Source organism: Annulohypoxylon truncatum (assembly GCF_022578515.1).
Source record: "Annulohypoxylon truncatum strain CBS 140777 unplaced genomic scaffold F4807scaffold_37, whole genome shotgun sequence".
Classification (NCBI taxonomy): Eukaryota; Fungi; Ascomycota; class Sordariomycetes; order Xylariales; family Hypoxylaceae; genus Annulohypoxylon; species Annulohypoxylon truncatum.
Window position 1 is genome coordinate 88,029 of NW_025953823.1, and position 109,319 is coordinate 197,347.

At 49.3% G+C, this 109,319-nt stretch overlaps 31 protein-coding genes across 31 annotated transcripts; 15 read left to right on the top strand and 16 right to left on the bottom strand.

Annotated features, from left to right (window-relative positions):
- Positions 1-10,241: 10,241 nt before the first annotated feature.
- F4807DRAFT_440542 (siroheme synthase middle domains-like protein) lies at positions 10,242-12,174 on the bottom strand. The gene is made up of 2 exons (XM_047999311.1): positions 11,338-12,174; positions 10,242-11,278 (listed from the first exon to the last, which is right to left on the bottom strand). Exons 1-2 carry the CDS (start codon positions 11,443-11,445, stop codon positions 10,580-10,582), a joined length of 807 nt encoding a protein of 268 aa, XP_047850547.1. The 5' UTR covers positions 11,446-12,174; the 3' UTR covers positions 10,242-10,579.
- Positions 12,175-14,799, top strand: F4807DRAFT_440543 (VAC1 protein). Its single transcript, XM_047999312.1, has one exon. The coding sequence runs from the start codon at positions 12,508-12,510 to the stop codon at positions 14,494-14,496; it is 1,989 nt and encodes a 662-aa protein (XP_047850548.1). The 5' UTR covers positions 12,175-12,507; the 3' UTR covers positions 14,497-14,799.
- On the bottom strand, positions 14,800-16,235 carry F4807DRAFT_440544 (uncharacterized protein). Its single transcript, XM_047999313.1, has one exon. The coding sequence runs from the start codon at positions 15,949-15,951 to the stop codon at positions 14,881-14,883; it is 1,071 nt and encodes a 356-aa protein (XP_047850549.1). The 5' UTR covers positions 15,952-16,235; the 3' UTR covers positions 14,800-14,880.
- Positions 16,236-16,273: 38 nt separating this feature from the next.
- F4807DRAFT_440545 (kinetochore complex Sim4 subunit Fta1-domain-containing protein) lies at positions 16,274-18,389 on the top strand. The gene has a single exon (XM_047999314.1). The coding sequence runs from the start codon at positions 16,685-16,687 to the stop codon at positions 18,212-18,214; it is 1,530 nt and encodes a 509-aa protein (XP_047850550.1). The 5' UTR covers positions 16,274-16,684; the 3' UTR covers positions 18,215-18,389.
- A 131-nt stretch (positions 18,390-18,520) lies between these two features.
- On the bottom strand, positions 18,521-22,006 carry F4807DRAFT_242983 (apses-domain-containing protein). Its single transcript, XM_047994303.1, has 3 exons — positions 21,202-22,006; positions 19,482-21,138; positions 18,521-19,429 (listed from the first exon to the last, which is right to left on the bottom strand). The coding sequence occupies exons 1-3, from the start codon at positions 21,556-21,558 to the stop codon at positions 18,828-18,830; spliced, it is 2,616 nt and encodes an 871-aa protein (XP_047850551.1). The 5' UTR covers positions 21,559-22,006; the 3' UTR covers positions 18,521-18,827.
- A 688-nt stretch (positions 22,007-22,694) lies between these two features.
- Positions 22,695-23,863, top strand: F4807DRAFT_243142 (uncharacterized protein). Its single transcript, XM_047994307.1, has one exon. The coding sequence runs from the start codon at positions 22,744-22,746 to the stop codon at positions 23,824-23,826; it is 1,083 nt and encodes a 360-aa protein (XP_047850552.1). The 5' UTR covers positions 22,695-22,743; the 3' UTR covers positions 23,827-23,863.
- F4807DRAFT_243141 (N-acetyltransferase) lies at positions 23,864-24,642 on the bottom strand. Its single transcript, XM_047994306.1, has 2 exons — positions 24,477-24,642; positions 23,864-24,410 (listed from the first exon to the last, which is right to left on the bottom strand). Exons 1-2 carry the CDS (start codon positions 24,517-24,519, stop codon positions 23,902-23,904), a joined length of 552 nt encoding a protein of 183 aa, XP_047850553.1. The 5' UTR covers positions 24,520-24,642; the 3' UTR covers positions 23,864-23,901.
- Positions 24,643-25,501: 859 nt separating this feature from the next.
- Positions 25,502-27,504, top strand: F4807DRAFT_453648 (MFS general substrate transporter; the record flags this gene model as incomplete). The annotated part of the gene is made up of 8 exons (XM_048000488.1): positions 25,502-25,673; positions 25,738-25,782; positions 25,836-25,894; positions 25,950-26,090; positions 26,290-26,424; positions 26,479-26,538; positions 26,595-26,849; positions 26,917-27,504. 8 exons carry the CDS (start codon positions 25,502-25,504, stop codon positions 27,502-27,504), a joined length of 1,455 nt encoding a protein of 484 aa, XP_047850554.1.
- A 45-nt stretch (positions 27,505-27,549) lies between these two features.
- F4807DRAFT_243148 (putative nucleoside-diphosphate-sugar epimerase) lies at positions 27,550-28,584 on the bottom strand. Its single transcript, XM_047994308.1, has 2 exons — positions 28,234-28,584; positions 27,550-28,179 (listed from the first exon to the last, which is right to left on the bottom strand). The coding sequence occupies exons 1-2, from the start codon at positions 28,491-28,493 to the stop codon at positions 27,675-27,677; spliced, it is 765 nt and encodes a 254-aa protein (XP_047850555.1). The 5' UTR covers positions 28,494-28,584; the 3' UTR covers positions 27,550-27,674.
- A 2,610-nt stretch (positions 28,585-31,194) lies between these two features.
- F4807DRAFT_243002 (uncharacterized protein) lies at positions 31,195-34,565 on the top strand. The gene is made up of 7 exons (XM_047994304.1): positions 31,195-31,686; positions 31,791-32,354; positions 32,412-32,936; positions 32,990-33,128; positions 33,189-33,265; positions 33,320-33,393; positions 33,443-34,565. Exons 1-7 carry the CDS (start codon positions 31,502-31,504, stop codon positions 34,141-34,143), a joined length of 2,265 nt encoding a protein of 754 aa, XP_047850556.1. The 5' UTR covers positions 31,195-31,501; the 3' UTR covers positions 34,144-34,565.
- A 715-nt stretch (positions 34,566-35,280) lies between these two features.
- On the top strand, positions 35,281-38,189 carry F4807DRAFT_243032 (MFS general substrate transporter). Its single transcript, XM_047994305.1, has 11 exons — positions 35,281-35,542; positions 35,660-35,959; positions 36,099-36,129; positions 36,192-36,285; positions 36,349-36,434; positions 36,494-36,636; positions 36,694-36,814; positions 36,878-36,968; positions 37,023-37,213; positions 37,297-37,460; positions 37,521-38,189. The coding sequence occupies exons 1-11, from the start codon at positions 35,409-35,411 to the stop codon at positions 37,636-37,638; spliced, it is 1,473 nt and encodes a 490-aa protein (XP_047850557.1). The 5' UTR covers positions 35,281-35,408; the 3' UTR covers positions 37,639-38,189.
- Positions 38,190-38,216: 27 nt separating this feature from the next.
- On the top strand, positions 38,217-39,903 carry F4807DRAFT_440550 (mitochondrial protein). Its single transcript, XM_047999315.1, has 2 exons — positions 38,217-38,903; positions 39,021-39,903. The coding sequence occupies exons 1-2, from the start codon at positions 38,745-38,747 to the stop codon at positions 39,723-39,725; spliced, it is 864 nt and encodes a 287-aa protein (XP_047850558.1). The 5' UTR covers positions 38,217-38,744; the 3' UTR covers positions 39,726-39,903.
- Positions 39,904-42,217, bottom strand: F4807DRAFT_440553 (succinyl-CoA:3-ketoacid-coenzyme A transferase subunit B). The gene is made up of 3 exons (XM_047999316.1): positions 41,565-42,217; positions 41,029-41,485; positions 39,904-40,960 (listed from the first exon to the last, which is right to left on the bottom strand). Exons 1-3 carry the CDS (start codon positions 41,848-41,850, stop codon positions 40,075-40,077), a joined length of 1,629 nt encoding a protein of 542 aa, XP_047850559.1. The 5' UTR covers positions 41,851-42,217; the 3' UTR covers positions 39,904-40,074.
- Positions 42,218-42,662: 445 nt separating this feature from the next.
- F4807DRAFT_453652 (nucleotide sugar dehydrogenase) lies at positions 42,663-44,646 on the bottom strand (the record flags this gene model as incomplete). Its single annotated transcript, XM_048000489.1, has 3 exons — positions 42,663-43,934; positions 44,002-44,486; positions 44,589-44,646. 3 exons carry the CDS (start codon positions 44,644-44,646, stop codon positions 42,663-42,665), a joined length of 1,815 nt encoding a protein of 604 aa, XP_047850560.1.
- Positions 44,647-47,227: 2,581 nt separating this feature from the next.
- On the top strand, positions 47,228-49,500 carry F4807DRAFT_440563 (glycosyltransferase family 4 protein). The gene has a single exon (XM_047999317.1). It carries the CDS (start codon positions 47,791-47,793, stop codon positions 49,303-49,305), a length of 1,515 nt encoding a protein of 504 aa, XP_047850561.1. The 5' UTR covers positions 47,228-47,790; the 3' UTR covers positions 49,306-49,500.
- F4807DRAFT_243437 (Isochorismatase hydrolase) lies at positions 49,493-50,824 on the bottom strand. Its single transcript, XM_047994310.1, has one exon. It carries the CDS (start codon positions 50,266-50,268, stop codon positions 49,603-49,605), a length of 666 nt encoding a protein of 221 aa, XP_047850562.1. The 5' UTR covers positions 50,269-50,824; the 3' UTR covers positions 49,493-49,602.
- Positions 50,825-52,361: 1,537 nt separating this feature from the next.
- Positions 52,362-53,795, top strand: F4807DRAFT_243433 (uncharacterized protein). The gene is made up of 2 exons (XM_047994309.1): positions 52,362-53,089; positions 53,151-53,795. The coding sequence occupies exons 1-2, from the start codon at positions 52,542-52,544 to the stop codon at positions 53,533-53,535; spliced, it is 933 nt and encodes a 310-aa protein (XP_047850563.1). The 5' UTR covers positions 52,362-52,541; the 3' UTR covers positions 53,536-53,795.
- A 660-nt stretch (positions 53,796-54,455) lies between these two features.
- On the bottom strand, positions 54,456-60,424 carry F4807DRAFT_243549 (peptide synthetase). Its single transcript, XM_047994312.1, has 2 exons — positions 60,248-60,424; positions 54,456-60,113 (listed from the first exon to the last, which is right to left on the bottom strand). The coding sequence occupies exon 2, from the start codon at positions 60,023-60,025 to the stop codon at positions 54,671-54,673; it is 5,355 nt and encodes a 1,784-aa protein (XP_047850564.1). The 5' UTR covers positions 60,026-60,113; positions 60,248-60,424; the 3' UTR covers positions 54,456-54,670.
- Positions 60,425-63,447: 3,023 nt separating this feature from the next.
- On the bottom strand, positions 63,448-64,834 carry F4807DRAFT_464054 (acid protease; the record flags this gene model as incomplete). The annotated part of the gene is made up of 2 exons (XM_048002065.1): positions 63,448-63,572; positions 63,625-64,834. 2 exons carry the CDS (start codon positions 64,832-64,834, stop codon positions 63,448-63,450), a joined length of 1,335 nt encoding a protein of 444 aa, XP_047850565.1.
- A 1,977-nt stretch (positions 64,835-66,811) lies between these two features.
- On the top strand, positions 66,812-68,897 carry F4807DRAFT_243528 (Myb/SANT-like DNA-binding domain-containing protein). Its single transcript, XM_047994311.1, has 2 exons — positions 66,812-67,664; positions 67,745-68,897. Exons 1-2 carry the CDS (start codon positions 67,299-67,301, stop codon positions 68,633-68,635), a joined length of 1,257 nt encoding a protein of 418 aa, XP_047850566.1. The 5' UTR covers positions 66,812-67,298; the 3' UTR covers positions 68,636-68,897.
- Positions 68,898-69,721: 824 nt separating this feature from the next.
- F4807DRAFT_440583 (P-loop containing nucleoside triphosphate hydrolase protein) lies at positions 69,722-71,341 on the top strand. Its single transcript, XM_047999318.1, has one exon. The coding sequence runs from the start codon at positions 69,829-69,831 to the stop codon at positions 71,269-71,271; it is 1,443 nt and encodes a 480-aa protein (XP_047850567.1). The 5' UTR covers positions 69,722-69,828; the 3' UTR covers positions 71,272-71,341.
- A 129-nt stretch (positions 71,342-71,470) lies between these two features.
- F4807DRAFT_243709 (uncharacterized protein) lies at positions 71,471-73,251 on the bottom strand. The gene is made up of 2 exons (XM_047994314.1): positions 72,539-73,251; positions 71,471-72,453 (listed from the first exon to the last, which is right to left on the bottom strand). The coding sequence occupies exons 1-2, from the start codon at positions 73,000-73,002 to the stop codon at positions 71,670-71,672; spliced, it is 1,248 nt and encodes a 415-aa protein (XP_047850568.1). The 5' UTR covers positions 73,003-73,251; the 3' UTR covers positions 71,471-71,669.
- Positions 73,252-73,845: 594 nt separating this feature from the next.
- Positions 73,846-75,574, bottom strand: F4807DRAFT_243707 (uncharacterized protein). Its single transcript, XM_047994313.1, has 3 exons — positions 74,959-75,574; positions 74,677-74,845; positions 73,846-74,580 (listed from the first exon to the last, which is right to left on the bottom strand). Exons 1-3 carry the CDS (start codon positions 75,344-75,346, stop codon positions 73,995-73,997), a joined length of 1,143 nt encoding a protein of 380 aa, XP_047850569.1. The 5' UTR covers positions 75,347-75,574; the 3' UTR covers positions 73,846-73,994.
- Positions 75,575-79,164: 3,590 nt separating this feature from the next.
- F4807DRAFT_470475 (phosphatidate cytidylyltransferase) lies at positions 79,165-80,953 on the bottom strand (the record flags this gene model as incomplete). Its single annotated transcript, XM_048002817.1, has 2 exons — positions 79,165-80,735; positions 80,804-80,953. 2 exons carry the CDS (start codon positions 80,951-80,953, stop codon positions 79,512-79,514), a joined length of 1,374 nt encoding a protein of 457 aa, XP_047850570.1. The 3' UTR covers positions 79,165-79,511.
- Positions 80,954-82,008: 1,055 nt separating this feature from the next.
- Positions 82,009-85,140, bottom strand: F4807DRAFT_440595 (uncharacterized protein). Its single transcript, XM_047999319.1, has 3 exons — positions 83,779-85,140; positions 83,494-83,715; positions 82,009-83,436 (listed from the first exon to the last, which is right to left on the bottom strand). Exons 1-3 carry the CDS (start codon positions 84,880-84,882, stop codon positions 82,471-82,473), a joined length of 2,292 nt encoding a protein of 763 aa, XP_047850571.1. The 5' UTR covers positions 84,883-85,140; the 3' UTR covers positions 82,009-82,470.
- An 81-nt stretch (positions 85,141-85,221) lies between these two features.
- F4807DRAFT_440598 (Annexin) lies at positions 85,222-88,051 on the top strand. The gene is made up of 3 exons (XM_047999320.1): positions 85,222-85,467; positions 85,754-86,285; positions 86,344-88,051. Exons 2-3 carry the CDS (start codon positions 85,845-85,847, stop codon positions 87,412-87,414), a joined length of 1,512 nt encoding a protein of 503 aa, XP_047850572.1. The 5' UTR covers positions 85,222-85,467; positions 85,754-85,844; the 3' UTR covers positions 87,415-88,051.
- A 623-nt stretch (positions 88,052-88,674) lies between these two features.
- Positions 88,675-90,258, top strand: F4807DRAFT_464063 (uncharacterized protein; the record flags this gene model as incomplete). Its single annotated transcript, XM_048002066.1, has 1 exon — positions 88,675-90,258. One exon carries the CDS (start codon positions 88,675-88,677, stop codon positions 90,256-90,258), a length of 1,584 nt encoding a protein of 527 aa, XP_047850573.1.
- A 1,660-nt stretch (positions 90,259-91,918) lies between these two features.
- F4807DRAFT_243911 (uncharacterized protein) lies at positions 91,919-93,861 on the top strand. The gene is made up of 2 exons (XM_047994315.1): positions 91,919-92,611; positions 92,667-93,861. Exons 1-2 carry the CDS (start codon positions 92,165-92,167, stop codon positions 93,750-93,752), a joined length of 1,533 nt encoding a protein of 510 aa, XP_047850574.1. The 5' UTR covers positions 91,919-92,164; the 3' UTR covers positions 93,753-93,861.
- Positions 93,862-94,587: 726 nt separating this feature from the next.
- Positions 94,588-96,125, top strand: F4807DRAFT_440605 (uncharacterized protein). The gene has a single exon (XM_047999321.1). The coding sequence runs from the start codon at positions 95,136-95,138 to the stop codon at positions 95,919-95,921; it is 786 nt and encodes a 261-aa protein (XP_047850575.1). The 5' UTR covers positions 94,588-95,135; the 3' UTR covers positions 95,922-96,125.
- A 3,225-nt stretch (positions 96,126-99,350) lies between these two features.
- Positions 99,351-105,299, bottom strand: F4807DRAFT_470477 (uncharacterized protein; the record flags this gene model as incomplete). The annotated part of the gene is made up of 2 exons (XM_048002818.1): positions 99,351-104,385; positions 104,887-105,299. The coding sequence occupies 2 exons, from the start codon at positions 105,297-105,299 to the stop codon at positions 99,351-99,353; spliced, it is 5,448 nt and encodes a 1,815-aa protein (XP_047850576.1).
- Positions 105,300-107,210: 1,911 nt separating this feature from the next.
- On the bottom strand, positions 107,211-108,990 carry F4807DRAFT_470478 (Nitrilotriacetate monooxygenase component A/pristinamycin IIA synthase subunit A; the record flags this gene model as incomplete). The annotated part of the gene is made up of 4 exons (XM_048002819.1): positions 107,211-108,188; positions 108,246-108,596; positions 108,648-108,849; positions 108,906-108,990. 4 exons carry the CDS (start codon positions 108,988-108,990, stop codon positions 107,411-107,413), a joined length of 1,416 nt encoding a protein of 471 aa, XP_047850577.1. The 3' UTR covers positions 107,211-107,410.
- Positions 108,991-109,319: the final 329 nt, after the last annotated feature.

A 109,319-nucleotide genomic window follows, 5' to 3' on the forward strand; every position in this document is an offset into this window, starting at 1 on the left:
ACGGGCGAATAAATGTCTACCTGCGTATACTTCTCGTAGCTCTGGCTTTAGCTGTAGTTAGCATCAGACGCAGTATAATTAGCCAGGTAAAAACTAAGCTGGTATTGCGCTTGCAAGCAGTAGTAGTAGCAGTAGTAGCAATAGAAGAATAGTTAGTATTCAGCATAGCAGCGCCGTGATTGGGCAGCAGCGTGAAAAATAGCATAAGTTCCTTTGCGATGTGCATTTTCTTTTCTCATGTCCAAAATCGACCTAGCAATACCTAGACGCCTACTGTCCTAGAGCTTTAAAGATGGGGACGTCTGTGTTAGTCCTGCGTAGATCGATGAGCAGGGGAGGGTGGTGGGATTACCGGAAAGAGGTAAGCAACCAGGAATATCATTGGTCGGTCACTTTATTCCATTAGCTTATGCAGCTATTGGACGATCTCCGCAGGCCAATGGAGATGTGGGCTGCCATCTCTAACCTGGTTAGGATGGGTAGGATGACCTAGGAGTTCGCAGCGAAGGGTTGCTACTCCATATCCTCGTGAACTGATACCTACTCTCTAATAGCCGTCCTCGTCGCCGTACCGAAGCCCTCCTAGATAGGGGACGTCTCCGACTGACATTTGTGCCACTCGGCGAGATTTGCTCATTTCATAGTGACAGGTTCCAAAATAGAAGGGAGAGAGAAAATAGTGGGCGGCATCAGCCGTGCCTAGTGGAACCCCAACCCTTACTTTTGGAGGACAATTGTCAAGGCGCCGTGTACTTGGGTACTTGGAAGACAGGTTGAGGAACTTTCCCTTCGTCGTCTTGGCAGCGTCTTTATTTTTTCTTCTTCGGCTCATCGGCCTTGGGACCGACGACTTCGAAAAATACGTATGAGTAGAAGATTGCTGAAGCTGACGCGCCTAACGGAGCCCTTCGAGATATTCGGTCCTTTCCTCCATGTGTAGGAATGCTAGCGATAAATCTCTAGTCCGCGGAAAAATAGCTGTTCAGAAGAGAAGGGGGCAAAAAAAAGCAACATGCCAAGGCGAGGTGAGCAGAACGTTACAGAAGGGGGTTAGTATATGACAATAGAAATGTTGAACTGACATGTCATGAGAAGATAGAACTTTTGCTAGAGCCTCTTGGAATGATCACCTAGTAGCGATGCTATTTTCCAAATGCTTCTAGCATATGTCGGAGGGTCAGCTTCGTCGTATCATCCGGACTTCGCAAATTCGCACTCGAACTTCTCTAGGCCGTCAGAGAGACGTCGATCACAAAGCCTACTAGGTATATAAGATGCAAGTAAGAACAAGTCATAGTATATATACATGAATTATCTATAGGTGATTTGTAAACGAGCCCTTATGAGAACTATACAGTTTATACTATGGAAGCGGGCGATGCAGAGCTGATGCTATCCATGTTGTCCGAAATCAATAGCAACACGTCGTGCTCGGAGACGTTGACTATAATTGATGAATGTCATATATCAAGAGTTAACAGACAGTCTCGTCAAGTCCGGCTCATGCGACATCATTCGTTGAATAGTAGATTGCTGAGGTATCACAACGTAGGAGGCGTCAGTCTCGACTAAGTCGTCGTCCGTTGAGCCTGACACCCGCATTCCAAAAGTTCCAATAAAGAGATCTCAGCTATATCGAAGTCCTTACCTTGCTGCTGTTCTTTAACTTCCGGTAGTCAAGCTTTGCAAAAGTCCGTCACAGGAAGATCTTCTGCCATGTTCCTTACATTTAACTAGAGTGTTTGCAGGCACATCATCATTTATTCCGTATAGACGTAAAAAATACCAGCACAATAGATTCTCCTATAGGCGGGCATATATGAAATTCGAACGAAAATAGCACCGCTTCGGACGCCTCTATCGTATGTAGGAGAGAAACTATTCATATGTAGGTAGAATCTGCCAGTTACATGATACTTCTTACCAGCATGTACCCTCGTATGATGATCGCCCTTAGCGGTGGGGAGGCCCTGTCGCAGGGATTTTAATGATGGTGCGGCGTATCTACAGTGAGATGGGATGCAGTCATACGGTAAATACCTTTTATGCAGAATACATCTACCAGATGGCTACGGTGTACGGTACGGAAGGCATCTAGGTTGTATCAAGCTTTCTCTGTATCTGGGTTCTTTATGTATGACCACATTCGTGTGTCACGGTAACTTGCGAGTTACAGGATGCTCGCCATCATACATAGGAGTCTCGTGAAGTCAATGCTCACCACCCTGACCACCCAGACCACCCAGAGGAGTCCCCTGTCTGGTACATTTTACCTCATCGGCGAATATCTCCACACCGATCTAATCATGAGACCCCGGTCCGAAATTGAATTATGCTTAGATCAGTATGTAGGATATTATCTCCTACGTTTCCGCGCATCAGTATTTACTGTGAGCACCATAGAAGACTTTCGAAGCAAGAGTTGGCGACGGCCCAGATTACATAGGTGAACAATACATACACATACCCGTACCTAAGGTAGGTACAGTATGTACATTCATAAAATTTAGTGACACCCTTGCACCGGTTCCAAGATTCATCAATCCTAGGCACGTCAAGACTTGATCGTCACACCTCTTCTAAGATCTTGGATACGGCCGTACATGGCTAGCGTGGGAGAACGAGAAGCTCATCGCAAAAACCAATCTACCGGATTACGATGCGGGCTGCGCGGAACTACGCAACTGCATTTCCAGCGTTGTACGAGGGCCCGTGAGGATAGGGCACAGCCTTCGCGCTGAGCTGACATTGGCTTCGCGTCGTCGCCAAATGTCACAGCAGGGCTGATCATCCAAATCGAGACCTCTCCCTCGAATCTCGTGTGAAATACCTTGTCATGTCTTCTAGTTAATGACCTACTCGCGAACGCATGCAAGTTTCCTTAGATCAGCGTTTGGTATGTATTATTGTTTCGATAGGCCTGACCCTATAGCAACCATCGTGTCGTACGCGATTTCTGTAAGTTCGGGTCCCAATAGTTTGGGCTAAAGTCCGGTTGGTTCCCATGTCTCGCACATGCTCGACGGCTATGAACGTCCCCCAGTGTCTCTCTCTACCTTACTACCTGGGTACCCGGTGAGCCGTCCAGCAGTGGGTTCAGAATCGAGGTTCCTGGATTCCGGGAACAGCTATAGTATGTCCATGTCACACCCCAAAGGTCTGTCGCAGATTCGCGATAGAAGCCCCCATGGTAGGGTAACACGTCCCCGTCTACTGGGACCAAGATAATAAAGAGGAACCGGCTGTGCGACTACGTAGGTGACCACCGCCCCTGGTTTTCAAACGCTGTGATCGCCGAGCCATGAAGTCCCCAAGGTTGGCAGCTAAGGTAATATCGGGCTCGTTTAATCAGCAGGTAAATGTCAGGTCAGGTACATAGATAGGTACCTACCAGATAGTAGGCAGGTAGATTCAGCTGTAACTCTACTAGGAAATTCGGCATGTCTCGACGACGACCAAATTGGAAATTCAACGATAAAAAAAGGTACCTTAGTCCTTAGTCCCGCGCGCAGTCCGCAGGCACGGCGTTGTCATCGATATAATCATGTAAGGGCCGTCTTCATTGAAAAAAAAAATAATTAGCCAAAATAGCCACGGCGACTATTATCACCGATCTACTCTTCGCCAAGAGCTTCCCGTTCCCGTCTCGATACTAAGGTACTCCAAGGTATGTTTCTCCATACGTTCATCATCACCGAAGGTGAGTGATCATAAACCGAAAGGACCCCATGATGGCGATCAGCCGCTAGATATTCTTGACGTATGCCTCTTCCGGCTCTGTCAAGGGAAATTGATGACCTGCTTATAGTGGGACCGGGAAGAAAAAAGGGGGGTGGTGGGTGGGAGATGGCTTATTACGGACAGGGTTGCGTGATAAAATGTGCAAGGATCTCAGGCTCGTGCATATGCAGTCGGCATAGTATTGCGGGCTTCACTTAGAATAGGTGCCGCTCACATGCTCACTTCTCGATGCACGGATGCAGCCACCTAAAACTGGAGGAACCATACCATTCGGCTCAGGCCGAGAATGGACCAGCCATAGTACCGGCAGGGTTTCAGAGCTTATTTGGCCGACCAGGGGAAGTCATTGAAGATCGATCCCTCTATCCCTCCTCTCGGCACCCGTACTCCACCTTTTCCATTCGGTAGTATGACGGCAGCACCGATCACACGTAGGATGTAGCGCTGCTTAGCCAGGCACCATATCCTCTCTCACTTCCCAGGCAAGGGCCTATTAAGCCCGTCTCAAGTCAGGCCAGCGGGGTGTTGTTGTACGGGAACGCTGCGAAGGCCCGCGCGGGGCGACGAAATATAGACGGGATGAGTGGGATGAGTGGAATGGGCAGGATGGGATGGTATTGGGGGGAGGGCTAAACAAGAAACCGGCGCCCCGAGGGCTCGCTTGATAGCCCCATAACGCCGGGGACTGGAGGGAATATGCGTGTAAGTATGTGTGTAAGCACTGTAAAGTAGGCGACACCAAGGACATGAAATTTCATTTATCGACAACAGAGGCTTGGCCAAGAACAGTAACGGGAAACGAGAAGACGCTTAGGTGCGCAGAGATTATGCAGCGAGAGATTGTTCCCTTTAGATCTCGCGCACTCCCTTTCCCTCCAGGCGTCCCCGATCCTGGCGCTTGGAAAAGATGAAGTGACACGACGCTACCACACCTATGCCGTGCGACGGTCACAGCAGGAGCCAGGAATAGAGGGTGGGATTCCCGCTGTCATTCGCCCTGTAATAGCGAAGAGGGAACCGACGATCTGGCTGCCATCTCTCGACCACCAGCTTGGCGAGCTCATCCCGGTATGGTTGCCTAAGCCAGGGCAAGCTTGTGCGGTTCGACATTCCGTGATTCACAACGTTACGCATCCCGACATCTCTCCCACGCACCTGAGCAAGCATTTAGGTTAACATTATGAGGCCTCGTATTATAGAATAGCTACGCTTTCGCGCTTTCGGGCCTACGGGATCTGCTTCTTCTCACGAACATGTCATTCGCAACAAGCTCGTACGATTTCGTCGCCTCTACGGTGAGAGACCAGGTACCTACCCAAGCGGTGTCCGGGTGACGCTGCCATCTCGTCGGGTTCTTCTCAGTCGCAACGGCTTTGTCTTGCTCGTCGACGAAGAGGGTGGGATGGCAAAGTTGAGACTAGACATCTTACCGTTTAATATAGATGTTTCGAGCCCTTGCAGCTTCGAACTGCCCTGAGACGTGATAGATCATCCCCTCCGCACGTTATCGACATCCTTACAGAAACGTGGTGTTCCAAGCCACCAGATAGCTGAGTTCATGTAAACCTGACAGTCGACGTATAAACGTTCTTCTCCTGCCCCGAGAACTATTTTGACTCAAGTTATAGTGTTGATAGGTTGATTTATCATTTGTCATTTATTTTTATGTCTAGGTAGTTAGTTTCTTTAATGCCATTGTTAGGTAGCACTACTATTGTCTCTTCAAGTCCTAGTTTCTTCCCTCGTCATGGTGGTTACCCACCTCCCATCTACCTAGGTTACCAGCCAAGGTCGCCAGTTTTTTTGACAATGTAGGTATTTATTCCTCTAGCGACCCTATAAGGGAAAATTACATGTAATAAGTCTATCGGGATAACAAACAAGGTATATTATGAACCGCCTCACTAAACGGCTTTGGTAAAGCTCTGGCAATCAGTCTAATTTTCAGGTACCTTCAACTGCGTCTCGAAGAGCTTTCATATATAGGACTTAACATCAGACGTTGTACACTGTTGGGTCACGCCGATAAAATTGCTGCAGCTTCACGCTAATATCAACTACCTACGTACCTAGATCCACTGAGCAATAACCAAATCCTTTTATTATTACCCCTTTCTCACCACCGTCCATGTCACTACGTGACGAAAAAGCGGATGACCCGGACTTCGCAGATTGGTTCTCATGTTAAATGATACAATCAAATGTTCGATGACATATAAGATAGTCTGAGAATTTAGGGCGCTTGCGATGTAAGCAGCTATCCGTTCCTGGGTACCTCATCTCCGTGTGTCCCTCGATCCTGCAGCGATGCGTGTACTCCGACCTCAGCAAGTTTACGTCCGTAAAACAGACGTGCGTGCCCTGCTGTGCGACAAACACCAATGTAGGCTTGTGTCAACTAGGTGGTATGTGATTTTATGGGAGTCCTATTTAGAGCAAGTTCGTAGAACCTCAATGTATAAGAAATACTCACGGACGGCCGCTCTTCATCTGCGATGGCGCATTCATGTATCATAGTTTTCTTTATTAATAATCTATATCAAGTAGATTGACGGTTTGTTGAATGCCGCAGGGCCCAGCTATCGACTAAATTGAAACGTCCATTATCATCGTGTCTATACGAACATTTCCACGTCCCTCGCTTCGGACTGAGACTTGAATCCTACATGAAGTAAATTGGGATGCTTTCGTTAACGACAATAACGTATAACATCACAGTATGTCGCCGTGGGATGATGCGCTCAGCCGACTAAGGAACCAGTTATGATGAAAAGTCGTTCCGAGTTACCTTGGAGGCTCGCTTTCTAGAAATTGCATGACATGATCTAAATAACCCCGTATAGAAGGTTGTTACACTCGATGGTCTTTCCAAGGGCACCGAGATGCCGGCTACTAAGAAGCAGGCTGGATCTCCCCATTTTTTCAGCGGGCTGCCTGACCGGCTTTTACTAGAGAATTCGGGAAAAGATGAGGTGACCAGATGTTGCTTTGCCGTGAAACTGTTACCGGACTCCTGGGACTCGACAACCTGTAACATGTTGGCGATTATAATGGGCATGCGTCTTCCCGTCGCCCCATGGGCCTGGTGATGTGGGACATCCCAGCAAGCTGGTCGGTTGGTGCCCAGTAATTTACAAACACGACCGATTTCTGCAGCGGTAATACTCGTTTCGTCATGTGGTTCGAGGAAAAGGGGAGCCGGGGGGTCAATTGAGATAGGGACTCCTTGTGTTCGATGACTACAGAGAGTTACCGTACCGACGGATCTGGTTCGGAAAGCCTTCTGTCGTCACGTCTTGTGGCGGGCCTGTTCTGTATCATTCTATATCGTTAGGATACGCAATAAGCCACTGTCTCAGTTTTCCGTGAACGAGCCGCACGTGGGTTTTGTGCTCACCATCGACATCTTTGGCGCCGACTAGATATTATCGGCGACATATGATAGCCTTACTTGCTCTTTCGACGAGGGTGACTAGTACCCCATTCGGGCTCTCGACTACGTCCGGACTCAGGGTCACATTAGCCCGCTCAGCCACCGGTCAAGCATTTCCGGGGCTCGCGCGTAAAGGCAGAATGAATGGGTATAGATTAATAAACCACGAGAAAGTTCCTCAACCGCACGTTTCCGATTCCTGCAAGAACCCGTCGCTTGGATACTGGGCAAGGAGTCACTGGATCTGGGGACTAAGTAGGTATGGTACTGCCTGATCTTGAGTGACGAGCATGAAATTTTATTGATTTCGAGCACACAAGTCATACTCGCCGGCACCCGTATCGAACTGACTGTACCTCTCTGTGACACGGTATGTTAACCTTGGACGTCACTCCCTGCTTAGATGAGGATGAGAGCTCCCCAGGCAGCCGAGGGAAGAGATAGCGAGCGAGCGACAGAGGGTCGGTTCAGAGCAACGCTAGCTTCACCCCTTTGGTTACAACTACTAGTACTTAGGTACTCTTCTACGGCTGTACTGCTTACGGCTTTAAGCGAAGTAGCTTCTGCCAGCTCCAATATAGCAATTATCTTACAGGGGAACCCCGAGTAAGCCCAAAGATGCTTCGCTAAATGGACATCGGTGAACGACTCTTTGCTTCTTCTGTCCGTTCTTGCCGGAGTAGTCTCCTTCTACCCTAGGGCTCTCCCAAATTTAGTCGGAGATGAATTTCGCCCATTAGAATCTAATAACCGCAATTCTCCGTACAAGCGAGCGAATCCTCAGGCAAGTATTGGCTGCACATCTATGCTGGTGGCTTTGATCGTCATGCCGTCCGGAACGCCATCCACCACCACATAGGATTGACCGCCTATTTGCCCACTGTGCAGCGGATTGGAGCGCAGCAAAGCTCCAGACCCTGGATCCTTATGCTAGGCTGGATAAAAATTTTGTCTACTACGAGTTCCTATTAGCTTACCTTTAAACACTTGGATTTCTAACCGTAGGACCCATGGGAAACCGGAACGAATGCCTAATGGAGGAGGGGAATAGCATACTAGAATATATATTATCCTCTCATATTGAGAGTAAGTCTGGCCCTTCAAATCTTATCTACCTACCTAGGTACGTAGGTATGTAATGTTCTACATGATGGGAATACTGATAGGTACTATGTACCCATGATCGTGATCCCTATCATCGCGACCAGGTTAGGAGCACACAGAGCGATTTGATTATTAGCTATAAGTTCTGAATGATTCATTACATAGGTATATACCTATTCTATCATATACTTTATATACCGAAGATCTGAAAATGTCTAGGTATCTATAATGTGAGAATACATACGAGTCTAAGAGCATTCCCACGTGTCGTTTGCAAGCCCACCATTCTGGGACCTTTACATGCGCCGAGGTCTTGGAATCCTGATCTATAGATTAGCGAGGCGCCACGTATATCCGGGACTGCTTATGGAGATGTAGGCGTATGTACTGCTCGCTATAGCTCGGCGATGTGTAACTAGATGGTTGGTCTAAGATCTAATCCCAGGGATTGACAGCAAGGATGTTGAAGGTACCTGAATTGCGGCATCCCCGACAGAGGTACCTACCTAAGCGCCATTTAACTGTTATTCACGAGTTTCTATTACGTGACTAATAGCTTAGGTAGGTAGATATGATTCCTTACGTGCGATCTCTTAAGTACGAGTCCTTAAGCACCTACTCTAGGCAGGTAAGATCAACCCATCATGAGCCATAAGCTTCTTGTGATAGCATGATGAGCTCAAAACCCGGTGTGCTCATGCGTATGGTTATGTGCGTGTCTTGGCCTCTCTGCTGATGGCCTCTTATCTGATCATACGGTGAATAAGTAGGTAGGTAGGTAGGTAGGTAGGTAGGTGTCGGGTATACCATGCGCAAGTTACTTCCTATGCAACCAGATATACTAAATCCAACGAGGGGCTTGCGTCACTGACATAGTAATCAGAATGCCATTCGATCCTGACGATGCGTTCATTGGATATGCGAAGGAAACGTTCTCGTATTCCGCAATCTCACCATGGCCAACAAGGCTAGTAAGTGTCAATGATTCTGCTATAGTGGGCATGGCAGTAACCCTATAGAAACTATCGACTATTAAACGGCTATATACCTACGTACGCATTACTAGCACACGTCTCGTTTGTGTGCAGTTGAGTATTTCCCTACATAGGAAGGTACATAGTAACTGTTGTATTTCTCGTAGTTGTCTAGGTAATAAACTACGCCTATATCTTAGTACGGGGGCTCATAGCTGTCGTAGCTACATATAACTTTCCTTGACGCTCTCCGTAAAAACCTCGATGATCAGTAATTATCAAGGAATACTACTAATTCTAGGGATGCTTGTATGTTAATTTGTTGAGAGTTCATCTATGACACCCACTCATCTAAAGCTCGATCTTGAGGCCAACAACAACGTAAACGGCCGAGCGTATAGGTGATTTAGCCTCTATCAGGTTAGTCAACTCGAATGCTAGGAATAAGTACATGGCAGGACTTCATGCTCTTATAGATATCTCCTTTTAGGGCGTATCTAGTTCTCGATCTGGAATGATGAAGAGGAGATCATGTAGGTACTCTTATAATCTCACTGAAGTATTGGTTTAGGGGACGCCGAGGTAAGTACTAAGATGATGGGCCTATTCTCGAACGACATTGTCGACCATGTAAGCTTGGTGACACTCAACTACCTACTTAAACACATTCAGGGGATTTCTCGGGAAATTTCCCGATAGCCTAATAACTTGAAGAAGTCTTGAGGGATTATGCTACGAGCACTTACCTAGTCAAGCGTCCCAAGAAAGGCACTCATTTAAACAAGAACGATCGTTTTTGTCTAACTGATGAAGGCCGTGGAAACCTCGTTAGGTATTGTAAACACCATATACGGGAGTATACGAACCTTGAAATATACCATCTTTCTAGGAAATGGCCTTTGGGTGTTGAAAAGGAAAGAGCACGCCAACAGGCCTAACGGAGTCCTTACCTTGGAATCCAACATCGATCATGCTTGTGATGAGGTTCGTTTGAACAGCACGAAACCTATTATCCATTGAACCTATTCAGTATGTATGACGAAGCCTAGTGAGGATTATAATCTGGATAATATAACGCATAAAAATGGCCCAGTCCTTTTTCTCGCTCAAAGTAGTATGTATTTCCAACATGGTTCCCACAATGCCCATGATACAAGTTGATAAGCCAAGTAGATCGTGATCTAAACCGTTTGATTATGGTTAATTGTTTTTGGCCATCCCTGAAGTCTCTTATTAAGTTCGTCAGTGGCTGTCTGCCCGAGACCCATACAGCCAGCCAAATTAACGCCTACCCAGCTACTATATACTATGAGGTAGATAGCTAGCCTCATGCGACAACACTGAAACCGAAAGAGCCGTCAAACACATCGATATCCTCCGGGCTCATTCCGCCTCGCATGCCCTTTAGTAAATCCAGATGGGGCACCTGGTTGCTAGGGTAAAAGGTCAAGAGATTATCCATATCTTCCTCAGTAAAGCCACACATCTCATCCCAGCTGTAGGCGTCGCTGACTCTCGTCATCCAGCGCATCCTCTTCGGACCCTCCTCGGGGGTTGGGGATATCTGGCGCAGCTTAGCACGCAACTCCCCGATTCGTTCAATTGCGTCGCCGACGCCCTTTGGTAGCTGGTTACCGATCCATTTTCTGATACTGGCGGCTAACCTGGGGCCCTTGCCATTGGTGCTAACCATGATCTGCAGGGGTCCATCGCGGTGCACGCTCCCAAAGTAAAAATCGCATTCGGGTGGCACGTCGGCGATGTTAGCCGGTATGCGGTGCTGCTTGCACAGCTTCCAAATCTGGGTGGAGGCGGCGGGATCGTCGACAGCGACCAGGACCATGTCAGGGGGGCCATTGCTTGGGGGCAATGTTTCGAGGTCGGAAGGACTAAACACGCGGTTGACGTGGGTGACCTCGTCGTTGGCGATACGATAGCGCACTTCGGGGTTAAGGCCGGAAGACGGGCACACGACGGTTACATGGGCGTCGGCGTTCAGGACGTTGAGGATGCGGCCAGCCGCAACCTACGCGGGATATGGTTATAATCTAAGGGCTACACAGCAGGCAATGCGTAGATACTCACCTCGCCGCCTCCTACTACCAAGACATGCTTATTCTTGACCTGCCAGGCGAGAATCAAGCTTCCTCCGCCTTGGACTTGAGGGAACTGGTCGTTGCTATTACTGGACATCCTATCATTCAGCAAGCTCCGAGCTCTAAGTAAAACAGTTTTACTGCATGATCGTCGAAGATATACACATCGAAGCTTGGGGGTTTAGTGCTTGAGGCTTAGATAGAATAGGACAGAGGGATGTATAGAGAGACGAAAGAAGAAAAGGAGTTTGCTATGAATTAAAGCATGTTTAGCTTGTTTTTGTTTTGATTACCTACACGTATTTCTCCGGAGACGCTGGCATCGGAGAAGCAGCGAATAATGAGCCTCAAGGGATTTGATACGGTGTGATTTGAAGAGAGAAAAAAGATGTGATGACGAAAAGAGCCAGGATATAGAATTGATGGTTCTTGTGGTTCTTCCTTCAGTTAGGCCAATTAGTGGCACGCGACAAGCCTAAACAAGCTTAGCCGTAGAGGCCATAGTGGGGAGGCTCCAGCTTAGAAGGTTCGAATGCGTCCAATTGTTACCTGAGAATAATTGAACTTTGGCTGCCCTGGAAGCAGCGTTCCAAGGAATCCAGCGCGAGCAGGCAAGTGCTGTAGCTCCCAAGGTTAACCTGCACTAGAAGCTGAGCTGAAGCTTCCCATGTTGAATTAGCCCCGTATGTACATGTGCATGTACATGTGTGGTGATAGCGCTGACTAACAAATTTCACATCACATTTATCAATCTTGACGTACCGAGTTCCAGGACTAGGAAGGTGCCGGCGTCTGGATATGTAATTAGCAGCCTTGCGCCCCTCGTAAATTAAATTCTAACTGCCTTGCGACGCAACCTTGGAAACTCCCCAACTACAACACTGAAGCCAGCAAACTCACATACCCGATTCGATCCCGATGTCCAATTTCCAGATGTGTACTACAAATGACAAATCGCCGAAGACCATCTGATATGCAGACCGAGTCCGCTAGTCCCTCTAGATTCCAATTCCTACAATTCGAGACCCTTTCCAGGGAATTCGGTCTTAGCAACGGCAATAGCGACGAAAAACGAAAATAGAAACAGTAGCAACGGGAGCGGCGGCGGAAATTACTAGTCCTTATGGCTTTGCAAATACTACGAGTCTAGAAGTTAAATATGTCCGGTCGCAAGCTTGGCGGGGGGAGAATATTGGGTAACGGAAAGGGCCTCGCGCCTCCGGCTCCTCCAGCCATCCGGAGGGAGAGAGCTACGAGCCCGTCCGGCCAGTCTGCTCCGTCCGATAGTACCTTGTCTATCGGCTCCCCCGCCGCCTCCCTCTCCCCCGGAACCAGTCCGTTACCCGACTTTGCCCAAGATCTTGCTTCCAACATCAGCTTGGGAGGACCAAGTAATGGCAGTCAGTCGGGATCCAAGCTTGTGTGTCCCATATGTGAGGAGGAGATGTTGACTCTGCTGCAATTGAACCGCCATATCGATGATACGCACCAGGAACTGCCCGAAATCGAACAGGACGAGGTCAAGTCTTGGATAGATAAGCAGGTCCTCAAGGCTAAGAAGTTTCAACCGCTCTCTCTTATTAACCAAAAGCTTCGTGGCCTCGAAGTCTTCGAATCCAACGAATCGCAACCGCTTCCCGCGCCGGTCCCTGTGAGGGCGAATAGAGCTCCCGTTCCCGATTTACCCCTAGATCCCGATGATATAATTACCAAATCTCACTGGCAACGGCCGGGTCCGAGCGACTTATGCACGGATCCGGCGTGTGGAAAGAGGTTGGGTGCTGTCAACGGCAGTATCAACTGCAGGCAGTGCGGGAGGTTATTCTGCGAGGAGCATACCATGTACCAGATGAAGCTGTCGAGGTCAGCGTCGCACGAGCCTGTGAGGGGCTATTGGTATAGGGTCTGTGAAACATGCTACAAATCAAGAGAGGGATATAACGATCATAATGGGCTCACAAGAGACCATACGAAAGAATTCGCGGCTGTACGGAGAAAGAGAGTTGATAGGCAGACACTCGAAATATCACGGCTGGAAAAGAGGCTCACTAAGTTGACCCAACTGCTCGCGCATTTACCTGAGGAAGCAGGAGCAAGCGGTGGAACAAGTCTGCTCTCCCCTCTGGCTGCTCAGAGGAATCAGCGGAAGGCTATCGAGCAGACGATAGTAACATGGGAAGACGACGCGAAGGTTGCAAAATGTCCATTTTGTCAGCAAGAATTCTCCTGGACGTTCAGGAGGCATCATTGTAGGATATGCGGGCGTGTTGTGTGTTCCGATCCGCAAACGGGGTGCTCATCCGACGTTGGCTTGAACGTCGCAAATTCATCTGCTCTTACGTCTGAGAAATCGGCAGGAAGCAGCCCCATAAGTGTCGATATTCGCATGTGTCGGGATTGCAAGTTTACTATCTTCTCTAAAAGGGATTTCATGGAATCTATCGTGCACAAACCGCCCGATCAACGGGCCTACGAGACGCTTAAACAATTTGAACGCGGTATACAGCTTTTGATACCTACCTTTCAAAGAGCTCTCCTGCCATTGCAGGATGAGAACCACCCGCCCAGTCACGCGCAGATCCAAGAAGCTTCCAAGATCAGGAAACGTCTCACTGATAGTTTCACTAAATACGACGTCGCTGCTCGGCGAATACGCGATATGAAGACGGATAACCCGGCTCAACGACAGCTTCAGAAAGCTATCCACCAAGCAGCATCTTCTTTCTTGCACATGCATATGCTACCGCTGAAAAACTTGCCCCGTATGCTGAAACATCATAGTTCCAGCTCTACTTCGTCTAGGAATCGGCTTCTCACGAATGGTCACGTGGCGAGCCCGCTGCGTAACGGCAGTGACACATTAGAAACGGCAAGTCAGACGAGCGAAACTAGCACTGTCGTGTCGGCGCTCGAGACGGAGGAAAAGGAGCTACGCGAGCGCCTGATCGTGCTAGAGGAGCAGAAGTACATGGTACAAAAGATGATCGATAGTGCGCATGGAGCCCGGCGGTTTGAAGAAGTCAGCGCCCTGACGCGGAACGTCGAGGAGCTTAATACAGAGATCGAGAGCATTAGAGGTAAGGTCACGGCCGTCGAGGACAGGTGGCAGGGCCTATATGCGAATGGAGGGCCTGGACTGATCTCGTGATAAATCGCCTTACGAGGAAGAGGCGGAAAACATCAAAACAAGCAACTAGTGAATAAAGGGGATAGAGGAGAGGCTTGGCGCGGAAGCGAATGTGAGAGCTCATGCTTACTGTACAGACTTCAGATTACTGCATCGGCACTGGCGTTGTTGGTTGGGTATTGGCTACCTTGAATCTACTTACGCAGGCGCCGTCATTTGTAAAAGGGGTTTGGAAATTAGGTCTCCTTTAGAATCCCCAACTGTCTATTCTAATATTCGTAGTCCATGTACAATTTAGCCAATAATATGGATGCAAAAACGACTTAACGCCTTCATTACCGATTGATATATTTACGTGGCTACGGTAGACGACGTGGCAACATTCGTCTGTGGGTATGGATATTCTCAGGCCGAGGAGCTAAAAGGTCTCTTAGGCGACGGTAGCACCGCAGACTGCAAGTACCTCTTCCTAATATTGCTGTTTTCGGGACACACCTTGACAAGCCGGTACTTGGCAGATAAAACGCTCGAATTCCACAAGCGGGTGATATACCGGTCGCCGAAGCGATCCCAAAACACCTTGTCCCTCCGCGCCAGCTGCTTAATGAGACGGTCGGTTATATCCTGCTTATACGCGTCCAGCATGAGCAGAGACAGCGATTCGGCCATCTCTTCTGCGGACGATTCGGCGGACGAGCCTTGGCCGTACGTGAATATGCTCCGCAGCGCGTTGGTAGCGGCCCTAAGCGTCCTCCTGTCACCCCGAACCATACTAAAGCATATTCTCGACCGAGGGATGGCGGCCGGTAGCGGCGGCGTCATTTGCGGGTCAAATACCCAGCCGAACAGCGCGGCGTTATCGTCCTCGGTATTTTCGATGCCGTCTATAATCAGGGCCTCCTCCAGCGGCAGGTTAAAGCTGCAGTTCTCGACGGACAGGCAGAGGACGTCGTCGGCGCGGACCGAGATCTTGCGTTTCGCCAGCGGCTCGGGCTCTCTCGTAGCCCCGGCCGGCCACGCGTACACCGACAGGTACCTCAGTTGGTTGTCGCCCGCCCTTACGTATAACCCGCGCCGAGGCCGGGTCAGCGTGATGGTAGCGGTCTCGGACTCCGGGAGCGCGCACACGAAGCGCGCCTCGCGGCACACGCGGCGCAGGGCCTCGCGGGCCTGCCAGGCCGAGGGGTCGTACCGGCTCACCTCATCGTCATCGTCCTCGATGGACAGGCGGCGCAGGTCCAGGTACAGCCACGGCGGGGAGGTGCTCCGGTTGGCGCCGGGGTGGTCGTTCGGGAAGCTGTGCACGTTGAAGAAGTTGATGCCCGGGATCGGGAGGGCGGCGCGCCAGATCTGGTGCCGGATCTCGGGCGGGAGTTCTGGGAATTTTGTGAATGTGAGCTCCGGGGCGGAAGGGGAAGGGGAGGGGGAGGGGGAGGGGGATGGTGATGAGAATGAGGATGAGGATGATGAAGCCATTGTGTATATGCTTCCGAAGTGACTCTTAGCAAGGATTATGAGTTTAGGGTCGTATATAGTTCATTTGACATAAGTACGTTGAGTCCTCGAATCTTGAGAAATATCTCATTCACAGGCAGTATAAACACGGGGGGGCGAAAGATAAGACAGAGATGAAAGTGATGAGAGTAGATGGCTTTAAGCTGAACCAATGACGACAGACTTAAAAGCAAACCATCCAGGCGGCTACTCCCCACACTCAGCCTCCTTATCCATAGTAGCTTCCCTCGATAGCTGGAGCAATAGTGACCCCACGACGCGGGAACCCCACTACAATCTTCCAGCATTAGCGCATTATAGCTGCTAGACTAACGTAATGCCCCCACCTAAACTTGTCCAGTACAATAAACACTTCAACTTTGTAGTTTCAATTCGACTTGAAAGTATCAACATCTTCAATCTCATCTAATCCCATCTTAGGGACTCTATGACGTGAAATTCACCTGGTCCTACGCGCAAGTAAACATAAACAGCCCAATTGAGTTAATATACGAAGAATCGGGTCGAATTTAGCCGAGTTAAGACGCGACGAGAATATCAACTAAGACTTCGTTCTTGTACAACGATCCGCAGCAACGCGCAGACTGCTACCAAACCACGACTCTCGTTAGGCTCGCCATCAAGCTAATTACGAGCTTCTTCTCCGGCTTTAACAGCCTTTAAAGCTCCTAACAACAACAACACATCCCCAAAAATGCCACCCCGAAAACGCAAGCCCAACCCCCCTGCCTCCCCATCACCACCACCACCACCACCCGCCCGCTCGCCCTCCCCCGACCGTTCCGCCACCGCATCCGCATCCGCCTCCCCCAGCGCCAACTCCTCCTACCACTCCTCCTCCGCCGCCGCCGCCGACGCCGACCCCCCGCGCTTCTTCAACACAACATTCACCACCTACCGCGCCTCGCCCTTGTACCTCGGCTCGCAAGGTCTACCGCCGTCGCGTCTGGACCTGCTATCCCGACGCCTGCGCGACGCGCTCGTCGGCGACGTGGTGCGTGGCGTGCAGGTCGGTCTTGGGCCCGAGGGCGACGGAGGGGCCGCGCTGGGGCGCACGGGGGCGTTGTATGGGGTTGAGTGGCGGTGGGTTGATGCGGAGCGGATTTTGGGGGATAGAGGCCGTGGAAGGGAGGGGAGTGTGGAGTTGGGGAATGGTGATGGTGATGGAGATGAGGGTGGAGAAGGGGGGAGGAGGAGGAGCGGGACGCGCGTGATGTGTATTGAGTTGAGGTATGAGAATGCGCGGTTTAGCGCCTTGCTTTTGCCTGATCTAGGCGGGGAGGACGGTTCGGCGGGTTCTAGGGACCAGCTTTCTTGGACGTGGAAGATGGATGAAGAAGGTACTACTGGCTCGCGAGCGAGTGAGGCAGAGAAGGGCGCTTTCTTACATCTTCCGCTCCTTCTATTCCGGATGCCCGCGCCTCTAAAGTCCGTGCTAGTCGATTTCCTATCAAGCACCTTCGACTGCCGCATCAGTCCCCTTGCGCTAGGCACGCGGTCGCTTATAAGTAGTTGGGAGGCCTGGCTCTCCGACAACGGGTCTAATAATGGGCGAAAGGCACTAAGCAAAGACGTTCTCATCACACTAGGCTTTCATATCGAACCTCCCGAGCCGAAACCAAAAGCCTTAGGATCAGGCGGCAGTGGCGAAGGAGAGGGCAATGGCGGAGATCAAGTCCAGAAGTCCGAGCAGCGCCAGCTTGGGTTGAAGAGTATCGATATCACTATCCCCGCCGCAGACGTGCACCGCTTTCTACGCGCAGGTGAAAGACTTGACGAGTCCCAAGGCGCCAACGCGAGAAAGAGGAAAGCGGACGCGGCAACCATCCTATCAGACGAGCAACAGAGCAGAAGGCGGCGGAAACTTGCGGGTGGCAGAGACGAAGAGGGATGGGCATGGCGAACGCGTAACGGCGGCAGCGGCGATGACGATAAGGGAGTCCAAACCGAGATCATCGAGCAGCCCTTCACCGAAGCCCTGGCCGAGTACGTGTGGCACCATCTCGGGTTAGACATGTTCCACCCGGGCGTTCGCATCCAGCGGGTCGCCTGCGACGGCTTCGCGCTGTCGGACGGGAGGCTGAAAGTATTTGCCCCTGGCCGGCACCGTGACGGCGACGAGGAAGAAAGTGCCGTGTGGAAGTTAATGAGAGGACTCGCGCAGAGAGCTAAGGGTAGGTCGGGTTGGAGCAGTGCTGTGATGAAGGGCTTGGTTGTGCCATAATGGTGAAAGTGGATGACCGTTGTGAGATAAGTCGGCTTGTAAACCATAAACATAAACATTGCAATGCAAGAGCTTATGGGCGTTGGGTTGAATAAGGGCTACTCAACCGACGGTATGGCTGGATATGTGGAATGGATGGATATCGATACCCTTTTGAATGAATAATCGGAAATCAATTTCAAGGCATTCCAAGTGAATTCATCCGTTACTAATACTCGGATATCTCTTAAGCCAGTTCCCTTCCCAGAAAGCGACGTTAAACAAAGTGTCTAGCTAGGTGTAGGGCAACATGAGGTAGATGCGTTGAACTTGGCAGCTCGAACAAGAAAGTTGACCACCAAGTAACAGAGGTTCCGCAACACAACAAGTTCATCATATACAACTGCGAAGCCATGGCTTCCTGTTTCCCGCAAAATGTAGGGTTTGCCTATATACAGCCGGTCGTAGATGATGCTGGACGTAAAGTCATGATACCCCCCCTGGAATACGCATTGGGTCTCAAAATCTAACATAGACAAAATGCAAAGCCCACCGATGCCGCCCTCAAGTCGTGAGAGACCTGCCTGGTAATCCCCCCAGTACGCCCCCAAAACCATTGTCCTGTACGAACTCATTACTGCACACCGTCAACGCCGCCGAGGAATCTTCGTATACGACCAGAATCAAGTTCTCCCTTCTCGCTCTCCACGGCACGTAATAAGCCGTCTATGACAATATCAACCTCACTTTCCGGCACGTTGGTACATAACGCGACCACTCGTCGATATTTGACCTCCACGTCCTTACTACGGCCCTTAAGAGTGCCTACGCTCTGCTTCATAGCATCGGTCCTACCTCGAAGTGCTTGAATGCGCGCGCGAAGGACTGTGGAACTGGGTAATAAGGCCGCGTTTGGTCCGTCTCCTTCCGCAGGATTCAATGCGGCGCTGAGCTCCGATTCCCACGCTCTGCTCGTGTCTAATCGCCCGTAACTTTGTTCGAGACGTTGCATGCGCTTTTGTTCTTCATCGCGGCCTCGGTTGAGATTGTTTATCTTTTGGCGCGTAAGAGATTGCGATTTGAAAGCTGTCGTTAACGTCTCCAGCTGACGACGTGCATCGCCTAACTGGGTAGATGTAGTCCTTAAGGAGGCATGAAGAGAATCAATGTCTTGTTGCTTCTTTTTCAACTCGGATTGAAAACTAGTAGAGGTCTCATTCAAGAGATGAGTGATAGCTAAAACAGTCAGATTTAACCACAGCAGAAATCGGATTATTTGTAAACTCACAAGTAATAATGTCAGCAGCGCTCTCTCGGGTCTTTTGGGAGTTGCTCATAAGGTTGGTCTTATCAGTTGCCATGAGATCGCCATTTGTTCCATCCTCGTCAACACCCTCACCCACGCCGAAATCGACGGGTCTCAAACCTGCCTTATTCGCGATTCCAGGATCAGCGCCCACCTCGAGTAGCTGTGAGATGATGCTCCTGTTTCCGATTCGGGCTGCGATATTCAGAGCGGTGTCCCCTGACTTGTCTTGAGCATTGACGATCTCGCTCATGAATCGCCCAATATTCATCTTCGGCTGGCTTGAGATACCGTTGGCCGCTGTGTTTTGACTACTTGGGGCGCTCCCTTGTCTCACAACCCACTCGAGAAGGCTCTCGAGATAGTATCTGCTGGAATGGCTCCTACCCTTTACAGCACTCGCGAGAGCAATGTGATGTAGAACCGTGCGGCCCTTGTTATCTCTAACGTCGATGGTGTTACCTAAGATATCGAGCAATTCGGGGAATGACACTTGATCGGAGTTGTTCGTTACCGCTGAAGCTCCCATCAACGCCGTTTCGCCCGATGCGTCGACGCGATAAGGATTCGCCCCAGCTGATATCAGCGCTCGTAAGAGAGGCATCCTGGCCAACGTAGCAGCCCAGTGAAGGGCAGTATGGCTTGACGCATCAATTGGAGAATCCAGATCCAAGGGTGACAGCGTCTGTAAAGCTTCATTCTGCGAGTAATCCGAGATATTGGCGTTAGGATCCAGGAAGAGCCCCATTAATAACCTACGTTTTTGGTCTGCCTCAGGAGACATCTCAAAAGGTAAAGGGGGGAGAGGAACAACATCGTTTTCGTGGACGTCGACACCTGCTTGGGGGTAGGCGAAGGAGTCGTTGAGTTCAGTCGGCGAACCAGGAAAGGCATTGGCATACATCTCCATGGACTGAGAATTGTACCCAAAACTATCTGCCGGTGTAACGACTCTTTGTCGCTTCCGCGGCGGCTCCTCGCCATTAAAGATCTGGGTATTCTGTGTAGAATATGCTGAATCAACATTTTGGCCATGCTCGGAGGTGAAGCTCTGTTGTGAATTTCCAGGATATTCGTCGACATTTTGCATCGAGGACTGGCGGCTAAAACTAGGGGGCCTCGTCGGACCGTTACGACCTCTTGGGCCAGGGGAATCGAAGCGAGCTTTGCTAATCGCAGCGACCGCATTAGATGCCGTGCTCGAGATATTCTTGAAGAAGGTCCCAGATAGCCCATTAACACGCCCTTCTTGGCTTGCGCTGTACATCCTCTTGCGCTGGGCAGCCATAGCTTGCTCCTTAGTAGGAGTGTTAAAGTCACCTCTACCAGCAATGCCTCCGTCTTGGCCCATATCGTATGTTAGGAGAGGGTGAAGTAGTTGTTCAACACCATATTGGCGGCACACCTCAACACCTCGCTCGAACTTAATCCATGTGCCTTGGTATTTTCCGTAGCCGCCCTGCACCTTCTCATGTTCGCCCGTCTGTATTTCCTTCTCAAGTATTTTTGTCCTCTTGCCCTTATCGATATTAGCTACCTTGAGAATTTGCGTTGCGTTCAACCAGCTATCTTCACGTCGGCGCATGACGGCGACCCCGTTAACCTCCATCTCGTATACATCAGTGCCAGAATAGACAGCCTACACATAACATGTTAGTGCGCTAGTTCGATTAGCTGGGTGGCAGGGTGCAAGGTGTCTAACCGAGTAGATCTGGGGCGCTTCATGATCGTGCGCATGCCCATTGCCTAACCTCATATTTGAGTCGGAGAATTGTCTATAAGGTTGACTTGGTTGGCTCATTGTAGTAAAAGACTGTTGCGACGAGGGTTGTGATTGCGACATTTTGACGCTGTCGGAGGCAGCGCCTACGCCGCCGCTATTGTTATCAAGGGATGAAGGGGGGAATTGGGAGGATGATATCAATGCGGAAGAGCTGGATTGGCGCTGTAAGTTCGGCGGTGGCTGAAGAGAAGAATTGGATTGATCGGAGATGATAGTGGTCGTATGTGGATTTTGGATGTGATGATGGTGCGAGATGGCGGTTGTGGCCGAGGCCATGAGCGGACAGCAGACCAGGGGTGGATTCGACGAGATGTGCAGAAATCCGGGGCTTCGATAATAATAAGATTGCGACGAGAAAAAAATATTCCGCCGTGAACTTTTCTCCTTCTTAGTACGTTATGGAAACAATACTGCGCATGTAGTAGAAAAGATATAAAAGCTGCATGCGTGCACCGACTACTTTTGGTATTAGTTGCAATCCGACGATAAATGTTAAATGTAAGTTTTCAAAGTATCGTGCCTTGAGAGGAGGTGTCAATGAAATAAGGAACTAAGGGAATCAGGTTGGGTTGACGATAATTCTGGCGGCGTCAATATCCATGAATGCTTGCAGACTAAGCGCACATAAGACCAATAATGACGAAATGAAATTAAAAAAGTAAATAGAATCAACGATAAGGATAAGGATATACGAAAATAGAAAATAGAAAATAAAGAAATAATGGAATATACCTAAATAATGATATTAAAATGCGATGTCAAGATGGATTGACGATAGGATCAAGGATAGTCAAAGGAAAACACGGAATCTTAGGGATCTCGGATATCTTGGATCAGAGAACCAGAAGACGCGCTTTTTTCGCATGTATTTCTTAAGACCTAAGCGCACCTAAAGCACCTAAGCAATTCTCGTCAATCAATTTTCGCGATTCGCGACGATCTTATTAAATTCCCGTTCCAAACTCGGAGGTATGAGATAGCAAGGTCTCACTTCTCACAACTGGAATTCAATTAAAAGGTAGGAATTAGGAATAGTGCCGTTGAGTCTCGATGCGCGGGTGGTAGATGGGCGAGCCATAAGGGACGTGTCAGTTTCGTGTAATCGTGTAATCGTGAAGTCGTGACTCGTGCCGGAGGGAAGAAAAAAGGAAAATGAATGTACCCCATGTTACAGGAGACGCCGCGCACGGGCCGCATTTTGCATCGGCTCACATTGTAATTAAAGTGAGGGGGGATTACCAAATCAGGTAAGAAGCTATCGGTCGACAAGTGGGGCATTTACGTATTGATGTGATCGTCGTGCGCACCATTGGGCAGTGAGCACCGACTCACCGAGACTGCCTAGACGAGCAGCTACGTACCTACTAGCCACTAGTGGATATCGATCTTCAGCTCAATTATTTTATTCCTGATAATGAAACGATAAAACAATTTGTTCCTCATATTCAAACAACCACCACGATGCCCTTGCAAATCCCCCACCCAAACACCCCACTACATCTCTACAGACACCTACTACGAGAAGCCACATATCTTCCTCCTCTCTGTAGACCGTGGGTAACTTCGCGCATAAAAGCTCGTTATCGCGACTGTCAATATGCGAGAGAGCCCAAACGCTACATCAAGGATGCTCACCACCATCTCCGAAATTTCCGCTCCGCCAACGATGGCAATGTCAAACGCCTGCTACGACTATGCTATATGGCAACGGGAAGGGCTGGGAAACGACGCCGTCTCTTAGGAAGATCCGAACTATCTAGCGAACCTGCTGCTACCTCTGCCGAGCTAGACGAGAAAACCATCCTTGCTAACCTCAACGAACAACAATTCCGCGACTGGATGGATAACTGGGATATTGAAAAGGTCAAGGCCATTGCGCAATCGCAGGTCGAGCGAAGCGAGAAAGACCTGCCACACCAAATGCGCCGTATAATCGACCCGAAGAAATCCATCCCAACCGAGAATAGTTTCGGTCGCCCATTAGCCAAGAAGTTGGCCCGGAACAAGTTAAAGAAGCACTGGGCCCAAGTTCTGCGTCAGCTGTTACCACCCTTACCTCGGGGAGAATGGGATCGGTTAGGTTCGTTGTCACGAGGTAAAGCCGATCCTCAGCATTATAAGTTACCCACGAGAAGACCGGTTGCACAACTAATGGCACAGGAGGATTCCCCTGATCCAGACGACAAGTTACCGTTTTGGGCGAATCTCGTGACTAGACCGATGCGGATGATACAGAGGCCAAATTCTCGGAAGATGAAGAGCCTTAGTGGCGGTGAAGATGAGGATCCTCGAGGGCACGGCCGCAAAATCGGCGTTCGAGTCATGAATCACAGAAAAATGCGGCGTGGCATATATCTCAAAGTATGGGAGGCATCTCCTATAGTCGACAAGAATCCCCGCACAGGACGTTGGAACGTCACTTGGGGCAATCACCAGCCGAAGGTATCTCGCCCCAGGAACAAGGATCTACAGTTCTTCCAGGGTGTCAACGAGTCTGGCCTACCTATACAGTCAACGCCCACAAGGAAAGAGACCACAACTTGAGTACGGATACGTCCAAACTTTTATAAGACTAAAGACCTCCAAGGTTAAGGCGCATGTCTTGCCAACAAAACTCGGTCAGTCTAAAAGACCAGCCAACTTGGTTAGGCCCTCGCGATCTACTCGCATGCCAACCCATTCGTTCATCGGCTTAGCTCCGATGGATTCGTAGAACTTGATACTAGGCTCATTCCACTTCAACACACTCCACTCGAGTCTACCACCGTTTGTTGCGACCACTTCCTTTGCCAACTCAACGAGCAGCTTCTTCCCGTACCCCTTCTTCCGCTCTGTCGGTCGGACGAACAAGTCTTCGAGATAGATGCCTGCTTTTGCTCGCCACGTGCTGTAATTATAAAAGTACAGCGCCATACCGGCTGGTTTTCCTTCCTCGTTGAATAGGAGGAGGCAACGCGCCGGTCTAGACGGGGATGTGGGCTCCGTGATTGGGGAAGTAGAGGTCGATTCAACATCCTTAGGAGCGAAGGCTATGGTGGAAAGCAATGTGGCCTCGGTTGCTTCGACGGCATCGAGCTCGTGCTCGTAGTCGGCCAGCTCCCGGATCAAGTCGAGAATAGTTGATACGTCTATCCGAGGTAGTCTGGTCAGCACTTGTCGGCAATGGGGCATTGAAGATAGTCAAGCATCCGTACCATCTCGGTGAGCGTGCCGAACTTTGCAAGGTGCTGGTGCCATTGTGAAAGTTATACTTTAGGAAATACTCCTTGATGCGATCTAGATGGTTTGGAACGACGAATTGCTATACTACAATGTCTGCGTCTATAAATACTAGTGGCATTGAACTACGCCCTTCATGCAGCATACAAGTAGCCCATATGCAGGGCGTTGTTGGAGGGGCAGATGGGGTAGAAAAATTCTAGTCGGACCCCGAATTTCGGGAAGCCGAATCCAAACTCCGGTATCCCCAGCAGGGTCTATCGAATGAGAATTGGTTATTTATTTAAATCTCCCTACTCGCCCCTTACTTATTTACATGTAGGTACGAGCCCATTGCGTCGCAAGTGTGACGTAATTTACCACGGCTTTGCCATTTCGTTTTCTCGTGGAGCTTATAAGTTAAATTACGTGAACGACGTTGTAAGATGCACGGTACATACCCAAAAGTCCATTAGCTTTCAAGAAAATCGAGTACGTGCCTAGCAAGAGGTGCTGTAGCAAGTTTCGATATCCGCATACATAGGTAATGAATCAACTCGATTGCGCCGAACTTATCATTGCTCATGAAGCGATACAAAATCATGTTGGAACATTGAGCTTTGGTGGAATATGGGATCTAATCATGATATAATATAACGGACGGACGGGAAGGTTGTCACGTCAGACAGGGCCTCTATGTCGTGATCCGCCAGATTCAACGAACTCGCCAATCATGACACTAAAAGACGTTGCAACTTCGGATTAATCCTACTAAAACTAGCATGAGCTATCTACAAGCTATCTTAAATCAGCTATTGCTATCATGATGCCATTGACTGGGGCCATGGCTCTTATTGATGTCTTGCAGTTTTATCTACAAGCTGTCTCAGCTATCTACTCCAACGACCGGTCCCTCTATGAGTTTTGTAAAGTTTTCCTAATTGGACCTCACTGGATTATATTAAAGATATAATTCGATTGTCTCTCTGTCGTTCATCAATTGAAGTTGCCTCTTGGTACAATGGCCGAGAAGACTGCGGTACAAGATGTGGGAGGAGAAAATTCTGGCGCGTCTGACTCTGAGACTGGAGGACCCAGTATCAATGAGAGAGCGCTATTGAGAAAGCTAGACTTTCGACTCTTGCCTGCGGTGGGAGTCTTGTATCTTCTATCCTTCCTTGATCGAAGCAATGGTATAACATAATCCACTTTGGCCAATGGCCTGGGATGAAGTGTATTTACTAATATTCTTTACAGTCGGTAATGCTCGTATTGAAGGCCTTCTTAATGATGTACACATGAGTGGGTGAGTCTGAGACGCTGTGGGCTAACTTCTGGCTGATCTATTGATACAGCTGGAAATCAGTATCTCACAGGCCTGACACTATACTTTGTGGGATACGTGCTATTCGAGGTAGGACACAACCCGTGGTCATGATGCCTCGATATGCCGTATTAACTAAAGGCAGATCCCTTGTAACATCATACTCAAACGTACGACGCCTCGCATTTGGCTACCGACGTTGACTATAGTTTGGGGTGTCGTCGCTACTTTGACGGGCATAGTCCAGAACCTGGCAGGCTTCCTAGTGAGCAGATTCTTTCTCGGTGTTGGTAAGTGTGAAAATATACCGTAATTTTTTACTATGCGGTTTTATCCTGCTACATTCTAAAACTAACAAGCTCATAGTATGTGTTCAAGTCCTTCACTATGTTTCTATGAAGCCGCACAGTACCTATACTTCAGGAACACAGAAGCTCGCTGGGCCATGAACTCGAACTTCCGCGTGCCATATTAACTTGAATCAGGCCGAAAGCGGACTCTTCCCAGGAGTGGTATTTTACTTCTCTATGTGGTATAAGAGACGAGAGCGGCAATACCGTATATCTCTCTTCTTCAGTGCTGCATCTCTGGCTGGCGCGTTTGGTGGCATTTTAGCTTATGTTCGTATAGTCCGAGTCTGGTTTGAACAACTTCCGTTGCTAATTAAAGAGTAGGGCATCGGGAGGATGGGAGGTATCGTGTGGGCGAATGGATGGCGCTGGATCTTCATATTGGTTCGTCATACCAACTCACATGACAGTTTGTCAGGTGTTCTAATCCGTTAAAACAGGAAGGCATTCTCACAGCTCTCGTGGCCGTAGCAGCATACGGCTTCATCCACAACTACCCAGACACTTCGAAGTTCCTAAGCGAAGATGAACGGAAATTCATCCACCAGCGCTTAGCAGCCGATAGTGACGCAACACACGACGAGCGGTTTACTTGGGGTGCCGTAGTAGAAGCACTGAAAGATTCGAATTGTTGGTTGTATGGCCTAGGCTTTCATACCATGAGCTTGCCTCTCTACACACTGTCCCTGTTTCTCGTATGTGACGTCCTGGCAACTTCAATACCTAGGTCTATACGCAATAGCTAATTGTCTTCTTCGGTAGCCTACCATCATATCCAATCTAGGTTACACAGCCGCGACAGCACAGTTGCTTACTGTGCCCCCTTACGCCTTCGCGTTCCTGACCACCGTTACGGTAGCTATTCTTTCCGAGCGGCTCAGTCAAAGAGCCATTTTTATCGGCGGATCTGCTATCTTCGCTTCCATCGGTTATGCCATCCTACTCGGCAACACCGATCCGATCGGCAGGCCGGGGGTCAGCTACGTCGGCGTTTTCTTCGCAGCAGGAGGCATCTTTCCGGCTACGGCTTTGGTGCTGTCGTGGCCTGCCATCAACGTGTCTGGCCAGACCAAGCGAGCCATCGCTAACGCTATGCAGATCAGCATCGGGAACCTAGGTGCCGTGTTGGGGACTCAATTGTATCGTGCTACCGACGGACCGAGATTTATCGTAGGCCATTCGTTGGCTCTCGCATATCTTGTCGCTAATGCGGTGGTTGTGACGATCTTGGGGATCAAGTTGAAGAGAGAAAATAAGAGGCGGGAGGCCATAGCGGAAGAGATAAAACACGTTGGAGAAGTTGCGGATTGGCGAGGAGATTCTGACCCGAGGTGGCGCTTTGAATACTAGTAAAGCCCAAGGGGATAATTGGAGATGATGAGGGGTGCAAATTAGAAAGGGGCAAAGAAAGCTGATCTACCTGCTACCTAATATACAGTGGAAGTTCTATGCACAAACCATTGGACGCCCCTTTGCCGGGAACCAAACATAAGAAATCCGTACATCTTCCTTGTCTTTCTTCATTTGCGGTCAAGACCCGCCAATCGTCTGAATGCAGAGTTCTCTAGTATGGGGAACTCGCCCTCCATTTGGATATCATTAGCTTTGAATTGACCCTTATACCGTCCCATTGCTATCTCTGTCAAAAACCGTCCCAGATCCGCCGTAGGGCTCCAATATGACGGCATTCCGCATCGGATAGCGGGTCCCAAGGTAACGCCAGTAGCCCTGATCGCAAACGGTTGAGCTGGGATATAAGGCTTGATAGCATCATGCTTTGCAGCGTCGACAAACGCCGGACGAACTGAGCTTGCATGGTAGAACGGATTTGCTTTACGCATCTCAGCTAGCGCCAGCTCGGTTTCCCCCTTTACCCTGGCAAATATGGCCGAGAACCTTCCGGGTTGTGTTGTGGCGCCTGCGCCGGAGACGTATACAAAGTTGAAAGGCTCCTGCTCGGATGCCAGCGTCTGGAAAGCCTTCGATGCCGCCAATGCATAGTCTTTGGTGATCTTTACATACTCCCTAAACGAAAGGGTTAGTGGTCCGAGTTTTTGTGCCGATGTGCAGTTTACTCACTCTGTACCAACTTGAGTCTGACTGATACCTAAGGCCCATACACATCCCGTGGCCCCCTGAAGCTTAGAGAGTAGTTCAGAATCGTAGCTCTCAAAGTCCTTGTGAATTATGACATTGACACGGGGATCTTTGACGTCCTCGGCCATCTGAACTGGTCGTCGGCTAAGGATGGAAATCTTGCTGATGTCTTTCATCTTGATCATGGCGTCAAGGACGCCCGAGCCTATGAGACCAGTCGCTCCAGTGAGTATGAGATGCATTTTGTTGAGATGAGGGTTGTTTCTTGGAATTGATGAAAGAATGTTGATACGAAGAATGAGTAGGACTCAAGACTGAGGATATTGGATTCTGTATCCTGTACTGGTATGTGTCCTTTTGGGTTCAGGATGTAAAGACCTGATCACTCTCAGATGCTACGAAAGGTCACCTATGGCTAGAAGGCTATGATGAGGGATGGAAGTCTACGAAGGTCACGGCTTTATGTATACTTAGGTAATTATCATCGAACTTACTTGAGTCAGCTCATTGTCGTGATTTTCAGCCCTATAAAATTAGTTTCATACGAGCTGACGCTAGCATACTGCAAGATCATTGCCTCACCAGGCTGCTAAGGGCCGTCGTATGCATCTATGAATGGTTAGCACCGGTTGTAAGCGGATTTAGGGCGAACCAGCACTAGCAATGCATAAATTCCGCCGAAACATTTGAACCGTCTACGCTTTCGGGGGAATGTAGTGAGCTAATGAACGGGCGTGGGCCAATTTCTTGTCCGACTGCTTGTTCTTATAGAACAGCTTTGGAACCATATTCCAATATTGAACGCGAGTGACGCGGATGACCCAAATTCAGCCCGGTATATTGTGGCAGTGTCACAAATGTCGATAATGTTTGGAACACAGACGTGAGGCGATCAGATATATGGACAACTCCTATGACCACGAAATGCAGTGCCACGTTTAAAGGTCTCATCTGTAGTGTCGCTTCCATACTGAACCCGCGATGTTCGAGTGTTGACGAAGTCATGCGCAATTCGCAGTAGTACAACTGGTTGATGATAATTGAAAATGCCGCATCCTGGAGTGCTACGTATTTAAAGATGCGGTTCGCATGGCTCCCGTCATGAAAAGCGTCAATGGCTGGTAAGATGCATGAATGTTGTACCGCCGTTCATGGAGGTGATAGGAATCAGTAGAAATGGCCTAATTGGACACCGGGTAAATGTTGGCTTAGCGTCGTCTGGAATCAAGGGTGGACAACTGGATGATAGATGCTTTCAGGAACCCTTCCATTTCTCGTCAGTGATCTTATTCCCGTGTACTAAGCATTGATATGCCAAGACAGAGAGTCGCTTCGTAGTGCGCGTAGATATTTCGATTTTCTTCTCTTGTGCAAGTAGTAGCAATCAATCAATCAAAGGTTGCAACGATGCCGTAACAATAAATATAGTAAACGAAAAAAATGCCATCTTGACTTACGTCCGGCGATACTCTAAAGAATTTCTCCATTCGATACTAGAAGCCAAATTTAGCAGCGGAATTGGTAGCTTGAGGCTCCATCTTGGGTGTGTCGATCGTCTAGATCTTGCTACTTAGCCGGCTAGCAAGGAAGAGCAATGGTAGGTAACGAGGAAATCATGACGAGACATTGCTTTCTGGCTTCAGCCCCAAACCTCAACGATTTTCAATGCTTCGGCCCTAAGATAAAACACAGGATGGCAGCCACGGACTTGGTTACCGCGATAGGTAGCTGGTAACAAGTAAGCTTCGTTAATGCACTTGCTAACGCAGGTCAACAGTGACTCTCGTCCATGCTTCAGTGCCCACAGAGGATGCGTGGCGCTTGTCTAGTAATGCGAGAGGGAAAAGGTATGCAGAATTGCATCGATAGCCGCTAATCCGCTTCTTAGTGCGTGTAAGAGTTGGTTGTCTTACTACAGCCCTAAACACCAACTTCGCGCGACTGATCTGAAACTTGTATTGCGTGACACAGAAAACGGTATATCCTTATCAAAAATAGTTGGTGTGAGTTTTCAGCGGTGAATATGCGAAGATCCTGCAGTTAGAATATCCAATCGCCAGCTTTGTCGTCTCTGCGTGGCCGGTTCAGCTCCGAATGTATAGTTGTGTTGCAGGAACCTACCTAGGTAGCTCTATATGAGCACGAGACTAACAGCTCCATGGGCTTTGATACCCCTCTCATTAGCAGCATTGCGAGTTTCTCTCATATCCAGGTGCCTAGTTAGTTTAACCGAGATGTATGTACTTAAATGAGCTTCGACGTCTGCGACATCCTGAGTTGGCGAAAGACGAGTTGGTTCGATGAGCTATGTATGAGAGTGTTAAGCGCCGTTGGTGAGTGGATTGGAATGTTTTTCTTCTCCCAACTATCAAATGTTAAGACCGGATCAGGAATGTGTCAAGTAAGCAACCAAGCGAGGCTCGATTACGGGTCCCTGATTAATTGCGCTAGGTAGGTGTATCGAAGGTAAGGCCAATGGATCCGCGTGAGTTGGTAAAACAGTAGCATTGCCTAGAAAAGTCGGACAGATATTGCAGAACTTAGTAATTCTAGAAATGCTCTGGACGGGACAGTGTGATGTAGGTGAATCCTGGGCCCCGTGTCACACTTACTACCTGATCGAATAGGGATGTAGCGTTGGTTGGAGGCTACGGTTGTCATGGTGGTAGCAATGGTGGTGATGGACCTCATGGTAGTGGTTGGCACGTTCCGGTTTGTTCCCATAAAGCGTGGTTTTCCTTCCAACGATCCCCGATCGCGGGATATGAAGGGGACGGTAAAGAAGCTTTTGAGGAATTCGACAGTTTCGATGTTTCATTGAGAAATTGATAAAACATCCATCGAGCCAATACGACGGCCATCACGTGATATATTCTCCAACCGATCTCCATTGAATAGCATTCACATTACATCCCATTACATCTTGAAATAACTCACTCGCAGTTGCCTTGCAGTTGCCTCGAATCTGCGTGCATTTACGTACATTTACCCCATTCAAAACCTACATTGGTACCCCTGCCCCTGACAAGCTTTAAACAAAAGGGAGAAGAAAGTGCGGGGCCAAGACGGTTCTACCGACCCAACAACCTTTGAATCTTCTCCAAAGCTCCAAAGCTTCCCCAAAGTCTCCCGGGAACTTCGCGAATTACTCTCCTTGATTAAGAATAACTTGGTAATCTTCCGCTGTATGCTCACAATCCATTAAATCGTATGGCCTCCTCTTGTCTGCCGCTTTTCCATATCGGATCGAATGGCGCCGAAGTCAAACACTGATTCAAGAGATGAGGAGCGCCTTGCCGCCTGCTTCAACTGTAAGAAATCCAAGCTGAAGTGCGTTCGTCCTAGCGGGTCCTCCACCTGTACTAGATGCACTCAGCGCTCCATTCAGTGTTCTGCACCGCTTTTTCACGTGGGACGACATAAGGGTGTCAAGAAGTAAGATATGACGTTTGATATTTAATAGTCCTTTAATATTTCCATCTCGTATTTGAGTATCTCTGAAGCTTCGCAAGAACTAATTGACTGACTGTTTTCCCTAGCAAACATTCGGGGTTGGAGAAAGCCGTCTACCAAATAGAGCAGGCTTTGAGAAGGTCGCATGCAGGCGCCATCGATCAGGTACAGACAGCCGAGCAAGCCACCGAGTTAAGATTCCTACTCGAAAGGAGTAGAGATCTTTTAAGTGGCCAAGATGGACTCCCGCGGCGCATATCGCAAAATGGGATGGAACTTGACCAAGCGTCTTTGTCTCCACAGCAGACATCTCCCTCGATAGAAACATCGCCTTCACAAACCTGTTCGCGTGATGATCCGGCAGTGCATCCCAAAGTGGAAGAAGACCAGCTCAGCTTGGATGATGCCGAGAATCCGTTGCAATTGCTCGCCCGCACATCCGAATTACTATCATCTATAACACCACAGGTGCAAGGAAATGGAACAGGACGAATTCCTAAATCTGCTCCTAATCGGGTGTCTTCTGGAGAAGGCGATGATTTACAAAAATTCTTTGGGCGTTTTCAAGCCCGACTAGATGTCGGCGAAGACCTCGATCCCATTGAATTAGGTCTCATTACACTTGCGGAGGCTGAAGCACTATTCGCCTAGTATGACTTCACCGCTTTACGTTTGTAGAACTTCAGTACTAACCAACGCCATTCTAGTTTCTACGAAAAACTTTCACATACGCGCTGGGGTATTGATCCCGTGATACATACGGTAGAATTTGTTCGAAGTCGCTCAGCTTTTCTGTTGACCTCGATAGCTGCCGCGTCAGCGCTATTCTCACCCTCTATGGAATCATTATATAAAAGACTTTCGAACCATCGACAGAAACTCGCAAGTCTTGTAATGGCAAAGCGCTATAAATCTGTAGAGATCGTCCTGGCTTTCATGGTCAATATACCATGGATATCAGCCGGTGAACATTGGGCCGACGACGAGACTTCAACCTACATTTCCATGGCCTTAACAATCGCCTTGGACCTATCTCTCAATAAGATCATTCTGCCTTTATCCACAGAGCCACGGAGCCCAAGAGACAGCATTGCTACGTCCGATTGCATCTCTAGCCGAAAAGCGCTTAATATAGACGGATTTAGCGACGTTGATCCGGATTCCCCGAAGGGCCGAAGACTATTAAGAAGGAGAGAACGCACTTGGCTGTCTTTATTCGTCCTTGAAAGAGGGTAACAAGATACCGAAGCTCTATTCGCAGGTACTCGACTAATTTGGTTCATAGTGTATGTCTCGCTAGAGGAAGGAACTATGTTTTGCCAATGTCGCCGCTCATTGAGAGTTGCGATCAGTGGCATCTTAATGAATTAGCAGACAGATGGGATGGCTCAATCGTTTCCGTCGCCGTATTAAGGCGAGATCTGGTATTTTGCCCCCTTCCAGTATGAAAAACCAGCAATAGGCTAACTTGATACCTATTATAGACGAACATAATCACAAAAGTAAAAGCAATATGCGACAGCTATGTTAATGGAAACAGCGAGTCGTCTGTTGTTGATAGGTACGTTTCCCACGTTCTCAGCCGAGAGGTGTGCTCACTCACGTAAAACAATAGAGTCAAAAGTGAAATCACTATTTTCTTCGATAGATGGTACCAAACTTGGCCCGTACAATTGGGAGATCGCGAAAGTGAGTTTTGTGTGCGTAATACACGTAATTGTATGACTAACCAATGTAGAACTCTCGTTACCTCCATACGTCGATATTCTTGCCTCTCATACTCGACTATCTTTATACAGCTCTGTGATCAACCATGGCACTGCGCCTGTGGGAGCGCGGCATTTCTTCCGCGCTGCTGGCCTCTCTTCAGCCTTGAACGTCTTGCGAGTGGCAGTTCAAGGCGAAGGGCAGCTAAGATCAATGCCTAACAATACAGCTATTATGATATCATTTGCCGCGTGTTTCGCACTGAGGGTCAGCACTGTTGCCGATGGTCGAGGCTCTAGTCTAGCCCCTAGTATCAGGGCTTTAATAGCAGAGACTACGGATGTGCTGGAAAGAATAGGATCAACCCCAATCCAACGGAAGGGACTTTCTTGCTTATTTGCCGGCCAACTAAGGCAGATACTAAAATATGCATCACGAGCATCAGAAAATACGCAACCCCTACCGGAACCGAATGGGGAGATAGCTAAGAACGCCCCTATTTATGCTGACATGGCCGCTGCTCACATGGCCAACCACCCCGGAGCGATGCAGATGCCTGTCCCGGCAACAAACCTTCCACCGGACTACTTATTATTCTCTACCATGTCTAACGAAAACCAGTTAGATGAAGCCATACACAGTACCGACATTGGTCTTAACGCATTCTGGGAAGATTTTCAGTTTCAAAGTGCTGACTTGGACTGGATGGACTGGTCGACGTTCGGAACGTAAATATAAAAGTTCTGCATCTATGACATGAATACACGGCACTTGGGCGTTCGCGAGGGGTCACTGGGGGAGCATCGCATGGCGTTGGAAATAAGAAACAGGAAAACAGGTTGGAATGATTTCTGGATAATTCCGGTTCAATGCATTGTTTACTATATGCCAGCCTATATGCCAGCTCTAGCATTTCCAACGTCTCTCAAGCAGAGACCAGAAATGTAAAAGGTTACACTCTGGTAGGACCCTTCCCGCAGGTGATGCTACGATGGGTTGCAGACACGTTTTGTATATCTCGATGGACATCCAAAACATCCCAACCATAAAACCCAAGAGGTTTACTAAAGAATCCAAAGTGGCGTCCCACTCGACGTAAGCTTCTAGAACAGAGCTCGAAGAATTCCACGATGCAGCCTAGATGTATGATATCGTCCGTAGCGCGGCATTGTGTACGCCCGATGTAACGGGCTTTCCCTATCGCAAAGTCGACAGGGGCGTATTCGTTGAGGCCAAGCCACTATGCAATATCTACGCCTAAGGACCCTGAAATTGTGAGATATTCTGTCGAGCATAGCTATTGGCCAGGCGCATTAAGCGGCAGCATTCTTACCCTTCCCTTGCATCTTCGATCACACACACCATCCGGAGCTTATCATGTGGTGACACTGACGAAACTGACAAATCACACCCTTGACCAGTCAGCCTCTCTCTGCCGTCCGCCACCCTTTGCTTTGTCTAGTAATGAGCTCGGGTTCCCTGTCGCTTAGATTAGGTCAAAGAGCCGTAAGCCGTCGGGGGTATATCAAATTCCGGAAATAGATACTTGTCCCCCACAGCGACTCCGCGCTGCTAATGCTTGTATCTCGATTAGCTGGGAAGATCACCAACAGCTTACTGTCCGCCATACCAAGACAGCTTAAGACAAAGACCTTACTTACCCCACACGCCAATTTCGATGGATTCAACGGCCTGCCGTCCCCCCTGGTCCCCCCAACTATCGTAAAAGGTAACCACTAATGTAGTAATCTAATTCCCCGCAACGTGACTGGAGTTCGTCGATGCTCTGACCTGTTGTATCGCCTACTCAAATGTCCAATGCCCTGGTTCGTTATTTAGCTGTTGGTGCAACTGATTTTTGCGAAGCTTTAAAGGTTGGCCAGACGGTGTTCCGAACAATAGAATAACCCACCCAACCTTCCTCTTTTCGTCCCGCCCTTTTTCTTCGTCTCCGGCTCGCGACAAGGAAAGGAAAAGAGGAAAAAAAGCCTATAACGATGCCGTCTTCAGAATCCGCCGAGATGTCGTCTAACAAGGCGGCGGTGGAGGAGCTCGAGAAGGGGAGCGCGATCCAGGTCAGCTCTACCGACAAGCACCTGACGCGTAAGGTCCTGTGGAAGCTAGACACGAGGTTCCGTCCAGCCATTTCCTCCGCCTTTATTTATTTTTCTCTTCGGTAACCGAAGAATAGAAAAATGAAAAATGAAAACCAATGACACGCGATGGGGTCTAACCGTGAGAATATTAGAATCCTTCCCGTCCTCGCCGTCCTGTTCCTCTGCTCGTTCCTGGACAGGACCAATGTGGGAAATGCGCGGCTATACAATCTCGAGGGAGACATCGGCATCACGGACCACCAGTACGACCAAGGTCTCGCCGTCTTCTACGCGACGTACATCCTCAGCGAGATTCCAAGTAACCTGATCCTCAAGAAGCTCACGCCTCAGGTTTGGCTACCGTGCCTGACTTTCTTCTGGGGCGTGTCGGCTATGTGTCTCGGATTCGTCCAGAATTTCGCGGGCTTCGCTGGCGTTCGTGCGCTTCTTGGGTCAGTTAATTATTCCTGCTTCCGAGACCGTTTCACCGCATTTCCTTTGCGCTTCTTCGTTTTCCAATCAGATTCGTCCCCAGTATATCGAGGATGGCCTCTCGCTTATCAAGACCAATTGCTGACTCTAATGGTGTAGACTTACCGAAGGTGGTCTGTTACCAGGAATCGTAAGTGACAAGTTTTTAATATCGACATAATATCGATATATTGTAGCTCACGGATGATGCAGGTTCTTTACTTGTCGACCATTTACACGAGAAGTGAACTCGCTCTGCGAATTGGTATCTTTTACACAGCTGCGTCTCTGTCTGGCGCATTCGGAGGTAACTGTTCCATGCAGCATTATGAGAAACACATCCTATAATGTCACATCTAACACTCGGTAGGCTTGTTAGCTCGTGGGATAGCTGAGATAGGCACTCGAGGTGGTCTTAGCAAGTGGAGATGGATCTTCGTCCTTGAGGGCCTCTTCGTAAGTCGCTACCAGTCTTGTGAAGTGCAGCCGGCGTATAAATGCTAACAATTTCAAAGACGGCTCTTGTCGGAATTGCTTCATACTTCCTACTCCCGAATGGTGTTGGTTCGGCTAAGTTCCTTACTCCTGAAGAGCGCCAATTCGCTGTGAGCCGACTTCATGCCTCAAGCGGTAGCGGTGACGGCAACCACCGCGAAAAGTATGTTCCATCCTGTCACGTTGCGTGCAATGTGACATTATACTGACGAATTCCCAGGGAGGCTTCTGAGAGATTCGCCTGGTCTGAGGTGGCTCGTGGCGTCTTCAGTCTGCAAACTTGGTTCACAGCCTGCGCATACTTCGGTATCCTTAGCGGCCTGTACAGCTTTGGTCTCTTTGTAAGTAGTATCACTCAATCCCCTCTCCTCGAGTTCGTTGTCCTGATAATCAATAATCATTAGCTCCCGACAATCATTGCGGGATTAGGATACACGGCAGATGAAGCTCAGCTGTGGTCCGTCATTCCCTACGCGGTGGCTTCGGTAATCACAGGTATGTATACCACTCGTGACCTTCTGTCGTGAATTTGAGGCTTATGAGAACCAGTCGTCACCGCATATATCTCTGATCGATGCCGCGTCAGAGGACCTGTCATGCTCTGCTCACTACCGTTGGCGATTATTGGATACGGTGTGATCGCCAACACGAAGAACGACAAAGTTAAATACGGCATGACCTTCCTCATGGCTACCGGTCTTTACAGTAGCGTGCCACCTGTTCTGGGTTGGCTCTCGAACGTAAGTCGTACTCTTAGTACCCTTTCAAGCCCGATCCATATTCGCACATAGTGCTATTCCCATGCTGACAATGAACGGCGTAGAACTCTGCTGGCCACTACAAGCGCGCTACCACGAGTGCCCTGCAGCTTGCCATCGCGAACTGCGGTGGATTCGTCGCCGTCTTCATCTACCCCAAGACGCAAGGACCAGCATATTATGAAGGTCATACCATTATCATGGGATTGCTGTGTGGTGGATGGTTCTTGTGAGTGATTTAATCTTGTTCAGCAGTCGTGGGTCTCCCAATCGTCTAACAAACTGTTAGTGTTGCTTGCAATGTGCTATACTGCTGGAAGATCAACCGAGACAAGGCGAACGGCAAGTACGATAAGTACCGTGGTTTCGGTGACGACCGTGACCCTGCATTCAGATTGGTTCTATAAGTTATCGACGATTTGAGGGAAGGAGGGAGGAAAGTAAGGGAGTTCGTGTTTTGCGGGAACCGGCAATGATATATCCGCGAGGGAATTATCTTATGAACAGGAAACCGGTCCACCTTACCTTGGCGTGCGTCCCAAGAGAAGGTTGTCCTCTCTTGGCCCTCACTGAGGTATATCACCAAATACCCACGGGGTTTCACTAAGCTCTATGATATGCTGAGATATCTAGGTTATGAGATACTGAAAGGTATAGGCTAACGATAAGGGTATGGGCATAGAATTGGGATCAAGGGGCTTTTAGGAGTTTTAAACACTTAAGTAACGACTGGGAAATATAATATCTTTATAGTCGTGTTGTCCTTCGGTGCTGAAGCGTTAGCTTGGCTCTCTTGGCCTTCTTGGCCAATTCAGGAATACCCATTTGTCGAGAATTCGTTTTCATCCACACATGGTACCATATTAACTGACCTAGTTGGTTTACTTACCTGTGTATATGTATGCATTTCTATGTCTTATGAGGTTTTATATAAAAACACACGATACTCTCGTGAGCATGCGTTACCGGTCTCACAAAAATTACCCGAAAATCGAAGACTAGGACCAATGGATGGAATCTCAGCAGCTAATTGGAGAATTCTAGGGCCGGTTGTTCCTGAATTAGCGCTTCGATATAGTGGGCTGCAGCCGCTAAGGCTAAGACCCATAGGGTTATTCTAGCTGCGATTTCGGGGATTCTTGAATCACCGAATTCTTTCTTCTAGGGATCTTTGCCGCGGCATACTCTCGGAATCAACAAGGTGATGATAACTTCCTTGTAACGAACACCTTAGGTACATGAAATATCCGCCTAAGGTCGCCTAGGAAACAAGTATAATATTTAACTCATAAGCTGATGACGTCGGGTTCATCCACGTTTCGCTGCAAGCCGTTTAGAAGACGATTGCGACATACGGAGCAAAATAAGATCTGAGACATGTTGACGAACGAATATTATCAGATTAGAGAAACTTAAGATTTTCAGCTACAGACAGACTAGTTTACCCCTACTCTCTTCCTCCACCATCTCACATCTTACTCTTCGACCTCACTTTTCGACAACTAGGGGGAAAATGTCGAAACTTTCAAACACCGTCAAGGCGCTCATCAACGCCAGCCACGCGAGCCCGGGATACACCCCCTCGTCGGCAGGCGTGCAAACGGCGTTGACAAAGTTCGCGAGCGATGCGGCCGAGAAGAAAGTTGGATTACCCGCCTGGGTAACGCTGTCGGTAGGTGAAATTCAACATGTTCCGCTCATTATTCCTTGGCCCGTATGAAATTGGACAGGCAAACAAGGAACGGATAGGTGAATGGTAAAAAAAACAAACGACTAAACAGACCACCAGACAGCCGTCTCGGCAACACTAAACTGCCCCGAGGCCATGACCCAAATCTTCCACCTCGCCAACGCGACCCCGACGCCCAACTCGCCGCGCACGCCGGCCCAGAACGCCGAGCTGATCCGCGAAGTCGGGCTCAAGTGCATATCCTTCAACGGCATCCCGCGGAGCATCAACACTTTGGGCGCTTTCCACAGCAGCCTACCTAAAGACGTCGCGGCCTCGCTCAGCACGAAGCCGACGCGCGAGCTGACGCCGGAAAACCTCGAGGTCAGAAAGAGGGACGGCCTCGCCCTCTGGGACAGCGTGTACCTGGGCTTCGAGCGCAAGCTGCTCGACAAGCTGGCGCAGTCGCATCCGGACCTGCCCGTCCATATTCTGAATGGCCATTACTCGAACCTGCTGTCGAACCCGCGGGGCGCGGATGCGCCGGCCAAGGTGGGCCGCGTGCTCACTTCGCTCGTGGCGATCGCGTGCTTGCGCGCGCAGACGGGGGTCGGGCCGCAGGTCGTGTCGCATGTCTTCGGGCTGAGGAAGGCGTATGAGAATGGGGATGCGCGGGCGGAGGGCGAGGAGCCGGTCGAGGGCGGGCCGTGGCTGGCGTCTGAGGATGGGAATATTTGGTTACTGGAGAATGTTGATAAGTTGGTGGGTGTGATTACTAGTGGTGAGGGGACTACGTTTGCTCCTGGACTAAGGCCGAAGTTATGATGGGGGTTACGAGGTGTGAGAGGGATGAAGTGATGATCCATGCACTGACGATGGATGATGGATGGAAATGCACATATATCTTATGTACATAAAGACCTTGACCACGAGATGATGTATTGTCTACCGTCTCATATTGATAGATGAGAAATATGACCAAATTTGGATACACACTCGCCGAGGATTAACCACCTTGGATGGACAAAGACGCTTGTTTATACATGAAAAATGCTAATTGTCCCTATTCCTATAAGCAGTGTGCATGATTCTATATACAATAAACATAACCTCCCGACATATGCTCCATATTACACCATCTTTACTCATCCCATCTCATCTTATCTCTTTAAGTCTAGAACGTCTTTAAATCGTCTGCGACCGCAAACTCAGCATCAGTCTTCGCCTTGACAGTTTCCAAATCAACCCCCTCCGCAATCTCAGTGAGCGTCAAACCACCCTTGACGCGGTCAACCTGGAAGACGGCAAGATCCGTGATAATAGTACTAACAACACCCTTGCCTGTAAGAGGTAGTAGACAGTCCTGAACGATCTTGCTACGGCCCTTCTTATCGACATGTTCGGTCGCCACCACGATCTTAGTGTGGTCGGGGTTCGACACGAGATCCATAGCGCCGCCCATACCCTTGAACACGCGCCCGGGAATCATGTAATTAGCCAAGTCTCCCGAAGCCGAGACCTGGAACGCGCCTAGGATCGACACGTCGACGTGCCCGCCGCGAATCATGCCGAACGACTCGGCCGAGTCGAACGTCGACGCGCCCGGCAACAGCGTCGTCGTCTCCTTGCCCGCGTTGATCAGGTCCGCGTCCGCGTCCGCTTCCGTCGCCGGGTACGGGCCCATGCCCAGGATGCCGTTCTCGGACTGCAGCCACACCTTGGTGTCCTCGGGCAGATACGAGGCGGCTAGCGTCGGGATGCCGACGCCGAGGTTGACGTAGTACCCGTCGTGCAGCTCCTTGGCCGCGCGGCGGGCGATGCGGTTTCGCGAGTCGAGCGTGGCGGGTTGGCCTGAGGCGGACGCGTCCGGTTTAGGCGGGGCGGTTTTTAGGACTTCGAAGTTCTTCGGTGCGGTTGCTGGCACGATGCGGTCGATGAAGATGCCGGGGAGGTCGACGACGTCTGGGTCGATGGACCCGATCGGGACGATGTTCTCGGCCTCGACTATGGCGATGCGCGCGGCTTTGGCCATGAGGCCTGCGTATGTCTTTGTCGTGTATCTACGAGCGCGCGTGTGTTAATATCTCTTGCCATACGAAACTGAGAACTAGAACGAAATAAGACCTACTTGAATACGCAGTTTCCAGCTTCATCAACCTTCCACGCCCTCAGGATCGCCACATCTCCAGGAAGCGCGGTTTCCATGATGTAAGATTTTCCATTGAAAACCCTCGTCTCCTTCGGCTTGCCCTTCTCCAGGACGGCTTCGGGGGTGAACCTCACGGGTATTTCGCCCGTTTCGATGAACGTCTTCCCGCCCGTTGCCGTGTAGAACGCTGGGATACCGGCACCAGCTGCCCTTAACTTCTCCGCCAGTGTGCCTTGCGGGCATAACTCGACGGCGATCTTCCCTGTGAGGTATTGCTTCTCGAGCTCCTTATTCGACCCTAGGTATGAGAGAATGATGCGGTTTAACCGTCCGTCTTGCGTGAGAAGGGCTAGGCCGTGGTCGCCGGAGCCGGCATTATTCGAAACGGCCGTTAAGTTCTTGAGTCCTTTCTTGTGGATCGCTTGGATGAGAGTTTCTGCGCGGGTTCGCCATTAGCCACTTATACGAACATTGGATTGCGAAGCTCGTTATAAGCTGTTTCGTTTCGTACGTACCAGCGACACCACATAACCCAAAACCAGCGCTTAGGATAACATCGCCGTCCTTCAAGTCTGCGACAGCCTCGTCCGCGGACTTGAAGAGCTTCGAACCGCCCCGTGGCGCTTTTGTCGGCGCTTCGGTTGAATAATACCGATGCGATCGCACGAGACATGGCTTGAACCTAGAGCTGGTGGCGATCGCGGCGCTGGCAGCGCTATATTGCCGTCGCACACCAGGTACCGCCCACCGATGTGAAAGCTGGACGGTTGTCCGTAACGCCAGACTCCGTGGGCGCGCCATCTTAGAGAGAGGGGCAGAGGGGGGTAGCTAAGCGGAATGGATCAAGGACCAAAATCGAAAGGGATCATCCGCGCTCGTCCGTGTAAAATCGTGTAAGTATAAAGTTGCGTATAACTTCTTTTTCTAGGTCCGTTTACGGAGCTATCTAACTACGAAGTAATTGACCGAACGAACGAACGAACAATTGCTTTTTATTTTATTATTATGACGAAATGGGCTTTCGCCGAGGTTCGCTTTCGGTGTTCTCTGGCTAACTGCGCGGGAGCTTTCGTCGGCTCTTGATTTATGCCCGTCGCGATCGTCGCGCGCCCTCTTCCGCTTCCCGCTTTTCCGGGCTGTCGGGAGAGTACCTGCCGCCAGGGCGGACAAAGACTGGACGTGATGATCTAATACGTCCTAGCTCGAATAAGTATCTAGATCCAGTACATGGGTCTACGTCAGAAGGAGTTACGGAGTTACGACTGTTTCACATGCACAATAATACCTAAAATTCCGAAGAGGTAAATTTGATAACCGCGACTTTTCTCGTAAAATCATCTTCGTAGGACCCTTCTTTATGAAAATGGTCCGCCGTTTTAAACGCAAGCGTATAATCTTGTTATTCCATCCAAAGGAAAAGGGGTTGAGGGGTAAAACAAGAGGGAAAGGACGGTAAGAGTCTATGGAGTCATATCCAGTTCATGTAAGTCGTGCTCCGACAATCTAATTGAGGCGGCCTACCGCCCCCGATGGTATGCGATGCAGAAATGAAGCCCCCATTAAAAGGTTAGTATAAATGCACATGGTATCGGTACCGCCCGCCGTCTACCTATCTAACGCCCGATGCTCTCTACGTTAATGCCGTATAAGGTGGTCAACTGGTCCGCGTCGACGATGCCCTTGCCGTCGAATAGCCACTTGGGCTTGTTCATATTGAACGCGATCTTGCTCCAATCGAGTCTTTCCTTAGGTCGATCCTCGCCAGAGTTTCCTGCAGTGGAGTAGCCGCTGGTCTTTATAAGACCGCAATCTGGACAATCGTTCTCGCAATTTGGTTCTGGCTTATATCGATGTAAAGGATCGTTATCGGGTACCGGAGATGAATTACCCAGGAGGTATTTATGAAGAGCTAGGATCTCTGTCTCTGTTGGCCCTTTTAAGAGGTCTTTAATAGGTCGAGGATCCGCGTCTTTCTTCTTTTCTATCTTGACAGCAGGCTTGGCCTTCACGGAGGACCTCTTGCCTAAATGTTTAGATGGCGTGGTTCGAAATTCGTCGAACTCGGTCGTTATGAGGATGGCGTGGCTACCATCGCAAGCAGTGTAAGGACTCGAATAAATCTCGATCGGCCCGCCGTCATCTCCAAGCGCGGCTTTGCTGCTAAGAAGTTCCTTGATCTCGGTTCTGACAACCACAGGGTTGCAGCAAGGATCAAATATAGCAATCTCCCTGGGGCCCTCTTCGAGGAGGGTCTTTATGACCTCGAGTGCGGGCGATTCTCTCGTATCGGAAGTGTTGGCCTTGAATGCGTACCCGAGGACCGTGATCTTCTTTCCCGCTAATGTGTTATTTAAACAACTGATCACTCGTTTAGAAAATCGATCGCGTTGGTATTCGTTCATCTTGACAACTTGTCGCCAATATTCGCCTACTTCTTCGAGGCCGAGAGACTCGGCCAAGTAGACTAGACTGAGGATGTCTTTCTTGAAACAGCTTCCACCAAATCCGATACCCGCCTTTAGGAATTTGTCCCCTATTCGGGGGTCGCAGCCGATAGACGCTGCTATTTCATCAACGTTCGCTCCCGTCTTCTCGCAGATCGCGGATATCGAGTTGATGCTACTGATGCGTTGTGCTAACATGGAGTTGGCCACAAGCTTAGACAGCTCCGACGAGTAGACATTAGTGGTAATGATACGTTCTCGCGGAACCCATGCCGCATAAACATCTGCCAACGCTTCGGCGGCCCAGCGGCCGGACGCCGTCATCGAAGAGCCAATAAGTACGCGATCGGGAAACATGAGATCTTTCATCGCTGTACCCGCAGCTAAGAATTCCGGGTTCGACAGGATTTCGAAGTGGATGTTTGGACGGTGAACGGCCATCTATTCGGACGATTAGCCAACCGATTTCACATGCCATTAACTCAGCAAATAGAAAATTCTATCTTACAGTTTTTCGAACAAGGTCGGCTGTTCTGCAGGGAACAGTTGATTTCTCTACGATGATAGTCCCTGGTCGAGCATGTTGGGCGACCTCACTAGTAACGGCCTCGAAAGCCGTCATGTCGGTAGCGCTACCCGCTCCAGCACCTTTTGTCTTAGTTGGCGTATTGACCGCGATGAGGACGATGTCTGCCTCGGCAATGGTCCGCGCTACCTGGGTGGAGAAGAATAAGTTCGGTTGTCTCTCTGGCAGGACAGCCCAGTTGCTATGATGCAGTTTGTCGCAGCTCAGGGCTTGCTCGCTTTCTGGGTGGTTGAAAAAGTAACATTTCCTGGATCCGTCACGGGCGATGCGTACGACCTCTCCTAGGCCTGGCTCGTAAATGGGCAAGTGCGCCGAGTTCCATCTCCGGATTCGCCGCGCATTCTTATCCACAACTGTGACACGAAGCTGCGGGTTTTGCAAGGCAATGACCGCGGCAGTCGGGCCGCCTACGTTTTGATTCAGTTTTAAAGCACAGAATAATATGCAGCAATAAGGACGCGCCTGCGTTTAAACAGACTGCGGTGCTAAGAACGTAGGGGACAACTAACCAACATAGCCAGCACCCACACAGCATATGTTCAAAATAGGACGTGTTAAGTCGGCCATGGTGGAATTCAATATTCTGGGTAGGCCGGCGCGCTCAAGGTCTGCCGTTAGTTCTGCGGCAAGCAAAGGGCTAGAAGATGAGCCCTCGTCGGGCGTAGTTGGGGCCGTCGAAGCACCATCAACGTAAGCGACAACCTCTTCAGCTTCGCCAGCTGATGCTGGGGCGGAACCCATGGTAGTTAAGTAGCCTTGGGCGCTTGGGACAACGGGTTGAGGGTGTCCTCTAGATAGCGATAGTCCGCAAATTTTGGATCTAAATTCGATTATGGGAGATATAAGACGGCTTTTTCGTGTCTTTGACACTTGTGTTCTATGATGGTGAGAACTCAAGAAGTCTATGGCCACGGCGTCTCTGAAGCTCCCCTTAAGAATAGACATGCGAGGAAGTCGTGCGTCAGACTAGGAAGGTCGTAGCTCGTAGTTATCTTGCTGCGTAAGATAATAGTATGAAGGTAGAGGTGGCTAGCTAGGTAGTAATAAGGGGAGCGTGACTGCTTACTCGGGAAGTATTAAGGGTTGTAAGCAGCTGAAAAGATAGAAAGAGGTGCGACTACCACGACTTGTCTAGATGAGCAGGAAAGATGAATCTAAGAGAAGGGACTCCTCCAGATAAGAATGAACTAGTAGGTCAAGCACGACAGCATCGAGACTTGGGTACGACTAGAAAGCCACTTGATCATAAAGACGCATGCGGCGTTATGCGGCTAGCTGAGTTCTCAAGAGAACGACAAGGTACATATATCACCCAGCCTAGTAATAGATGTGCGATCGCGTCGAACTTCTGCCGGAACCCTTGCTACATGCGCAAGCGGCAGACCTAGACGCGGAGCCAGTGTTCTGTTAAAATTCGTGCCACGGGCTGATCTTGTGTCGGATCAGGGTGGATGGGAGGGGGGGAAGAAAGATAGGACATCCAGGGAACAACAGGTCTCAGTCGGCAATGGGGACGTCAAGTGGCATCCTATTCCACGTACATAATGTTTGGCGAACGGTACGGATGCCACGCGTACTGTGTTTGTTACCTAGTCCATGTTGAGCAGTATAAATGATGCTCGGGTATACAGCTCAGATGGGTATCCATATTGCTTATATGGTGATAGTTGCGATAATGGTCGTACTTGGGCAGCGCGGGAGCAAACTTGCATGTCCTACTAGGACCCAGACAGGTTTGCGCAAGGTCCACCGAGGGATGGGTCGCAGCCCAGACAATAACCTTCACACATACATATGTAAGGTACCTGTCTCCCTATCCACTGCGGAGGAAAGGATGGGAGGTGGGAGTGGGAATGAGAATCGATGTGGGAGACTTCCCACAACTTCGCGGCTAAGGATATCGTAGCTTGCCATAGTTTCATGCAGGTATAAACTATGCTGATAGGTGAATATCTAGCTATAACGTCGCTCGCACTTAAGCTGGCGGGACGAAAAGTTTCTTAAAGGTTATTTATCTTTATATTAGAGAATAATAAGAGCTTAGACGCTACATCTGAGAGAACCTATCGATGAGTTAGTAGACAATTCTGAGTTCTGTAAGTCTATCTGATCGCTTACTTAATGTCACGGCTTGGCGCAACCGCAATATAATGAAGCTTATATCGGATTATCACCGTATGCGTACAGTGTCATAGATACTTCACTTAGACAGGTACTTTTAATTACTAACGTAAGCCCAAATATATTAGCCGTACGACGAAGTGATGATCTCTCTGCTCAGCTGGAGATAACAAGAAGAAAACAGAGAAGTAGGAAAAAAAGCATACTCTGATGACGATGGTAGTGCAAAATGCTTTTCACGAATAGATAGCCAACAGATAAGCATGCTAGACACACGAGGGGGTAATCAAGGATGCTAATTCGTACATGACAAAGAGTTGCGCCAATCGCCAATCTGGATAACCTCAGATAATGGTCCATCCAGAAGCTGTGCATGTGACACTTTGGCCCCCCAGAGGGAACATATCTTGGACGAACCCAATCATTTAAGCGCGATACTGGTTATACCTGCGGATCTATGCTGCTAGGCTGTAAGGTTCGTAGGACCCCGGATTTCTCTTGCAGCTTGTCCATGTACGATGTGGATCTGGATTGTTCCTAGAGCGATCCCGTCAAGAAAATGTGCCGCTGACGAAGAAGCTGATTGGTGCGCAGACCCCTTCGCGTGTGCGGCCACCTGAGCTTGTCATTGGACCAGTTCATTCGAAGAAGAGACGGGAAGCCAAAAAAGGCAATTAAAATAAGAAAATAGATCCATGATCCGGATTGCCAAGGAGATCTTTTCACTAGAGTTATTGATAGTCCAATGCTACAGCTGTTGAGTTGCGGTTACGGACCTTACGGACTTGGGCTTCAACTTATTCGCCTCAAATGTTCCGACAAAACTCCAACGTACTACATCACATATGATGGTTTAACTAAAAAATTATCATAGGCCTTACTAATAAATCAGCACCGTATTTTATTATATCTATGGAACTAAGAAATACGTAGTTTAAGGTGTGTGACTAGATAGCACTGTTGGTCTTGTGGCCTTTTTTAGGGCAGTACTGAAAGGGAAAAAGGGTGAAGATGACTCGATCTTAACGTACCATCACATCAGCCTCGTGAGTGCTGTATTAGACTGCTAGTGACTGTATTCGCGGCTCCTAGTCACGACGAAGTTATACGCATCTGTGGCTGATTAAAGAAACTCTGCCTAACTTTAACACACGCCACAAACCGCTCTTGTTATCAGTATCATGAGGATATTTCACGTTGCCCTCCTGTCTCTAGTTCGCTGTCGTTGACCCTGGTTATCAATGTACATTTTCCCCTTACCTACCTACGTATGCAGTTCTTACATCCTGCACCAACTATTCTACATATTCTCTCGGCTACTAGCATTTCCCCCGATACACCTTCCTATCTCTCAACTACGTTTTCAAGCTACTGCGCTGCCCAAAAGGATTATTTCTCTATATCTCTTCTAGATGCCAGAATACCTAATCATGTATGTTTCTCGCTATAAACTGCTACATCGAATACTGATAGACCTAGCCACCCAACCCCAAGCTTCATAAAAGGTCATATATATCCATCCAATACGAATCAAAGGATACCAGAGCTTTAGTCTTTGGAATTAAATCTCAGAGAGCTCAAGACATAACAATGGCAGAGAGATCTCACGACTTAGATGTCTTCCCCTCTGGCCTGCGCGGGAAGCGCATTCTGCTGTGCACGGAGAGCCTTGGTCCAGTCAACGGTGTATCGCGCACAACCAAGATGTTAGTAGACCAGTTGCGATCTAACGGGGCTCTCGTGTCGGTGGTTGCGCCATACAACCATACCAAGGTAAACACCTTCAATCCGATCAGTTCTCCCGTCGGCAGCCCATTTTATTACGAGGAAGTGCGCTTGACAGGGTATCCGTTGCCCTTCAACCCCGAGCTCTCGGTGGCGTACCCCGTACGGCTTTCCGAGTTGTACAGGCGCACGTTTGGAGGGCCACCAGATCTCATCTACTTAGCCAGTCCCGCATCTTTGGGCTTTCAAGTGATGCTACAGTTGCGGCAATATACGAAGGAGTTGCAAGTGCCTATCATATGCAACTTCCAGACCGATCTGGCTGGGTATTGCTCTCTCTTGTTCCCCTGGCCGCTGGGCGAGATCGCAAACCAAGTCTTCGGCTTCGTACAGGGCTATCTCTTCCGTCATACCTCGGTCAAGACCATCTTCTACCCGAGCACATTCGTCAAGACGTATCTGACGTCCGTCAACGTACCATCGGATAAGATGGAAGTGCTGAGGCGAGGAGTCGAGACCCAGGGTTTCAGCCCGGCTAAGAGAAGCGAGCAGCTAAGGAAAGAATGGGCGCCGAACGGAGAGCCCATCTTATTCACCTGCTCGCGATTGGCGGGCGAAAAGGGGTTCGCGTTCCTCGCAGAGGTGGCGAAGGAGTTGGATAACAGGGGGATGGAATTCAAACTCGTCGTCGTCGGCGGGAATCGTAACCCGGTCGTCGAGCAAGAAGTCAAAGACATGTTCGCGCCGCTCCAGAAGAAGAATAAAGTGGTTTTTCCCGGGTTCAAGGTTGGCGAGGAGCTGATGACGCATTATGCTTCGGCCGATATCTTCCTTCACTGCTCTATCACCGAGACATTCGGGCTCGTGGTGCTAGAGGCCATGGCGAGTGGCGTTCCGGTGATCGCGCGAGACGAGGGCGGACCAAGCGATATCGTCGAACATGGGAAAACCGGATATCTCGTCCGACCTGACGACCTAGACGACTTCGTGCAGAAGGTGCTGAAGCTTGGTCATGACACGGTGACCCGAGAACAGTTTGCATTGGCGGCTCGCACTTTTGCTTGCGAGGCCACTTGGGAAAGGGTAAGCAACAAGGCGGCCTGGCAGATGCTAGATACGATCGAGCAGTTCGAACGGAACCAGAAGAGCGAGTCCTCGACGACGACGTATCCTATCATCGGATGGCTACTTCTAAGCGGCCCCGTACGACAGTTCCTCCTCCCGCAGATTATCAGGGCGAAGCTGGCTTGGGCGTTATCTATCATTTTCTCGTTCTGGGCGGTTGTTGGTAGTTATCTTGTCTTTGCGGATGCCGGACACTTGGTGAAGACTTACTTGCCGCGGGCCTCATCTTGGCTGAAGTTCATAACTCGGGGATAGAGTGCCGGGTATCACGACCAGCAGATTCCCGCTTATTGGCGTCTCTCCTTATCTATCTCGTTATACCCATCGCACGAAGTGCGTCTCAAGGCGCATATTGCATCATTATTAGTTACGCATGAGGTGTACCGGCTTTTACATGTGACACAACACATTACCAAGCTATACATCGTCGGAATATCAAGTCATGCTGGGCCAACAGTTTGAATAGGTTATCGCGTTGATTCTCGAGTGCATACGGGCCTAGATATCTAGAGTAATCAACGAAAGAACTAGGAATTTCAACCGTAGATGGGATCATCCAAATACGATGCGCAGGATATCTTGTGTCTTCTCAACCTGTGCAAACTCCCCTTTCAAACTTGCAAGATGCACCTTATGCACAGTCTCCGCATCAAAGCCTCCCTTTGACCAAGCAGCGCATGCATCGCTAGCGACGACGATATCGCCTTCATCTAGTTCGCCATTTAGGCTAGTTGCGGAAACAACTCCAAGGTTGTTCGCAAAGCGCGTAGTCGTATTAACGCAGTGATCCGTCGTCAAGCCGATAAGGACGAGTTGTCTGACTCCTCGGTCTTTGAGATAAGTTTCTAGCCCGGTACCGACGAAAGACGAGTGGACGTGCTTGATGAAGAGCGGCTCTCCCTGTTGCGGTTGCGCGAATGACTGAGGCTGCGATCCTTCGATAAGCTTGCCGTTTATTTCGACCTTGGCGCCGGGGCGAAGCGGTGAGTTTTGTTCGGTGCTGTGGTGGTGAACGTGGCAGATGGCCACCGTGTTTGATGCTTCCTCTGTGCCTTCGCCCTGCTTCTCGTTGTGTTCCCGGGCCGCCTTTAACAGAAGCGTGACATTCTTCTCGAAATCTGGCGTGCTGCGGCTGGGACCCCAATGTGTCGGGTGGAAAAAGCCATCCTGAACATCGATGATGATCAGTGCTGTCTTCGCAGTGTTTACAGACTTCATTTTCGCGACGTGGCTGGGTTTATTGATTACCTTGGCGCGGGTAAATGCATAATTTACTCATCTCAGAGGATTAGTTGTATCGTCCACTCTCTTTATACTAGCTCTTACCAACGCCTTTATTGTGACATATCGAACTAAGAGCAGATGGCGCCATCGCTATTAGTCATAAAATACTTGACCTGACTTGTTCATTATCATTTTCTCATCAATAGACGGGAGAAGTGCGCCCTTAGAGCAAAGGCCGTAAACCCGGCTTCGGCACGGGAATAGCGTCTAGGAAGCTATTCGGGATCCTAACTAGAACGCTGCAAATCGCGGATACAGTTCCATTTTGCAGGTTCAGGGGATGAAGTTAAATCTCCCTCCCATCATGCATCCCAATTCAGTTTTTGATGTTGACAATTACTGTACCTTCTTGGCATGGCGTTATCGAGCTACCAGTAATAGTAATTGAAAGAAATTACCAACTCCTTCGATCCAGTGAAGCTGAATTCGACCGCGTATTCTCAGAGGATTGGAATTGGCGTACGATACGAAGAGCATCGCCCTTTTCGCGTAGGAGGATCAAAGGACGAGCGCGTCGCGGCCGAGTAGCTCCCATCATCTCTCAAAGAATACTCAAGAGTCAACAGTCAATTTCGGAGTTCTGATTTTGAGGAATTGAGGATTGAGCTTCAAAATTTCCGAAGAAGCGTGATGGATATTTTATTTTGTTTCTCCTATGCCTGTAGACTGCAGGTACTTACAGGTAAATACACCACTGACGATTTCAATAGCCCTTCATGATATAACTAAATGTAGACTGCGATGAACCTGATCGCTTGGGTTTTCTTTCATATTTTCCTTGGTATCATAGAAGCATTAAGGTCTTGCATTAAGCTACACGTAAAGACTGACAAGTGCTGATGTTTGATAGGTCGCTTGCTGAACCAATACTGGGATAAAAGTTGAAGTCTGATGCTTGGCTGTAACATGGAGAACAGGGGAACTTTAGGTTTCGAGGCTCAAGATGCGGTCTAAGATGAGTCGACAGGGGGGCCAGGGGGTCATATTAGGGGTCTTCACGGACCTGCACCAGCCCCAGTGTAGGTAGTGAACCGTGAGAGCCGATCGATGATTGGCTGACTTAATCGTAGTGCCACTTATTTTGTCTCATTGGCGTCCCGTTTTTCGAAACCTTCTCCTTTTTCAGTATCGTCGCATCGTCGCATCGTCAGGCGATCCGACACGAAAATGTTAGAATTATCCGAGCGTCAGAGTCAAAACGACCAGGTCTCAAAATGGCCCAATCCTATTGTCTTCTAGGTCGTTGGCCGAAAGTTCTTACTTGGTGTTTTGGCGAAGAAGTTACGCGCTGTTGGGAAATAGTCTCGGTTCCTTCGCCGGGCGCAGTCAGTTCTGCAGCTATCCTCTATGACGAAAGTCTCGGGAATGGCCTACCGTTGTATCTCCAATAGGAAGGCCTAAGCTATTCTCCGCTTCCTATTGGCTGTCTTCGCGCCGTCGTATGTACGGCAAATGCAACTTCTTCAGCAAAATATCCACTAGCTATCCGTTTTGCTACTAAGTACTTTCAACGGCTTGGCTTTTCTTTTCGAATCTCTTCGTTTGATGGTGCCACCAGCTACTCCCGAGTCTACGAGTCCTCAGCTCCTCGTTCCAGCACCTGTATCACAACCATGAGACTCGTTGTCGCAGGATGTACCATAGGTAGTATGAAAGCATGATAATGAACAAGGGCTACGACGCCTCGTGTTCTAGGTGCTAATCTCTCATGGGTTGCATTGAGGGTCAACCACACCAAGCCTAACATCTTGATCTGTCTAAGCCGCCAGAGCGAGATCGTTGGACGACCCACAGTCATGCTATTGATCGGTTTTGAGAAGTGTCTGGGTGCATTCGTGGACCCCATGTCTCATAGTATCCATTCTAAGATATCGAGTTGATACCCCGTCATCTTCCTTACCCTCTTCTCCTTTCCCCCATTACTTACGCAAGCTTGGGTCGAGCCAAACAAAACAAAACATAGCCGCTTCCCCTTCCCATCGGGCAGGTCCCTCTTTTCTTTTTCTTCTTTCGCCAGATCTCTAATCTGATCGCCGCTATTCGAGTCCTCCGCTCGCGGTGAAGTTGAACAGCTACGAGACGGACAGGTTCCATACGTTCCTTATACATACGACATATCCCTCGACCGCCGGCCGGCTAATTCACGTTCACAAGATAAATATTATTCGAATATATAATCTACGATAGAGTGAAGAACTATCGTCAAAATGGTTTGCAAAGGTGTTGCTCTAGCGTCGTTGGCGTTTGCCTCATCGGCACTTGCTAGCGGTGTGCACTATGCAATGGGTGGCATGATGGCTCCGAGGGCGACAGTGTTGGAGACGAGGTTCGAAGACGAGGTAGACGATTCTTTACGGAGACGGCAAACGACGGCAGCGGACATGAATCTGACACAATGGAACACGGATACTTCAGCAGCTTGCGAGTCGGCGCTTTCCTCACTCAATGCGGCCACCAACCCCTCGGGAACAGCAGTCTGCTACAATCTTTTCAGTCTCGACACCAATGCCGGCACGTTCATGGCCGATCTGCGCCTCTTCCAAGTATCAACGCCTTCCGGCGACTTCCAGAGCATCCCTCCTCAGGAGATCTCGGTTGGGCTTCAGTACAGCGGAGCTTCCGTCTCGCCAGTCAATTCGACCAACCAGACGGCATCAACTGTGGGTAAACGACAAAGTTCGGGACCTACAGCTCTGCAGACCTACATGTTTATAGGCCAAATAGACAAATCCCAAATGACCGAACCCATGACGATGTAAGTAGAACTTCCACGCCACATGTTGATTCTTGCGCCGTAGATGCTTACAACTCGATAGGGGAGTGTTAGAAGCCTTGGTGATGCCCACCGTCACACTGACTGGCAAGAGTCCGACGGGTCAGCAAGTCAGCACAAATGTCTCTTCCAACGAGGCCGCTTTCGTCAATGGTGTCTTCGCGAACACGGTCGTCATGTCGGATGTTTCACTCGCCTCATTAGCCGTTGACGACGAGGTCGCGGGACTGCATAACGGCACCGTCGCTTTTGTCCTGCCTGGAGTCAACATCTTAATTTTCCCAGTCGGTCTGATTCTCACCAGCATCTGGCTGGTAGTTGGTGTTGCGTTCTACGCATTCGGCACGTACGAACGATACAACTACCGAGACATGTACAGGAGCAGGAAGGCGAGAGACGGCAAGCCCGGTTACGCAGGAAGAATATAATCGGCGACTACTTTAGTAAGATGTGACTTCAATTACATGGCGTTCAATAGATACCGTCGAGCGGTGCGGATTTAATGGTTCAACGACGGGACTAGAGATGATTCGGGCAACGTGCTTTAGACTTCCAACCCCCTTAAGCTTGCCGACTATTATTTGTTTGATACTTCTGTCTATTTTATTATGGGGTAATTGACCCCTGGGAAATTATATATATAACGGTTATAAAATAAATAAAGTATATCAAAGTTCACTTCCATCGGGTCAGTTTGATGAGAGGTATGAAAGTACGGCAGAGAGCATTGGAATGGGTGGCAGCTTTGGCTCACTTTCCTTAGGCCGAAGATCGCATGTAGTCCAAAGATCCTTTCTACGGCGTATTACTAAATGCTTAGGTCCGTAGGAATTTCGAGTTCGGAAGGCTACCTAGTTTTTCTAGAAAACAAGCAGACGTGCTCTCTATCAAAGAGGAAGAGAAGGATTCTGCCTTCCTCTGTATAATTGGATGAGAGAACATAAGAGACTTCTCTGCAGGAAGTCATTTAACATCCTAGAGCTACTTTGTTCGGAAGTTACCTACATGCATCTATACGTATTTTCTGAAAATCCTAAGGATCGTGTAGGTATTCGATAGTAAGCGCCCGAATCTCCGAATTGTGGACGGCGAAAAGGGGTAGATGATCCTGCCTGTTGGTTCGGGTAGTTTCAGCGTATTTCGGCGAAGCGTCCGTAATAGAATAGAAATATTCAAATGGACTGGCAGGCTGTAGTAGGTTGTCTCTATTTGAACTGTATTAATAAATCTGGAGGCAATAGTAAATCTGGGAATAAAAGGGGTTGCTGACCTAATTATGGTAGGAAAGAACCTACTCGTACATAGAAAAGGAGCTTCACTTCTATACTAGGTTATACGCAGAAGCGAATAGCGGCAGCAGTATTCCATAAGATAACATGAGATACATACAATTACCTACCTACCTATAACATGGTAAAGAATAACATCTATGTAACATATTCCAAACACTACAAAAAGAAAGACTGAACAATACAAAAATGAATATTTACTCGAACTTCGTTATACGTTCTCGTCCTCTCTCCTAACCCCCTTACCAGGTACAGGTAGGTATCCAAGCCCACCCTATTCAAAAAGCCGCTCATTCGGCCTCCTTACCAACAACCCCATAATCTCCTCCAGCTCATCCAGCAGCTCGGCCGCAACCGGGATCCAATCCCTAAACGTGACGATCTCGAACATCAGGCTATCCCCCTTCACGAAAGCCTGCACCTTCCACTCGCGCAGCGGCTCGTAATGCGGGTACACGGTCTCGAGCCGGCCCTCGGCCCCCTCGCCGCCGATACCGAACTTCAGCTCCTCGACATGGTACACGTCCTGGTGCACGACGCTATCGAACCAATTAACCCCCTTCTCGCGCCACTTCGGCACGCACTCGCGCGCGATCTCCTCGAGCCCCATACCCTCATGCTGCGCGCTCTCGATATGCTGGTTCTGCACGTGTTGTAATAGGTCTACCGCTTTCCAGGAGGAGTCGAAGCGCACGCGCACGGGGACGTACTGCCACGTGGGACCCATGACGGCGTCGGCGTGCGGCAGGTCGATGTTGCGCCCCGTCACGACCTCGCCGAAGACGACGTCGCGGAGCGAGAGCCGGCGCGCGAGACAGAGGGCCCAGGCGGCGGTCGGCAGCGTCGCGATGGTGATGTCCTTCGAGCGCGCCGAGATGTCGACCGTGCGCGTGATAGCGTCGGGGACTCTGGAAGTCAGCGGTAGGTCCGGGCGCAGGATCGTCAGTTCGCTGTCTTGTAATAGGTCCCTCCAGTACGGGATGCTGCGCGGGATGCACTTGTTGACGACATGGTACACGAACGACGAAAAGGGCACGGAGTCCGGGGTCGTCGTCGTCGGCGTGACGCCATCGTACAGCGCCGCGAGCTGCCGGATCAGGGCCGGCAGGCAGACTTCGTCGTACTGCGCGTGCGAGATGCGGAAGGCGAGGCAGCTCTTGGCGCCCTCGCCGCGCACGAAGAAGAACTTTACGAAGGCGGAGCCGAGAGGCATCTTCGTCTGCACGTCGAGGTCGCACAGCTTGTGCACGAAGGAGTTCAGGTCCCCTTCGATCTCGTACTCGTCGATTGCGACAGGCAGGGATTCGAGCACGACGCCGAAGCACTTCGAGCCGCTCTCGACGAAGACCGTGCGCAGGACTTCGTTGCGGGCGACGAGGTCGCGGCAGCTGGAGAAGAGCCGGGCTTTGTCTACGTGCCCGTCCAGGTGGAAGAGTTCGTATCGCGAGGAGAAGCGAGGGAGCTGTACTGTGCCCTTGACAGCGACTTGTTGCAGCGGCCGCGCTGGTAGGATGTCTTTGATCACGAGGTCGCCTTGAGGAAGGACTGGTCGGACTGTTTCTGCGATAAAGGCTTCTACGTCTGGGACGTCGAGCAGCGAAAATGGTGATGGAGGTGCTTCCTCGGACTCGACTGGTACTTGTTCTCTTTCTCGTAGAATTTTGGCCATATCGTACAACGTCCTGTGTTGGAATATTTCAGGCACCGTTATCTCAAGGCCTTTGACACGAAGCTCGGATACAAGTTTCATGGCACCGATCGAGTCTCCTCCGAGCTGGAAGAAGCTGTCGTTTAGCCCGATATCGTCTTCCTCGATGGCTATAATCCGGCTCCAGGTTTGTCGTAGGCTCTTTTGCTTTGCTGAAGTGGCCGATACGCGCTTTTGTCGCGGAGCAGCGGGTTCCTTCACGGGGGTTGTCCGTTCGATGAAGGTGATTACATTATTCGCATCATACTTTGCGAGCTTGTGGGTTCTATACAGTTGACCGTCGTAGCTTTGTTCAGCCCATTTAGGGGATGGTACTGATTCTAAGCTTGGGTTGCTCGAGGTTCGTATCAGGAGTTCCCCGACAGCACCGACAGGGAGTAACCTATTAGGTTCAGTCGGGTCAATGATCCACGCTTCCGATGCCTTGGATTCTGCCGGAAGTAAACTTTTAACAGCTTCGCTTTCCGCGCCAATCTTGCTGAGACGGGTGAGCTCAGCTGTGTCTGCCTCGGTTAGAAGTTGAAGTTGGCCGCATTTGATGTCCGGGTTCTCGATGAATTGCTGTGTGATTTGTCTAAGCTGGTGTAGCATTCTCTCCATTTGCGGGCTCGTCACGGTCTTGGAGTCGAAGCTAGCCATAATTAAGAAGCCTTGAGGGTCCAGGGAGCACACCAACATCAGAGCGTAAGTGTTAAACTTGAGCGCCTCCTCTGCCGCCTCGGCATCTCCGGCAGGAACGAAGCAGTCCGCTGGTTGGCTATCTTTCGATGCATCAGCATCGGCGTCTGTGCTGGGATGCAATACTAGACCTGTCCTCAGTTCACATGCCTCTCGAGCATCTGGACTTAGGCGTCTGATATGCTGCAGACCGAAATGTTCATGGGGAATGCTAGCGACTGATTGATCGTGTATATCTTGCAAGTACTCTGATACTGTTGCATTAGGGTGGACGGCTACTCGGACTGGTATAGTAGCGATCATGGGCCCTTCAATCTCTTCAACTCCCGGGATCGGGGCGTTGCGACCAGTGAGCGTCTCACCAAATACGACATCGTTGGATGCCATGTAATTTGAGACCAGAAGCGCCCAAGCTCCCCGGATAATCGTAGCTATCGTCATTCCGCTATTAGGCTTTCCGGTATGTACGTAGTGCTCCAAGAGGGAGTCGGCTTGCTGCTGGTAGCCAGAATAGGGGAGAGTAGGGAACTGTTCTCCATTGGCACCATCTAGCCTTTCTCGCCAAAAAGACTCTGATTCTTTGCTGTCCATATTGCCGAGGTAGCTGATAAAGTGCTTGAAATCAGCAGGTCTCTCAGTGGAAAGGTTGTTATACGCTCGATTAACCCGTTCAACGATTAGAGGCATACACCAGCCATCATAGAGAGCGTGATGCATTGTCAAGACGAAATGCGATTTTCCTGTAGATTGCTCATTGACAACTACTCCGTATCTAACAAGGGGTTTGCCGAGTTGAACGGAGTCGCTCCGGTCCTGAACTAGATAATCATTGAGGTTCTGGCCGGACAATGTCTTGCAATCGAAGTCATCCTTGACAACTACTTGCATTAATCCCTGGCCTGGCACCTGAACGATTCTCGTTCGGAGGATTGCACAGTCCTTTGACGCTAACTTGAAGGCATTTGCGAGTTTCTGCACTGCCGTCTCGTCCGCAAGTTCAACCACACGTTGCGCGACATAGGCTTCGCTAACCTTAGCAGACAAAGCCATAAGACCTTCTTGTAGAGGTGTGCATGGGTAGATATCCTCGATCATTGATGGATCAACGCCGCAGAATGCGGCACATTCATTTCGAGCTGACTCTTCAGACCATTGATCGCTGAGAAGAGAGAAAGGCGGGATCTCGATACTTGTTTCGCCAGACCCGGGTCTTGCGACCAGGGCCATATCCGAGAGCATTGGGTTGGCGAAAATATCAGCAACGGTGAGAGAGATGTCTTGCGTCCTCGCAGCAGCCACTAGCTTCATTGCGCGAAGTGAGTCACCTCCTAAGTTAAAGAAATTGTCGTGGGCGCCGATTTCCACCTCCGGACCTAGGATCTGACTCCATAACTGGGCTAGGCTCTTCTCCGATGGGGTTGAGGGCTCTTTTCTAGGAACCATCGCCGCCGTAAATTTAGCAATATCTTTTCGGCTTAAAGAATGGCCTAGTTCTCGGAGGCGCTTGCGGTCAGTCTTCGCCGATACTAATAGGGGCATGACCTGTAGCGGGATGTATGCTGCAGGCACCATGTATATGGGTAGGTTTTCCGAAAGGGCCTTGTTCATATTCGTAAGAGAATCTAGGACCTGAGGGGGCAGAGATCCTAGAAGAGATTCTGATTCTGACACAAGGCCTGCTCGCTCGGCGACGAACGCAACTAAGGTCGGTTCGCCCGCAGGACCGCCAGGTCGGATGACTTCGGCGGCGACACGGGTTCCCGGAGGTAGCTTGTCGAGCATGTTGTATTCGATTTCCGCCAACTCAATCCTTTGTCCGCGCAACTTCACCTGCTGGTCTCCTCGGCCGACAAAGATGATTGTTCCGTCCGGATCATACCTTACGAGATCACCAGTCTTGTATAACCGCCCCTTACGGCCTTCATGTTGCGGGCTCCCAGCAAGGAGCCACTTTGGATTGTTGATGAACACCGCATCCGTCTTTTCGGGATCATTCAAATATCCCGGTCCTACTATAGCCCCCTCCACTAGAAGTTCACCAACCGCGCCTATGGGCACGAGCTTGTTGTGGTCGGAAGGGTCGACAATCCAAAGCGATCCTCCGACGCCCCTACCGATGCTGACGGAAGGTTTATGGCTTTCAGATCCAACATCGCCGTTCACAGCACAGCCTACGGTGCACTCCGAAGGACCGTAGGCGTTAACGACTTTTGCGTGGCGACTCCAAGCGGCCGCGTCGCCTGCAGATATGGCCTCTCCTCCCAGACCAAGCACTTCAAGCGAAGGTATGATATCGGGGTCAAGAACACGGGCAACCGAGGGCGTCATGTGAGCCATGTTGACGTTCATCTTCCGTATAGCACCGCTTAAGTCGTTCACCCGATCGGCATCCGAGGGGATGCATAAACAGCCTCCGACTGACAATGTGCAGAGCATACAGTCGATGCAGACGTCAAAGGCGTACGATGCAAAGTCGAGAACCCGGGAATGAGCGCGATATCCGACTATATCCGCGCGCGGCACCGCTCCGCTGGAATAGTTCTCATGTGTGACTACACAACCCTTCGGCTTCCCCGTGCTTCCCGATGTGAACTGTATGTATAAATTCGTACTTGCTGGTACGGAGGGTAAGCTTGAAGAGGTGTCATAGCTGCTGAAGTTCTCTTCGCATAGTGTGATTCGCGTTCCGTTAGGCGCAATGCGACTACCGAGGTTCTCCTGCTGCCTTGACGTTACAATGATAGATGCGCCGGTTTGTTCGACGATAGTGCGTAACCTCCCTTCGGGTTGGCTTGGATCCATCAACGCGAAGGTACCTCCAGATTTCATAACAGCTAACACTGCCACAACCGTCCATCTCGACTTCTCGAAACATAACGGCACAACTGATCCTACTCTAACACCCACTGATACGAGATGGGCCGCGAATTGGTCTGATCTCGAGTTGACGTCGCCGTATGTGAACGCGCCATCCCACGAGGTGACAGCCGGCCGACTAGGATCCCTATTTGCTTGCTCCGTCACCAATTCGTGCATACACGTCTTCAAGGTCGGCGGGACAGGAGTATTCCAACTCCATATCTGTTCCAGCTGCTCTGTAGTAATGCCATCCTCTTCGAAATCCGTCGGCGGCGTCGTTAGGTGACCGCTCAACGCACCTTCGTCGGAGTGAACAGAGTTAGCACACGAGACGTCGATGTCCTTTAGCTCCATTGTTGACATTCCGGCAAGGACGTTTCCCATTCGTTGATAATATCGTCGAGCTTGATTTACAGTTATTCATGCGCCCGAGTAACGGACTTCTCGCATGTCTCTCACGGACGAGTGGACCCTGGGGACTTAATGAGCGTCGTGCAAGATGCAGAAGTATGCTGATCGCGGATCACTTTTAAAAAGTCCAGGCCACCGAGTGCCTAGAACGCTAACGGGGGAAAAGAACGCAGCAAGCACATGATAGTTCCATACCTGTCTCCATTCTTGCCGACAACGGCAACTGGTTCTTCTCACGATTTACTAGCACAGGCACCAGGTTACGAGAGGACGTCGGCCGGTGTATGTGGCTCATCTGAAGCAACATTCCTTTTCGGCCCTAGGACGGTTTAATGGAGGGGAGCTAACGGGGGCCGTTATAACGGATCCCAAGATGACACCAACGTATGTTCTTCTCCACAGAGTGCGGATCAGATAACTTTAAACGGATCAGATAACTGGCAGTTAATTTCAGAAACCTGGTCGAGTCAAGGAAGACCCGGGTCGATCCTTGGCTGTAGAATCGATGTTGCAATTCACATACCCATTCATATACCCAAGTTGTTTCCACAGCTTCGGAGGCAACTTTCGATCGAGTTTCTATGGGGGTCATGGACGGACGATGTCTCGGCATACCTTACTCCTTACGAGTGTAAACGCCGAGCGTGAAGGTTTCCCTTTTTAGAAGTCTTGCATCTGCAATTGTTCGAACCTGCGGATGCCCTCATTTTCCATCACCTAAGGTAGCCCTACCCCCACCCGAGTTATCCGTCTGTATGCGCTAACGAAGCACAGCCAGTGAGCGCCCGCCCTTCATTTAACTTAAACATCGGGCTACACCCCATCCTCCTCGGACTACATCGACATGACATAAAAGGCGCAAAGTGTGGGTGTGATTCATGTTGGACATAGACTTCTTTCGGGCTGACGACGTAAAGCAAATTCGCAATATTTACCTCCCTAGATATCCATAGGTTAGCATCAAAATCCGAGGCTCCGAACATGTTGCAAAGTCCAGAAGTGGAAGGCCGATATACCAGCGTAGGCCGATTAAACCGAAGGGCATCTGCATATTCGGAGCAGGGCAAATGCAAGCATGCGCCTAAAAGATCGACATAGCATCCTGACCATCCTACACCTTCATTTCAAAACAGGTAAGTTGCTCGTATGCATCGTATTACTGGGGATTTCCGCCTGAACGGTCGATGGTGTTCTGGTCTCGGCGGTTTGTGGTAGGTCCCCTAAAATCTAAGATCTCGAGTGCATCGAGCTGACTTCGAAAGCGATACCTAGTATAGTATCAGATCATCCGGTCGTCGCATGTGGTTGGTAGAAGCTGGTAAAGTAGGCAGGTCCTTTTTCCATAGAACCAAGGTTCGCCACGTAGCTTGGTGCATTAGCCTCTCCGTTAGTGGGTAAAACTTTTACGTCAAACTGCTGGTCGAGCCTGATCGTGGAGTATGGTCTTCGTTCGTGATGCGGGTGACCGTTGACGGAAGAGGTAAGGGAGTGTTAATATGGGGGTCAGCTCACCTCGTACCTGATCTCTGATGGATACATCGGTGTCGCAAGGGGAGCCAATGGTGTTATCCGATTTCGGAAGACCTGTCGAACAAACATGCCTATTCGATGTATTTCCTGGGAATCAGGTACTTGGATCTCTGGGGAACTGTGCTCGTCACATTTCACAGCAAAAAGAGTGTTCGGTTTCTCAAGTCAGAACCGAACTGTCGGCGTATCACCTAGAGATTTGAATACCGAGGCACGTTGGGGTCGATCAACGTATAAATCACTGGCTTTGTAACTTCTAAGCGTACCAAGATAATTACAAGTCCGTATAAAATTGGTATTCATGCAAGGTCCGTGTGCTTCGCCTACGTCCTACTACCAAGGTACGGTAGCTGACGTTTGTCCGGGTGGTTTTCTGTACGTAATTAAATACTGTCTGCGGCTTCGACTTCCCGAGTATGTTGTTAGCTTCCGTCTGCCCTCCGTCTGCTCATAACTAGGCCGTTCTAGCGCCCTTTTCTCGAACGACGAATCGGACAGCCCTATGCATAGGTAGGTAGGTATGTAAATCTTAGCACTATGCGTATTCGCCGAATAACTGGGACTGACTCAGCTTAATTTATTGGGTCACTTCACGATGTAACTTCTCGATAGTTGGGCACAGTAAGTCAGCCAATAGCTGTTGGTTTACGGTGCGTGCGATAATTAATTCCGACCAAATGGTTGGTGGATGACGGCCGTTGTGCTTTGCTTTCAGAATGCCACCTAGGTACGGGATTCTTGCAATGGAGGCCAATAGAAGCTATCGACCACGAAGGTCGCCGAGGCTTAAATTGACGGCCTTGCTGAGGATTCGCTACCAAATCATTATTCAAAGCTCGGATCGTGAGCATACCGACTCACTTTTAGAATCACAGAGAGCGGATCGTGATGGGGGCCGTCTAGCTAAATAGGATCCTACACCAGAAAACCTACAGCTTTCTAGCATATGTAAGAATAGATGAGGCCTTCGCCACGAGGTCTTCTTGTCAGGCCAACATCTGCGCCTCCGGAAGGGTTAAATTCCGGTAACCCTCTTATCGCCGACGGCGCCTATGCCGGATTCAAAGGAAGGATTTCGGCTAATCGGGTTTGAACATCTAGAAGGAAGCCCGCCTCGTTTCGGAGTGAGGAGTGTAACAAAATCATGAGCTATGAAAGTGAGGTATCACCTCAAATGGTCAGACTTTGCGAGTAAATGGTATAAATGTCATGGACCAACCAACTGCCCAGCCAGCTGGTTCATAGCTACTTGGTTGTGGGCTGCGTGAGGCGAAAAGCGCCAATGGCGGCCTCATCGCGGCGAGGCCGCGTCGTCAGGGGGTGTTTCCGTAACAGATTTGATACCAGATTTATTATGACCAGCCGTACGCATCGTACGTTTCAAAGGCTTCGTATAGGTGCAGAAGTACTTTATAATCATGAGATGGAATACAACTAAAAATGGATGTATGGAAGGTCAAGTAAATAATAGGTAGGTTATCATATTTCGTAACTTTAGAGCTTTCGCAGATGCGTGTGGGTTTTAGCGTATGAGTGAGCTCAATGGCATTCGATGTATATATCTAGGTAGATATTACTTGATAGGTACCTAAATAGTTATGTTTCAAAAACTTGGGGTTTTATTCCGAGGTTGAAGGAAATCTTTCACGCTCACGCCGCATGCTACACAGTGAAACTCCGCAGTGCTGCAGTTGCTAATGTTCCTCTAAAAATTCATGGGTATGTACAGGCACCATGGTCCTCAGTAAATCTCCAAGTCTACTGTGTCCTGACTCATGCCCTTTGTAGAAATATCAAATAGTATATACAGTTGATGCTCGTATTTCACAGGAAATGGATATACAGCTGGCTACAAGTGAGCAGATTTAGGCGTGCGCCGCGAAACCCAGAGTGTTGTTGCCACCGTTGAAGGCGATGAAGTTGCTCTTGAAGAAGATGTCGCCATAAACCTGCAAGCCGGCCGTTGTAGCCTGTAGACCGCCGAAGCAAGCTGTTATCTGTTAGTAAGATGAATCTGGATTCGTGATTTTTGAGAAACTTACTCTGATCATCGACTTGGGTAAAGTTGATATCGGCGCCCTTAACGGTAGCCATGCTACCACCAACATCCAGCTGAAGGTCGGGTAAGTTCGCGTTGCAAGGGAATGTGAATCCACCTTGCTGTTGGTCATCGACGGCACCCTGAACTTGTGCATAGTAAGCCTTTGCTACGGCAGCATCGGCCAAAAGGAGGGTAGTGCCGGTGTCAGCAATAGCTTGATTTCCGGCGGTGGAGGTCTGGGGAGTGCCATTGTTGATGGCAAAGGTTTGGCTAGTAAACTGCCAGAAGCCAGCCGTCGTGTTAACGGGAACCCAGGTCATCGCACCAGTGAATTTGGTCGGATCCACACGACCAAACTCATAAGCACCGTTTGCCTGTGCGCGGAGATCGGCAGTAAATAGGGGTTCGGCGAGGGATGACTTGACGTTGTCGAAGAATGTCTTCTGCGGAGCTGGCTGCACCGTGTTAAGCTGGCTAAAAGCAAGACCGAGCAGACCATTGTTCGAGGTGTCTTGGACGAAGGATGAAGAGACAGCAGTTGCCAACTCGACAGCTTGGTTGGTAACGGTAGCACCGCCAATGTTGACGGTGTCGGTACCGACGTTGCCCGCAGCTCCCGAGCCATCACCGTAAGAGATTTCAAAAGAAGCACCTTGCATGAGAGCAAACGTATTGGACTTAGTTGGGTCGAAGACTGTGTGACCCTGCGTGGCGGCGGCGCTAAGCTGCGTGTTGAAAACCCATAGATCAGACGAGCCAGAATCGAAGTCGAGGTTCAAGGTCTGTCCACCAATGTTAACGGGAGACAGATACTCGACATCGTTGGCCTCAGGAGTGTTTGTAACGAGGCCGGTGCCGTTAGGAGCCGACCCAGTAGCGGCGGCGGCGGCGGTGGCACCAGCAGCGGCACCAGCAGCAGCACCAGCCGCGCCGGCTCCTTTACCCTTGCCCTTGCGACCCTTTCCCTTCTTCATGTTCTGTCTCTTCGTGATCATCTCATCCTTCTGAGCTGCGGCTGCGACGGAAGCCGGTATGGGCATCCGGTACTTTTTCAGCGTCTTCAGCAGAGCTCGAGGGCCATTGCGGCCGGTGAAGTTCGGGTTCGCTACTCGTTCAACCTTGTACACGCCTCGTTTTTGGATCCCCGTCGGAGACGAAGAAGCTAGCGCTAGGAGTCCGAAGACTAAGAGTAACTGCGCGAGGGACTGCATTTTCCTAATATACCCAAGAAGAAAAAGAGGGATAAACAAAAGTAGAAGAGAATAATATACGTATCACCACACCAGGTGGATTGATGAAGTAACAAGAGAAACCCAACTCCGGTTGGCGATTCGACTAGGTCGGGTCAGTTTTGAAGAAGTCTTTGAAGAAAGAATGGTGAAGCCAAAGAGCACCAGCAATGAGGGACGGAATAGAAAGGAAACAATAAAGCAACTGCTGAATGGAAATTGTCTCAGACAACGAACTTCATGGAGTTGAAGTATGAGATAGAAAGAGAAGAACAGACGAGAGCCAAGACCTCTGCCTTTTGAAGTCGAAAAAGCGATAGAGAAACGAAAAGGGGGTCAGGGATTTACCCATGCACACCATCATTCGATCTCCATGGAGATCAGAAACAAGCTCCAGGCCAAGCCTACTAGAGTCGATCATGGATATGATGCGTGGTTTGTCTCGAGTGCTAGGACGACGGCGGCACTATTCACTCGAATAGGATATGCGTCGTCATATTCCCCGTCGACAATCGAAACGGGACCCACTAGGAATCTTAAAACGCATGGTGTGGCCTAGCCGAGGGGCTCTTTTCTTTTCAAAACGGAGAGCCGACTTCGTAATTGAGAGCCCGACTGGTCTGAAGGAAGAGATCCAGTGGACGTATAGCTTCAGGAGCTAATGCAGGGGCTTAGGTCTCCCCCAATGGCAGTTTCTGGGGAATTTACGCCTCAAACCACAACAGCGTATGGTTCTCGATATCTACCGGCGCAGCCCCCAAAATGTTGCCGAATATGCGGTACCAGTCAGCACACCATCACGACTAGTTCCGGCTGACTCCAATACGGTTATAATATAAATGGAAAAAGAATCCTGAAGGGTATCCTGCGGAGTTGAGAATTTACCAGCCCTACATGAAGATTTCAACCAACGGTTAAAACCCCCATGTGCTTACATGAAACAGCCAACGCGTATTCAAGATATATTGTCATGATAGAGGCCATCATGACAGCACAGCCTCATCGTCGACTGAAGGCGAGCACGGAGGACCAGTAAGTCATATGGACGAATACAAAGATTATGATAATTATTGATGATGATAATGATGGTTGAATAGGCAGGAATAAAGGCTTCGCTTCTCAAGCATTTCCTGTTATGAACAGGGTACGCTTATTCCTCGACAAAGGCCTGCTAAAAATATGGAGCATCCTTTGGTCTCGAAAGTCGAGGAGCCAATCGTAAGGCTTTAGCTGGAAAAGCTGGTGCGTTTCAAGAGCGACGCAGGGTTTAGGCCGGGTATGAGAGATCAAGGATCCTTGCAGCGTCTGTGAGTGTGGATATTAAGGAAATGAAGACGAAAATTACAGTACAGTCACCTACCACAGCAGTGCGGACGCCCCATTTTTTATTCCCTAACAACAAGTACATCAAAAATTCAGACTGCAATATGCCTTATTTTAGATCGGCCATATTAAATCAAATCTCGCTCCAATTAGAAAACAAAAATGGCCATAACAGACTAGAGCTCTCGAGGCTTAATATCCACTATACTAGCCTCTGTCCTAAGGTATTTCTGGGAGGTACCAATGTATCAAGTTATGACCTCGAGGTCAGGGTTAGGGTTAGGAGGTATCGAGTGTTAAGGTTCAAAAAATGGGGCGTCCGCACTGCTCTGGTAGGTGACTGTACAGTTAAAACACCGATTAATGATGAAGGGTTGAAGAACAGTTGTGCCATATATGGAATATATCGCCGCTAGAAGAAGCTTGTTCCGGGTAAGATTTCACACAAGGCCTTGAGTTGTGGATTATGGGTTTTGATTGTGGGGGAGGAAAAGAAGTTGGGATGAGATTCCAATGAGATTCCAAATTCCGTTAAGCCTGAGTTGGGTCACGTAATAATGAGAAGCCTCTATCGATACGTATTTAACCGTTAACAAACTCACGAACACTTACATACAAACCTACTAGGTACCTCCTACATGGAAGATATCTTGATAATTACATAGGCACCTAAGATAGACATGTAGGTAACCGTAAGTTACACTGGTTACACCTGGGTACGAATGACGCGATAAAATTATACGCCATTTTTTACGCCACATAGGCCACATACACGTGAGGGAAATATTCCAGCCACCGATTATTCTTGTCTGTCCATCTTATTTTGTCCACCGTTTGAAACCGGAAACCCCAGAAATTCCCCCAACACTCACACATTTTCGCATTTTCTACCGTAACTGACCACAACACTTCCGTGGACCCTGGAAGACAGCTACTCGACCGATAAGCACATTTCGCATCTGATTGACGTCTCCGTTTAACTTGCGATAACAGCTTTTCCGTCTGATCGGATTCAGCTCGTTCTGGTCGCCCGACCTCTCGACATCTCGATATTTGTTTATCGTCTGTCGCCTGTCGTCTCTTGTCATTCTCGGCAGCGACAGCAACAACAGCAATCGGCATCATGTCAGACGATGAGGTCGAAGTGACCGGCACGCGTAGCTCGCGTCGCAATGCCGACAGGCGGACCCCGCGATTCAGCTGGAACCTCGCCTATGAGGAGACTTTCTTCAGGTCGCTATGTGAATCCATGTCGATGGGTTATAAAGAGAACCACAGCTTCAAGTCGGGCGCATGGGAGCGAGCTGCTATCACCTTACGCGACAAGCATGGCGCTTATCCCGAAAAAAGTCACTTGATTAACAAGGCCGACAATGCGCGTAAGAAGTTCCGGATGTGGAGAGGTCTACGAGAAGACCCCGAATTTCTCTACAACCCCACCACCAGGATGGTGACCGCGAGCGAGGAAGCTTGGCGACGTCATTTCGAAGTAAGTAAATATTTCTTAAAATAAATAATTAATATATAATATATAAACCTCTATTCATTCTAACAACACTTCTTTAATAGAGAGAACCGCTCTCCAAAGCCCTCAGAGGTCGCCCCTTTGACCATGAAGAATTCATGGAGATACTGTTCCCCGATGTCGTGGGATCTGGCGGTGCGCCTAAGCGAATCATGAAGCCGAGACGAAGGAACCCCGACGGCACTTTGTCAGCGAGACCAAGCACCGCAACCGCAACCGCGACCGCGGATCAGACAGTCATCGATCCTTCCCTCGATGGGAGCATCTACGCCCAGACACCTACGCAGAACTCGGTACAGCAGTCGCAACCAATGAGTCAACCAGTGCCGACTCCTTCCATGTCGCAATCTACTATGCAGCGACCTTCATCAACTACTATTCCGCCCCGATCATCTATCAACGCAAACCCGAGCGCGCTCACCCCACCTGACGAGCAAGTGCCAAACACCCAGGCGCAAAAGCGCCCCAATCCCAACCCTAGTCCGATGTATCCCGAGAAACGTCGAGGTAGACCTTCGCGCTTCTCATCTAATTTCTACACCCAGCAATCGACTACGCCATCATCTTCTTCTGCCGCCGCTCCGCCTGCTGCCGCCTCAGCGGCGCCGCAAAGCCTTCATCCTTCCTTTACCGCCACCCCTGGGCTTATCGAAGACAGCATACTGTCCCTTGCGGAGGCTCTCAAGGCTCGATCTCCCCCTAAATGGTCAGAACAGGCGGTAGAGATATTCTTCGCCGAGTTCGCTGACGAGGATGCTGACCTCCAACTCAAGATCGCGGAGAAGGCCCTCACGGATGAGAACAAGGCTATGGTCTTCGTCAAGATGACCCCGATCCTACGACGACATTGGGTCGGTCGGTTGAGAGAAGTTCACATGCGTAATCTTGGTGGCGGACTTGGTCTAGGAGGACGAGTCGGCGAAGAGGCTTCTTGAAGACATTTGAAATTGTCTCACGGAGATTGCTGTTGAACTGAACTTGGTTAGGCGGCGGAGTTTGGTGTATGGGCGTTTCAGGCGGAAAGCAAGTTACGGTTGGCATGTTGCGAGGATTAGTGTTCCATGAAAAGCTCTTAGGTGGAGGGGGGAGGCTTGGCCTCGAGGCCGAATTTCGCCGGTGAGATCTGTCACGGCATCGAGATTGAGACGATCGATGACCCCAATTCCCGTTTTGCTCCACCGGTAGTCTCGTATTTCGAGCACGTATATACCGCTTTGCTACGCGTAATGATAGTGTTCATAGGCGTACCGGATGCCATTCTAGGAAAAGCTTCAGTCTTTATGAGGTTTCGTGGCAAGGTAGCAGTCTAGGCTCACGAAGAAAACTCAATTTCATCGGAATTACATCCATGTGTCGTACGCGCCGTTGTACTGGCTGGCACAATTATCCAATACTGCTACGCCACGAGGATCCTGTGATAGGTTGCCATACTTGAGTAGTCTGTTGATAAACGTTTGTCATGGCGAACCGGTTCGTCAAACCTACAGAATCTAGAGACACGATTGCTCTGTCTCGTACTGTGTTCAAGCTGATGCTACCCAGAACAGCAACGTGCTGTAGGTTAACTAAATTCCTAGCCATGGACAATTTCTCCATCAACTACGACACTTCGCTAGCTGGCTGTTTCTCCTTCGTCTACCCGCCGTAGTACAAAGAATTCCGAAACTGATCCAAAAACCATGTGAAAATGACATGAGATATTCCCTACCATAGTCCCTATCATAGACTTTAGATATACTATGCGCATGTTTGTAATGGCACAATGTTTGTGGAGGCTAGAGGGTTTGTCTTACATTTACGCAATATGAGATCTCAATGGTCAAAGTTCTTTGGACAATCGTCCGACCTATATAATTGACCATCCTCATAACTCAATGCCATACAAGTGTATGGGAGAAGTTATCATCAGTCGATCTTTGCAAGTATCATCACCATGGCTCGGACTCCTTACGCCAATCTCTTCCCTATAACGGGACGCTTCATTGATCCTGGAAATCCCACTTTTCAAAAGCTTAAGAACTTCTTGTCTCAAACTCTCAAAATAGATTTCACTCATATTTCCGTCCTGCTAACCCTATTCAGCCTTATCTCTGCTGCCATCACGCCAGCTAGCAGGTCTATCTTTCGGATGTACGAATGGATCCAGAAGTCCTTCATGGTCTCTGTCTGCGTGCCGGCTCCAGACGAGCTCTACGAACAAGTACTGACCTGGGTTTCCGCCAATGTCCTGAAGCAGCGGACGAACAGATCCCTCTTTGCTCAGACAACAATCCTTAGGGGAAACGATATGGACACAAAAGAATATGCGGAGTATAGGGGTAGAAGAAAAGTCCAAATTGATTACCTGCCTGCCTTTAAATCAATCTGGTTCATGTACGAGAGGCGGCCCTTTATGATCAGGCTGTCGCGCAGCGCGGTAATCGGGAGCAAACTCAGGACCGGTCGCCGTAGGGTGAGAGGAAGGGAGGAAAAAGACAGCAATAGCAAAGTTAACCTTACCGTATCCTCGATTGGCCGCTCCCAAGAACCCACTAGAAGGTTCCTTAAGGAATGTCGCAGCTTCTCGGAGAAACAGCAACAATCAACCGTGGCTATACATGCGTTTACGATGTTCAGTTATATGGAATATGGCTGGGAGGTTAAGGCGCACAGGGCAACGAGACGTCTGGATTCCGTTCACCTTGATGAAGACGTAAAATCCGACTTGGTGTCGGATATAGAGCAATACCTCGACCCTAGGACTCGACAGTATTACACCTCGCTCAACATCCCTTATCGTAGAGAATATCTCCTCCACGGTCCGCCTGGAACCGGCAAGACATCGCTATCAGTTGCATTAGCGGGGGAATTCGGGCTCGATTTATTCATACTGGACCTGTCCGCGGTTCCAAATGATGAGGTTCTCGACCAATTATTCCAGGAGTTACCTTCACCCTGTCTGGTGCTTTTGGAGGACATCGATGTCGTGGGGCTGAAGGACAGGAATGACGACGACGAAGAGGAGAAGAAAACAAAGAAACGGCCTTATATGAAGTGCACCCTTTCCGGATTACTCAACGCGCTTGACGGGGTTGCCTCGAGCGAGGGACGTATTCTGCTGATGACTACCAATCAGCCGGACCGGCTTGACGAGGCTTTGTTGAGACCGGGACGTATTGATCGAAAGATATATTTCGGCCACGTTAACCAACACGGCGCGGAGCAAATGTTTCACCGCATGTATGAGGCGGACCTATTGGAAGATGATATCGGCAAAGGTGGAAGCATCGAATCGCTCGATAGCGTGCAAGATAGCTTCTCCTCAAAAGACATTGAAGGCGGCGAAGATCTGTCGGCACTAGCTACGAGGTTCTCCAGGGAGATACCGGCAGAAACCTTCACGCCGGCTCAACTCCAGGAGTATCTTCTCCAACACCAGAGAGCGCCTGTGCGAGCAGTAAGCCAAGTGACGGGCTGGGTTGCGGAAGAGAAACGCAAGATAGAGGAAAAGGAGGTCAAGAGTAAAGAGGGTAAATCAAACGATGAAGCGGCAATCAAGAGACTTTTGAGACTTAGCGGAGGTACCTCGTAATTCTAAACACATTATAGTTGTTGGGGGTATGCTATTTATTTCTAGCTCCGGAGAGCCACCCATCGAAACATTGCTACCTAGTATCGCGTTAAGGACCCAAGCTTGCCTATATCTGACGCGAAAACATGAATGAGGAAGTGCTAGGTATCAACAGAACTCTACGACACTATAATATCAAAAACTTCGTGAACTCAAAGGACCATAGAACCGTAGGTCGCAAGATCATCAAAAATAGGTACTAGGTCGACTCCAAGCTCTGTAATAACGCGAAGGGAGATTCGATACCTAGCTGTTATGCATAATAGCACAACAACCTAAAGCACGGAGTAATTCACAACCTACCTAAGTACCTAGACAGCCTTCACGTTTAAAATCACCCCCTGAATTGCTCTTAACAATCAACTCGTCCTAAGCCCCCCAACCAATTTCCTAACACTCCCCTTCATCCTCCGCAATCTCGTCTCCCCCTCCCCCTTATCCCCACCTACACCCGAACCCGCACCCGAACCCGCACCCGATACCCCGGGCGACCGCGGCGACCTCGGCCCATCCATCCTAGGCTCCACCCTCCCGTCTCCGCGCACCCGCATAGGCGGCAACGCCTGATACCGAACCAACTTCTTAAACGGCACGCCCCGCCCACCGCCGTCGCCGGAGTCGGAGGAGTCGGAAAGGTACTGGTACCGCTTCGCCCACTCCGGGTACGTGTACGTCGGCGCCACTTGCGGCAGCTCCACCGTCAGCCGACGGGCCAGGAGCCCGCGCACGGCGCTCAGGGCCCAGCGCTCGCGGACTTCTGGCCACGACGGCGTGTCGCGCCAGCTGGACCCGGCGATCTTGATCCGAGTTTCGGGTTCGGTTTGCTCGGTGGAGTTGGCGGAATTAGTGCTAGGATCGCAAGCACCGACGGCGAGACGTAATGTGACTTCGCGTAGAGCGGCGAAGCGCACGAGGTTCGAGAGCGCGGTGCATAGGTCGGCCCAGGGGCCTGGCGGGTCGGTGGGGTGGGTCTGTAGGTGGTGCTGGTGCAGCGTTTCGACGGGCAGGGCTAGGGAGAGGGAGAGGGAGCGCAGTTGCGATGAGACTGTGGATGGGGAGAGGGATAGGAAGGCGTGGGCAGCGGATAGGTCTGTGAATATTGGGGTTAAGGAGGCGTAGAGGCTGGGGCGGGCTTCGAGGTAGCTGGGAGGATGTGAGCTTCTTTGTTCCGGAATATATGAGAATGAGGATGAGATGTGCTTTGGAGGCTAATAGAATGGGCGCTCACGTTCTCTTGCAAGCTAATAGGATAGGAAGGAAAAGAGTACGGCTAGAGCGTGGTGAGTAACAATGGCCTCCCTCGTTGGCTATAGCCTCATCCATCTCCTCTTCGCACCGCCAGTGATTGTGCCATGGAGAGGAAAATCTTCTAGCCCATTTATCATCTAAGACCAAAGAGCGTGTACGTGACCTCGGTTGAAATTCCTGGGCTTCTAACATCCGTTGAAGCTCCTCGAGCCTCTCATCCACTTCATCGGATGCTAGAGTACATGGCCAGTGGGTTAAGCGCCCATCCCGGATGAAGACATGTTGTTCAAGTCCGGACGCCTTCCAACACTCGGCGTAAATAATGTCTCGAATTTCCAAAGGCAGTCTTCCGAAAAGTATCGAGCCGAGCTGACGGTCGGCGGTCTCCCGTATGCGAGCTGTGTCGGGGGCTATAGCGGGTGTGACGACTTTCTTGAGCGACATCTTGTCTAGTTCCCGTTCGTATCTTCTTGCATAATTCGGCAATCAGCCATTTATTGTATCACTAACGATTGTTGGTCTGTTGGACTGAGAAATTCCGTGTTTTATAGGAATCACAGCCTTATCCTTCATCAGCAGCTAGAACTCACTAACACGGCCCGAACACCGGCTCCGCGCGCATTACTGCGCTTGTGATCGTACCCGACACAGCGGCGACCATTGTAACCGCGATTTATCATTGGACAATAGTCGCCAACATCTAATCAGCGTCGTATAGGATGGAGGATGGGTGACGCTTATCGCCTGAGAAAGAATTGTGATTCTGCAGGCTGGCGGCTAGGTACCAAGTTCATTGGCTAGAGGCCCTTAAACCAGAGGAATTATGCAGCATGCAGCCTGGGCCGCGTTGTAGCCTGCCTTACGAACTTTACTCGATGTAACCTACTCTCCTTCGTTGAATCTAGCTACATATGAATCTAACCAATGTAACACCGGATCATGAATGGGGATCTGTAATATCCACATAAAATCAGGTTATGTCATGGCCGCAAACGGTTCATATACATGGCGTAATCCGATGCGGCACTCTGCCGCGTCCTATATTGGCCGGCAAGATGAAGTGGGGGGCGTTGGCCGCTGTGTTACTACACTTAACCAACGGCAGCCGTCCGATGTGACTGTGGCTGATGCAGTGTAGTATTCATACGTACGAAAGGGGTAACGGGGGCGCAATAGGGGGGGCAGGATGGCGTTTCCTATGAGAACTAATGACAGAGTAATATGATCAGAAGGACATGCATCAACTGCAAACCAACTTGATAAAAATGCATCCCGATCCATCCAGACGACCCTATCCGAAATGAGTCATTCGAGGTTAATAGATTAATGGTAGACATGTGATGTTAGGAAACAGTTTCTGTTTGGAGACCCTACAGGCTCCTATACCGACGAAGAACCAATCAACGTGCGTTCTCACCATCTATAGCATGGCGTCTTCAAAAGAAGTCCAATAAGTACGGATTCGGAACATTCCTCGCCTCTCTAGCCAAAGTAATGAAGCAGTGGCTCTGCTGGCCTTTCGTGTGCGTGTCCCACGTGAAGCGCTCTACCTGGCCGGGAGTGAATTGCCAGTATCGCAAAGGAGGGCGGCGCACAACCGTGAATGGTTCTTCTCCTTGGGCATCGAGATTGTGCATATTTGGGATGTCTGCCTTGATAGGCAGCGACGGTGGTAATTCGAGGGTGAAATCTTTCAGCACCTTCAGGTTCCTGAGCTGCTCCGTAACACCCCGTTCCGGAATCTTGCGCCATGCGCCGCGATCGTAAATGTCAAGGGAGATGCGCAAAGTATGCAGGCACGAAATGCGTTCTAGGGCCTTCCAGAGTTCGCGGACTCGGCTTTTTGGTGCGTCAATGACGAACGGCGCGTATTCGTGAAAAGGAAGGTTGAGCGACAGGTCCAGATGACGCATGTACGGGATATACGGTGATGGGTTGTAGACGAAGAACCTGTGTGCGGAGAAGAAGTCATTGAATAGAAACTGGTGCGACTCGAATATCGACTCGACGACTTCAGGAAACCTATGCACCCGGCAGGTTAGTCTGATGATACCGAACTTCGTTGTGGGCGACGCGAAGCACAATAGCGGGTACGATGGGGCTTCGGTGGGAACCTACATGCGCTTGCAAACCAGCATCATGGACATGAAGTCAGTGTGGTCCACCGACTTCCTTCTCTCATATTGCATTCTTTCTTCGCATCTCCAATGTCGGCATCCCCAGGTCGACGCCAGCCTCCTCTGCCACATGACTAAGTCACCTTTCCCCGAACTATGCATTGAGTCCACTATAAATAATTATATTAGCTACGATCCTTTCTGTCAACGATGTATGGGTGTTATACGGGTAATAGAAGGGATCATGGCTTCCTCGATGAGTATGGAAGGGAAAACGACATACTATTCTTCTGGAGGAGATCGAGGTCCTCGTCATCCTCATACATGACACATCTTGCATTAATCCAATGGCCATTTTGGAAATGAATGTGACGACCGCGGCCAGCATGGTATTTGTGATCGTAGGGGCCGGTCCAGACGAGATTATATATCATCCTCCGGATCTCGATAGGAAGGTTCCGGAAGAACGGGCTAGCGAGTTGCATATCAAGCCCGACGCCATCGATACCGACAGCAGCATTATTGATGGCGTCGGTCTGGGCTGGCGCCATCAACTCATTCTTTATTTTCTTGTGCTCACATTCCGAAGATGTGTTACTTGATCTTCTCCTCTTAGCTAAGCCAGGTCGGAAAAATGACCTGACTCTAGACTTGACACTGCCGATAGCCATCTTAATTAGACGAAATTGGGCTAAGGAAAGACACAGAGGAAGAAGTAGGAAGATGTAGGAAGACGGTTTAGCTTTACCTACATCACCGGACTTTCAGGAAGACTACATAGGCAGTCTAAATACCCTCCGGTGCGTCGTAACACGTAGGTCGATAGGCAAACACCCAATTCGTACGAAAGGACTTGCTCTCATCCCGGTCACGTTGAGCCATGCACATGGCATGCGTGTGTATGTGTGTGTATGTGTGTGTATGTGTATATCACCACGCGGTCATGAATGACACGTCCCACGACATGATAACGGCGAGTGGGAGTGGCTAGAGCCACCAGTTAGAAACACAAACCGATCCATCGTGACGAAGGAGGCTTCGAGGACTGGTATACGTTCGCGTATACATTCCGTAGGTTCGTATCTAGGTACCACGATAATCTTGGCCGTCAAGGTGATGGATCGGGTTCAAAGATGTGACATTGTAATGAATTGTATAGAAGTTGTAGCACATAGGAAGTGCCATTGACATGGTACCCAATCAGGAGGTTGCAGATACCCTGTCCTCAGTCGCAGTAGCCAATTATACACTAAAGTTATTCTAGGACCATTTAACCTTAACTTGCTAAACTTTGCCTTGGTACAGGCAAGTACGATCATTTCACCGGGTTGTGCATATGGTTATAACGTATCCATGGATGTGTAACTCAAACTGATAAGTACCTACCTATTTACCCGGTTCAAGGTTGCGGGTTCCCAAGCTTCGCCTCTCTCCAATCATATTCTCCAACGGTCTCGAATTTCTCCAATCCAAACTCTTCTTCAACCTCTTACTCCTAACACATTCACCACATCCAATACGTGTGACTTGTGGTCATGTTCCTTAAAGTCATATCAATCCATCATCCGCAGTTTGATCACAGGAATAGGTTATATCGCCCGACCGATGCGAAGCGCGTATTCTCGTGTACCTTGGGAATCCTAGAGGATGCCTGCCTTCATGATACTTGCTTTTTAGATGACTCGACGGCGGATTCGCCCCCCTCAAACTTCAACCCACTCAGGCCACTCAGGCCACTCTTGGAAAATGGAGGGTGCGATATGTTGTCATGTCAACCTGTGATGGGATATCCGGAACTTTGAAACGCCAAAGAAGTATCACTGACCGGTAGGAACGCGCAACCATCAGCACGAACCAAAATGTCTCAATGCGCAACCCCACGGTTTTCTCCCATCTTCGACCCAACTAACATACCTATCTAAGAGGAACACAATCTAAGCCATCGTCACACCGACATACGTACCTAGATACATACACACATCTAGGCAGCCAAGTAATCGGCTTGAGTCGACCGGATATCTTATTACCTTCGCCGGTTTCCTCGTAGATGCGCAAGTGTCACACTTCGCCTCACATCTTCGCATAATATTTCGCACGACTAATATCGTCGCGGTGGTTGCATCGAAGCATCGGGTGATCATAAAGCAAGTATCGGAAGAGATTGCACCTTCATTCGACATCGAGGAAACTCAAGGTTCAAGGAATATCGAATATCTAGGAAGCCACCAAGCCAGCCCTGCCTTAATGGGTGTCTCGGCTGAGGGCATCGTCGAATAGTCATGCTGCAAGTTACCCTTCTCATCCTACCTAATCGGTACAGCACTTCAAATCTCTTGCATGCTTATGCGATGCAATGCAATGTGCGCCTCTTTCGCCCGTTAGTTCCGCCCAACCAACAAGGATTGGACTTGGGTATCAATGCCCGTTTATTAAATTAAATCTCCTTTCCAGATCTCTGAACTCATCTGTATCACTTTATCGTTGACTAGGTATCAACCGAGCTTTCCGACTCAATTAATCTTGTATGTCCAACTATAAGATACGCGCTATACATAACAGCACATCCAATGTAAACCCTTCGTCATAACCTAATCTCGTCAGAGCTAGGTGCGCCGTAGCCTTGGGTATATTATTGATAGTGTCGTGCTCACCCACCAAGTATCACCTTCATACCTTTGGTAACCCCAACGATATGTAGTTCAGATCGGCGGCGAGAGAAAGCTGGGTAAGCGGCATTGATCGCCCGCCTAACCACTTGCTCGGGTACTGGCGGACTCACTCGTTCGCTCGACTCCGTCCCAATGCCGTGTTTCCTTTATCAATTATTGCTTCTCGGACCCATCGAAATGATAATTCAGTTCCGGCCGAGTGGCACAAACGTGGGTGAACCCCCCGGAGTTGTCAGCGCTAATGCGTGAGATCGACTCGGGGAACCATGCAGAAGCCTGTTGGTGGTGTATCTGACGAAACCAACGAATTCAGAAGTATTCTATGATGGAATGAGCTTCCAGCGTTGGTGGTACATGTCGATAGACCGACAAGTCCTAGGTACATTCTCAACATCCGATGTTCCTTGGTGTTAGACTAGCATTACGATGAATACCGTATTCATCAGATATCCATTCCTACCTCCTCATTTCAACTGCAACATGAAACAAACTCCTAAATACCCTGATAGTCCCAACCTGTAATCCATGCTACCCCAGGCAGCCCAAGTGGTTACCTAGGTAGGTATGTCATCGGGATGGTCGATGGCTGCATAAGCCCACGTCCACGGGTTCACATCTTGCTTCCACCACACGTGGGCACCCCCATGCTCACCCAAGCCCTACAAACCTTATCGAACTTCCCCGTGGGCAGCGACAACACTAAGCAAAGTAAAGTAAATTGCCGCAAAAAGAGGCGTCGAAGGCTCACGAACACAGTATCGCTCACCTCACTTCTTGACTATTCCGGCCACCTCTAGTAAGCTGAGCCGTTAGAACGGGAAAGGCGGTTTCCCGCTAGTTTAGGAGCGAGACCCAATAGGAATCGTACCGTCCTAGGTGTGGAGGATAAGATTGAGTTCGCTTGACGCGAACTTCTTTTTGACAAGTCTAGGTATGCACGAAATGCGAGACAGGGCGCCACCGAACACCGCGATATCCACACCACATCTTCTCTTCGGCGACCCCAAGAAGACGCGGTGCCTTTTCGCGCGGCCTAAACCCGGCGGCGCGGCGAGGTTCGGCCGGTGTACGGGATGACGATGGACGAAGATCTGTCATACTTGGGGTTTACCTAGTTCTACTAGATAGGTAGATATCTTACTACATTGCGCCGAGTACCATCCGGCGTACCACAAGATCTCGCAAGATTATGCCAATCGCAACGGCTACCACAATACCTTCTCCTGGCTAGATCCTTGCTTGAGCTGGACACGTGAACACCATTCTTATTTCTTTTTGACAAGTTCCAGCCTAGTTATTCAGCTTCCGTGTCACAAAAAAACCCCAGTTACCCAAGTAAATATACGTAGATAGTAAGTCGGCTACGACACGTCTCCTCAAAATACGATATTCCACGATGAAGTAAGAACTGACTAAGAGACGGAAAACTCGGGATATATCCGTGAAAGTTCTAGCTTCGGGTCAGCAGCGCCGGAGGAGCCAGGCGAAATCGTTTCCATCGGGTGAAAAAAAAAGAAACATGTGTATTTGGTATGGATACCCTCCTTTTCGCGATTCATAACAACGAACCTTCCCTACTCCCCATCAGAACTTCTGACATCGTGAACGGACCGACTTGGGTCGGCGACCTAGAATACTTCGAAAGACAGGATTACCTATCTGTGCCGGCTGCATCCAATATTCAGCGCCACGTCTCCACCCAATAAACTCCGGTTGACACGAGTTAAGAACTTTTTGGAAGATGGGTGTGATGTGGTGTGGTGTTGAGATGGGCCTAGGCACTTAGATAATACAAGAGAGATAATACACGTAGCCCAGATCCAAGAAGAAGAAGAAGGGTTTTGTTTTCCCTTTCCTATTTTGTCTTCTACTAAATCCCAAAGAACACACCAAACCCCTAAACCTTTCGCCCCCCGGCCCCCTTTTTTTAGGTCATGGTCTGTCCATACTTGGTAAAATCACCATGTAGTCTCTTGCTCAGAGAGATGCAAAACCCGGATCCGATAAATCTTCGTCAATTCATTAATGGGCTACTGAACCGAGTAGCTATACACACATACATAGTATACCTCTGCTCATGGACCTTTACTACCAGAGCGCGTGTCCGACCCGTCCCTATCGCCGGGCCGGTAATACCTGTTCTAGACAATCATGGACCTAATCGATGTTAGTTAATAGACTTATAACATAAGGTAATTGAGATACTCACTCCCGGGCCCCAGGCTCCCTGGTTTTCTAGATATCTGCTCATTCCCCTCACCAGTTCCATCTGCTCCTCTAGTGTTAACCCTGTAATGGCTAACTCCATGATGGCGCCAACGTTGACCTTATGCTGCGCAATAAAGGTCTGGTAGTAGATAAAAGCAAAAAATCCCATGATGAATTGACAATCCATTCTGTCGGTCATACCGCCATGTCCCGGAATCGAATCACCAAAGTCCTTGATCTTAAAGGTACGTTTGAGTCCCGAGGCAAAGAAGCCGCCAAAAGGTGCGATTAAAGATGCGAAGGAAGCTAGAATAATGGAGTGGAATTGCATAGGCTCGGTAGTGAAGGAGAAACTAGTTCCCTCCGGAAGGAAGAATAGATGAGGCAAGGTATAGGTGTGCGGAATAAATACGGGGTTAGGGTCGCACTCAAGACCGGTGAAGATATTGGCGCCAAGGTCGTTGACAGGACAAATGAAATACTTGGAACGCATCAAGATATTGGTTAGAAGAATAGCCCATAGGATAGTCATGAACCAAGCACCCACGAAGCCTTCCACTGTCTTCTTGGGGGAAAGCTTGATCAACTGGGTACGGCCGAAGGTGATACCGCATACGTAGGCAAAGATGTCGTTGGTAATAACGAGAGCGGCAGGTAGGAAGAACCAGATCATGCCCTCGAAGACGTTGTTCATGACGAAATGCGCCTGTACGACAATCAAGTACAGGGCCATATGAGTCCAGCCAAAGTTGGCAAATTGGAATTTAAGGTGACCAGCTTTGAGATTGGCGACGAAGAAGACGAAGCCAATGACGTAAAGGACGAAGCTGATGAAGCGGTGGTGTGTGGCAAGCGGGAGCAAGACCTTGTCGACCAACACAATATGCTTGAAATAGTAGATGACAGACTCGCCGTATAAGAAGTACATTGTAGTGGCAAGCCAGTACCAGTCCAAACTCTTCGTAGGCCGTAGTTGTCGAGCTCGACTAGGAACACTAGCGATCGCAATAACTTCTTTGAAGGAGACTATCTGAACGATGGTGATACAGGCAATGATATAAATATGGCCCGCGAATAGGGCTGAGAAGAAGCCTCCGATCATGACGAAGGTCCAAAAGGTTCGGGTGATGAAGTTGGCCTTTTTCTTCTCGTAGTCGGACATTGGTGGTTGTTCAGGTCCTTTCTAAAGAAAAGTTATGTTAGCTTCAAGCCAAACAAGCATACAATGCTTCGAGGAGTATGCGAATGTACCTCGCTGATGCCGTCTAAATGCGGCGAGCTCTTGATCTTAACAGGAGACCCTGATCCATCTTCGCTTATCTCGCTGAAGCTGGATCTCCTACCATCAGCAGCATGGCCATTCCGGTTGGGGAAGCGAACCCCACGACGCGGTTTCGTCATGGTGGTTGATGTGAGCTTCGTAGATTGAGCAGGAGTTGCAAGGTTGAGGAAATAGCGCGGAGTGCCTTTACTTGCTAATGCGACAACAACTATTCGGCGGGTGGTGGGTGAGAATCGAAGGTCGTAGTATTGGTAATCGTCTAAACTGCGAAGGGTTTGCGCTAGTCGCGGATCGACGGAGTTGCTAAGCTAAGAATGCGGATGGTCCTAAAAGAAATAGTGGCCTCTGTCGTCTCTGTATAGTAGGACGATAGAGACAGCTGTAGGAGTAACTCGCCAAGTTTGCAGCCTGACCTGCCCGACAAAGCTGATTGTCGAACAAGTGTAACAAAGGATGAGGCTCAATGTGAATGTGAAGCGTTGAGAGAGGGTGGGGATGTCGGAAGGTCGGCGCGTGAAAAAAGCTGCCTTAGACACCACGTCCTTGGTTATTGATTAATGAATTCGTAGTAGATTTGGAACAAGGAAGGTCGAGAAAAGAAGTCAAGAACAGAAGTCAAGAACAGGACGAGACAATAGTATTTCCCCGTCTTCCTTCTTGTTTGCTTATTGTTACGGTGTCGTGTCTTTAAGAGATTCGTGTAATTAGTTGGACAACATCGTGCACTTATTTTTCTTCTGTCTGGATTTTTTAAGCCTGGTTTGGGTCGCACGCCTCTAAGGTCTAAGGTTCAATGTTCTAATGGATACGGTTGATTGCAGTTGCTTGGCTGGCTGAGCTATTTGCATCCATCTGCACCCAGCCTAATGCTTGGCTACGTCAAATGGTGGCTTAGACCCGAGTCTGATCGATTTGATGGGTGTAATCAGGTGTAATCTGTGGCGTATCACGTATAATTGCATCGAATCCCATTCAGCCCAATCAATTCCCGGCCTTTAAATCTAATCCGTCGACCCGTGTCGTCATCCCGTCCGTTTGATCCGTCCCCCTCTGCCCCTTAATAAACTTACCTACAATCAATATTCACATGTCATGCATTGAAAAAAAAGCGTATTGCTTCTCAACGTTTTTAACACCCCTGACCGGACTAACTTAGTGGACGGTTAGCTGCGATCAATTCTCAACTTCTTTTATGTACATATTTACAAAATACATAATAATAAACAAAGATGAAAAGATGGGTATATTTCAATATTCGGATATTATGTTTCCTTAATTATCCCCCGACTCAAGCTACCGAGGTATTGTAGACACCACTACAATTACTATCAAACCAATGGCCATGACATGTGTCGAAGGCCAGTTGGTACCTATGCAATTAGTCCGGATGTCTTCTGCGCGGCGAAGTGTGTGGGTCTTCATCATCAGCCTTACGCTCCCAACCGTTTTCCGAGATTGCTACGACTTTCCATCAAACGGAAATATGTTGATCCTACTCAACCTCTAGATGGAATCATCACCGTCCGTGATAGGCAAACCAAGTTATACAATATCATGTCTTGAACCTTTTGTGAATTTCCGCCGGACCTGGTATCTAAGGTATCTTCGAATGCTTAACCAAAAGGAAAAAAGGACTTCATCCCCCAAAGAACCGTCCCAACTCCTCGCCCTCTTCAGGGGTTACTGCCAATTCCAACAGTTCATGCGCCAGTTCCGCCGTTTCCTCCGATACTAAATCCTCCGAAAAATTGAGCCGTCCTAAACTCAGCAGGTACTTTTGTGACGCTCCCGTCGGTTTAGTTAGTTTTGCCGAAACATTTACCAAGTCGGCAGTTAAGGGGTTTGTGATGATTGTATGTAAAAGTAAAACGGAACGAGCCACCAAAGTCTGCAGCTCTCTCTGTGAATCATCGTCATCCGAAGATTCGTATCGCATATCCCCGTCGTATAGCTCGTCTATACACGACGACAGCAAGGTGACTAAACGTGGGATGGCGTAGTTATTTATGGCAAGCTGGGCAAGACCAAAAGATGATCTAGCAAAAGCGGCCAACGTCCGCAATACTCCATTTCGAACACTGCGCAGCTTATACTGATCAATATCCCAAAGTGGCTTCTCGACAAGCTGGTGTGAAATTCGCTCGATCAACGCACTCGCTACCACCTCCACCGTCCGATCAGGACAAATTGGACCGATGCTATCGGGGAAAACAGATGTACATAGCCATCTTAATATGATTAGATAATCCTCCACCGGATGCTTTTGACTAAGATGCAAGAGGACAAATTCGACCTGAACCTGGCTCCAAAAATCGATTGCTGGGTCCGTAACACCACCAACGGGGGGCGAAGCCGCGCAGTCTAAAGCTGTCAAATATAATAGCGAGAGAATCTCAGTAGTTGAGATGTTTGCGTTGAAATTCTTCCAGGTGTCTTTCGGTGGATCTCCAGGGCCCTCGTGGTAAAATCTAGGGATCGCCACCTCAAAGCAGGAGTCCATCGCGACCGGTAGAAGGGAGGGGGCGATGTATGGCGCAACAGCAATGGTATATAGCTGGAGCGTTAGATATATCAATGAAACCAAATCCATTATAGGAGCCAACTGCGAAGTTATTAGTCAGCCCCCTATTTTGTTACGATCAAAGAAAAGGGTACTTACGCAACTTTCATCCAAACAGCTACGCCACAGCCGAATCAGTTCCTCGCAGAATTCTATTGGTAGACGCATAGGGTCGTGAGGATCTCCAATAACGGCAAGTTTCTGGAAAAGTATTGATGCAAGACTCTCCGTAGGCCTTGACGGAAGCGCAAAACCAGCTAGATACTCAAAGGCCAATGGGCGACCGTGCGCAGAGCTATGGTTGAGTATCACTTTCATGTACTAGTAATTGTTAGTATATATACGTAACGGGTAAATAATCGATAGATTCGGGCCCCGACATACATCGAAGGAAGCAACCCTAGGTACGATGTTCACTGGCGAAGAGTTATTGCTGTCATCTGCGACAGGATCATCTAACATCACAACATCCTCAGAGTGGGTCTCTAGTGCTGTTACGGGACTGTCGATAGCCGAACGTTTCCTCTTTCCTTTCGTCGGCGTTCTCGTCAGTCTCGCCGGCGGTTCAACAACGGCGCTAGCCACAGCACCTGTATTTCTACCCCGTTGCCCCTTGCTAGGACTAGTCGCAATCTCGACATCTTCAAATCCGTCTGCTATCCCCCACGACTTAGCGGCAGCATTCTTCTTAGGTGTCGTAGGACCATCTTTACGCTTGGCGCGTTCTAATTCGTCCTTGAGATCCCTCCTTGTAAACTGAAGTTCCGTAGTAGCAGCTTGTTGAGCTACCTTTGCGGCCTCGAGAGCTCTCTCATGCTTGGCTACCTGCTCGGCTGCTTGTTTCTTTATGGCCTGAAGCTCGCGGTCGTGCTCTTCGCGCGTCTTTTCCAATCGCTTTCGGACGATCCCTATCTCTCCATCCTTGGTAGTAAGTCTCGTTTTTAGATCCAATATTTGGGCCTGTAGAGCAATAATGTCTTGGTTCGATGGACCAGCTGGCCTTTGCGCTTGGGACGCTTGATATCGTGGAGGGATAGACGGAGTTGGTCGAGGTAACGGAGGCGGAGGGCGAATCTGGCTATATGATGGAGCCGGAGGACGAGTTATTTGTTGATGCGGTTGACGAGAGCTAGCGGGTGGTTGCTGTTGAAGCATTGGCGTCCGAGAAGAGGAAGCAATAGGCTGAGGACGAAAACGACTGGGAGGAACAGGTGCTGGACCAGACCATGCTTGGTGCTGTTGATGTTGAGGGACGACCCTTGATGGCAATTGAGCCGTTTTCTCTGGTAGGAGGACGGAGTTCCCGCGAAGCTCATCTTCAACAACGGCATCGTCAAGGTCGTCATCCTCGAAATCGTCTACTAACCGCTGGGATTGTGTGGATTGGTACTTTTTCTGTGCTTGGGTGAATTGAATGGCATTATTTTCGAGCTCCTGCAAGACGTTTGCATTCAGAGTGTCGAAGTCGTCGTCGGAAAAGTCGTCCATGGCGACCCGTGGAGCCAGGAGTGGCTATATACAAGCCCATTGGCACAAAATCTTGTATATCTTGTATATATGTACAGCCGATGACGTTCTTGGTTTTTGTTTTGTTTTTGTCAAGGGGGAAATCAACATGGGAATGTCTTTATCTTATCAGCTAACCGTTTGGAACCGTCCTGCCGCCCACGTTTGTACAATGCGACACGCCTAGCAACGCGTTAAGTGGGAGAGATGTAAGATAACTGCATATATGTATTTACAACCTACTATATCAAACTCGATAACAGTAATTCATTGATACCTACATATGCATTGTACTTAATAGCAACTTGAAGAGCTACATGCGTCATGAACCTCCTTCAATCAAGCATGCCATACTTTAAGTACGCAAGGTTGGATCCCTCTTGATAATCCATATAAACTGGTAACCATGAAGAAATCCATACCTACCATTGACTTGAGTATGGAGGTAGTGAGCATGCAGTTTAGAGAAAACGGTTGTGATGACCGCAGCAACATGCCTATCGAGTACTCAACCGAACATCACAGGACCATAAACAGCGAGAAGACGGCATAATTCCTGAAGACCTGGTTGGTTGCCTCTCCTAACATACTACCAGCCCTACGACAACCCCAAGTCTTAGCTGTGTTTTCTCTGTATCTATATTGCTTGGCAACGGTAAGCAATCGTTATCGCGGCGGGAAGGATTTTCCAAGCTGGGAATCAATTGGGTAACAAGCGTGGCTGAATGGGATGGAAGTAGTACGATGGTCCTAGCATTCCTACCAAATCTACCAAATCTATCTGGAGGCCTCTTGTCGTCGTTGAATTTAAATTCTAGCTTATAAGAGATTTACTTATGTCTAATACCAACAGCTCCTGTCATTCTATACCCATTCCTCTCACATAATTCACGCAATTCACCTATTACTGGAACAGAATATCACATATATTTACCTTGGCAACTATGAATCCGCCAAACCAACAGTACTACGGCCAATACCCTCCGGCTGGAGGTCCCCCTCCTAGCCAACCGGGACCGTCTCATTCGGGCTATCAGCAACCTCCGCAAGGAGCGCCTTACTACCCTCCCGGAGGATCACCTGCCCCGGGCCAACCTCCATATCAGCAACCACCGTACTCTAACTATGCGCCTCAGAGTCAGCCTCAAACGAGTCAGTATCAATACCCACCCCAGCAATATGCCGGTGGCCCTCCTCAAGCTCCAGGCCAATACCCTCCAGCCCAACCAGGACAATACCAGAATCAACCATACCCCCCTCAACAGCCACCTCAAGGACAGTACGGACAACCACCGGCGCAATATGGACAGTATCCCCCAAACGCCTACCAAGCCGGTAACCCTCAGGCCCCAGCGCCTTATCCTCCTCAGCAATACGGAGCTCCTGTAAGCATACATCCCTATTTCTGATTGGCAGTCATGGTGTACTAACATTAAAATCAAGCCGGGAGCACCGGGAGCTCCTCAATGGGGACAACCACAGCAACCTATGCAAGGTTACGGCTACGGCGTACCCCCAACTCCTGCGTCACCGGGCTATGACCCGGCCCAGAGAGCGTTCTGCGCTCCCGTTGACACTTCAGCCGATGTCGAAGCTCTGCGGAAGGCCATGAAGGGCATGGGATGCGATGAGGCGGCCCTGATCCGCGTGCTCACATCGCCCAAATATGACAATCCCTGGGCAATGGCACAGCTTGTCAATGATTACAACAAGCGCTTCATCCGCGATCTAGCCAAAGATGTCGAAAGTGAGACGCGCGGTGACTTCGAAACCGCGTTACTGGCCTTGATCCGTGGCCCACTGGAAAACGATGTGCGGAACTTAATCCAAGCACTTGATCGTGCCGGCACTGACGAGGATGCTTTGATGGATGTCCTCTTATGTCGGTCCAATGCGGATATCCGCGCCATTACCGCAGAGTACAAGAGAATCAAGGGCCACGACCTGCTAGTAGATATCAAAGACGACGTAGACGACAGGATGTTCCGGCTCTATAGCATGGTACTCTCAGCCACGCGGGCCGAAGACGCGGCTCCAGTGATCGCCGCAGACATCGACCATAAAGTAACGGAACTCCAACGCGCGACCGAGGGCATTATCGGCTCCAACGCTATCTCCGTAGCTCAAATCTTCACGAGTTCCAACGCGGCGCAGCTCCATGCTCTCACGGAGGCGTACAGACGCAAGTACCACCGCTCGCTCGAGGAAGTCATCGAGAAGGAGTTCCGTGGGGACATGGAAGATGCGCTTCTCTACATGCTCGAAAGCGCTCTTGACCGGGCCCGCACAGATGCCAAGAGGCTCGAGAAGCCGCTGTACCGGACACCGCGCAAAGACCGGCTCTTTATCAATAGGGTCGTGAGTCTGTACTGGGATCGCAACCGCTTGGATGCGGCGAAGGCGGCGTACCAGAGACACTCGCAGTCTAGGGCTTCGCTGAGAGTTGCGATTAAGGCTATGCTGAGCGGGGATTATGAGGATTTGATGGTCGCCTTGATTCGTGAGAAGAGGTGATCTACGGTGGATTGATGCTAGTCTAAGTCAAGTTGCCAAGCGTTCTTGTTCATTTATTTATTTATTATCATTGCCTCTATCGTCCCCCTTTGGACCACTTCCCTCCGCATTTGCGCGTCGGTGGTGTCATATTGTGTTGTCATTCTACATGTCGCTTATGAGTTCCAACCCACGTGAAGCTTTAGAAATTCATCATTTTTTAGGCTGTCCCATCTTGTCCCACTCCGCCTGCCATTCGTCAAGTGACTTCTTCGTCTCCTTAGTTTTGCTGGCGACCTTGCACATAGGGTCCTTGGTTGCGGATGAGAAGGCAAGTGTCTCGGTAATAGTCGAGGGGCTAGCGAGGTATTCCTCGAGAGAAGTTGACAGGGTTCTCCTATCGGTTCTTGTATTAGCTTCCATTTTGCTGAACCGGAGTTGTGATATAACATTCGGCTTACGAGGACTCATTCCCTGTCCCTGGGGGATCTGATCTGGTTGACATGGCGAAGGTCTGGCTATCGTAGGTATTGAGTCTAAAGTAACTTGATGTAAACTGTCGATCTAAAGTAGAGTAATTGTTCAGATACATATGTTGAGGCGATATGACCTGAATCTTCACGGTTTACCCCTTATATATACATAATGATTCCACCCATTGCACCCATTGCACCCTAAGTTTGCTCATTATGAGAGTTAACAGCACGGTTTTCAAATACTTGAGATCTTTTAACTTTGATAGTTTAGCACAATTATGTTCCGTTTCATTCTCTTCATAAGACTGCCATTTTTCAACTGAAGCTATCACCACCGCTGTGCTTTAAAACATGATTGGCTACTTTGAGAAAAGGAGGGTATGTAGGCCGGTAAAGTCCGATCCTATGAAATGCAACAGCACGCATGTGCTGTGAAGAACGGTATGGCATGCGCCACCCACCGCATACTTATTTCAAACTCTAGGCTATCCTGCCAAAGTTTCTTCTTTTCCCGTCTGTCCCATTATTGAGCATACGCTTGGCAGCATACACACACGCCAAAGGCCATAATCATAACCTCACAGCCTACGCCACCTCTCAACCTATACACACGGTTGCAGACCTATATCTGGTTCATTCAGTCGAAGCCTAAAAATATATAGCAGCAGAAATCAATTAAATATATACTTCACTTGGTATCGTTAAGCTACCTAGCTCTGGTAGGTGAAAGCCTTCATAACAATTAGCATTCTAGGGTAGAAGGGCTAACCTGGTTTACCGTATCGCCACGTAGGAACATTATATCATGTCTAAGTTTCGCGACTTTCTCCCGGAGGGAGAGAATAGTGATAAGGAGTGGTTTCACCAGCTAAGACGTTTGGCCAACCACCGATACAAGATCCCTAGAGCTGAAAAACGTTCTTTTACACCCCAGAAGGACGAAGAATGCACCACCACATGCGAAGTATCGGATGGCAGCCGCCGATGGCCGAGGTTTCCTCTGCCCCATGATGCCGACGTTCCACATGCGGACGTAAAAAAAGGGCAATTTCTTACTAACGTGAGCGACGAGATACCTCATGATATGTCCTTAAAGTTGCCGAAGGATATATACTATTGGAATTCGTCCACGATAGTTCAGGATGAGCCTTCCCAGGATGCGTTATTGTTGCCACCGCCGATTTCCACTGCTGAGGCTTTAGCCGCTATGCGGAGAAAAACCCGAGCTTTACAGGAATCCGATATCAAGATGAAATTCTCTGCAGCGTCACAACGCTTCGACTCTTCGCATGATGAAGATTCTTATAGCATGGCTACAGGAGCCGATGATGATTCTATGGATTCTGAGCTACTATCCTTTTCAGACTCATCTTCAGACGACATTGAACATTCAGGCCTTGATGATAAAGCATATTCTGAGATCGTAGCCCTAGTTCGTGAACTAGTCACAGGACATACAACCACGGCTGCCGGCGGACGACCGCCTAACGAGAGCAGATCCTCTGAAGGCCAACCTGCACATCCGCCTGCTATTCACTTGCCAAAAAAGAGACGCCATACCGAGAAGAAGAGTGAAAATTCTGATGATGAAGAGCCCCCCATCCCGCCTTCAAAAGGAGAAGAGCAGAATAAAGGGAAAGGACGGGATATGTATTTGGCGTGCCCGTTTGCGAAGAACGACCCTTTGAAACACCAAGCTTGCTTTTCGAAGAGACTTTCAAGAATTCGCGACGTCAAGCAACATCTTGCTAGAAAACATACGCCTGAGTTTTATTGCAGTCGTTGCTCGGCAATCTTTTTGGACCATGATAAACTTCAGGCACATATTGGAAATGCTGCAGGCCTCTTCTGTACACCATCTCCTCTGTTGGAGGGTATATCCCAACACAAGCGTTCACAGTTGTCTCGCAAATCAAACCCAAGACTCACCGCGGAAGAACAATGGTTTTCAATGTGGGATATAATCTTCCCTGACCACCCAAGACCAGATTCAGCATACATAGACTTCGGGTTCTCAAGAGACTTCTGTTCATACAGAGAGTATTCCCATCGCCGAGCGGTTGTTGCAGTAGTCGAAGGATTGCGAACTAGTAGCCTTGCAGGGAAAACCGTTGTGACCCAAAACACGTGGGAGGAAGTGCGCAGAATCGTTGCCGATAGATTGGACTCGGTTTTCGAGGAATGGCAATCGAATCAATTCGTGGATGTGGTGTCACGCCCGAAGAACCCGTCCTTAAACAGCCAAAGATCAAGCATCAAATCGACAAGAATCAATACTCCAGACAGTTTCGAAGATAATGGAATTGACGTGGGAAGTCAACAGGGGCCATACGACGGAGGACAGCAACCAGAGTTGAAAATAGTCCAGAGCTCATCTGCCCATCCATGAGACATCGACGGCAATGCAATGGATATTTCTCACCATTCAAATTCTAGTGATGTTGAGTTCGGTACTTGGTGGGAATACATCGCCGACCCGAACGGCGAACCGATAATCTGGATCTTTGACACATCGGCTAACTCCCAAGCTAAGTCGGCCTTTGGAGAGTCGGGTAGTGTGGACTTAGGAGTAGAAGGCGATCCAATGTAGGAACAAATCTTTCTCACGACCGCTGTTGACGGCCAAATTTCTTACGCTAAGCCGAGAGCTTTAAAACTACGACCAATCCTTGAAGCAATTGAGTATTCAGCTCTTTTCAATTTACTGTGATTTCATATCAGAGAGGTCAATGTGTGTGAATAGGATCCAATCATTTCTGATTCGAGAATATAGAACTCGTATATATTCGTTGGAGAGATACAATATCAATTCCATACTTTTGAAAAGGGGGGCGGGGTTTCCACGTGATTTCGTGTTAAGTTGGCCAGTGCGTTTCTAGACCGAACCAAGCCGTGAAGTACCCAGGTAGAAAAAAGGCGCGCCATTTTTTGCATTTGGTCATTTTCCCTCCCGTCTCTCCGCCGCAGTGGCCGCACTCGTCATTTTTATCAGACAGGGGAGTGATAGATCTCACTTAGTGCAGGTACCTAGTATTGGTCTTATGGGTGTTTCTAGATGCCTTCGAGGCAGCAGAATTACTGGATTCGAACATATCTTTTTTTTCTTCTACAATTTCCCTTATTTACTTTGATGTTTATATTTACAATTTATGTACGCTCGTGCATTTGACTCCAAACAAAACTCTTCGTAAGGCATATTTTACACTTAAGGTTCACTTATTAAAATTAATGCAAGGACAACTGTCTACCATGTCAATTTCATAAGTGAGTGTAACCGAAGAGGTACATAGGATTTTTTGAAAGTTAGAACGAGACCCCTGGAAGAATGGCGCTGCGAGGCGCTAGGATCAAGTAAATCTTGTTAATCTTAGCGCACATGATCCCCCAAGATGGGAGGAGAGATGGCTGAGATGGGTGTCAAAAGGTAGAACCGTGCACAGCTACCCACGCTACCCACGCTACCCACGCTACGTAAACCTAGTAAAAAAAGAAGTCGCGCGACTTGACCGCGTAATAAGCCGCCAATGGCCTCCCACTATTCCTTCCCCTCTTAGCCATTCGCTACTATTGCTTGAGTTGACTTGTTCATGTTCCTTTGGTCCAAGTTCCAACTTTAACGTCACGGAAGCGACAATCTCACAACCTCAAACTACGTGTATGTTACATACTTGCATGTAGATATATTCATCATTGGGCTTCGAAATCACATTGCACCTTCTCTACCCTCGAGCCAGGCCAAGTCGCGTCACGTCTATCGGGCCAATTCTGGATCAAATGGAATAAATTGGCTTAAAGAGGTACCATTTCCACTCTTTAAGTGCAGCACGCACATTTCCCACTTTCAACACCATATTCGCCGCTTTCGCCTATCGCCTACCCTATGTCTCAGATTCTCTCTGAATGCTAATTGCTTGCTATCAGCTCAACGCGACTGGCTGCACTACAAGCTATACTGGTGTCTAATGCGTCTTGACATCCCGTGATTCCGTGAGATATCTGGGGGTCTGACGACGTAACGCGTACACCTCGCTAAGCAACATCAGCGCTCACAAAGGGAAAAATATTCCACGTTCGCTAGACGCGGAAGCCTACAGCTTTCACTATTATCTCGTCTTCGAGATTGGCTATACCTCTAAGACATATCTTGGGAATCGCGATTCACATGACACAAAAACGCGATTGATGCCAATCTATCAGTCAAACTATATACGAGTCCAATTTGACGCGACGGCCTCATACTGGAGCCTCGGCGTTTCCCCTCTACCCTCTTCACCTAACCCATACCTTCCTTGACCATGTCACAGGTCACCAGCTCAAGTGTCTCGACGGGGCCGGGTCACCCTCCACAACCTCAAAGTCAACCCGGTAGCCAGACCCTACCGACGACCAGTTATTCCGGCAACAATTCGCAAGATACTACCGCCTCTAACACCACCGATCGCATCTTCACCCCACCCGAAAGCGACAGCGAAGGTAGCAATGGGGTTCAAAATGGCCATGCATCAAGTCAAGAATCCCAATCTCAGCTTCAGCTTTTACAGCTATCACAGCTTGCTGCAGCACAGCAAAAGATCAACGAAATAGATGGGACGCCAATAAATGGTCAATCCAAGAAGAGGATGGCTGACGGCGTGGTTAAGCACACCAGAAACAGCTCAAGTGTATCACCAGTCCGCGTCGGTCATTCTAGAAATACAAGTACTGTGAGCGTGGCATCTACTGCTGGTAGTCGCATTGGAGAGGTAAATTAGTCAAGGCCCACGACGCGTCATGATTTATTTGCTAATTCTATCTTAGCTATCTGCTGAGCTCAGAACAAAGCTGTCTTACGCCATGGTCAAGGTTAACAATGGCTGGCAAGGACATTCTATTGACGAGGTCGAGTCGCTCGCGTCGCAAGCTGCTTCTCCCACCTCTAGCACTTCGACGTTACATGGCAGACACGGCGCGTCTGCGAGCCCGCGGATTCCTATTGCTCCTACACGACATAGAGCTTCAAGCAATGTTACTAGTCCTACATTCCACCACCCTTCTCAAGGCCGCACTTACGAATCATTCTGGAGAGAGGGCAACATGAAAGGGTCCACCGCGACATCGCCCATCTCCCAAGTGCCAACATTAGCCCCGCCTGCCCCTATACAACCGCGTCAGCCTGGCCAGGTTCACCCCAGACGTAGCTCCAACGCAAGATTTGCACCGGCCTACCTATCGCATCATGCTTCCCCTCACACTCCAGCTCAGCCGAGTCCATTACAAAGCACACCGGGCCAGGCGAATATCAGAACGCCTAACGTAGACCCCATACTCTTTTCTCCACACCAAAACGTACGAGAGCAAGAAGCGTTGGAGACGTTGATGTTTATGAGCAGCCCTGGAAACTCTGCTAATGTCAAGCACACGTTTCCTTCGTCTCTCCCTCCGTCGCAGTCGTCGCAGCCAGCGCAAGGTCGGAGTAGCGGACGAACAGCCCTTCCGACTTCACGATTAGGTTCTGGAGTTGAGAGTAGCAGTCAAGGACGGAAGAGCTTGCCGACAGCGCGACCGCAAACGCAAACGCAAACGCAAACGCACCACGCGCCTCAGGTTAAACGTGTGGGGTTCGAGAAATCTCCAGGGAATTATGGTGGGATGGATATTGACGACCCGCACGGATCTCCGTATAACAGGGGTACGCCACGTCGCCGAACGAACGGATCAGCTCCGAGGCCATCTCTTTCTATCCCCGCAGGCCTAGGCGGATCGTCTCGGCCAAGAACTGCGCTACGTGGCGACGACATAGAACGGATGCTCGACCGTGTGGCGGCAGATGATAGCTCGGATTCGGAGGGAGAGATCCATCTCCCCCCAAGCCGAAGAGCAAACGGCCCTCCCGTTGGTGTCTGATGTAAAAATTCCCTTGGCATCATTACCGCCGTACATGGTGACAAGAGTTCGACCTTTTTCTATCAGTTGTCTCGCGTATATATCATTTCCCGGAACCTACCGTCTTAGGATGGATCTAATTCTTGTTGTTGAATTTCGCATTCACGATCATGATGCATTAAGCTACCGGGGCTTTTCATGAGATTACATTGGGATTAAAGGAGCAAACGGCTGCATTTATGGGGAGATTCATGAGCATGATGACGGGGAAGGGAAGGGTGTGTTGGAATGTATATGTTCAAGTTGGGGGTGTTTTATCTAAGCGTGCCTCTTCCCAGGAGGGTTGTTATCGAGACAATCGAATGCATGTGTCGAATCATCTGCAATTTCACTGCCATTTAAACCATAATCTATTGTTCACATCCATGGACGCTTTAGGGGTTCTGATATAGGGGTTCGAGATATATTCGTCCTAGACAAAGCTTGATTTGTAACACAGGCAAGCTGACATTAGCGAGATACTAGGATGATGCTTGTATAACCAACGTTGATGCATCTAGGATGTAGCAACGGACAAGCGAAATCACAATATGTATTGATACTAATAGATATCCCCACATGTTCCTCTTCCTCTCTCCATTTTGCCGTTACATACATAAACTTGTCTTATGTGGTTACAGAGGGGGAATCGGTCGGTGGTAGCTCCGAAGAACAGCCTCAAGGCAGCCTCAGGGTTCGACATATGTACGTAGATCTCGAAAGAACATCGAAGGTCGACTCACTATTCAGTGAGGCGCAGCATACCTCTTAGGCTTAGATAGGTATTCCCCGCACAAAGGCTCCGCCACAGCTCAAGGTCGTTTTTCTTTTTCTTGCCGGGAAGCCGAGCGACCCTCGCATTCAAAAGTTGCCAAGGCAGTTTTCTCTTCTGCAAGCCACTGAAGCCACTAAACGCCGGCGCAGCGCGGGTCAATCAACGTGTGCATATCTCTATGTTATAGTAATCAGCTGCGAGGCAAAAGGAACTGCGCCTCCCCGCCCTCAACACTTGCGAAGACTTACGAGACCTGCGTAAGCGCTTTGGGGCTTGTGACTGGTTGACTCTTCCCTATGATGGACATTACATGTCATCGAGGGTTCATGCGTAGGTATTTAAACTTTAGGTAGCCTCTTTATTAACTCTGCCTGTCTGTTTTTGTGATTTCTTTCTTCCTCTTCCTTCTATTCAAACATCCACCTATAGACTTCTCGTAGACAATATACTAGAGAACCTACAAAAGACACCTTATTATTACTGTAGAACCAACAAACCCGTCCTTCCTCGTCCCCAGCGACGATCTCTCTCCCAACCTCCTAAATTTCCACAATCTCAAGTCCAACAAAACAACAAAACAACAAAACAAGATGTCAGCCGCAGACTACTACGGCAACAACGGCGGCGGCTACGCGCCACCCCGAAACCAATCCTCCTCATCACCCTACCCGTCGCAGCCCCAGTACGCGCAGACGCCCTCACAATCCCCGTACCCCCAACAACCCAGCTACGCTTCCGCCACCGGCGGCGCACCCTCGCAATCGCCGTACCCTTCCCAACCGACCTACGCCCAATCCCCGCAGTCGCAAAACTACCTCGCGCCGTACCACCCGCAGCAGCAGCAGCAGCAGTACGCGCGTCCCGGGTCTGCCCATTCGGACGCCGGGTACCCGCCGCCCGCCTACGGGGCGGGCGACGGGACTCCGCAAGGCCGTCCTCACTCGGCAGATCCGTATAGCTCGGACGCGAACCGCGCGCCGGGCCAGGAAGGCGAGGACGGCGAGCGCGGGCTCGGCGCGACGCTGATCGGTGGCGGGGCGGGAGGGTTTCTAGGGCATAAGCTAGGGAAGGGGAAGCTGGGGACTATGTTGGGGGGTGCGGTGGGTGCGGTGGCGGCGAATATGATTGAGCATAAGTTTGAGCGGAAGAATTCGAATCAGAGTCACCAGAGCTATGGGAGTCATGGGCATGGACATGGGCACGGGCACCATTCGCATCATGGTTCGTATAGTGGGTCGTATAGCGGGTCGCCTGTCCCGGGGGGGTATTATGGCGGGTTTCAGGGGGGCTCGCCGGGGGGGCATGGGCATCACCACCACCATGGGGGGCATGGACATCATCATGGGCATCATGGGCATCATAGCCCTGGGTGGTAGGGGTGTGATGGGGTTAAAGAATAAGGAAAAGAAAGGGCTTACGAGTGTGGAATGGATAGGATACCGGTACCTACTATAGATACGAATTTCCTTGGCTTATGGGGATTTGGAGATAAACTAGAATTCTCGCAACGGCGCACTTATCGGTCGGTATGGGTTTCTGGGAATTTTATCGCCCCCCTTTTTATGTTTTGAGGAAAGAGGGGGTGATTGAATGACGGTGCCATGAGGGTTCTTAGATGGACTTGGTATCGATATTAGCCTGGCCTGCTTTGGTTGTGCCTATTACACGTTTATTGGGGAGATGAGTTTGGATTGTAGGAGTATGAGTATGATAGATGGATATAATGTCATTCTTATTATGGTAGACATCACCTTTTCTTGGGCTTGTAATATGGGTAGGCGGTGGGATGTCGTTGTTTCTCTCGTGTTGTGTAAGGCTGACAGATAGAGTCTACGGGTTGTTGGTGCTGATTATACATGCGTTTAGGTACTCATCAAGAAGGAGAAGAGGTTGGTCGATGGAGACTCTCGGGGTAGAAGTGAAAAGGGGTAGAAGGGAAAGAGGTAAGAAATGGAGTTTAAGTCATATTGAATGGAGGGCTTGATGATGAGTCTACAGATATGAAGATCAGTATCCCTAAACAGCTACATTGCGCTTATTCTACTCACTCAGTGTAGATTTACCATAGAGGATTATAGTCGTGTTTGATGAATTTGATGCCTACGATTACTTTAGGTCACAATAAGCCTACAGCATTTACATGGTCACATAGTCACATCGTCAATTGAAAAGGCATGAGTTGTGTGCGATATGAATGAATTTCATTTCTATCATATCATCGCGTTGCAGTTTATGCTTCGCGCAGTGCTGGTCTGTAGTAGAGTGCGGTGGGCATTCCGCAGTCGTTTCAGACTATTGCAAGCGGGCTTCGAGAACTCTCTGTCGAGTCTCTAACCCCCTTTCCCCCTAGGATCTTTCACCAATTCCAGGGGTATCCTGATCTCCCAGCTGTTCCCAATCACCTTTACCCAGTACCACCATCCGTGCCAATGACTTGCGAATGTTGTTGTATGTTGTTTTGAGATATATCCCTTCCCCTTCAGCTTGGGGGTGTCGTGATGTTGAGATATTTAGAGCAGTAGACGCCGGAATCCACCGTGTGGTCGCTTCGGATGATACCGTAGTTGGTATCGAGTAGCTTCGTCGTTGTAGGACCAAGTCTAGGGATATGGTCATGATGGCGTAAAGTGGCGGTTTTTTTTATGATGGTTGTAGAGGGAGGTGAGAATCCCTCATTCGATTTAGAGCGGATGGCTTCTCAGTATGGGAAATGGTCTGCCGTAGGTTTTTTTGGTTGTCGTGATGCCTGCCATGTGATGTAGGCAGGCGACGGTAGTCGACTCGATGGATGATACTAGTCTTCGGGTTGGTGATACTGATGACGGAGCAGTACTTGTCTCTGTGAGACTCAGGAGTGGTCCTAGGTTTCTGTAAATATTTATTAGTATAAGGAACACTTCTAGTCGTTTGTGGCGGAGATGTCTTACCAATACACCTGGATCGCTCCTGTCTGCAAACCGATTTTTTGTGGTAGTTCGCATTTATACTGGTTTATGTCGAGATTTGTGAACTGTAGATATACCCCTCAGGGGATTTATGGGCGAGATTTGAGGTTTGGTGATATGAAGTTGATAAACGTTGTGATGATAGTTAGAACTGGCCCAATGATTTTTTATGGAGAGTGAGTTGAGAATTCCGTGTCGGAATTTGAGAATGTACTCCTCAGGTCTCAAGAGCATTGCGAAGTAGCTCATGTGGTGTTTTCGTTATGTCGTTATGTTGGATACTAGGCATTGATCCTGGTTCAGTGGAGCAGATGCCTTATGTCATTTTGGGGTGTTTTTCTGTTTGCCCCTCGTGCCGTTGTTGTGGCTCTTGCTCGAGATATTGATGACTCGAGCTGGTGTCAAGCAGGTTGATTTTCCTGCTAGGTTTTGTTGTTTGTTTCCGTTCGATTCCACCTTTCCCTCTTCTCCCCTTCAACTCCCCTATTCCACTCGCCCCCTTCCTCTTGATCTCCCCTTTCCTTCATATTCCATAACCCATCTTTGTACCGCTTCAGATATACGTTTTTTTTTTTTTTTTTTTTATGTTTTTTTTTGTGTTTTTTTTCTTTTTATAATTTTTTTGTTCGGTTTTTTGGTTTTATTATTTTTTTTGTTTTTTCCTTTTCCATAATTTCCCATTAACTCCTAGTAAACCCATTCCTTTGTAGCTCACTATGCGGTGAGCCGTTACCCATTACCCCCTATAACTCCCATTACCCCCTATAACTCCCATTACCCCCTATAACTCCCATTACCCCCTATAACTCCCATTACCCCCTATAACTCCCAATAACTCCCAAACAAACATGAAAATCAGACTTGTTTCCCCATGGTACTGTCATATCGTATCGTGAGAAATCCTTGTGAATCTTTGGTGTCGATATAGTCGGGCTCTTGCCACTCGAGCCGATGAACGAATCTCCCAAGAGGGAGGAGAAATAGAATGATGAGAGAAAGAGAGAATTGTGTGTTATGTAAATATGCATGTTAAGGTCTTGCCATCGACCTAAACATGTCTTCTAATATGGATTATCCTGGGCTCTTGCCATCGAGCTGGATATCCTTTCATAAGGTCGAGCCTCTCTAACTGGGCCGACAGATATAAACAACCACCAAGCCTTGCCATCGGAATGGGGCTGTTATCTAGAAAGAAGATAAGGTGTGCGTAATATAAACCGGAGGTCGGACTGCTAATAATGAGCCGACATGTATGCTCCACGATAATGGATGACCAGACTCTTACCACTCGAGTCGGTTCATCAGAAAGGGCGGATGAGAGAAAGCAGGACGAATAAGAACCTATGAACCAGGAGAGAATACCAGAGAGAATACCAGAGAAGAACTCAGAGAAGAAACCAGGAAGAAGTACCTATGAAGCATAATACAAGACCAGAAAGAAGAAGATGCAGACCCTTCAACAGAACGAGAGAAGGATGTGATCGCGAAGAAGATAAACTAGCTTAAGGTGTCGGCCACCTCCCAACTACAAAATGACGACGAGTTCTCGCCAGACCAACACACCTACCTCCGCTAACCCAAATGACAGAATCTCGTGTCTTATAGAGATACCACTCGTAAGATACAACACCAGCAGGGACACCGTGCTGGGGCACCCCCGGCAAAAACCGACCTGCGGCGAAGCAGGCCGGCGCCGAACCGGCGAAGGTTCGACTATTGGGGGCACGAGATAGACTGTCAAATGAGAAAGCAGAATGTAAGTGGTCGGTCAACTCGGTCCGTGGGTGGGCCCACGGTCCGGAGGCGATACTGTCGTCGTGATTAAGTAGTCAGGAAGTGGCCTAATTCCCCATCACCAGCTTATCTCTTCTTTGATCCACCATTCTTCGGCCTGACGAGAGGGTTGCTGTTTGCGTGCCTCTTCTCTCTTCTCTTGTACGCTTCAAAGGAAATCTTGGCGTTACGCTTCTTCCACCAGAAAATGAGCGTGTCCTTCTTCTTCTTCGCAACCGCTTTCCGAATGGTCACTGCCCAGCGTCGCATGACGGTATTATGTCGATGGTTCCGGTTGGTATTCTCCCACATGGCCTTGAGACGCTGTTCGTCATTTGCGTCCCACTTGTGCGTAGATGGCTCCTTATGGTGGTACCCTTCGTCATCGATCCAGAAGAGCTGTTCGTCCTGCTGCTTCTTGATCCGCGCGCGCTCTTCGGCCAGCTCTTCTCCACCGAAGCCAAACTTCTGCTTAGAGCGTTCCGTCGTATCTGGAACTGGCTCCGGCTTCGGGCGTGCCATATTCTTAGCGATTCTAGCCTGCTCTTCCTCTCGTTCCTTCTTCGACTTGCAGGAGACTAGATATCCCTTGGGGATTTCATGGAACGCAGGGGCGCGGTCTTCGAGATTCAGCACAGGCGGAGCAACGCGAGCGGGACCGGCATGTCTGGTCAATTGGCCGGCAGCGTCGAGACGAAGCAACTCTTCTAGTGGACGGGCCTGAGGCTGCTGTGGCTCGGGCGGTCTGGGTGCATGGGGTCTGGGTGCATGGCTGGGTGTGCCATTCCGAGCCGGCGTCGTCTGGGGGCACCAGTTCCTTGGGTTTGTAGGAGATGGTTCGGAAGTAGGAGGTGAAGTGGGAGGTGCTGCAGAAGTTGAAGCGCCGTAGTTGCTGCTTCCAAAAGTGGGAACCACGAATGGTGGCACAGGTTCCCACTCCACCTCATCATCGTCGTCGTCGTCCGTTATAACGGGGCCACGGGCTTGCAACACTGATAGTGGGAGGTGGGCAGGTTCCTTCCCTTTGCCTTCATATTCCTCTTCGTCATCAGACATAGGGGTGTCTAATGGATCTTGGGTTGTGACGTGGTTGGCTACCTCCCCTGCGCCTGCATCCTCATCCTCGTCCTCAGACATAGGGGTGTCTAATGGATCTTCGACTAATGACTCTCTGTATGCTCGAGAAGCCTTTTCTTCTATTTCCGGCGGTATGGTGGCCCACGGTGCATCTTCATAACGCGAGTTGCCAAGAGCTACCATCATGAGGTCCGCATTAGGATCATCTTGTTTGCTGGACCAGGACTCCGGAAATTTCGGGCCGGATTTCAGGTTGAACCCATTCATGTCGAACCCCTTCTTTTCCTGTCCTTTCCACCCAAAGAGCATCTGCGGCTGCTTCGCTGCTGCTTCTTCCCCTGCCTTCACAACATCCTCTGGGAGGGGTTTACCATCCAAGGCGTCGAGCAACATCTGTTCAAGCTCATCGTCTGAAGATTCATCCATGGCGGTATCCGTCGTGGCTTCTTCCATATTGGGGACGGTTTCCGATGTCCCTGGTGGAAGATCTGTTGACAACCCCATAGGGGCTTCTGGCGCCACGCCCGTCGAGGATTGTTGAGCCTGAGGAATAGTCCATGCCCGCTGCTGTGGGAGGACCTGCGGTTGCTCGTTGGGAATCTGTGGCATCGAGCCCGTGGCTTGTTCTGCCGGGGAATTCCATGACTGCGCCTGTGGGTGGTTCATTGACTGTTCCTGTGCGAGATCCTTTGGTTGCTCTTGTGGGAAGGCCTGTGGCTGCTCGATAGGAACCTGTGGTGTCGTGCACATTGTGACTTGTTCGTTATGGAGATTCCAAGGCTGCGGCTGTGGGAGATTCATTGATTGCTCCTGCGGAAACACCTGTAATTGCTCATCGGTAACAGGCGGCACTGTTCTTGCGGCTTCTTCCATGGCCAACATTTGCTCCTGTGAGAAGGCTTGCGGTTGCTCACTAGGGCCTTGTGGCATCGTGCCTGTGGCTTGTTCCATGACCAACATTTGCTCCTGCCATAAGGCTTGCAGCTGCTCACTAGGAACTTGTAGCATCTGCTGTATGTCTTGTTCCATGGCTGACATTTGCTCCTGTGTGAAGGCTTGCTGTTGCTCTTGAGGAGCTTGTTGTAGCATCTCCTGTACGGCTTGTTCCATAGCCGACATCTGTTCCTGTGTGAAGGCTGGCAGCTGCCCGTGGGGAACTTGTGGCATCATGCCCATGGGTTGTTCCGCCTGGAGATTCCACGACTGGTCCTGTGGAAGATGCATTTGTTGTCCCTGAAAGAAGGCCTGCGGCTGCTCCTGTGGGAAAACCTGTGGGAAAGCCTGTGTGAAAGCCTGTGGCTGCACGTTGGGAACTTGCGGCATCATACCCATGGCTTGATCTGCCTGGGGATTCCATGACTGAGCCTGTGGAAGATCCATTTGTTGCTCTTGTGCGAATGCTTGCAGCTGCTCGGTCGGACCTTGTTGCATCGTGTGTACGGCCTGTCCCAGAGCCGACATCTGCTCCTGTGTGAAGCCTTGAGGTTGTTCGTTAGGAACTTGTGACATCATGCCCATGGGCTGTTCCTCCTGGAGATTCCACGATTGCGCCTGCGGAATATTCATTGGCTGCTCCTGTGAGAAAGCCTGAGACTGCTCATTGGGAACCTGTGGCGCCACGTTTCCTTGAGCCTGTACTCCTATGTAGCGCTGTTCAGGCTTTGGCAGAGGCGGTAACTGTTTGCCATTCTTGCAAATCGCGACGAAGTCATCTGAGTAGTTGAAGTCGGTTGTGGGCTGCAGAACTGTTTGCGAGTGACGAGCGTGCCAGACAGTGCCAGTGTAGATCTCTTCGTCAGTTGTCGGCTGGTGGGCACTTAGTCCCGGGATTGTCTGCTCGACGTTGGGTTGTCCGAGGGCAGGTGCCTCAGGATAGACAACTGCAGGCTCAGAGACGGCCGGCTCAGTGACGACAGGCTCAGTGACGACAGGCTCAGTGACGACAGGCTCAGTGACGACAGGCTCGGTGACGACAGGCTCAGTTGGCCCAGTGACGATGGGCTCAATTGTCTGAGTGACGATGGGCTCGGTTAGCTGAGTGACGACAGACTCAGTTGGCTCAGTGACGATGGGCTCGGTTGGCTGAGTGACGATAGGCTCGGTTGGCTCAGAGTGATCATGCGACTCAGTCTCCACAGGTGCAGGAGCTTCAACGTTATTGACAATAGGCTCAGAAACAACTGCGTCGGTAACGTTTGACTCCACGATGTCAATCTTAGGACTGGCTTGTTCAGCACTGACCGATTCAGTGGGCTCAGCGTGGTCACTTGACTGGATGTCAATCAGAGGGAGCTCAGTAACAGTTTGGCTCGGAACCTGAGTGGCGATGACGGTTGGCTCAGTGATAACTTCACCAGCAGTGCTGGGCTGCACGATTGTCGGTTCATGGCTGGCCTGTTCGATATGGTCGTTTGGCTCAACGATAGTTGGCTGAACTCCAACGACAACTGGCTGAACCTCAACGACAGGTGACTGAACCTCAACGACAGGTGACTGAACCTCAACGGGAGGTGGCTGAACCTCAACGGGAGGTGGCTGAACCTCAGCCTCTGCAGGCTGACCAATGGCGGTGTCAACGGTAGCTTGTTCCGTAGAAGTTGTATCGACAAGTTCTGGCTCCACGATGCTCACTTCGATAGGAGCAGCAGTCTGAGTCGTGATCGGAGAGACAGGGGCGCTCTCTACGATGGACACTTGGGTCTCATCGGTGCCAGCGACTGGTGCTTGGCTAGTAGGCACCTCCGCAACGACAACATCGTCATTGGCGGTGGCAACATCGATAGCAGGAGACTCCGATTCTTGTTCCTGCACGACAGAGCTCGGCTTCTTAACAAGGACATCTTGGGACTCTGCTGCCATCTGCTTGGTGACGACCTCCGAGGGTTTGGCGGACTCCTCGGTAGCTTGTTGACAGGCCTCTTCAACGGATGCCTCCTGGAGCTTGGCGGGCTCCTTGGTAGGCTCCTTGGTAGGCATTTGGGCACCTGTCATACCAGTGACCTTGTCCATAAACGCCTCTAGTGCCTTGTCAACACTGCGAGCCATTACTCTTTCCATGGTATGTCCCATAGTTCGTTCCATGGTTCGCTCCATGGTTCGCTCCATAGTACGTTCCATGGTACGTTCCATAACACGTTCAATGGTACGTTCCATTGATCGTTCAAGAGTTCGGTCAATTACTTTCTCGACAGCTTTGTCGAGAGCCTTCTCTAACTTCTGCTCGACTGCATTGTCGACGAACTTCTCAATCTTGTTCTCCACTGCCTTGTCGACTAACTCCTTGATTTGCTGCTTGGTAGGAGCAGGAGCCTCAGCCTTGATAGGAGCCTCAGCCTTGGCAGGAACCTCAGTCTTGACAGTAGGAAGTTCCTCCTTGGCAGATGATTGAGACAATTCGGCAGCCTCACGCTCCGCCTTTCTCGCAGCAGCAGCAGCAGCAGCCGCTGATCTCAGATACGTTCGGGAGACGCCTGGCGCTGGCTCGGGTGGCGCGGAATTGGTGATATCCGGCGAGTCCCAACGCTTGACGCGTGATGAAGCTGCTTTGGAAACAGCATCTTTGGGAGCAGCGGCTTTAGGAACAGCAGCTTTGGGAGTAGCAGCTTTAGGAGTAGCAGCTTTCTGCACGCCAATCTTGGGATTGTCCACTCGTGTCGTTACTGCAACCTTTCCGGAGCTGACCTTGGTGCCGGCATCGACGGGATCGTCTTTGGTCTGAGGAGCCTGAGTTGCTGTCTGAGTCACCTCTGGCTTTGGCTTATCCGCTTTAAGATCAGGTGACTGTGTAGAAGCGGGCGGTGCCTCTGGCTTCGGCTTGTCGTCTGCCTTAGGCTTGTCGTCTACCTTCGGCTTGTCATCTGCCTTCGGCTTGTCGTCTGTCTTCGGCTTGTCATCTGCCTTCGGCTTGTCATCTGTCTTCGGCTTGTCCTCGATGAGACCAGGTGACTGTGTGGAAGCGGGCGATTGACCGTGGACGGTAGCTGTGCCACGTTGAAATGAGGACAGTACTGTTGTACAAGCACGGAAAGTACCATTTATACCGGCGCTGTAATAAGGCATGTTAGTGATTATCTCTTTTAACTAGGAGCATTAAGACTAAGCTAATTTTTATCAAAGTAGCCGTGAATGTGTAGCTTGATAAGGAAATTAAGGGTGATGATTTGGTGGATGGGGAATCCGTATGATTGAAGAGGGTATCGGGCTGAAGTAAAGGGATGGAAATGTATACAGGATAAGTTTGTGTAGATGATGTGATGATGAATAGGGATCCATTAAGGGGTTTGATTGATAAAGGGTTGCGTGACGAAAGAGAGGGGCGGATTGATGAGAAGACATATTTTAAGAAGGGTATTTGTAAATAGTAATTGACACGGAATACTTCCGAACGAGTAGGTTGGAATGGAAGGATGATAGCACTGGTAATGATGATGATGATGGTGGTGGTGATGGTTGGTGTTTATCGATGTAGGTAAAGGTTGGTGATGATAACGATAACGTCAATGGGCAACGATAAGTGATACGACGAAAAGAAATTAATAGAACTTACGTCAAGTGATAATTCAGGGCAGAGAAGATAAAATCGGGTATGACGTTGATACCCACGGTCGAGAAGAAGGTTATTGTGAATGCTCGATGGTCCTGATCTAGGGTCGCGGAAAGCATCTTGAATGCGGCGACAACGTGGACGGCGGGACGCTGTAATCCACAGAAATAACGACAAGCACCCATCAAGGCGATGCCGTAGATCTCTTGGGCGACATCGTGATGGATAAGGCGGTCGACACCGATGGACAGAGCCGCGTTGGTAACAAGCGACGAGATATTTTGTCCGGGGTGATGGCCATCACTAGTACACTCAAGGAGTAGGATCATGAAAATGCCGATCATGGCGCCAAAGAAATTGGCGCTCACGGCGTCGATGGCGAGGAACAAGGGTACGAGAATGGTAATGGCATACATCTTGCTTGGCGGACAAGATGAAGGCGGAAGGGGATAGATGAATTAATAATGCGCTTACACCGCGCCACGTAATACGAAAACCTGATAATATCTGCAAATCTGGTAAATCCAGACGAATATCGCGAGAAAGTAGGGAGAGCGCGCAATAGTGCGCATAGAAAGAGGGTGACAAGAAGATAGAAGCGTAATATGAGTAGCGTTATGTGGTTCGGAAAGAAGAGCGTAGATAAATGAGGATGAAAGTAATGTGAGTAGGATTGTGCAATTCTTAAAGAAGAGCGCAATTAACAGAGAGTAAAAGTAAAGTGCGGAATGTGCTATGGAAATGTAAATGATCGAGTGCTTATTTGCTTGAGTTGGCTGGTAACAGTCAATAGCAGTCAGTAGCGGAAACGATCAAGATAGCGCATGGGGAAAAAAAAAAGAGAAAGGAGGAAAGGTTTGGTGTGTGAATATGCCCCGCGTATATATAGAAAAAAATTCGTCACTGACCCTCGGATTGAATCAGCCGAATCACCAGTGTCCCGAGCGACGAGATCAGTCAAGATGTGCATGGGCCAACTGACATGCAGTTGTTCCTGCCAGAAAGTAATAAAATGCCAGCTGCCTAGTGGTGTATACAGTACCGATATAGCTTTAACGGTTTAATACTTTACTAGCCTTGTATTGGTATTTCTAGCGTACCTAGGTGGTGGCCTACTGACCTCCTGTACTGACCTATGTGAGGCCATCCCGATTATTCTATTGTACCCACGCACATTCGATTTATTGAAGACTCGCAGAAAATCAGTTATTTGTACTGTTTAACACCTAGGTACCAAAGTATTTCGAGTAGAATACAATATAATATCGAGATCGATGATTAATTATTCGAGTAGAATACAATATAATATCGAGATCGATGATTAATTAACCTACATCACCGCCCGAATAGGGAAAGCCAACTTAATCACGTACGCGTGTACCACGATGATTTCCACGGTGATTATGGATTACTGGAATAAATTATTGATTCCTTCCTGAGAAAATCGAAGCACGTAATAAATAACGGTACAGTACTTCATCGCATCACCCACAAGCAAACACACAGTATTCGGAGCACTTCCCCTTTCTTTCAATAATAGGGTGTATTCTACGTATCTTTATGCCAAGGTACCTAGGTAATCGTATATCCAAATTTAATCCTTTTCTACGAGTCTATCTTATGCCTGTGAATTCTTTGAAATACATATCCGCGAAAAATTAAATCCATTCTCTCGTCATCTAGCGAAGAGCAGCATGCTAGTTGGATTAGTTGTAGTGATTAATGGGGAGACTTATCCAAGGTTTTCGATTTGCTTGAGTATCAAACATTGCCGATGATCAATCAATGGCAGGAAACGCGAATCCAGACCGGATTCTCCCTTCCCTGGCCACAGAAGGTGACGCCTCGTTCACCAAAACAAACCGATCATTGACCGTGAAGCTGATAGGTACGGATATTCATGACTTGTTTATGTATTCCTCAATTATATTTATTTTCTATGGCGACGTTATGTCACGTCCAGTCAAAGTACAGTGTAGAACGGAACACATTCACACCAATTCCATGATTTTAGAAGGCGTGAAGTCGAAAAAGGGGACTTGGCATTTTTGTGATTGGTCAGGAAATAGACCCACTTCCCGATCTTAGTGCGCGATAAATCTGGGGTAGATCTGTGATCTGGGGAAGCATGTACCCAAGTACTATGCGCTATACCTAATTAATTTAATTTCTGCACCTGTATCGGGATTTTTTATTTTTGGAAATGTCCGAAATAGGTAAGGTGTATTAAAGTACGTACCTAATTCTTAATCACATGGACCAGATGGACTTGATTTACAGTAAGTGCGTACCTGCCTACGTACTTGTAAATGATGCATGAACCATGATCAAAACTCAGCGCGTACTGTGCCTTGCTAACACAGTACCACAGTATCACAGTATTACGGTACCGTATCAACACAGTAACAGCACGTGGCAGACAGTAACACGCCTTGACCACATCACCGTCCCGCTCCACCTGGCACTTTTTATTCTTGCAAGAGTATTGCTATGTACACAGGTACCTTGTACGAAAGAAGCCAGTATATCACTCCGCTGGCCATTTATATTTCGACCCTGGATGGTCATCCCTCAACCTGGGTCCAAGCCCGTCCTGGAAATAATTCTCCCGTGTCGTAGTAGCAGCATAATCATCCCAGAACACTCCCCTTGCCCGCAGTTCTGGCAGAAGATATTTGATGATATCCTCGAAATCACCCGGGTTGACAGCATATGAAATGTTGAAGCCATCGATCCCGGCTTCGTCGATCCACCTCTGAAGGGAATCCGCCACCGTCTTCGCCGACCCAATAGCCCGGGGGTGAGCGCCTCCTATCGCCAGCTCCTCCGCAATCCTTCTTTTTGTCCACTTGACATCCTGCGTCCCCGGTACCGTCGCAGTCCATGATGAAATCATGCTTTGGATCGCACCGGGGCCGGTGAATTTGAAGTCTTCGTCGTCGCTCCATTTGTCTAGGTCGACACCGGTCCATCCTCCGAAAAGCGACATCGTCCCCTCGAGGTCAGCGTATTTTAAGTAATCTTCATATTTGGCTTGAGCTTTCTCGTCTGTTTCGTCCACGATAATCAAGACTCCCGTGATAAGTTTGATCGTAGATGGATTGCGGCCGTTTTCAATAGCGAGCCGGCGGATGTCGTCTGCTGATCTTTTCACTGCTTCTGGTGTCATGCCGGGTAGGAACATACATTCGGCGTGCTTCGTCGCAAAGACCTTGCCGGCGCTACTGGCACCTGCTTGGAATATAAACGGTGTTCGTTGGATTGAAGGTTCTGTTGTAATTGGGCCGGTGGATTTAAAATATTTTCTAATAGGATTTAAGACAGGGAATATACGATGATATGGTATTTTCTGTGTTGCTTACCCTTCGTGATTAATCTTTCTCACTCGGCCGGGAACGGAGTACTGCCTGGTTTCGTCATTTTCTACAACGGCGTCGTCTCTCCATGAACTTTCCCACAGCTCGTACGTCAAATTAATGAACTCCTCCGCGATCTTATAACGTTCGTCGTGCTCGATTTGAGTTGGCAGGCCAAGGTTTCTCGCCGCCGACTCCAAGTGGCTTGTCACAACGTTCCAAGCTACGCGACCTTTGGTGAAATGATCGAGAGTCGCAAATCTCCGTGCAAGCAGGAATGGATTCTCGTATGTAGTTGATGCCGTGACGCCAAATGATAGGTTCTTTGTCGCTGCTGCCATCGCAGAGATTGCTAGACTTGTTACTGTTAGAAAATAATCTGATATGATGGATGTCCTACACTCTTACAATGGATCATTCATGGGGAGCTGGGCGGCTCCAGCGAGAGCAGGATCAATGTTTCCTTCTCCTTTATATACGCCGTAGTGACTGAGAACATCTGCGATGAATAGCCCATGAAACTTTCCAGCTTCTAAGATCTTTGCCAAGTTAATCCAATACTCGATATCTTTGTATTTGGAGCTATGGTTTCGCGGATGCCTCCAAAGGCCTGCTAAACTTCAACATCACGCTCTTAATGTTAGATATGAAGAATTAGACCCATACCTGCGGCGAGATGACCAGGGGTACTCATGGAAAATGCGTTCAAGATCCATTTCTTTGGACCTTGTTCAATCACTTGGCTTCCCATAGCGTTTTTGTTGTGATTAGGTGTCGTATTTAACAAGATCGCATCGATTTACTAGCAAATACCTATGGATTTGGTGTCAATTATCTCTTAATTATTCAAAAAATGATTGATTCATCCAAGCTACATCAAATTGGATTATAAACTTGATAAATTATCGAGATGGGCTGCTACGCCTCAGGATTGAGTCCGAAAGCGGATTCAATAGAGCAATCGCCATTTGAGCTCAGGTCACGTCATCGAATCACATCAGATTCATGTAACATCACATCCAACCTCATATCCAATCAGATACAATATTTCAGAAGTATGTGCCATTTTTCGGAAAGTAT

Coding starts and splice junctions, on each gene's coding strand:
- F4807DRAFT_440543 (XM_047999312.1), top strand. CDS start 12,508: ATGTCCGGTCGCAAGCTTGGCGGGGGGAGAATATTGGGTAACGGAAAG.
- F4807DRAFT_243549 (XM_047994312.1), bottom strand. CDS start 60,025: ATGGGAAACGTCCTTGCCGGAATGTCAACAATGGAGCTAAAGGACATC.
- F4807DRAFT_440598 (XM_047999320.1), top strand. CDS start 85,845: ATGAATCCGCCAAACCAACAGTACTACGGCCAATACCCTCCGGCTGGA. Junction 86,286..86,343: donor CTCAGCAATACGGAGCTCCT/GTAAGCATACAT, acceptor ATTAAAATCAAG/CCGGGAGCACCGGGAGCTCC.
- F4807DRAFT_440544 (XM_047999313.1), bottom strand. CDS start 15,951: ATGGCTTCATCATCCTCATCCTCATTCTCATCACCATCCCCCTCCCCC.
- F4807DRAFT_243142 (XM_047994307.1), top strand. CDS start 22,744: ATGCCCTTGCAAATCCCCCACCCAAACACCCCACTACATCTCTACAGA.
- F4807DRAFT_440605 (XM_047999321.1), top strand. CDS start 95,136: ATGTCAGCCGCAGACTACTACGGCAACAACGGCGGCGGCTACGCGCCA.
- F4807DRAFT_243911 (XM_047994315.1), top strand. CDS start 92,165: ATGTCACAGGTCACCAGCTCAAGTGTCTCGACGGGGCCGGGTCACCCT. Junction 92,612..92,666: donor CTGGTAGTCGCATTGGAGAG/GTAAATTAGTCA, acceptor ATTCTATCTTAG/CTATCTGCTGAGCTCAGAAC.
- F4807DRAFT_242983 (XM_047994303.1), bottom strand. CDS start 21,558: ATGGCCTCGGCCACAACCGCCATCTCGCACCATCATCACATCCAAAAT. Junction 21,139..21,201: donor AAGCGCCCCAGATCTACTCG/GTTAGACACCTT, acceptor TGTTATGTGTAG/GCTGTCTATTCTGGCACTGA. Junction 19,430..19,481: donor CGCTGCTGACATTATTACTT/GTGAGTTTACAA, acceptor TGACTGTTTTAG/CTATCACTCATCTCTTGAAT.
- F4807DRAFT_243148 (XM_047994308.1), bottom strand. CDS start 28,493: ATGCATCTCATACTCACTGGAGCGACTGGTCTCATAGGCTCGGGCGTC. Junction 28,180..28,233: donor CAGACTCAAGTTGGTACAGA/GTGAGTAAACTG, acceptor CCTTTCGTTTAG/GGAGTATGTAAAGATCACCA.
- F4807DRAFT_243709 (XM_047994314.1), bottom strand. CDS start 73,002: ATGTCGCTCAAGAAAGTCGTCACACCCGCTATAGCCCCCGACACAGCT. Junction 72,454..72,538: donor CTATTAGCTTGCAAGAGAAC/GTGAGCGCCCAT, acceptor ACATCCTCCCAG/CTACCTCGAAGCCCGCCCCA.
- F4807DRAFT_243528 (XM_047994311.1), top strand. CDS start 67,299: ATGTCAGACGATGAGGTCGAAGTGACCGGCACGCGTAGCTCGCGTCGC. Junction 67,665..67,744: donor CTTGGCGACGTCATTTCGAA/GTAAGTAAATAT, acceptor CTTCTTTAATAG/AGAGAACCGCTCTCCAAAGC.
- F4807DRAFT_243002 (XM_047994304.1), top strand. CDS start 31,502: ATGGCGCCGAAGTCAAACACTGATTCAAGAGATGAGGAGCGCCTTGCC. Junction 32,355..32,411: donor GCTGAAGCACTATTCGCCTA/GTATGACTTCAC, acceptor ACGCCATTCTAG/TTTCTACGAAAAACTTTCAC. Junction 33,129..33,188: donor CCGTATTAAGGCGAGATCTG/GTATTTTGCCCC, acceptor TACCTATTATAG/ACGAACATAATCACAAAAGT.
- F4807DRAFT_243437 (XM_047994310.1), bottom strand. CDS start 50,268: ATGAAGTCTGTAAACACTGCGAAGACAGCACTGATCATCATCGATGTT.
- F4807DRAFT_440583 (XM_047999318.1), top strand. CDS start 69,829: ATGTACGAATGGATCCAGAAGTCCTTCATGGTCTCTGTCTGCGTGCCG.
- F4807DRAFT_440563 (XM_047999317.1), top strand. CDS start 47,791: ATGGCAGAGAGATCTCACGACTTAGATGTCTTCCCCTCTGGCCTGCGC.
- F4807DRAFT_243433 (XM_047994309.1), top strand. CDS start 52,542: ATGGTTTGCAAAGGTGTTGCTCTAGCGTCGTTGGCGTTTGCCTCATCG. Junction 53,090..53,150: donor ATGACCGAACCCATGACGAT/GTAAGTAGAACT, acceptor ACAACTCGATAG/GGGAGTGTTAGAAGCCTTGG.
- F4807DRAFT_440595 (XM_047999319.1), bottom strand. CDS start 84,882: ATGGACGACTTTTCCGACGACGACTTCGACACTCTGAATGCAAACGTC. Junction 83,716..83,778: donor CTAGGGTTGCTTCCTTCGAT/GTATGTCGGGGC, acceptor AACAATTACTAG/TACATGAAAGTGATACTCAA. Junction 83,437..83,493: donor GCTGTTTGGATGAAAGTTGC/GTAAGTACCCTT, acceptor ATAACTTCGCAG/TTGGCTCCTATAATGGATTT.
- F4807DRAFT_243032 (XM_047994305.1), top strand. CDS start 35,409: ATGCCGTCTTCAGAATCCGCCGAGATGTCGTCTAACAAGGCGGCGGTG. Junction 35,543..35,659: donor CTGTGGAAGCTAGACACGAG/GTTCCGTCCAGC, acceptor TGAGAATATTAG/AATCCTTCCCGTCCTCGCCG. Junction 36,286..36,348: donor TCTGTCTGGCGCATTCGGAG/GTAACTGTTCCA, acceptor AACACTCGGTAG/GCTTGTTAGCTCGTGGGATA.
- F4807DRAFT_243141 (XM_047994306.1), bottom strand. CDS start 24,519: ATGGCACCAGCACCTTGCAAAGTTCGGCACGCTCACCGAGATG. Junction 24,411..24,476: donor TCGGCACGCTCACCGAGATG/GTACGGATGCTT, acceptor TACCTCGGATAG/ACGTATCAACTATTCTCGAC.
- F4807DRAFT_440545 (XM_047999314.1), top strand. CDS start 16,685: ATGCCACCCCGAAAACGCAAGCCCAACCCCCCTGCCTCCCCATCACCA.
- F4807DRAFT_440550 (XM_047999315.1), top strand. CDS start 38,745: ATGTCGAAACTTTCAAACACCGTCAAGGCGCTCATCAACGCCAGCCAC. Junction 38,904..39,020: donor CCGCCTGGGTAACGCTGTCG/GTAGGTGAAATT, acceptor ACAGACCACCAG/ACAGCCGTCTCGGCAACACT.
- F4807DRAFT_243707 (XM_047994313.1), bottom strand. CDS start 75,346: ATGGCTATCGGCAGTGTCAAGTCTAGAGTCAGGTCATTTTTCCGACCT. Junction 74,846..74,958: donor CGATCTCCTCCAGAAGAATA/GTATGTCGTTTT, acceptor AATTATTTATAG/TGGACTCAATGCATAGTTCG. Junction 74,581..74,676: donor ATGCTGGTTTGCAAGCGCAT/GTAGGTTCCCAC, acceptor CCGGGTGCATAG/GTTTCCTGAAGTCGTCGAGT.
- F4807DRAFT_440542 (XM_047999311.1), bottom strand. CDS start 11,445: ATGTCCAGTAATAGCAACGACCAGTTCCCTCAAGTCCAAGGCGGAGGA. Junction 11,279..11,337: donor TGGTAGTAGGAGGCGGCGAG/GTGAGTATCTAC, acceptor TATCCCGCGTAG/GTTGCGGCTGGCCGCATCCT.
- F4807DRAFT_440553 (XM_047999316.1), bottom strand. CDS start 41,850: ATGGCGCGCCCACGGAGTCTGGCGTTACGGACAACCGTCCAGCTTTCA. Junction 41,486..41,564: donor TGGGTTATGTGGTGTCGCTG/GTACGTACGAAA, acceptor GAACCCGCGCAG/AAACTCTCATCCAAGCGATC. Junction 40,961..41,028: donor GCTGGAAACTGCGTATTCAA/GTAGGTCTTATT, acceptor GCGCGCTCGTAG/ATACACGACAAAGACATACG.